General features: G+C 45.6%; 8 protein-coding genes and 1 non-coding gene across 13 annotated transcripts; 7 read left to right on the forward strand and 2 right to left on the reverse strand.

Moving 5' to 3' along the window:
- Nucleotides 1–13,355: 13,355 nt before the first annotated feature.
- Nucleotides 13,356–33,976, forward strand: smad6b (SMAD family member 6b). Its single transcript, XM_084672897.1, has 4 exons — nt 13,356–14,853; nt 17,621–17,677; nt 18,499–18,576; nt 33,079–33,976. Exons 1-4 carry the CDS (start codon nt 14,058–14,060, stop codon nt 33,618–33,620), a joined length of 1,473 nt encoding a protein of 490 aa, XP_084529023.1. The 5' UTR covers nt 13,356–14,057; the 3' UTR covers nt 33,621–33,976.
- A 19,525-nt stretch (nt 33,977–53,501) lies between these two features.
- trnae-cuc (transfer RNA glutamic acid (anticodon CUC)) lies at nt 53,502–53,573 on the reverse strand. The gene has a single exon. It is a non-coding gene; the product is annotated as a tRNA-Glu (tRNA).
- A 2,324-nt stretch (nt 53,574–55,897) lies between these two features.
- smad3b (SMAD family member 3b) lies at nt 55,898–65,275 on the forward strand. Its single transcript, XM_084671386.1, has 9 exons — nt 55,898–56,311; nt 58,938–59,131; nt 59,268–59,402; nt 59,655–59,729; nt 59,815–59,865; nt 61,177–61,389; nt 61,501–61,638; nt 61,744–61,888; nt 63,568–65,275. Exons 1-9 carry the CDS (start codon nt 56,109–56,111, stop codon nt 63,689–63,691), a joined length of 1,278 nt encoding a protein of 425 aa, XP_084527512.1. The 5' UTR covers nt 55,898–56,108; the 3' UTR covers nt 63,692–65,275.
- Nucleotides 65,276–65,356: 81 nt separating this feature from the next.
- aagab (alpha and gamma adaptin binding protein) lies at nt 65,357–68,544 on the reverse strand. The gene is made up of 10 exons (XM_084671387.1): nt 68,350–68,544; nt 67,554–67,744; nt 67,367–67,463; nt 67,157–67,246; nt 66,976–67,059; nt 66,782–66,861; nt 66,555–66,651; nt 66,351–66,455; nt 66,134–66,183; nt 65,357–65,967 (listed from the first exon to the last, which is right to left on the reverse strand). The coding sequence occupies exons 1-10, from the start codon at nt 68,441–68,443 to the stop codon at nt 65,890–65,892; spliced, it is 966 nt and encodes a 321-aa protein (XP_084527513.1). The 5' UTR covers nt 68,444–68,544; the 3' UTR covers nt 65,357–65,889.
- A 244-nt stretch (nt 68,545–68,788) lies between these two features.
- Nucleotides 68,789–89,267, forward strand: iqch (IQ motif containing H). 4 transcript variants are annotated; one of them, XM_084672426.1, is made up of 21 exons: nt 68,789–69,024; nt 69,237–69,359; nt 69,513–69,610; nt 69,698–69,773; nt 69,915–70,034; nt 71,813–71,930; nt 72,032–72,151; nt 72,397–72,578; nt 72,710–73,255; nt 73,953–74,019; nt 75,461–75,544; nt 75,648–75,838; nt 76,743–77,015; nt 77,141–77,329; nt 81,987–82,107; nt 82,296–82,582; nt 86,545–86,712; nt 87,920–88,045; nt 88,174–88,235; nt 88,726–88,834; nt 89,041–89,267. In XM_084672426.1, exons 1-21 carry the CDS (start codon nt 68,974–68,976, stop codon nt 89,146–89,148), a joined length of 3,219 nt encoding a protein of 1,072 aa, XP_084528552.1. In that variant the 5' UTR covers nt 68,789–68,973; the 3' UTR covers nt 89,149–89,267. The 4 variants fall into 4 exon arrangements, with proteins under 4 accessions (XP_084528552.1, XP_084528553.1, XP_084528554.1 ...); XM_084672427.1 differs by having other exon boundaries at nt 69,552–69,610; XM_084672428.1 differs by lacking the exon at nt 89,041–89,267 and having other exon boundaries at nt 88,595–88,726.
- Nucleotides 89,268–89,514: 247 nt separating this feature from the next.
- c14h15orf61 (chromosome 14 C15orf61 homolog) lies at nt 89,515–90,485 on the forward strand. The gene is made up of 2 exons (XM_084672430.1): nt 89,515–90,103; nt 90,205–90,485. Exons 1-2 carry the CDS (start codon nt 89,737–89,739, stop codon nt 90,330–90,332), a joined length of 495 nt encoding a protein of 164 aa, XP_084528556.1. The 5' UTR covers nt 89,515–89,736; the 3' UTR covers nt 90,333–90,485.
- Nucleotides 90,486–121,522: 31,037 nt separating this feature from the next.
- skor1b (SKI family transcriptional corepressor 1b) lies at nt 121,523–126,895 on the forward strand. Its single transcript, XM_084672409.1, has 7 exons — nt 121,523–123,238; nt 123,466–123,556; nt 123,640–123,750; nt 123,842–123,910; nt 124,934–125,008; nt 125,405–125,479; nt 126,291–126,895. The coding sequence occupies exons 1-7, from the start codon at nt 121,523–121,525 to the stop codon at nt 126,386–126,388; spliced, it is 2,235 nt and encodes a 744-aa protein (XP_084528535.1). The 3' UTR covers nt 126,389–126,895.
- A 1,142-nt stretch (nt 126,896–128,037) lies between these two features.
- Nucleotides 128,038–134,659, forward strand: pias1b (protein inhibitor of activated STAT, 1b). 2 transcript variants are annotated; one of them, XM_084672787.1, is made up of 14 exons: nt 128,038–128,151; nt 129,073–129,505; nt 129,806–129,890; nt 130,026–130,073; nt 130,209–130,299; nt 130,456–130,590; nt 130,744–130,849; nt 130,947–131,020; nt 131,169–131,329; nt 131,515–131,645; nt 131,742–131,919; nt 132,024–132,163; nt 132,280–132,320; nt 132,625–134,659. In XM_084672787.1, exons 1-14 carry the CDS (start codon nt 128,128–128,130, stop codon nt 132,949–132,951), a joined length of 1,974 nt encoding a protein of 657 aa, XP_084528913.1. In that variant the 5' UTR covers nt 128,038–128,127; the 3' UTR covers nt 132,952–134,659. The 2 variants fall into 2 exon arrangements, with proteins under 2 accessions (XP_084528913.1, XP_084528914.1); XM_084672788.1 differs by having other exon boundaries at nt 131,515–131,636.
- A 417-nt stretch (nt 134,660–135,076) lies between these two features.
- Nucleotides 135,077–138,659, forward strand: morf4l1 (mortality factor 4 like 1). The gene is given in 13 exon segments (XM_084672170.1): nt 135,077–135,210; nt 135,758–135,804; nt 135,884–135,951; nt 136,111–136,197; nt 136,295–136,378; nt 136,644–136,669; nt 136,870–136,961; nt 137,101–137,202; nt 137,333–137,421; nt 137,743–137,915; nt 138,025–138,109; nt 138,203–138,252; nt 138,255–138,659. Coding segments are annotated over 13 exon segments (975 nt in total). The 5' UTR covers nt 135,077–135,170; the 3' UTR covers nt 138,287–138,659.
- Nucleotides 138,660–141,874: the final 3,215 nt, after the last annotated feature.

Genomic DNA, 141,874 nt, shown 5'->3' on the forward strand with positions numbered 1-141,874 from the left:
GATATGCGGCTGCAATCTTAGCCATGATTCTGTTATGAAAATGACTCATGTTTTTCCATCCAATGATAGAGCTGTGTGGAGGACCACCTCTATAGTGACTTCGGCCCTTGTCAGATACTGCTGAGACTGGGGTCAGTCACTGCCTGTGTTGTGGGAGAATTCCTACCATGAGCTCCCTAGCTGTCCTGTGGCACTGGGAGGGGTGAGTCCCAAGTCCAAACAGGCATCCTGGATCGACAGGCTCTGGACTGCTAACGGCACGAGAGACATAAGAGAATGAAAGGAACAGGAGAAGTGGTAGTGGTGTGCAATAAGAGCGGCGCTGAGAGGAATGAGAAGGGGATGAGGTAGAAGAGGGATCAGGGGAGGGGGGGGGGGAGAGGAGAGGGGGGATGCGGGATTAGAGATGGAGGGGGGATGGAGGGGGAAGGAGGGGGGATGGAGGAGGGAAGGAGGGGAGATGGAGGGGGGATGGAGGGGGGAAGGAGGGGAGATGGAGGGGGGATGGAGGGGGGAAGGAGGGGAGATGGAGGGGGGATGGAGGGGGGAAGGAGGGGGGTGTGGAGAAAAGGATCAGGGAGGGTGGAGAGGGAGACCTGGTGAGAGAAGGCGTCTGCTCCTGCCAGGCAGGGCCTGTCAGTTGCAGTCAGGGCCTCTCTCTCTCTCTCTCTCTCTCTCTCTCTCTCTCTCTCTCTCTCTCTCTCTCTCTCTCTCTCTCTCTCTCTCTCTCTCTCTCTCTCTCTCTCTCTCTCTCTGTCTCTCTCTCCCAGCACACCGCTCCAGGGCCGGGCCACATAATGAAGGCCTGTTTGAGTTCACATTCAGACATCACAGAGTGCCTGGAAAAACAGTGCCCCATGGGCTACTTTTATTAACCCAGCTAGGAATCTCAGCCTTCAGCCTTGTGCCAGAATATTCCCTCATTTCTTCTCCACACTGACTGTCAGCTAAACGCTTCTTCATGGTGAAGGGTTTGTTTTTGGCCTCTGGAGCGTCTGGGAGTCTCCTGTGTCTGGATTGGAAGACGGTTGCCTGAATTCTTCTCACACACTGCTTTAATGGAGACGGAAACAAGAAATGGTTTGGCTTCTGTTTAGGTGTCGACTTTTTCTGACCCACACCGAAACCGTGGCTGTGTGTGTCGTTCCCCATCGCTCTGTCTCTCTTTCTCTCCCTCTCCTTCTCTCCCATCGCATCTCTCCCTCTGTCTCTTTCTCTCTCCCATCATCCTTTGGCTTGCCTGAGTGAGCCCTGTCCGAGGATGGATGTCTCTCTTAGAGACACGTCAAAACACACACAGGCTTGCTGACTGATGGCTCTCCAACATTCACTAGGGAGGATATCTGACTCAACATTTCCAATAATAGGATGTGAGATGTACAATGCAACAGATAGCTGTGTGGGGAAGAACAGCCTGTCGGTCAGACTGACTGTGTGTGTGAACACATTGTTTGTTTTGGTCATAGTTCTGCAAACTGACTGTACCAGGTCTCATTGAGACAAGATGTTTCTGCTGATGGCAGTGGTGAAGGACTGGTCTCGCTGACTCATTTAATCTGAGGTTAGTAGCTGTTGCAGTGGTCAGTGCCACTGCGTCACATGTTATCAGAAACAGGACAGGCTTTGTTTGAACTTTTACTTTTGAAATTGATTAAAAAATATATTTCTCCTAGGTGTACTAGAGTGGAAAAAATAAGTTTCCAAATTGAACAGCTTTGTTACTCATCAGTTCCTCTGGAGTTGAGCTGTAATGGTATTTACATGGCCCGGGGAGGTGAAGGCGGGGGGGGGGGGAGGTGGGCAATCAGGCAGCAGTGCACCCTGGGACAGGACCCTACCTCCACTCTTTCCCAGGGCTGTCTGTTCGTGTGGCCCTGCTTGGCCCCTCACTTCTCTAGGCTTGCACAAATCCTCTTAAACCCCTGGAGTCAGAGAGGGTGTATCTGGTCCCAGATCTGCTGTGTGTGGGGCTGGGTGACCGTCCGGAGCCAGTGGGGGGAGGAGGAGGGGGGTGCGGGGTGTCTGGGGGGCTGGACAGGGCTACTGTGATACTGTGAGCCAGGGCGCCTGGAGAGCTGGGAGTCGCTCGGCCACAGAGCTCTGTGTTTGTGTATAGAGCCCTCTTATCTCCCGCCTGTACTGACGCCACTCTCTTCCTGTTTCAAATCTTTACTGCTGATTTTCTCTTCATTCCTGCCTCGGCCCCAGCCAGCCCCCATGGCTCCCCAGTTCCTACCCACTCGCTTTTTTTGTTATTGTTTTTTTATTTATTTTTTGTCTTCTTTTTCTTTTCAGTGGAGATTAGATAGAGTCGCCATTGTGACGGACGTGAGTGACCAAAGCATTGCCTGCCTGGATGCACGCAAATGTGATTGGCAAAGTGTGTTTTTCCATTACTAAATGCTAAAATGGGCAGGTGGAACAAAATAACCAACTTGTAGAGGAAGTACACAGAGACGATTTGCATAACTGACTGCTTGGAGTCTTCAGGCAGACAACATTCCAGTCTGGGAGACCGGACATGTCTCTTACTAGATTACACACACACACACACACACGCGCACACACACACACGCACGCACACACACACACACGCACACCCACACACACACGCGCACACACACACACGCACACACACAAAGACACTCCCATTCATGCATACGTGCATGAACACACACACATTTACAAATGATTATATATTATGAAGAAAATGTCCTACTATACTTGCCTATAGTAATAAAGTGAGAGACTTTTTCGTGCAATGGTTCTTGGAAGATCCCTGGATGCTGCCACAGTGAGAGGAGGTTGTAAATACACTGTTACTGGACATGTGCTGCGCGGGCGTTACAGACTGGACTGTTCTCTCAGCAACCAGTCATTGATTTTGGTCTGAGACAGTGGCTGGACTGTCTCTGCTCTTACTGATTTCAGATAAACAAATAGACTGGTATGGATTGGACAAACACAGCTATTCAAAGTGACTTCTCTGGATCACACAATACAATGTATTGCTTGGTGTCTACTTTTGCATCGTAACTGCATTGTACGGAGATGTGTTGCTGTTGTTAGATTATGATACAGTATCTGGAGAAATACCAAACAAAAGGCTATGAAACTTGATGAAACAGTTCTGCCGCACCTTGGCTACCCTGCTTCCATATCTGGGAGGTAGGACAAGACAGGTGCTCAATTTGATGTCTAATAACAGACATTTGAAACAAAAATGTGGGTCAAACGATATTGAGCAATGCGGCATTGCACACAGACTGCTGCTGTACAAAATCTTCGGTTGTTCTGTGACTCATTGTTGAGAATCAAACAATGTCGCTGTGTTCTGAAGCGTGCTCGATCCCCACGTAGGCTGCAGACACACAACAAGTCTGTCTCTGGTTCTGTCACTGAACACCGTCAGCCTCTGACGGCTTTTCTCAGCATCCAGGTGCCGTGGCCTGACCCCTTTGGTCTAATAACACGATAACATGAGCCTATTTTAACAGGGGACCATAACAGGAAAACGATATCTTGATGGTGCGTGTTTGTAGATACAGTGCCACCGAGTTCCGATCTCCGTTAATCGTTGCTGCTTGTTCGTAACGGCGTCCAGCACATCAAAACAGACGCCACTCCATAATTGCAAAACAAGTTCGGGGAGAGTGGGAGGCGTCCATCTTCTTCTCTATGAAATCGAAAACAGCCATCTAAAACATATAAACAAGTCAGAAGTTCCTGACGGGCCCCGACGCGGCGCGTGTTTTCCGAGCGTCACGAGCCTTCCTCTCCCCTCGTCTGTCTGGCCCGCTTGGCTGCCTGGAAGGCCCGTTCCGACGGCGCCAAGCCCCCCTGCGCCGCTCTGCCATAATCAGGAACAGCGAGGGTTAGCCTCTATCACAGCGAGGGGCAGCCTCTATCACGGCCTCTATCACAGAGTTTCTTTTCCCCTTCCTTTGTTTTCCACAGATTTCCTTCCTCGTTTTCTTAGATATTCTCTCCCCACTGATGTAAGTCCAAACAGAGGCCTATTTAGAAAGTAAACAGATGAATGAGGGGAGGTCCCAGGGCTGGCATCGACGGAGTCAGGAGCAGAGCACAGCGGAGGCGGCTCGCTCAGCCCTGCCCGGCCTGTGCTGACACAACCGGTAAATATACAGCATGACAAATAGCCTGGCCCCACACCAGGCCTCCAGCCAATCCCTGCCCACCAGGCCTTATGCCTGAAGGGCTGCTCTCAGGAGGACTCTTTGGCCCAAATGAGAGGTTGTTTACAGGCTACAGGACACTCTCACAAGGTTCTCCGACAAACATATAATACTGACATCTCTACCTTTGGAGTTTTTTGTTTTTCCAACAGTGATATTGCATAAAGATTTTTTTTTTTTAAATTGTCAGAGGTAGCGTGGCCTCTCCTATATGTCTTGGTGATCAATCACTCTCCAGTTTCTAAAGTCAATCCTGGCCCTCTGCAGGTCTTCCAGACCTCTGCTCTGGTTACCTCAGAGGTCTGGCTCAGGCTGGCTGCCAGACTGTTCCACCAGGCTTCTCGGTAGCTACAGTAGTGTGGCATCTTGGTATCTTGGATTTCCTCACATGGAATTAGGGATGCAACCATATTTCAAATCATGGTAAATTCGGGGTCAGAGCTTGATAGAGTTCATTGATTCACGTCGAGGTATGGCTGTGATCATGCATTTACACCATCACAAATGTAGTTCCATGGTCCTATCAGGAGCTACAGTAGCAATCTTGGGGGAAATTCATTTCAGAGGGCTGCGTTCAAGAAGCTTTTATTCCCACATATTTTATTTTTTTGTAACAATACGAGCTGTAATACTTATCCTTATAGTAAAGAAACAGTCAATAAACAAACAAGTAAAATACTCTAAACAGACACATTATCGAGATGGCGATAGACCTTAGAGCTGTGTTTGAGTCAGGGCCATAGAATGGAATGTCTTGAAAACGGGAAAAGAGAGAGGGAGACAGAAAGAGAGAGAGAAACAAAGAATGGAGTGAGTAAGAGATGGGCGCCAGGGGAAAGCTCTGGTTGACCTCTAAGGATAGGACCTGTGAACTAAAAGGGCCCACGCTCTTTCCGTCTGCACTCCCTGGGCCAGGATTTCCTCCCCTGCTACAGGCCCACGGTTACCCATGGAGCACCAGAGAAGCGGGGCCGGCGGGCCAGCCTGGCTGCTGTATTGTGAGCGAGCCTCTTGGCTGAGGTCATGCAGGGAAGCTGTAAGCGCCAGCCTGGCAGGCACTCTGCAGCTTCCTCTAAGATAGGAGATCAAGTACATCTGAATTAGAGCCTGTTACCCTTTAAGACTTCTAATGACGACGGCTCTTTCTCTCTCTCTCCCCCCTCCTCTCTCTCTCTATCGGTCTCTTTGCCTCTCTTTCCCTCTGTCTCTCCCCCTCTCTCTCTCTCTCTCTCTCTCTCTCTCTCTCTCTCTCTCTCTCTCTGTCTCTCTCTCTCTGTCTCTCTCTCTCTGTCTCTCTCTCTCTCTCTCTCTCTCTCTCCCCCTCTCTCTCTCTCTCTCTCTTTCTGCTGAACATATGGCTGCATCGGAGACGCAGCACATTATGAAGATAGTAGCCATCATCCGTTTTTCATCGACTGGGCTCTCCTTTCAACAAACATGATCTCATCCTGGTATGGTTAACTTAATGCAGCCAGTATTAGAGTTGTAGAGTATTAGCATACACACTGTAGCTCCATTAGACCTGCTCTGGCCTCCCACCCCACATGGTTACTGTGTTACCTCTTAAGAGGATCCATTTTTCACAGGCTGCCCAGGGCTATAAAGACAAGAGACAAAGCAATTGATTTGAATCTGCTGGCGGTGTCAGGGGAGCCTGCTGGAAGAGATACATAGAGATACATTTCCCCAAGCGCCAGTATTGACAGCCTGGCTGATCAGGGCAAAGAGGCTACAGGCAGGCAAGAGTCCACCAGTTTTAAATCAAATGACTTAGCCCTTATGTATCATGTCCATGGTTAATTTAGCCTGTTAGCATTATGTAGATTTGGAGTGCTGCACACCTATCAGGATGGATCGAGTTTGGGAATAAATTGAACACATCTTCCATTGTCTCGTGTATGCACCCGTTGAGTAGTTTTCATAGAGGAGAATATGTTCCTGCTATTCCAATTACTCTAACAAAGTACACAGGTTTAACTTGGACAAAGGAACAGGAAGAATTCTCGGGCCAAGTCACACTTTCTCAACAATGAGTTCCTTCTCCAAATTGGAGGGACACCCATGAACCCATCCCTCTCTTTCCTCCTCGTCTGTCCTACTCTTCCATCGCTCTGTATCCTGCACTTCTCACGCCATGATTCAACGCCTCCTTTTCCATTTTCCCCTCTCTCCTCTTGGTGATTTACTCTCCAGTGCTGAGAGTGGAGAAGTAGCATCAGGGATAGTAATTACTAGCTTTCCTGCGCACCACCAAAAACAAGTGACTCTAACAAGTGACTCTTCTGGGAAGACCTGGCGCAGTAGGGTAGGTGCCTGGTCACAGTGGAAAGTGTGCCCATGGACCTGGGAGTAAATCAGGCCAGGGGGAAGAGGAGGTCACGGTGGTGACCCTGCAGCACCAGCAGGATTTAAATCACCCTGTTTCCCTGGGTGGAGAGAGACAGCGCGAGCTAAGTAATGAAAACGGCATGTTCCTTTGGACATGGCTGCAACTCGGAGCCTCACACGGGGTCGGTCCACTGAAAAACACCCAGACTAAATCTAATGTCGGCCAACGCTAAGAGCTGAGCGGGGCAGTCTGGAGGCGATGGGCCTGACAATGATGTCTTCCTGTGTGTCTGTGTACAAAGTGAGCCGTCTTCCAAGGGCCCATTAAGCCTGGGAGCTATACAGTGTGGTCTGCCTATAAACCTCATATACAGGGAGAGAGAGGCCTCATGCTGTGGGTGATTGTGAGCAGCCATAATCATTATCAGCCCAGTGCTAAGAGAGGCTCCCACTCTGTACCGGCGGCTGCCTGTCTCCTGTCTGACCCGGCTGTGGCACGGCACGGTCTGCAGGGTGGGAGACTGGAGCAGGGCTGCTCTGGGTGGGGGTTGGGGTGCTGTGTGTGTGCGTGTGTGTGTGTCTGCCGCCTCTCTGGAATATCTGCCTGCCATTAACTGCAATGGGCCTGATGACATGTTCTTCCTGAGACTGTCCTCCCAGGCCTCTCGGCACGGCGAGGCCCCGGGTGAGAGGCCCCGGGGGCGAGGGGCCCTGGCACACTCCTCTATTTTGGGAAGTCGTTTGGAGCCGGGCGCCCTGTCTCCCCAGCAAGGCCTGTCTCCTGATACTGCTATCATCCGCCGGCTTTTAGCAGGGAGATATGGCAATTTACTCAAGGGACGCCAGGCAGGCCAGTTATCAGGACTCTGACACCAGATTAGCTGGTTGTGCTTCTAATGAGCGTCTTCGAGCAAGCTGAGAAGGGGAAGCTCTCAGGGTCTAACAAAAACAGAATGAGCCACAACTCTGTCAGCAGTGGAAACCCACTCAAATAACACACGCACCATGACAGTTCAGTTCAGCCCTACCAGAAGGTGATGTCGCCTCGACTTTTTATATCTAACCAAATGCCTGTGGAGTTTCCAGACTTTAGAAGTAACAAGTCGACGTAAACAACCTCTCTCCTCTCAAGGCTCATATTATGAGGCTGCCACGTCATCATCCAGCAAGCAATTAAGAGAAATCCAACAGATGTTTTGCATTTGTACAACAAACTTTAACGAGCAAACAGCTACTGATCTCTTCAATCTCTCCTCTCCTCTGAAGCCCCAGAGCCATTAAAAGCTCCACGGATCTGCCAATCAGATCAGAGGAGGATGACTCAACTGGCCAATCCTGTCCTTGGCTGGATTGAGCGTGGTAACTGGGTTCCAAAGCCTGGTTATGTGGCCAGCCCAGCCCAGCCCTGCTCTTTGTTAAAAAGTTTAAATCATAAAAAAGTGTCTGTGCAGGAATGATGTCATGGTTGGCATTATGTTTCACTGTGGGTTTAAGGAGGGTTAGATTTACCAGCATTCGGGAAACATTAAAAAGTACAGCAGTTCACACTGAGAGTGTCTGTGCTCTTGGTAGTCCACCCCCACTCTCCAGCACACAGCCGTGTAGATGGAGAGCAGTCAAACAAACACACAAACCTTGCAGATCTCTCATCAACCAGTCCGAACCATACCACTGTCAATTCAATTAGCTGTCAATTCTTAGTCCTCGACATGTTTACATTCCCCCCAGATCTTTTCTTCTTCAGGTGTCTGTAGCACATGTACCAGAATCTGTAGAGTAATCTGTTTTAGGATGGAGTGGGGATTTTGTGAAGGATTTCCAACTGAAGAGGGTGCCAGTCTTGGAGAACGATCCTGAAGGTGTGAAGAACCTTCCAGTTGGTTTTGGCTGAGGAGCTCCACCTCATGAACCGTATTTTCATTTTTAAGACGCTTGTTTTGAGAAGCCATGGGCCATCCAAAGTAAAACATTTTATGAATGTCTTCACATTGAGACAGCTTAAAAACACACGTATTAGTCCAATAGACCTTTATTCATAATTTATGTAATTGTGGTCAGTAAGACATATTTTGTTCAGTGAGAGAAATTCAACTGAGAATAAACCACATGGCATGAACTAACTCCTTCTGGTTTGCTACGTTTTGAGGGAACAAACACCCTCACTGTTCAGGTGTGAAGATGATCGCCGTGGGAACTTGTGACACTGCCGTGATGCGACAGACAATTATTTAAGTAGCATATTGACATAAAGGCGTTGTGTCAAAACCAACCAGAGACGTTCCAAACAATAATAAGGTGGGCGGGGTTGTTTGGTATAGAGACAGGGTGTGGATCCAACCACAGGGCTGGGCATACCTTGTCTTTGGTTACGCCTCTAATTTGCAGCCAAGAGGAATGCCCCGGTGATTAAGTGTAGATATCCATGGCAAAGACTGCAATTAGGAGTGTACATTTATTATCTTTATCAGCTGGTTTCAAACACAGAGTGGCTAAACAAATGCTGATGAAAAGTGAGGGAAATGTTAACATTGGTTGGTTGTGCTTGTTTCTTTCTATTTTTTACAATAAAACTACGCTAAGCAGGGGAGAGGAGATGTGTAGAAAGCCTTGCTATTTATTCGTAATTACGTTTTTACCAATATGTCACTGCGTGTGTCTGCACGTGCGTAACAAACATGCTTAAGTCTGTGTGTTTATGCTAAGGTATTAGTGTGCATGCATGTGTGTGAAGGTAAAAGAAAAAAGTTATGTACACCTCATGTGGCAGGTTGTAAGATTCCTGTCTCCAGGCTTTCATCTAAGAGTGCCTCCAGTCTTTGAGGTGTGGATTAGTGAGGCTGTTGAGTCAGGCCCAGCCATGGGCTCAGAAGGTCAGGCTAGCTAGGAGAGAGACCCACGTAAGCAGGCTCCAGTGCTGCTGAATGGACCCATAATGGCCTGGATCAGAAGGAATGTGATCATGGAGACTTGCTACTGACAGCCGGCCCCTGGGGACATGAATTACCCCCACAAATACAAAGAGAGGATGACACACATGCAGCCTTAGGCTCTGTCTCCCTGGACTGGCCGTCTCCAACACAACCAAATGAATCAAATTGCCTGCAATTAAAGATTTAACCATCTCTCTTTCCCTTTGGCTGCTCCCCCTTTTCCTCTCTGTGCGCCAGTCCCGTGATACACCAACACTTACACTGCGTCATTGTGGCAAACGCAGACAATAGAGAAGTTTTGCAAGGTTTACACAATTGCTATTGGTATGCTCAACTGGTATGCACAGCATTGTTTTATTCTTACATCTATTCCTATTCCTAATGGAAATAACTGCCTTTTGGAGATTTGTCCCAACAATATGGGAATACTCGTTTCGAAGCATTGTAGAGACATAGTGGTACAATACATTAAAGGGATATAAATCCACATAACTTATTTTGTGATTAGGAAATGACTGCACTCGGGCCTGCAGAAACTCTGCAGAAAGATTAGCAAAGATTAGCATGACGTGTATGCACACGCCGAAAAATCTCATGCCACTCTTAACTGTTTGCTTCCATTTTCCAAACTATATGACTAATGCAATATGAGAATAAAAGAAACAACAATCTCTGCCATTTTGTTACTGAGTCAGCTACTCTGTTATTTGTTGGCATGTTTTTGGTCTTGTTCCACCCCTCCCTCTGAGCCCTCGAGTCCTGTTGTGCCCTTGGACCAGAACTTCCATCTCTTTTAGTGGTTTCCTTCTACACCCGAATGGCCCCTATTTTCCTTTAACTGAATTAAAGCCTTATGTCCTTTCAATATATGTCTGCTGTCACAGGCTACTGCTTTTTATGACAACGTTGCCTGTTTGCCTCTTACTTTGCTGTCCCCTTCACTGCCTCAACAGGTTCTCTCAAAGCCCTTTAATCGATTCATTTTTTTCTGTCAACTTCTCAAGGGGAATATCACATACTATTTTGTAAACTATATGGTGTTACCTTCTGTGATTGGTCAAGTCATGACCTTCAGACTTTCTCCAAGTTATGAAAACAGACTTTTTACGACATTTAAAGTTATGGGCAATAAAGTTATTGATTTTACGGAATTTGCCAGTGACAGTGAACACATATGGATTGCTCATCAAGCCCCCTCTGGATCTGTAAGCCTTTCTGAAGCGATTGTTTCATCTGCACCTAATACAAAAGACAAACCATAATGATTTTAAAACGGGTAGCTTTCATGTTCGTTCCTATCTCTCAGCCATGTTTAATTTGATTTTCTTTGCTCTCTCTCTGAAGTGTCAGTCCTGAGCTGGGCTGGCGTGACCAGGGCATTATTACCCAGAGGTCTCCAGGGGTGCGGAGAGAGCGTGGGCCCATGCCTTCACAGGAAGAGGGGCAGGCCAGGGGACTAGCCTGTGTGAACAGCTGTGCCCTGTTTTAGACCCTCCGACTCAATTACCTCCTCCTCTTTGAAGAAGTCTTTCCTTACACGCTTTCACACATGCAACACACATTAGTCCAGGGGGACGGGTCTACGACCAAGGGAACAGAGGATTCAAATGCCCAAACTTTGATTTCTCAATTCAACAAAGTCGCACGTGGTAACATGTAGCTGTCTTGCTGTTCAACAGTTTAACACCCTATTGTAACATGGCCACACGATATGCAATAACCCATATGACTACATCTTCTGCTGGAGGTATGTGGCAACGCAACTGAGATCAGATGACTGCCTCCAAGTTGGCTCACTATGCAAGCTAGATCTCTGTGTCAGACGGTCAGTCGATTTGTACTCTTGCCTCTGCCTGTAATTCACATACAAGAATCAAGTTCTTGGGTTAGCCTGAGTGCACTGCAACGAAAATACTCCAGCTAATTTCCGCTTCCTTTGAATTCATAGGGACGGTGTGGAAGAACAATTTAAAATGACGCAAAGCTCTGCAATAACAGTTTTCTTTTCCTTGTCTAACATGTGATTAAGTTACAAAAGAGAATGTATTTGCAACAGGTGCCCTTAACACAGCCCAGGCATGAGGGCCTCCATGTCCACCCTCAGTAACCTCCATGAGCCCCAGCCGGCCAGGGAAACCTGATCACAGCTCACACATGGGATTATTCTGCTGTAGCCTGTATGACTACTGGTCCAGCCTCTGAGATGTCCCCATGAAGTGTGCGTGCATGTGTATGTTGTGTTGTTATAGGTGTGTGTGTGCGTGTGTTTTTGTTGTGTTCACTTCATAGTAGACGCCAAGTTTAATATAAGTGAATATAAGTATTCAGGTTCCATTTCTTTCAGTTCTACTGATTTTACGACATGATTACATCATCACTATCATTTAACTGTATTTACATTGCCTGTCTCGGAAACAATGTGCAAGTTTCGATATTTGGTGGCGTAGTTCCAAGAATTCAAGAATTTATTTCATTCACTGTCAATTACAAAGGCAGTGTGGGCGTGCCTTATTTTTCCTTCTTCCTTCTCTGGCCAATCACTGTCTCGGGGGGCAAGCCATAAAGGTTTCTGAGCCAATCAGCAGTGCGCATTGCTGAACTTTTGCTACTAAGAGCAAGTTAATCCATCTGGGGGCGCGGCCTTGCCTGGCTGATTCAAGCGCAAGCACGTTAACTCTTTAAGGACAAGATTCAACTGAGGCACTGTCCCGTTGGTAGGTTTTCTGAGAAACATTACTCAACGTAGCAGCACCAGATTGAAAAAGCTGCGAATTTCTGATCAGGTTGACTTCACCGCCTACTTTTGCACCGTGCTGTAACAGTTTACACAGATACTGTTTGGATGATGTCCTTATCCTGCTTTGATCTCAAACATGTGCTTGGTACAGCTCGATCAAACTGTGGACGCCTTACAAATACTCTTGACAACAACTCACACATACAGTTAATGCACACAAATGCAAGCCATATCATTCAAAGAACCATACATGGATAACTGGTCAATCCATTTCAAATTATAATCATCTTAATAATGCCATGTATTGATAGTACCAGTCAGATGCAGTCAAAGAAGATACAGTCGAATAGTAACAGTGCTACCTATTAGTAATACGAATGGTGAATACAAAATATATAATATAGACTGATTTGGCACAATTCGATTTTGGCCTACCATTTACCCTTGGGTCTTGGTTGTACATAGCTGGAATTCGCACCCAAACGAGGGGCCCTTGCGCGTCATGAGGTCATTGGATGGAATTTGTGGGCTTCCCGCTCCATTGAACATTCCTTGTGTGCAGGTAACGTGTTCGCGCGCCACAGTGGCTAAAGTACTGGGAGATGCCTAAACGGTTGTATGGCCACAACAATCATACATTTATTGTCACTTAAAAATTGACATAATTTCCCTATTTGGAAATTGTGTTTGAGCAGCATTATCTCTGCTGAAACTATGCTCCGTTATTGTTGTGTTTTTCCATATAAAAGTGTATTCCCATAGAGTTTCCGTTTAAATAAGTTGTAATGACTGAACATACAATAAGAAGTGGATGTTACGCCTTTAAGAGTTAAGAAACTTGAAACCTTGTTTGCGCAACAATCAGTGCAGCTCTCAGCCGCCAAAGTGTCTAGACTAGCACGTGATGGTAGTCAGCCAATGGCTCCATCGCTCTCCTCGGGGGCCCCGTGTGTGTGCGTGTGTGTGTATGTCTGTGTGTGTGTGTGTGTGTGTGTGTGTGTGTGTGTGTGTGTGTGTGTGTGTGTGTGTGTGAGAGAGAGAGACCGAGACAGAGAGAGAGAGAGAGAGAGAGAGAGAGAGAGAGAGAGAGAGAGAGAGAGGGCGAGCGAGCGAGCGAGCGAACGAGCCAGCGAAAGAAAAAAAAGAAAAAGAGAGAAACGGAGAAAGAAAGGTTTCTAGGCTGCAGTTTGACTAGATCTGAACACGGAATCGGGAGCGCGATTCAGCCCAGGGATTGATCATTTTCTAGTTTCAGCTCACATGGATATTTTTGGATTGTTGAAGGAGTGCGCTGAGATATTTGGAAGACTACAGGGATCGTGGTTGTAGAGAATTTTCTCGGGATTCAGTAGCTTAAGTGAAATATCTTATTTCATGTTTTTGGTACCGGTTTAAAATTATACACTACGTTTACATGGTGTTTCAAAGTCCCAAACTAATTGGCTACAAGTGCGTTAGATTTTCTATCTTTGTAGAATTGTTGTCACTATTACCTAGTTAAAACGCTATGTTATCATTTACACAGCATTGGTTATCCATTTAGAGTCGTAGCGAACATATGAACCAATCATTCCGAAACGACCACGGATTACAAGTGAAAATTTGCTGACTTTTGACAAGATTCTTACATGAATGCATTTTGATTTCCATGTTGCTGTGCATTTATTGAGGCAGTTTGTTGTTTTAGATGCAACAAAATAGCCTCGTATCTGATGTTGCGGTTTGGTTACCAATGTTCATCAGACGGCTGTGCATGTTCTGCACGGCATTCAACAAACATTAATGTTGAACGACGACTTTACAAGTATCTATAATACTCGGAGATCTGAACAAGAATAAAACACATATAGATTTTCAAATTGTCGTATGTTCAGGACGAAACGCTCAGGTCTTGTGCGGCGACTCTGGAGAAGCCGTTTGATTCCAGATAAAGAGGGGGATGATGGAAATGGCAAATCTAGCGAGGGGTGTAGGGACGATCTGTTCGGCAACAACCCAGAGAAAATTCCCAAAACGGAGCTCAGACCGATGACCCCTAGCGGGTCGCTTGTAGGGGACTTAGGGGGAGTGTGTACCCGGAACCCCGCTGATGGCAGCGGCTTGGGGGTCACAGCGGACCAAGATGGGGGTGCGGTGTGTGTCCAGGACCAGGGAAGTCCGCGCTCCATACAGGACAGTGAATGCAGAACAGTAACATGCTGTTTATTTAAGGACAAGGACCACTCTGAATCTCGAGGTCCAGAGACGGCCCACGGAATGGAACTCGGGTCATGTCACTTCGTGCTGAGGAACCTCCGGCCACGGGACACTGGTTCTTCTGAGGCGCAGGAAACAAAGCCACGCACGGTGTTGGAACACGATCTCAAAACTGCTACATATTCTCTTTTGAAAAGACTAAAAGAGAAAACCCTGGATGCCTTATTGGAGGCTGTGGAGTCCAGAGGAGGGATGCCGAGCGACTGTGTCATGGTGTCGCGGGCAGAGCTGCGGCTCGGCGGTCATATGGCATCCCCTCAACTGCTTGCCTGTAAACTGTACCGTTGGTCCGACCTTCAGCACTCTGCCCAGCTCAAGCCACTCTGTGAGTGTAAGAGTTTTGGATCTTTGGACAGTCCAGCGGTATGCTGCAACCCCTATCACTACAGTCGACTCTGTGGGCCAGGTAAGCCTGTCAGCCTACTTACTCATTTGGCCTCCTCCGCCATTCTCTTCTTTTTAATCATGAGCTTTGGATATTATGTAGGCATCCGTAATGAATGTATACGTTTTCTTTAACCTGTGATTTACTTTTCTCTCGAGCATTGCTGCTTTGTAATTGTCGTGATGGTAACCTGTTTGCGGCCTTTGAGGTAAAATAGTACTGATAATAAAACTGATCATAAAAATTACACACACGGTCTACAGCAGATTGGTATACGTTTAGTAGAGGGGTTGAAGGTCAGTTTTTGCTTGAAATTAGTAGGTTATTGATTACTGGGGTTGTTCAAATGACACAGTGAACAGTAATCATCTCACTTTGTTTGGCTTGAAGGAAGTAGGTCAGGGTAAATTTGAGACAACCCAGGGGGGGGGGGACCAGTAAGACTAAAACACACATTCATGTACGTGCAGGTTAGGAAGTGGTCTGCTTGTTCAAACTATTGCAATGTACTTTACAAGTGAACCTAAACCTTTGCATGAGTTTGAGTGGAACTAGACTGTCATCACAGAACCCATGCTTAATTCATCTATTTCCTATCTATGTAATACATAGTGACAATTCTTATACCAACACCATCTTCAATAAGCCAAACATGCACTTGTGTATCCTTGACATTGATCTGTGCCAGGAGCATAAGTTAACTCACTTAGTGAAGCATGTTTATATGTGAAAGCTTATCCTAGAGGGTTTGGCTCTTTGGCAGATGGGTTAGCAAAGGAGATATAGCAAGGCATGTGATGTGTATGCTTTTGATATGAAATGTATAAAGCAAATGTCTTAATTGCCGTATCCTTTTAGTATCAAAAATGTTAATAGTATAGTATGAGCAGACTATGTTAGATAGACAATGTTTTGCTAGGGTTAGACTTGTGATTTGGTAGACCTTAGACCTTGGGCCACTTGACCCTGCTGACCCCCCCGACCACGTGTGGTATCGTGTGTAGATGTGAGACTCAGGATTTCTGTCGCCCTACTGGCACGGCGTCTGGATTTTCCATAACATCCGTGTCCAGTACCGCCAGTTGGCTGTAACAGGCCATTAAAAAAATCACATATCAGATGATACTATAGTTGGTCTTGTATATCCATGTGATGATTTTCTTTAGATTTTTGTTATTTTGATTGATTACAGAAGGGAATGGAAAATAGTTGTTTCTGAGAGAAGGATAGGAGATTCTGTCGGCCTTTTTCACCTCGAGCAACATGAGTTATGATTGGGGGTAGAGGCCTGGTATCCCTTATTGGGACTCCTGCTCGTAGTAGACATAGCTCACTTGCGCTCATGCATGTCCCCATAGAGCTGGTATTTCTTTCATGCTATTCAGGAAAGGGGCCTACAAATCAGAAATCTAATCTCTGATTTCGATCATTTTTAGATGTAGGGTTGATAAATAGTATGTAACTATTTCAGCAAAATGTAAGCAAAGTTTGATAGCCTAAATGTCCATGGTGGTAATTTGTTACTAGTTTTTCACTTTGATTTTAATTAGTATATTTACTAACAATACATTTAAACAGACTTTATGGAAAAGCTATGGTTTGAATCTTAGGTAAAAGTACTTACAAATAAATGAACAAAACTGCTTTTCTTCCTTTTATTTGGTCTGGCATTATGCCTTTGAAATGAGATCAGTTTCAAGTTGCGCTTTAAAAGCCCTTTTGTCCTAAGGAGATCCCTTCATGCTATTTAGGTGAAGGAGTGGTGGTAATATACAGTTTGCATACTACTGGCGCCAGACTGAATAGCTGTGTATCTGAGTGACTGAGTTTGGATCCTGGCAATTACTGCCGCCACTCTTAAAGTACCCGCTGCTGTTGTGCTTTTCTCCTTCCCCTTTTCTCTGTAGGCGAGGTCAGTGCGTGTATAAAGTTTTTCCCTTCTTTTTAGTTTCCCCCCTCTGTTCAACACTGGAGATCATGTTCACAGTGCTGGAAATACAGATGTGGCCAAGTCGAACAACACTGTTTACAAAGCCTTTTGATTTCTCTCTTCTTGTTCAGTTGTTAAATTTTTTAGCAATCAAACTGATTTGAACGGAGAGCTATGACGAAACCAGGACAAACTAAGTGCATTAAGCTTAATTAGAACTGGGCAGCCATAATGACTCTTGACTTTCTTAACAAGGATAGAACTGTACTAATTCACTTCTATGTTGAGAAGAACACTGTGTCAAACCATTTAATATGTTCAATTCAGACATTCTGCACCAACGCTTCATAAATAAATACATACTTTATGCTCCACACTTTGCACCTCTATAAACAATCTTTAAACCCCCAAAAATTGAGCTTTACGTTTTTTAAGCAGTGCCTCTGCAAAATTGAACTCATATTAATTAGATTTTTTTTTACTTCCATTATAAAATAACAATTACTAGAGATAACTAAGGAGAAACCTTGTCTCAGTTTTGGTTTAAATTAAAAACCATCCACCATAGTACCAGTACCACAAGGCACCATATAAAATCTGAGCATGTCACTTTTTATTTATGACCAATAGTCATAAATGGATGCGAATGATATAACATTGGCCGACATGGTCACTGTGAGTAGTTTGAGTCTAAAACATCTCACGCTGCTCGTGCACATTGTTTACAGTTACAGGAACAGTTCATAGCAGTTTCGGTTCAAGGAATGACAATCCAGAAGCTACAGTGCACACATCTACAGTATCATACTGATGAGGACTGATCATCCAGTTTATTGACATACATGTTTTGTGTTCCAGAGTCACCCCCACCGCCCTATTCAAGGCTTTTCCCCAATGAAGAACACAAGCCCCTGGGTAAGTCAAGAACATCCAGAGAGCATCACCAAACATCATCATCATGACCTTGATTTATCTGACGTTCGGTGTCTTACATTGAAAACCAAATGTTTGGGTGTGGGCTGGTTCATAATTGTACAGGTATATGTTATACCTGTGAAATGACAATAACACAATGTATCATTCATGACCGTTAGTGAAATCATTTGTGACTAGGCATTGTCATCAGGCACTTTCCAAGGGTACTCTTTGATTTGGATCTACAGTTTAAGTACAGAAAGGAGAAGAAATTAAACAACAATAATAACTGTATTAATCCTGATTAGGCCCAGTGACTGGGTCTGTGCTGGGTCCTGTTAGAAGACAGTGTCTGCAGTCCAGAAGGCTCCAGTGTTCTCTGCTTGGCTGCTGGAGCATGGCAACTGGTACGCCTTGGGTTGGTGGGTCAAAGTCAGGGCTAGCGTCAGGGCTAGCGTCAGGGCTAGCGTCAGGGCTAGCGTCAGGGCTAGCGTCAGGGCTAGCGTCAGGGCTAGCGTCAGGGCTAGCGTCAGGGCCAGCGTCAGGGCCAGCGTCAGGTTCACTGAGATGAGCTGGTCACGTACCTCCACACTCAAAATGTAATTGAGAGATTCTTGAGTCTGTGTTTTAAGGTTGGTGTGAATACAAATTCGTTTTTTGGAACCTACTACTAGAGTAAAGGTGGCTGCGGGCCGCCTTGTCCCTAAGCGGAGCGCATGCTTCAGCAGAGATCCGTTCATTGTTGTCGTGATTAATGAGAGCTGAGGGAAGGAGCTGTGACAGAAGATGAGAGGCTCAGTCGCTCTGCTATTTCTCCACAGATCTGTCTGACTCCACATTGTCTTACACTGAAACGGAGGTGGCTAGCTCTCCAAACGTCACTCCGGGGGAGTTTTCAGGTGAGTTTTGTTCCTCTGATGTCACTAGGCTTTAAATTCTCCTTCACTCACAGTAGAATTTGCTGAAAACCCTGCTGCACAATGTAATATACCATAAAGTAGGTCTATCGGAAGATAAGCATAACACAGTAATTGTTGTCTACTGGTGCAATAAGGAACGAGAATTTGTCAAAATGTTTGAGGCGAGAAACAGCAACGTTAGCTATTTTCGGTCCGGTTTACCATGAAATTAGAACGGCAAACAGAGAGCTCTCTGTTTATGCAAAATATGTTGCCTCTTTTGGTCTTTGGTGGCTTGTGTGTGTGTCTGTGTGTGTGTGTGTTTTTGTGTGTACAACTTTAAGCCTGAATAATAGGTGCTATGAATCATACTCTTATCACAGCCCTCCTTTGGCTCACCCTGAATGCACATATTTAGAATCAGGGATAATAAGTTACAGATCTGCCAGAGCTTCCTCCAGTATTGCGTCAGCCTGTTTGGCTCTGAAATAGTTAAACCAAGCCCAGGATAAAGACGTTATTTTCTGTCGATCCGTACTGTACTGGCATTGAGTGTGTTTGGATAAATGTGCAAACTTTGCAGGTAATTCGGTTTTGATGTTGTGCTTTACTCCTCCTCATTAAAGGCCATTAGGAGCAGTGCGAGCAGTGGAGATAAAGGTTTCATTGTGAGTGGTGCAGAGGTTCAGTGGGGCGTGCGCAATGGCCATAGAGCTGGCCTCCCCTTCTGTGTTTTTCTTTCAGAAATATTTGAGTGGGATCAAACTGTAATAAGATCCAAGCTCGCTCAGAAACACACACACACACACACACCCACACACACACACCAAACAGAGTTCTAGCCGGTTGTAAGTGGGCTGCAGGGAGGGGTGGGCTGGGAAGTAGAGCTGCTCCTGCGAAAGGGGCCACACCAAAGGAAGTGAGGAGAAACAGTCCTGTCCTCTGATTTGAAATGAAACACTCCCTTCTCATGGCAAAGAGTCAACATGCCTCTCTTAAAACTGGAACCTCAGTGTGCATGCACAGTATCAGGTTAGCGCCGAACTGAGTATCAGAGCTCTCATTTTTGGGGGGCTTGCTGGAGCAGCATTTCCTGTGCTCAGGGCTGCGGGGGCCTCAAAGACCAGGACACTGAGCAGTTGACATGGCTACCTGGCAGTGAAGTATGGAGCCAGTGGAACCTAGCTCCATGCCCGGGTCTGGGCACAAACCCCCCCCTGCCTCCCCTTCACCATGGCCCGGTGACACTCCCTGAGTCAACAAATGAGGGGCTTGTCAGAGCGCGCACCACAATTCCTGTGAGACTGTGGTGAGGAGGGAGGATCCAGACGGGCTGGCTTTCGACTTCCTCCCCCTGTGCTGCTGCTTCTGCCGCCGCAGAGGACGTAACGTGCTCCTCCTACAGCCTTTAGAAGAGGGCCACGCTGCATATGGCAGACTAGAAGATTATTACGAGCTCTCACCCAGCCCAACCCACCTAGAGGCAAGCCCAGGAGGAAGGTGGGGGACTGTTTAGAGAGGTCAATGTTTCTCAACAGCTTTGTAGAGAGGCTTTTCTCTACACAGCCTGGCCTGTCCTCCAGTAATGTATATAATGCAGTTAGTTGTATTCTCCTATTTAGCTTATATCGCCAACCTATACATGACCTGGAATGTGAATCCCCTGTCCTCCTCTTCTGTAATTGCAACTGCTCAGAGACAAGATGGCCAGAGAGAGGGAGAGAGGGAGAGAGAAGGCTGTAACTACAGTTGTACATGTGGTCTCTCTACCTTCATGCAGGAACAAGTACCTCTCTTAAAGGCAGTGCTTGGGGGCTCTGGGTGGGAGGTAGCCACAAAGCGCAGCCTGGGGAAATGCAAAAACCCCACGGGAAGCATTCTACACCATCAAACAAAGAGGAACATATCAGAACTGGTGGGCCTGGTAGATAATCCTGCTTCACCGCTTCAAGATATATTCAAGCTTCATTCCAGGCAACAAATATGCTTATCCCATCTGTATTTCCTAATTAGTTGGTCGCTTTCTTTAATCGAATGTCCTCATGTTGAGGCATTGACATCAAGCTTAGTTTTCCTGCAACATTTCCTGGATATAATAATACTACCACCTCATAGGAGAGTGGCTTTAACCGGCCATTGCCATCTGCCTGTATGAGCAGATGAGTGCGCTGCCCCTGAATGCTCAATGATATGTCATTGTGGGGGAATGTGCCGGATTTTATGTCCGCCTTCACACCTGTTTCCTCAGGCCTGGGCCTGGTCGTGTGCACATCAGAAGATTGTTCTTTGAAGCAGGTCTCATTGCTTCCTGTATGACTGTCAGAGGGGGTGGTTTCCACCCTTGCACGTTTACTTTATTATGTCAATCACATTGTCTGTGACTTCAGTGCTTCTTTATGTTTGTCATTACTGATTACAACCCCCTCTGGTTCACTCCAGCTGGAGAGGAGAGTGGGTAGATGGACTCAGACATTTACATTGTACATTTAGTAGACGCTCTTATCCAGAGCAACTTACAGTAAGTACAGGGATATTCCCCCTGAGGCAAGTAGGGTGAAGTGCCTTGCCCAAGGACACAACATCATTTTGCACAGCCGGGAATCGAACCGGCAACCTTCTGATTATTAGCCCAAGTCCCTAACCGCTCAGCCATCAGACAGACAGAGATGTGAGTTGAACTGAGATGGGAATCCAACACGGCTGCAACGTTTTAGTTAGATGCTGCGTGGTAATAAAGTTACGGTATAGTTAGATTAAAGTAATCACTTCCAGTTTGAACATTCTTGTTCTGTTTAAGAAGAATGAGAATAAAACACTACATTGTCTCGAATATGCAGCAAAAATCAGGGCCGGTCTGTCCAGCGTGTTTGTGTTCAGTGTATATGTTTTCATCTGGCTCCAGTGGGTCCACATTCCTCAGACATCAGAGGATGTGTCCTCAACCAACCCAATGACATTCGTCAATACCACAGCGCTGGTACACAATCGTGCTGGTTGGAGGTGAGATTATGGTAGGAAATAGCACCACTCTCTCGCAGACCTGTCCCCGCCCGATTGCGAGTGTGACAAGCCAAGCCTGTGTCTGTGGAGCTGGGCGTGTGAACTCAGTACCCTGGAGGGCCAAGCGGAGGGCCCCACACAGCCACAGTCCTCTCCCACCACCCTGTTTTCCTATCCTGTCCTGGGAAAGCAGGAACTTATGAGAGGAAGTGATGAAAAGATTGAAGGTTGCCAGGAGAATACCAGGTGGTGTCTGGGAGGTGACATCACCAGCAGGTAGCAGCATGGCTGTACGTCCAGTAACACTACTCTCCTCTCCGCCGTCGTCCTGCCGGCATCCTCTGTCCTAAACAGGGACTGGTCAAGTGGTTCAATGTGATATTGAGCCCTTGTTATTCCAGGCAGAACGAGACTGGTAGATAAATAGAGAAGGACTTCTGTATCTGGTGAGGACTACAGTATCCTATACTGAACAGCAGATTTGTCAACATCCCATTGAGATGAACCATATGGTGAAGCGAAGAGATCTAGATATATGTCGATCTAGACATACATACATGTCCCACATTCACACATGCACATTTGTCTGAAAGCTGTCAGACAGCCAGATCAACTTGATCACAGCGCGTCTGCTTGGCCGTTCCTGGTGAGCCAGCCCACAACTTCTCCCCTTTCCAGCATGTGTGTGTGTATGTGCCTGTGTGTGTATGTGTGTGTGTGTGTGTGTGCGCACGTGTGTCAAAAACAGTTGAAATGCATGAAACAATTAAATAGTGTAATGAAAGCATGTGATGCTGCTCTTGATTAGAGCTGATTAGATTGGATCCATAAATGAGGATCTGGCTCTGATGACTGGCCTCAGTCTGGCTATGCAACTTTGGTACATTGCACATAGCCTTCTGAAAAAGATACAGATAGTGCTTCAGATGTCATGTAAATCCCCGAGTTCAGAGCTCGGCTTGAAGTGCCTCTCTGTTGGGTCACTTCTGAGGCTAAACTAGCATGATTGGGTGACATCGTCTACACATCTTTTACACCACACCGGGATGCACAGCTAACGTGTTGAGGGAATCAAGGGAACATGCTAACAAGGTTTGTTGAACATCATCTCGCACAGCAAGTAACCACTGCATGCCGACGAAGACATGTCGCCCATGCACTGGGGTATCAAGTCCTAGCTTTTTCATGCCCTGGTGATGCCCAGTCCAAAAACACACATATTGCCCAACTGAGTGACTATCTCGGTCTTGTCCCATGTCCTTTCCGCCCAGTAATGGAACCACCCAACCCCAACCCAACCCTCCACCCCCCACCCCCCACCCCCAACCCCCGCCCCACTCTTGCCAGCCTGACAGCCCAGACCCCAGTGCGGTGCAGTCCAAGCCGGTCTCCCCCTGCAGCCTGGCACATGGCCTCAGGTTTCCACCGCAGCCCAGAGCCTGCCCAGCGCCTGCCCGCCCGCCCACACTCCCTCAGGAGTCCCACGGCTCCAGGAGACGGGATGTGGAAATAATGTGACTCGAGTACTTCCACCCAGCCTCCAGAAATCAGGTTTTGCGGATTGTTTATTTGAGGGGAAGGAGGCCCCAGACAAACATCCTGTTTTAAAAAGCTGCCTGGGTTTTGTAGCAGTCTCGCAGGGCGGTGAATTGCCCCTTTGACGGTGGGGGGAGACTGAGGAATGTTGAAGAGAAGGCCAGCGTCTTGGGGGCCAGGGAGCCAGGAGCCCCCCCCTGACACGTTTGTGGTGTCCAGTTTGGGCTGTGTGGGGGGAGGGGTGCAGTGGGTATGTCCTGGTAGGGTTATTGTGCTCTACGGTGGGGAAGGGGTCTGGAGGAGTGAGTCCTCTCTCTCAAGTATCTGTTCCTGTCCTGGGAGGCTAGCTTCCGTTTCCCGTTACATAAGCCACACCGAAAAATTAGAGACCCAGTGATAACAGAGATATGGCCTTTTTATGTTTTTCCTTTTCTCTCGCATTGTTAGTGTGTAGTGTCAGCAATACAGATTATGATGTCAGATGTTTGTGCCACAACCCATTCCTTCATTAATGTGAATTTTTGGGGTTTGCATGTTTGAGTTACTGTGAAACACATTAGACATGAGTTGGTTTAGGCTATTTGTTGTTCTATATGCCTTTGTATATGTGTGCTGTTGTCTTTTGGCTGTTCAAAATAGAACAGCCAAGATATCTTCTGAATGTCAGATTGGGATCTTTTGTTCGCTCTCCAGGTTGTTTGAGTTTTGTAAGCATTTCAAGATGTCATAGAGGCTTGGTTTGATCAGAGTGTTGTCTCCCCGAGTCCTACTCAGACCGGCCTGTCTGTTCTGCACCAGGTGTAATGCAAGACAGAAGTCTCTCTTTTCACATCCAAGAGAGAATTTATCTGTGTCATTTATCGGTACAACCTCGTGGACTAAAACGTAGAGGGAAAGCTACACCCTGATTGTTTTTAGTATGTGTTTATTGTGAGCTTAGCAGGGAAGCCATGCCAGACCTGTCCTGGCAGCACTGGTTCTGGTGAGGTCATCTGACCTCTACCGGAGGAATGACAGCCATGCTAACGTACTGCAGACCGACAAGAGTCTGAAACCCCCTTTAAAGTCAACAGTAACTGGCTCTGCTGCCCAGGTCCCTATTTATTTGTCCTCTTTGGCAGCCGTGTGTGGTACCAGTGCTGGCAGCTGACAGCTGAAGTCCTCAGAGGTAGAAGTCAGGTTTCGATAGAGATAGGGTTTATCTGGGCTGTATATGCTTGCTGGCGTGTGCTTTGGGAGACTGTGGTTAAACTGTTATTCGACTGAGGGCCATTTTGTAACGGTATACTGTACTAACAGGATAGGGTGGCCTGTGTTTATTTTTAAGCTTAGTAACATACACGGTTGTCGAGTTACCAAACTAGTCCTAAAAAAAAAAGACAGGTTTCCTTAGGCTATTCTTTTTATCCCATGTTCTCCCTTTGCAAACCCAGAGAGGTGATCCTACCCTGCGCTCTAGGAAGGCTGATGTTGCCATCTCCGCAACATGCTGCCACCAACACCCCTCTCCCCCCACCCCCACCACCACACACACAAACACACAGCACAGTGCCAGCCTCCTTCCAATAGCGCCATTCATTCGGGCCCGAGGCACGGGGTTATGGCAACAAATAAAGAACGTGCAATGCCATTAAATATGAACGGAATGTCCAACTGTTAGTTTAGTGTTTTAGTGCACCTCCTCTCAAGGCTGAGAGAGGGGAACAATACCCCGTTTGAGGCGTCCTCTGTAAACGTGCCGGCCCTGGCCTCGCCGTACGTGCCGGCCCTGGCCTCGCCTAACGTGCCGGCCCTGGCCTCGCCTAACGTGCCGGCCCTGGTCTCGCTTAACGTGCCGGCCCTGGTCTCGCCTAACGTGCCGGCCCTGGTCTCGCCTAACGTGCCGGCCCTGGCCTGGCCTAACGTACCGGCCCTGGCCTCGTCTAACGTGCCGGCCCTGGCCTTGTCTAACGTGCCGGCCCTGGTCTCGCCCCGGAAGCAGAGGGCGAGCACCGGAAGACCGGAGACATCCCAGAGGCATCTTTTATTTTCTCCCCACAATTATAAATCCAGAGAGCAGCGAGCGATGGCCGGCTATGAATTAGGCCTGTGGTCTGATTGCCGGCTAAAATAGATTTAAGACTGGAGTTTCCCCCCCCCCCTCCCTTCTTCCCCAGAAGAGAATTGACAGTTGTGCCTCAACCTATCGCGAGTCGGTATTTTTGAAACTCATAATAGCCAACGCATTCTTTCAGCCTCCAGAATGCTGTGTGTGGATTAGCTGTAGGGGCCCATGTCATCTCCACATGAACCCTGCACCCAGAGACACAGGCAGGCAGGCCTGGTGTGTGTGTGTGTGTGTGTGTGTGTGGATGTGAGACCCCGTGGTTCTACTCCTGGCCTCTTGCCCTCCCCACCCGGTGTGACAGGACACACCTCAGGGCCAGTATACTCACACCGTCATATTTTCCTCCAGACTTTCATAAAAGTATGTAATGAATATCTCCACCCCCTCCTACCCCCTCCCTACCCCTCGTCCCTTACCGTGTACTTACATGAAGCACATCAAAGTACACCCTTGCTCTAACCCTTTGATCTGGGCCGTGAACCATAATCTTCCTTGACTCTCTAGTGACAACAGAAAAGAAACATGAAGTTGCTGATGAACTCGGTGTGCTTTGTGGTCTGGGTCTAAGGAGGAGTCATTCTGTGGGAACACGCAGTCTGATCTCAGCTTTATCCTACTCCTGCTTTATTCCAGAACTGAACAGGCATGTTGCTGTGCACTCAATGTTTTGGTGGCCTGACAAAACAGTATTTAAATCTTGATCAAAAAATGACTATAGTTGAATGTCTCCACCAGTGGTTAATTGAAAATATTTCTTTGTACCCAATTTGACCTGCATCATTCGCAAACCTTATTGAAAATGAACTAGTTAGCACATATATTAGCATTGCCCTCTGGCTGCTGTCAGTGTATTCGTATCTCCGCTCGTGTTGTGTGTGTTTTCACTTATTTAGTGTTGGTGTGCCTTTCTCAGTTCCTGGCTTAGCAGCCTGGAATACGTGCAGTCAGGCTGTCGTGTTTCTGGGTACGGTTTAGATTAGATCGCTGGCTGTGGCTTCCTCCTCTCTCCCCCTCACTCACTGCCAGGGCGCAATTTACTTAATGAAATCCTGCCATTCCCTTTAGCGGCTAGATTCTTTGCAGATGTTGACAGGGAAGGACTCTATGAATTATTGGAAATGTTCACTCCTGCCTTTTTAATGAACGTCTTTCTCCTGAAGAAAGGAGGAGAGTTGTCAGAGTTGCAGGGGGGGGGGGGGGGGTATGAGGGGGGAGGGGGCGTGGCTGGGGAGGGGGCAGTTGTCTTTGTTTGGGCAGCCGGTGTCTGGGTGCCCATGCTGGAGGAGTGTGGCTTACAGCACACAGAGTGTTGTGATTGAAACAGAAACTCTCGTGCCACATTATCCTGACAGAACACATTCTCCTCACAGACTGTGATCCACTGGGCCGATCAATAGTGAGCCATTGTCTGAACAGTGACCATGTCTATCATAGTTGCTCCACATCCCTGACCAATGGTAACCAGACACGGGCCTTTCAGCTTAAATGAGTCAATCTAATATAAGTTGTAATAATGTAGTTCCTTGTTATTGTTCACTTTTAACCAAGTAGTCAGTGTTGCAGGAGTATGTAGCCTAACATAGCTGGTTTCCTTTCCTGAGAGTGGAGAGCCCTCTGTGTCTTGGAAACTTTGAATCCTTGTTCCTAACTTCATGCAGTGCGAGGTAGTAAGGCACCATCCATGGGTGTTGTAAGATGAAAAGTGTGGGTAACATTTTACATCAAGGTTACATTAACTACCATGCAATAGGGCTCTCAAGTTGTATTGTTTTATAAAAGGTTTGGCGTGAGATTACCATACCCGTTGACGTCACCCCTCCCCCATCGAGGGGCCTTCTTACACTTGTAACAGCCTTGTACCTACCATGTTTTACTGTAGATACACCATTTTAGTACATGTTAGTAATTGGAACTTTGATGAACCATGTTGCCGCAAATCAAAAATATGGATTTTTTTGTGCTTGACTTTTTCATTCACCGTGTTGGTTGAACACAGTGATGTTGTTTTACACATAACCTGGGAGCCCAGTGAACGGAACATGTCCCTGAATACACTGGAGGAGTTAGAAGACAAGGACCAAGGAACGTGTATCCACCCCTCCCCCCGTCTCTCTGAACCAGAGTAGGAAGTTAGGAGGTACTGGGGGCGGGGCAAGTTCAGGAATGTGCAGGGTCTTCTCGACAGCGACGTTGTAACACACTTGGCCCTAACCTCCCCCTCCAACACACATGCACAGGCAGACGCTATCTCTCACACACACACACACACACACACACACACATTACTCACCAAGGAAGGGGGTGTTGAGGGCAGAACCACCCAGAAGGATGTTCTCTCAGTGCTCAGTGCCTCAGGTTGCTTCGCTTCTTGTCCTCGCTGAGCCCTTCCTCCGCTGGTAGTCGCTGCTCTTTCTTCTCCATCCCCCCGTCATGCACCCCGGCTACTCATGTTCAGTGTCTGCCATGCTGTCGGGAGCCATGGAGGAAACCTGGAGGAAATGAGCTGCACATTCTCTTCCTCCTGAAAAAGGAGAGCCTTCTCCTGGAGAGCGGTGGCCTCTCGCTCCCCAAGACCAGACGGCTCCTTTCATATTAGCGTCTGTCGCTTCCTGGGCTTTTTACACCCTCTCTTATTTATCGATTTGATTTATGGATTCTGTTCTTGTATCCAGGGTGCAGCACTTTTCCTTCTTCCAGGAGAACCCCCGGACAGAACCAGGGAATGTGTAGAGGAAACAGATGACAATGTAGCGCCTGCTCATTGTGACAAGGCCTGATGGTGGCTGTATGAGTTGGTTCTTGCCTGCTCCACCCTGAGTAATCCCTACAGTTAGCTTCCAAAACATATCCTCTCCTTCTAGTGCTTTCTTTCTTTCTTTCTTTTTTCTTCCTTTCTTTCTTTCTTCCTGTCTTTCTTTCTGTTCTATCTCATTCTCTCGTTCTCTTTACCTCCTCCCACCCACCTTTTTCTCTTTAATTCTCTTTCCCTCCCTCTATTCGTGCAAAGGAAGTTCAGAGCCTGGGAGGGGAAAAAAAATCCATAGACATAAAGAGCAGCTTCAGTTAGCGTGTCTGTCTGATAAAGCCAACTGCGATGGCGGAGATAGCAGCGACGCCAGCCTGACTGTGGTCTGTTGGCAGTTGTGAGTCGGCCAGCGGTACTGCTAGTCCGAAGAAGCAGAATCACACCACACTCATGCACAGGAGGACTGAACAGGAGATCATGTCTCGACTTTTGCAGTTTTGCCCGTCATACAAACTTGACTCGCACGGAGCCGTCTCTCCGGGAACGCACCGGACTGTGACAACGTCTGGTTCGGCGTTCTCCGCCCGCACGCCCCTCGGCAGCGCATGTCTGCTGGCACGGTCGCGCACATGCACTCACCTGAGTCCCACGTGCACACAGAGACGCATACACACACACCCACATAGGCAACCGTGCGCGCGCACACACAATGATACCTCAGACAAACCCCCCTCTGCCTGTCAGCTCAGTGGTACAGTCTAATAGCTGGAGGGGAATCTAATCCTTGGCACAGGATAAGAGACTCCCGCTCCCCCTCGTCCTTCTCTCCCTCTCTCCTCCCCTCGGCCGTTCTGGTTTAAAGGGCCTTGCAACAGTGTTCTCTCTGCGAGCGTGGAGGAATGAGTTTATGTCTTTGCTCTACCCTGGATTATGGGAGATGAAGTCTTAATGGAGGTGGCCCTGGAGGTCATTGGGGCGATGTTAGCATTGAGGGGAAGCCGTTGTTTGTCTGGCTGTCCATGAAGCTCCCCCTCTAATTAATCTCACTAGAAGGCACCCAAGCAGTGTTTATCCTCCCATCCACCCCCCTAGATCCCACCGGTTCTCTTCTTTTAAGGCCTCCTTTAAAAGCATTACTGGATGATCATCAAGGATTGCCATTGAGACACTCCTGACTTTGTGGAGGGAGTCGGTAGTGATGATCCTACTGTTGCTTGCCCTGGAGTAACAGAGATTTTGAGATTGGCATTACTAAAACTCTAAGCAGTGATCTGCCGGGTTGAATAAAGGTTGTTCTGCACTCAGGAACAAGTGAGCGACCAAGCGACATCAGGTTGTAGTCAAATCGGGGTCATCATTTGAGTTGACTTCATGTTTGGCCTCTGAACATTCCATCGTGACATCAGTTCCACAATCGATCACACACATCCAAGTTTCAGTTCATTCAACTTTGAGTGAGACATTAAAACGTATGTGTAGCAGTACAGTGGCATCTGACATTTTAATTCCTTACACAAACACTCAAAAGTGTGTCATTGTTTGCTTTTGAGATTTAACAAAGCTGATGTTTGTTATCAGGTCTGATGGCCTCACTTTGATACTGCTAAATCCCCCAAGCAGACGGCTGGGGAGACATTTAAATGGTAGTGGTTTCCATGGAGATCTCCCTCTGTTGTGGAAATTAAACATTGCCCACTATATGCTCCTTGTTGGAGAAATATCTTTGTTTGCCGTGCTGTGTGGGACGTGCAAATGCAAACGTGCAGAGCTGCACCTCATTGTGTAGCTTATGTGTGTGTGTGTGTGTGTCTGTCTCTCGCTTTCTGTCCGTGTGTGTGTATGAGAGAGAGAGGTTTTATGGATTACAGTAGATTTGCCGTTGTGTTTACCTGTACATGGAAACCCGGAGAAAAAAAATCAATACAGACCAGTTTTATCACGGCCACAACGATAGCTAGCATCTCACGATTTAAGTTATGACTTATTTTGTTTTTTTACTTTTCAGTATATGTTGACATATCATCCCAGATTACTTAATCACATTGACATTAACATTGATGTGAAGTTTTTGGAATCCGTTTTTTAGGAGGAATAGACTTGAGTGTGTGTGTGTGTGTATGTTGACTGCTGAGGTCAGAGTCGGGCAGGAGGCTGAGCACAGGAAGAGGAAGTGGTGTCACCACAGGACTGGTGTCTCTGTCTTGACTGACGCTAAGGGGGGAGGCTTTTGAGAATCTAATAACAATAATAACATGGGCTACTTTTCTAATGGGTAAACGGAGCTTTTATAAGGTGACAGGGTTAAATGGATGCAGAGCAGGGTAATTGGTCCCAGCCTCTCCATGCTCCTCCTCAAGTGGTCGTCTTTGGAGCTTGAACACATGGATCCCTGCGGTTCTCCACTGCAGCCTGAGTCTGGCTGTTGCAGTTTGGAGCTGTTCTAGACCCATGGCTCAGTTGGAATTGAGTTTTTGGACCAAACTGTCATTTCACTATTGCATCTAACTTAGATTAAACTTAAAGAGAAAAGATTGATTAATATGTCATTGATGGTTAACCTGAGTTTTGGATACTAACGTTTTGTTGAATCAAATGAAAGAGAGAGATAGAGAAATAAATACAAATAGAAAAATACAAGTATTGACTGTGTGGGGAACATTGAAGGTCCATAGTTGCTGTGGTAATTATGTCCAAACTGGGTGCACAGGAGGAAAGATGGCACTGTTTTGTTAAGGAGATTCCAATGAGTTCCCCCTTCATAGACTACCCCCCCACACACACACACACACACACACACACACACATCCCCCCCCTCCCCCCTTTTCCCTGACACAAACACATACGTTGCTGCTTAGCTAGACAAATTCTAGCCAAAACACACATTCAGTACAAAAAACACGCTCAAAAAAACACAAACACAGACTGATGTTCTTCTGGGTTCGGACAGACGCGTGTGCTTGGGCTCACGTACGCTGTGCACGGCCACAGGAAAAGGCCTGGCTCGTCTTTTGCGCATTGTTTCGCAGCTTAGCATCGACTACATCGCTGACCTTTGTCCTCTTTATTCCTGTTCCTTAGCTTCTGGTTGGAAAGGTTCCACTCTCCGCACCATGTGTGAAAACTAGATACTGTTGACCAAACAGTTTTTATTCCTCTCACCGAGAGGAGATAGAGACCATTTGGCCTTTGTGTATGTGTGCACAGTTTCAAAGTGAGTTTACCTTGATGTGTGGGCTCCATTTGATAAGAGACAATAGCAGAGCCATAAACAAGTTGAAGCTGTTCTTTGTGTGTCTGAGCCGTGAGGCAGTAAAACCTCAGAGTGGAGGAGCTGGAGTGTGGAATTCACTAATGGCACATGCATGTGGGGGCCCCTGAAGAGAGGGGGTCATTTCAGCCATCAGTGTGTGCGCAAACACACAGAGAGCCTGTCCGCGGCTCCTTCTCTCCCTCATGCCCTCCCTACCTACCATCTCTCACTCTCCCCCCCTCTCTCTCTCTCTCTCTCTCTCTCTCTCTCTCTCTCTCTCTCTCTCTCTCTCTCTCTCTCCCTCCCTCCCTCCCTCCCTCCCTCCCTCCCTACCTACCTCCATCTTTCTCTCTCTCTCTCTCTCTCTCTCTCTCTCTCTCTCTCTCTCTCTCTCTCTCTCTCTCTCTCTCACTCCCCCTCCCTCTCACTCACTCCCTCCCTCCCTTCCTCACTCTCTCACTCCCCCTCCCTCACTCCCTCACTCCCTCTCTCTCCCAACCTTTCGTAAGCTGTGAGCCCTTTGTCTCTGACGGTTTGGTCAATGGTTTCCCTAATATTTGTGTAAACTTCACCAGTGCAGGTCATTCAAGAGAGAAGAGATAGTTTAGCACGATGGACGGTAAGCGAGGACGTTTGTTGCTGTGTGGGTCGACGTTGCTCCACCTTAAAGGCGTTTGTTAATGGGGCGGGCGGTCATTAAGCCCTGAATGCAGCGAGTGAAAGGAATGGGGCCACAGGCCCGGGCTTTAAATCCTCTTCGCCAATAGACTCTCTGAAGCAAAATAATGGCATCACTCTGTGTGTGAGTTAATGGGAGCTGATAGCATGAAGGCTGGGGGGTCAGGGGGTCACGGGCTTGTGCTAAGTTGTCAGGGAGCTGAATGCCATCCCTCGGCCCTGCAGCGGGATGGGGGCGGGGGGACCCCCTGTCTGGCTCTCTCCCTGCCTGCACGCCCCCCTTCCCCACCCTCCTGGAATGCCGGGGGAGCAGAGGCGAGATGGGGAAGAGGCGCCCCTCCACATTTGAACCCTCCTGAGGAGGAAAGGGGCGTGAGGTGCCCTTCTCTCTGACCCCTCGCTCCTTCTCCTACCTCCTTTCCGTACGGTCCTCACCCACACTGAGAAGGCTTGGTTCAGCCTGGTCCAGGGGAGAGCAGCCTGTTGGCATGTATACATATATACACTCTGGGATGGCAGTGAGAATGTGTCCCGGCCTGGTGTCTGACTCTGGGATTAACCGGCAGATTTACTGCAGGGAGACTGAGATGCTTCATCCAACTGTGTTATGGTGTGTCCGTCTTGAGTGGTCTCTCAGATGTGTGCGTAAGCAATGTACTGTACATCCTCCCATGTGAAATTGTAAACACCATTGATGTCAGACATCACTCCAAAGCAACATAAACCATGTTTGGAATTGTTGGTGGACCTCTGTTTGTGGTTGGCCTAGTTAATCAGGAGCTTTGTAAGTCGTTGACGAGGCTGGCAGCACTGAACAGTGGTGTGGTTAGGGAATGGTCAGTTTCTGGTTTCTGTGTAGTGCCCCCTTGAGGCAATGAGGACAAACTACAGGGCTCACAGGTCTGACTGACCTTACAGCATCTCCCATATCGTAGGGTATCAATAACAACCTCTGGGGTGTGTGTGTGTGTGTGTGTGTGTGTGTATGTGTGTTGGAGAAGGGGAGGGGGCTATTTATATGATTTTTTGTACAGTATCTCATCTTGTAATCATAGAGGTGAGATCATCTAAACACAATAAGATGTTGGGAAAACCCCGTGCACCCCAATGTAACTCTTCCTTCTCACTGATCTTTGTTTTGTTATTGTAATACTCATGTTCCCGTCTCTTTGTGTCTCTCCCTAGATGCCAGTATGTCGCCTGACGCCCCCAAGCAGAGCCACTGGTGCAACGTGGCGTACTGGGAGCACCGGACGCGCGTGGGCCGCCTCTACACCGTGTATGAGCCGTCAGTCAGCATCTTCTACGATCTACCTCAGGGCACTGGCTTCTGCCTGGGCCAGCTCAGCCCGGAGCCTCGCAACAGCACCGTCCAGCGCACGCGCGGCAAAATCGGCTACGGCATCCTCCTGAGCAAGGAGCCCGACGGCGTGTGGGCCTACAACCGCAGCGAGCACCCCGTGTTCGTCAACTCTCCCACCCTGGACGTGCCCAACAGCAGGACGCTGGTGGTGCGCAAGGTGATGCCGGGATACTCCATTAAGGTGTTTGACTATGAGCGCTCCTGCCTTCTGAGGCACGCCACAGGCCCCGACCTCCTGGACGGACCTTACGACCCCAACAGCGTGCGGATCAGCTTTGCTAAGGGCTGGGGGCCCTGCTATTCTAGACAGTTTATCACCTCTTGCCCCTGCTGGCTGGAGGTCCTGCTCAGCGACCACAGATAACATCCAGCCGTCACACGGACCCCACAAACTATCCCAAATATCATCTACCTAGATTTAATATAAAGTTTTATATATTATATGAAATATATATTATACTTGTAAATACGGATTTTTACAATGTAATTATTTATGTATGGTGCAATGTGTATATGGACAAAAGGAAAAAAAACGGAAAATGCACTTTGGCTTATATATATTATATATATAAATATATATAAAGATAAAGAATCTTCCATTACCAATTTGAGAAATTATACAGCAAAAATAGGATGATCCTGGTTTTGGTGTATAGTTTTCATATACTATTAATATCCAGACAAAAAGCTAACACCATTCACACATTGATAATAAAGTATTCGCATAATATTTCCGTTTTGTGTGTTATTGACTTTGTCATTGTATTCAACATCTTTCCAAAGTGAGTTTCTCACATTGCTGTATATGGTTCAGTTCATTGTGGCGGTTCAACAGCCTTTCTCTGGGCCACCTATCTTGGGCACAGATGATATCAATAACTTGCCCTGCTCACTTCCTCCTTCTGAACCACAGCAGGAAATAACAAGAGGGAGCGCTTTAGTAGCGCTGTCTTGACCAGGAATGCATGGATGTTAACAGCATGTCATAGTTAAGCAGAGAGCAGGAAGACCACGAGGCAGTACCAGGCATACTCCTTTCTGACAGACAGTTAGAGGAACAGATGAATACGTTGTGTTTTATCTCATCGTTATTTTCAGGCCAATGAAATCAAATGTGTGCCTCTATACCTGTAAGTGGCCAGACTACCGCGTGAACGCAGTAATAAAGAAACTCTAGGTTCCAGGTGTCCTTGAGGTCCTGAAGAACCTCTGTTGTCTGGGTCGAGATGTCAGCGTGTAAGATTCATCCCCTTAGTGGTGCGGAAGAGCTGATAAAGAGAGTGTCCAGAGTTTTTCTGGGCATTCTTTTCTAGAGATTCCTACTAAAACTCGACGTCCTTGGCCAGTGGTTTTGAGCTTAGGCCTGCGCTCACAGTAGACGTTGTTCAAAAAAGTGTTGTTCAAAGTGACCTGGGATGTGATGGCCTGAGTCCGGGCACACTGATGATGGAATGAAGCTAAAAACCAAGAACTTTTACAAGCCTATAGGAATCTTAAAAACTGCAGCCAAGGTGGATGTGGTTTAGCTTGCTTCCTTTGTAATTGCTGGTGTTGGTTGTCAGAGTGGCGTTGGTGGTGGTGGGGGGGGGGGGGGGGCATATAGGTCTCTGCCAAGTCAGCAATAGAAGCGTTCACCATGCTCTCTTTCTGCCCTAATGAGGGAAAAGCTGTAGAGTTAGAAGAATGTGATGTTTTTCTATAGATTAAGCCTTTTATTAGAATAATTGAAAACCATAAAATGGCTGCTGTATCAGATTGAGACTGGCAGGTATGGGAACCATGTTGTCCTTGGAGATGAAATTCAGCATAAAGAGGAATGTTTCAATGTAAAGATGAAGATAGACATTATTTTCTGGTCTGCCAAGTGTGTTTTGGGTGGTGTCTGGCTAGGAAATATAATATTTCCTTCTTCTCCCTTCTCCATAACTAGAGAAAGTGAAGGGCTTTGCCAAACCTCTATCAATACTTCATGTCTGCCTGCCTGCCTGCCTGTCTGCCTGCCTGCCTGCTTGCCTGCTGGTCGGTCTCTGCTTGCCTGCTTGCCTGCTTGCCTGCTTGCCTGCTTGCCTGCTTGCCTGCTTGCCTGCCTGCCTGCTGGTCGGTCTCTGCTTGTCTACTTGCTTGCTTGCTTGATTGCCTGCGGGTCAGTCTCTGCTTGTCTGCCTGCCTGCCTGCCTGCCTGCCTGCCTGCCTGCCTGCCTGCCTGCCTGCCTGCCTGCCTGCCTGCCTGCCTGCCTGCCTGCTTGCCTGCCTGCTTGGCTTCCTGCCTGTCTGTCTGGAGCCAAGGCTCTATGAAGTTTTAACAGCAGGGAAGAGAGGCTCCACTTTGCCTCCTCTCTGCTCGCTACAGCTCGAGGCTATTATCCTTCTCCCTTTGTGTCTGTTCTGGGACAGAAGTCTGCATCGCCACTGGAGGGGGACTGGCTGACTCCTCCACAGGGGACCGAGACGCTAAGAAACACAGAGCCCATTACACAAGCACCCAGGGTGGGTGTGAGTCGGCCCTCATTAGGCTGCGCTGGGTGGAGCCAGTCCTCGACTGGTGCGTCCAGTTGCATCCCAGGGAAGGCGCCGTGTTCCTCCACTGCTCTCAAGAGCTGAAATAGTTGTGGCAGGAGTGCTGGAACTCTGGGATGGAAGGGAGGAGAACAGAAAAGTCATGTAAGCAGCTTTATGTGCTCCCCTACCTCAGGAATGGTATTGATTAGCAGACTGCAGCCCTAGCTCATTTCTGGAGGAGCCTGCGTCGCTGTGTGCCCAAGACGAGGCATCCATTTTGTTCCACTGTTACAGACTGTGCTGCAAATCTGCAAGGGCTTTAAGGGAGCACTGGAAACAATTGCTGCTTTTCCAAAAACATCCTCACACATACGATGTCTCATATCTTACCCCAAACACACATTCACTTCAATGATTAGACGTGTTCATGGGTTTGTATGTGAGTGTGTGTGGTATGTGTGTGTATACATATAGTGTGTGTGTGTGTGTGTGTGTGTATGAAGGCATGCGTGAGTGCCTCTGTGTGTCTGGGAGCTTTTGAGTGTGCAAGTCTGCTTTTTAAAGCTCTGTTTTTTGAAACCTTGTTATTATGGCTTCTGTTCTGCCAAAGCCTCAGTACATTCTTCAGACTCTATATTCCAGACTGGAAGCCTCCCTTGTGCCTGAACGTCTTGGCCAAACGTACGAGGCCAAAAGCTGAAAATATTCTCATAGTAAACGTTTAATCATCTTTCATTCACTACAAGTGTGTCTTCAAATTAGGTCTTGTAATCCAGTACATAGACATTTCTACAAAGGGTTTGGTTTCCTTGCACATAAGTACTTCCTAATAAAGTGGACGGACATAGGTACAGTTTATCAGGAAATATCCCCTTGATGTCCTGGACTGTCACACACACACACACACACACACACAAAGAGAAACGTTCTCCCCTGGTGTGAGGGAGAGAGCCCTACGTCAGGCAGGTGGAGGGTCCGGGTCTGAGTGTTAAGGTGATGGGGGGGGGGGGAGAGACCGGCAGGACGCTAACGTGGTGAGCTACCCTTCCACCGGATCAACACATCCAGCACATCTGGCCCCGGCGCAAACACAGTGAGGTAATAGCACGTTTGAAAGGGGGAAGATTACACAGAGTGCTTTGAAGACTTCCTGATCACCCCCTCTCATGAGCGCAGCCCCACGGAAGTCTTCTTACCTTGGCCGAGGCCGTTAATTACAGCTCCACACACAGTCGACGCAGCTTTGGCTGGCCTGCCACTTAGTAGGCCTGCTCACGCCCGCTGGCCCAGTTCACAGGCAGGGAATCCACACAGTCTATGTTGGAGGATTATGATGCTTGTGTGCAGGGGATGCTGGGAAGGGGAGGCTTCTTTTGAAGATTTTGAATGAGTCTGAAGGAGTGTAGAGAACCAGGGGAAGTCTTAATGATGGATGTGTCTTTTGATATGCTTGTGGTTTTGATAAACACTACGACTCCCTGATAGCCCTTGCTCTGCACACACACACGCTTTTTCTCACTATCCATCCCTTTTTTCTTTCGCTTGCTTCTTCCTTTTCTGTCTTTGACTCTCTCTCTCTCTCTCTCTTTGTCTACCCACCCACATCAGTCTGTGACAGTCTGACACTTGGTGACTCTGGGAACAATGTTGAAACTATGTCATGTCATGAGCTTGGCATGACTACTTCTTAAAAAAAAGTTCTCCTCATCTAAGTTATCTGTAGCTTATTGTAGCTATTTGACATCGTATTTAGCCATTTTATTATTTTACATTTGAAGACCCATTACAACTCTGCATTCATAACAGAAGGCCTGTGAGAGGCCATTGAGTAGGCAGTTTAGGTGGTTTTTGGAACCCAAAACGTCCCGGCAACACTGATGATCCTCTGCAGATCCTACCCTGGGCTCTGTAATTACAGGGTGCACAGAGGCCTCTCTGACGTACAAGAAGGATTTATTTTAGTCAGTTTCCACAGAGGTTAAAAATGCCACAGCACGTTACACACACACATTAACACATATGTACAGTTGGACATACACGTGTACAGATATACACACACATGTACACACACACACACAACCACACATAGTCCTTGGCAGGATTCTGACAGCTTTCATCAACAAACTCTCAGTTTGACTGCCATGACTTTCCACCTGATGGGAATACAATGGCCATTGTTATTTTTTAGGTAATTGAAAGTGTTATTGTTGAACCATTTAAAAGTCATTTTGGAAGTGTATTAACATAAACACACGGTTCTTTCCCAGGGTTGCTTCAGGGAGAGATGCCTTTCAGCTGAAAGACAAAAATCTGAAAATAGCCTTGTTAAAATGAAAATTGCCACCTCCAACTGCAACATTATAACCTCTAATTGGGTCATCACCACTGACTGTTACATTGTCATCTTGGATGTCACATTCTTCCTATTGGCAGTGTTACCCATTCCTCCACCAATCAGCCCCAACCCTTGACAGAACCGTTCCCACAGCATCAACTGAAGTACCAGAGGGACCCCCTCTACTATCCCCCTCAAAGTACTATTTCTATTGGAACAAGATCATGAACACGCCCCTCGCCCTCCCTGTGTCTCTATGTCGTTTTATGTTTGTAGTGTTCGGAGATATTGTGACATTGATCCCGATGATTTACAATAACCCGTTATAAACCTGCCTCATGGCCTATAATCAAGGCCCTGCAGACACCGCGGGGCAGAATGTGAGGCAATAGCGAGTGAATGCAGTTTGCTTGAGTCGTGGAGTAAATGTTCTTTGAACATGTTTGTGAGGGGAAAGTACGTGGATACCTGACCTGCTTTGGAGGTGACGCAAACCTGCTGAATCATGCCAATGACTGATGCCTGTCCAAATTCGTAGATTTGTTGTAAACCCAACCCTCTCCCTATGTGGCTGGCTCTTTTCAGAGAGCCCTCTCTTTCACCAAGCAAATCATAACACATTCACTTCTTCTTCTTAAATGTCTTTTATACAACAGATCTGTAATCATCTTTGATCCAGGCAAGAAACCCGACATCCTTTTCCCTCCTCTGACCCAGCCCAGAGAAGTGTGTAAAAGAAGAGAGATCTAGGAACGCTGCTACTTTTTTTTTGTTTTTTTTTTGCTGTGGCTCCTAATATGTTCCATATTGTGAGTTTAAATGGGGTGGACTCAGGAAATGCAGTCACACTGCCTTTGCCTTCCAAGCTTCCAGCTTGAGGTTTGGCCCGCAGAGCTGGTGGTCCTGTGGACGGGGGCTGAAGGGGCTGCTGGGGCAGCTGGGGTGGCGGGAACAGTTCGTGTGGCCTCTCCTCTCACTGCCTCTCCACTCCCCTTCTCTCCTTTCCTCTCCAGTCCTCTCCTCTCTCCTTTCCTCTCCAGTCCTCTCCTCTCTCCTTTCCTCTCCAGTCCTCTCCTCTCTCCTTTCCTCTCCAGTCCTCTCCTCTCTCCTTTCCTCTCCAGTCCTCTCCTCTCTCCTTTCCTCTATTCCCCTATCCTGTCCCCTGTTCTCCTCCCCTCTCCATCTCTCCTCTGTTCACTTCTCCACTCTTCTCAAGAACCCTTATAGGTCTCAAGCACACTAACGTTAAGGGCTCCCTCATGTCACCAACGCCATACTGTTTTGCTTTTGGTTATGCTGCCTATGAAAATTAACTGCAGGTCATAGTGTTTCTCTGCAGTGTATTCTGAGAGGGGTTGCTTTCATTTTGCAAAGGCAGGAGGTAAACATTCTCATCAGCTGACCCGGACAAGTTTATTTAGCTGTTTTAGTGGTCTGTCTGACAGCTCCAGGCCCCGTTTTGAGAGAGTTTCTCTGGAGCGTATCTGGAAGAGGAGTGGAGATGAGTGAGGAGAATCAGATTCCAGCCTAGAGGTCAGGTTGCACATTCCAGGGGAACCACAGCCTGTCTCCATACTGACATACCTGCTGAGTGTCTGAGGGCCAGTGGGGGCCTGGAATGTGTGTGTGTGTGAGTGTGAGTGTGAGTGTGTGTACATGTATATATATATATATGTGTGTGTGTGTGTGTCTGTGGGTGGGTGGGTATGTGTGTGCATACGTGTGTGGGTGTTACTCCAAGCGTTTGTAAATCAACCCAGAAGGTAATGACAGCGTGTCAAAACTAAAAACCTTAAATTCCATGACACATCAACCATGTAATTCAAACTGATGAAAATAAACACTTGGCGCAAAATTGAAATAATAGTTTGTGTTTTACATCCATGCCTGGTGTCCAGGGGAAAGCACACCTAGTCCTCATCCCTGAGTATGATCAGTGAGAATAATGCAACACCATGTTTACGACAAGCCTGGAGAGCAACAATCCGATGGAACAAAACTCTGGGCTGCTTCTCTGCTCATTTGGGTTAGGCTGAAGCCCTTGAAACTCCATGGAATCCAGAAAAGGAAAACCACGAGCGCTTTTAAGTGCTTCTGGTGCCTACTGGGCTGTTGTTCTGGAACATTTTATTTCAACATAAAAGCCCTGTTAAACAACAGTCACTTGTCTATGTAACAGTTCAATTAGTTTGTTGTGATTTTTATGGAGAAATGGGATATGGATACTTATCCGGTCGTACACAAACATCTAGATTATTCCAAACAATGCTGATTATTTCACCGTGAATTTGTCCTTATAAATAGTTCAGAGGACAAATCTAAAAATCCTTTTGCTGTAGACATTGGTCGCTCACAAAGAAAACGACAACAAAGAAACACTTGATACCATCTGAGCCAGGTTGGGTTGTGTTGGGGTTCTGGTTCGGAGGGTTCTTTTGTGAACACGAAAGCAAGCTGTGAGTCTGCCATGAGAGAAAACGAAAGATTCAAACTAGGACTTTCAAGGTGATGACATTGCCATCACGTTAAAGCACGGGGTGTTAGAAACCTTCACCAGAACTTTGAGTTGTTAGAGAATCAGCCTTGGTGACACCTGTTACCGTAATCTCTGGCTCACCGTGTCGTTACTCATGCAGTGAAGGAGAACATGAGGTCGCTCCTCACCGAGAGATACCGAGCAAGAATTCCAAAGCTGGGGAGGTCAGCAAATGAGTTTATGTGAGTTTCAGAGGTGGTAGCGTGGGCCCTGCTAGACACTTGTGTTGGAGTGTGATCTGTATGTGTGTGTATGTGTGTGAGTGTGTGTGTGTGTGTGTGTGTACCTCTGTGGGGCCCAAAGACTCTCATAAGAACACAAACGTCCTCTGAGGCTTTCCCAGCCAATGAGAGCACCCAGTGTTAATAACATGTCTTATTCCTCCAGGGCACTGCAACATGAGCCCCATCTCACATTCCTGGCCCTTTGTCTGGCTCCGAATCCACAGCACTCAAGGCCTGACTGGCTCACTTGTCCTGTGCCATCCATATGAGACTGTTTAACATCTCAATCTGCTGCTGTCTTTCATCTGGCTCCTGTTAAAGCCTTCCCAAAAACAAAAAGACCGTGAATGCTAACTTCTGTCAGCACCTTGGTGTAAGAGTGGAGGGGAGGAGAGAGAGGGAGAGAGGGAAAGAGGGAGAGAACGTTCTACATAGAACTCTTTCTCTCTCTTTTAATTTAACTCTGAGATGGCGACAGTAAAGCAAACTGTCAAGGGGCTCTTCCAGTTTTGCCGCAGTCTATGTTTGCTGCAACATAGACCAACACTACACAGACCATGGTACAAAACAGAGCAATCCTGTAAGCCCAAGCCATGTATCCTGCATTCAGTTCACGTGACACATGCATGCTGAGGAGAGCAGCACAATATGAAGGTGGGCAAGGTCTTGCGGCGGGGTGATGTCGCCTCCTGGGTCTGTTCAGTTCACCTCAGCGTGGCGCTTGGTGAGAAGCCCGGGGTTCTCATGGATTCCTGGGCAGATTGATGTGAGCCAGCCCCTTGCCTGTGGCTGCAGGTACTAGTGGCGGCAGAGCTGTCAAAGCTGACGGAGCTGACTGTGTTCTTACAGCCATTAACAAGGTCAGGAATCCCCATTAGGAATGAGCCTCCAGCTACCGAAGCCGGGTTGACTCGGGCTGACGCGGCGACACAGCTCCTCTCTCCGCTCCTGTCTTTCTCTCGCTCTCTCTTCGATGCCAGATAACCTGCTCCTTCGGCTATTTCTCATCATCACCATTACCGTTTAATGGTCAACTGGCACTCAACAAACTGTCTGTAAAAACAACAATGCACTTACAGACGGAACGGCGATCCTTTCTTCTGTGGATCAATACTGTCTGTATGCAGCACCACATAAGAAGCCATGTAATGGCTGTCTGTCTCTCTTTTCTCTTCTTGCCTGTATGAACAACAAGAAGAAAGTATTAATATAAATGCTGTAATAACTACCCCGAGGGCACTTCCAAATCAAAACAATAGCAGGCGCCTTAGAAGTGAAGAGAGAGAGAGAACATTTTCATTACACTTGCTCCTGCATTCTTACTGAAAGACGGACATGCCTTAGCTTGTCAGTTCTGGCTGATAGGAGTAGAGATTTCCCTGTTTCTGACGCCTGTTCATTCCTTGGCTCCAGATCAAGCTGGAAACTGAAAAGACTTTTGGTTAAGTTTGATTAGTGCGTTCTGATCCTGGATGAGCCGTGTATTTGTGGGAGATGGAATTCAAATGAATACTTGGTACTGAGATTTCTTGGCCCGCTGCTCTTTGATGTGAACAAATATTTGGGATTCTGGGAAACAAGTCCAAACATCTCTGACCTTTGACCTTTCTCACCTGTTCTCCCTGTCTGTGTTCACTTGGCTCCGACGTTTAAACGAAGGGCAAAGTCAATTTGGTATGAGGCGTTTCTTTTTTGTCGTTGGTTTTGGCACGTTTCCGTTTTTTTTTCTTCTTCTTCAGGCCCCACCACAGGTCTGCCAGTGTTCCAGGTCCCTGGCAGGGGCTCACACGCTGAGGTTCAGTATCAGGGGATGTCTGCCCTCTGACAGAGTGAGCGGTGTGGACGTCTGTCCACCGCTGACATCCACAGAGAGACTCTGTCTGTGTCACTGTGTGATCAGCGTTAAAGGGAAACAGGGAATAGACAGTGACCCATTAGGGGAGATGGACCGAGGCAGTTTTGCATCGAGTCAAAGAGCTTTTTTATTTTGTTTTGACTGCACAAATATTTGCAAGTCCATTATGGGGTCACACCTACTGGCGTGGGCTTGGGAGACAGTAGGAGTTTGTTTTCCTGCTTTTCATCTTTCTCTCTCTCCCTCCCTCCACCACTGCCACCCCCCCCCCCCACCCCCCACCCCCCGAGCAAGTTTTTAATATCAAAGTGTACTGTCTGACAGGGGTAAGTCCCAAACAAGGAGGCTTTTGTTGGATCTCTCTCCATCCAAACAGGAATGACAGGAACTTGTCAACCTTTGTTCAGTGAGAAAAATGCAAGGACAAAGTTTGGAATTGAGGTGTCTGGTATTGATTCTGAAATGACAATTTTGAACTTGAGCTCATTAAAATCATCTTCTCACACTAATCTCACTTATGGGTGCTATATGTACAGAGACAGTCATGTCTATTTTACTCTTTATTTTGATAAGTAAAATGATTTGTTATGATACAGGCATACATTTCCTCATGTCAAAGTTTTCAATAATAACTTGGTCGGAAATCCAATTTCATCTGTTTTGCTATAACATGGCACCACTGCTTTAGAAACATTGCAACATTCACATTCAATAGCTCATCATTTTAAAAATTTGGGAGATTAAATTGTTTTCGACAGTATCATAATAAATAACGGATGAAAAAGCAGCCTCACTGAAATGTGTCCTCGCCTTCCTACAAGCCAATGAAATAACATCCACACTTATGACACTGAATGATATATGATATGAACAAACAAAGGCTTTGATGTTCTGGCTAACCAAGATTTCCACGTGGATTTTGGTGCTGAAATGTGATCCTTCCCATAGTTCCAAGGAGAATAGCTGTTGAAAGAGTGTGAGAGCTGATCATTTCAGCTTTCAGTGCAGGAAATGTCGGTTGTCCTCATAAAATGTGCACGTACAAACATCTCAACCGTCTTTCGCAATGCTATCCAACCAGAATGCTTGCATTGCTTGTACGACTTGGCTAGATGGCTAGATGGCTAGATGTACATGTTTGTGGTTGCAATGTTACATGACAAAATGTATCCAGAAAAGCTGTGGTCTTCACCAGGTGTAAACACACAGGGTCACAGCTTCAGAGACATGTTGTTTTTGAAGCCAGATTGTTTCCCATGGCATTTAAACTTTATTTGACCTCTGCCCAACGGTGCTTGTGAGTGGAGACACAGGCCGTCTGAGTGAGAATGTACATTAGCAGAGAACCGTCAGGATACACAGAAGGTGTCTGGCAGTTGGCCAGCTGAGCTTCCAGATGTTCAGCCATGTTTTGGGCCTTGTTGGTCCCCTGGTTGTGTGTGTGTGTGTATGTGTGTGTGTGTGTGTGAGTGTGTGTGGGGGGGGGGGGCGGGGGGGGGGCTGCTACTGGACAAATCCAGTGGAATCTGGGCTACAGATGACTGCTCACTGCTCCTAGCTTATCAGACAACAGCTGTCACTGAGTCTGTCATCTCTATTCTCACATCCAGGTGTACACAACATTTTCAGTGGAACACGATAGTCGCCATGGGAATTCTACCATCTTGTCACATATACTGTATATGTTTACCGGTTTTATTGATTTCCCAGTTATATTATCTAATCCAAATACCTTAAAAGGCTTTAAAGTTAAGAACGTATTAACTTGAATCCCTATGTCCTTCTTTTGGTGGATTGTTGTTTGGGGTGAGTTCAGAGTGAAGGTTTCTCTATGTATTGGTGAAATCTGTTTGTTAAAAGTGGGTTTGGCTCAGAGGAGCAGCAGTAAACAGGAGTTCTCATCACCTCATGGTGCTCAGCTGGAATATCTTAACACATCAAATATTCCTCCCAAGTTTTCACCGACGTCCCAGAAACGAACAATGTCTTCAACTCTCGCCGTTTCTCAACTCTCGCCGTTGTGTTGTTTTTCTCCTTTTTCTCTCGCTCGCTCAGACACATACATTGACATGAACACACACACACACACAACATTGGTATATTCGGTTTGTCTTCACAATGAGCTGGGTTACCTGGTGCCCTGTGGTGTTAATCTCCCTCTCTCTCTTCCGCCCACAATACTTCCTTTTACCTCTCCCTCCTCCTATCCCTCCCTCCTGAATATTCCTCTATATCCTTTCCTCCCTCTTCCTTCCCCTTCCTCTGTCAATTCCTCTCCCTACATCCCTTGTTCTCAGCCTCCCTCCCTCCACCCTCCCTCCACCCTCCCTCCCTCTCCTCTTATTGGTCCATGCATCAGCGCTGGAAGACTGTGTATTCCCTCCTGCTTTGGCTTGGACTTTTCCCTGCAGTCAGACAGGTGTGTGTTCCCACAGCAGCCTCCGGACGCAGAGCAGGCTGGCCTGGGTAACGTTCATTCACCTTCTCTCTTCTTCTGCACTTTCCTTTCATTTCCACAGCAGTTCATAACCAAACTCCCTTACTCCATGAACATAGAATGAACCTGTTCTATTTCAGGACACATTTTTTAGGAGAAAAAGGAACTACTCCACCCAACGTTACGCAATGCCTTAAGATGACAACATTCCATATATTTTACTTCTTGTTTTCTAGAATGCTCCGGGACAACCATGTGTGGAGTGCATGCAGAGAGAGAAAAGGGATGGGGCTTGTAGAGGACAGCGCCCACACTCACCCTCGCATAAACACACGCACACACATTGCTCTGGAACTGAATGGAAGTCTGTCGTCATGCTTGAACATGGACGTCTGGTGGTGATTAGATTTTAGATTTGTGTCTGTCAGACCACATACCTGTAGCCCCATGGATGACAAATGAATTAGTGGAAGGATTAAAGAGCACATATCAATGAAAGACATAGAAAGCACTGTTAACTGCTGTGGGACTAGAAAAAGGAATGAACTGTACAGCTGATGTCTTATTCAGTTGCGTTTACAGTGTACTATTCACTGTCAAAGGCTCCCCAGGCTTAGTCTAACTCTACTCCTCTTTCAGTCTTTTGTCTCCTTCCTTAAACACACGCTGCCACAATCTACACCCACAACACGTATATACAGACACACACACACACACACACATAATAAACATGCCGGCTGAGGACCTGGCTAATGCTCGTTCCTCCTGTTGAGAGACGAAGACTGAGAGCAGAGGGTCGAGTGGTGTGTCCCCCCTCCCCCCGCCTCCCCCCCCCCTTCCCCCCCCCCCGCCTCCCCCTCCCCCGCCCCCTTCCCCCGCCCCCCCCCCTCCTTCCCTAGGCCTCCCCAAGGGGATCGGATGTTCTCAGCAGTTAGAAGCAAGCAGAGACGGCGGCCGGCAGACCGTCTGGCACCAGAGTGGCCTGGGCACACAGACAATGCCAGACCTTCTGTCATGAGGTTCACTTTCACTGAGGTCAGCTAAACAAGCCTGCGGGCCTCAACACTGACGTTCAGCCACACACTCAACTCCCCCCCCCTCCTTTCTCACACAAACACAAATGCACACTTTACCTTTTTACTTTAACTAATTGTTGCTGCTTGCTTTCTTTTGTCAACCTGAGGAAGCCAGGGCTGCAGTGTATCTGTCTGTGTTTGCATTGACGTACCTACCTTTTGGGTGTAGGACCTCTCCCGCTGCCTATTTGGGACAGAAGTGGGGAAAACAGCTCTTCCATAAAATACGCTGTGGAGTTGAAGGGTTGTTGGTTCTGGTCCTGGCCGGTTCCGTTTAGCTGGTCCGTTTCATGTAGCTGTGTGTGGACTGCCAGAGACTCGGTCCAAGGCTTTTGTTTCCGTCTCAGTAGCTTCCAAACTCAAACACACACCAGGTCAGGCCTTCACCTGGCAGCCGCAGTCCTGACGGTGCCCAGATCCAGGAAGATCTCCTCTGCTCAGCTCGGGCCAAAGGCCACAGAGAAACACTGAGACCTTCCACAGCAAACCAACCAGCAGAGCAGTGGGGCGGGTGGGTGGCTTGCCTACAAAATCAACTCTGTTTCTTTTGCCATTTGATTTGTAGTTTATTACATGTTCACAACCGAGAACCGTAACACATAAACATTGCTGTATCTGGACACCAACGTACTCTACATTTTCCACCGTAGGGTTTTGTCAAATTTCAAAATGTTCCTCTCACATTATGTGGAATGAGTTGTTCATTCAGGTCTCTAGAGACCTGCACACTTCACAGCACGTCCCCAGTGTGCGTGTCTGTGTGTCTGTTTGCGTGTGCGCGCAAGCATGCGTGTGTATGTATGTGCGCGTGCGTGCGTGTGCGTGCGTGGAGAGTATTCCCCTCTCTGCCTGAGGACACCGAAGAGAAGGAGATGTGCGGCTGGATTGGTTGGCCGTCCTCTCCTTCATGTGGAGATGCGCCAGTCCGCCTGCACTCAGGAGAAAAAGAGTAACTTTTGAGAGTGAGTTATTCCAGCTGAGGCTTCTTTGTAGGCCGCTGGAACTGTTTCTGATTTCACAGTCCAACCTCCTCCTCTCCCATATCCAGCTTCCCACAATGGATTCTCTTACAAATACCTCCCCTCGAGCCCCCCCCCCAAATAACACACAGGCACGCACACACACACACACACACACTCACAGAATGGAGTCCAGACATGCACCACAACAGGTGTTTACACTTGCCTGTCTATCCACACAGGTCTAATGGTGATTTATGAAGGATGAGAGGAAATTAAGCGTGAAGGATTACATTGTGTTTCAGACACAGGCGCGGTAGGCCTTGTGTGTGGTGTTAGTTCTCTGAGGAACTGCTGCTGCTGCTGCTGCTGTTCACAAATTCAGGTCTTTCAGCAGCTAGACCAGGTCCACAGACAGCTGCGCCTTGAAGAAATAAGCACCCAAGATATATACCCTGTTTTGTTTCATTGCCTTGAATATATTTATTATTGATTTTCACATAGACTAGCCCCGGTCTTCAGTTTCTGACAAGGAATTCTATACTCGGGTCATGTTCAAAGGCTGGTGTACAGTTAGGGCTGTTGCAATAGAAATTTGCGATGTAGTACCACTAGTACTAGTAGATAAAACTGATCAACATAAAAGAGGAGCACTGCAGAGTGATCTCCCCTGTCCAAATAGAATTCAATAAATATCAGCTTGAGTCCAAGGATTTGGAAGGAGAGAACAAACAAATCTTCCACATTAGATTGAACTGTCTGCTGAGAGCTATGCTGCAGTTCTGGGCTCAAAACATGTTTCTATTTTCCTCCTCCCTCTGTCACTCCTCTCTCTCTCTCTCTCTCTCTCTCTCTCTCTCTCTCTCTCTCTCTCTCTCTCTCTCTCTCTCTCTCTCTCTCTCTCTCTCTCTCTCTCTCTTTCAGTTTTTTCTCGATCTCGATCTCCCCCGCCCCTCTCTTTTCAATCATGCAAGCCATTTATCTCTCCATCTCTCCGTCTCTCCATCTTTGCCTACTCCACCCCCTCTCTCTCCCTTTCTCTCCCTTCCTCCTTCTTCCTTCTCTCTCTCCCTTCTTCCTGTCTCTCTTCGCTCTCTCTCTCTTTCTCAATGAGTCGGCCTAGATTATTAGGGCTTGTGGAGGTCTATCAGAAACATGTGTGGAGGGTTGGAGGCAGTTGCTGGGAAGTCCTGCATCAAATGGCTAACGCTCAATTCTCCCCCCTCCAAAAAAACCCCACACTAGCCAGTGGAACTGAAAACTTTCATCAAGTTCAAAGACAGTAATATATTGGCTTTTATAAGATATTATTTTCTGTTAAATGAGGACAAAACAGGAAAACAACTTTTCACCCCCAAAGCGCTCAAAATGAATTACAGGATCTTGTTGTACGAATCCAGCTCTTTCCTTCCTCGCACCATTTTGTTTTCTTCATTCGACTTCTCCTTTCTCTGGTCCTCTATCTCGAACTCTCTGTCTCTTTCTTTGTTGTTTGTCTGCATAATCATTGAAAGCTGTTTCTTTACGTTTGACATCCTCGAGGTGAAACATTGAATCCATCATTAGTTTCTTATAATAAAGAGTCATTTCAATCAGAGCATGCACTTCTGCCAAGATGTAAACCGTGTTATTTTACTCACTTAAAAATGTTAGCCACTATACCCAAGAATATAAGGGGTTGCATAATACTACACAGCATGCAAGTATACCAAATTATCAAACCCATTCATAGTGCCAGTACTGATTGTTTTTCTCTGGGTAATTTCGATTCCTAATACCCTCAGAGACAGATGGGGAGGTGGCACCGTGAAAAGTTTTCAGAACTGCTCCAGGATATTCCAGTAAAGAACATAGACCCGCTTCATGAGCATGACATCACCAAAGGCTTGGCTGGAACTCCTATGGATGTATTCCTTGAAGGGGTTATTTACCCATTTTACCCATACGTACTCAAGCCTATATATCCAACAAGCATATCACCAACTTGGAAACACATTAATAACATAAACTTTGTATTCTGGTTTTTAAAATAATGTTTTAGGATTGTATATCTCCTACTGCCATCTTGTGGTGCACTTCTAGAACTGCAAATTTTCAAGAGGAGGGAAAGTTTTACACATTATTATCTTAGTGTGTGTGTGTGTGTGTTTGTGTGCAAGCTTTGAGGCCTGCTGCAGCCTGAGGTGTGGGTGATGGAAGCGTCTAGCCTGGGTGGGAGGGCTGTCCTCAGTCGCTGGCACTTTGAGCCCTGGCTTTGTCTCTAGTCCCAGGAAGTCCCTCGTTATGGCCCCTCTACCCACCCTCTCCGCCCCTCTACCCACCCTCTCTGCCCCTCTACCCACCTCTCTGCCCCTCTACCCACCTCTCTGCCCCTCTACCCACCCTCTCTGCCCCTCTACCCACCCTCTCTGCCCCTCTACCCACCCTCTCCACCCCTCTACCCACCCTCTCTGCCCCTCTACCCACCCTCTCTGCCCCTCTACCCACCCTCTCTGCCCCTCTACCCACCCTCTCCGCCCCTCTACCCACCCTCTCTGCCCCTCTACCCACCCTCTCCACCCCTCTACCCACCCTCTCCACCTCTCTTTGGCCTTGATCAGGGTTTCAGGGGGGCTGGAGGAGGGAGCATGGGAGGACCACAGTCTCATTAGCTTGCTTACTTAGTCTTTAGCAAGATTGTGTGCAGTCATGTCTTTGAGCCTGAAATTAGAAATCTGGAAAGTCATTGGATTAAACACGTATGCCAGTCTTTGAGAGATTGAACAGTCAAGCGTTACTGAGCCTGTGTAAAAAGGACATTCAATGAGAGTTTGAGTTTCACATTCTGATACAACTGATGCAAGGTTTACCAAGCTAAGCAATTGTGGGTAAAACACAGACTGCTACATAAGTATCCACAGCAGATCCTATCCAGACCTTCCCAACCCCCTTGTTGGAAAATATGTCCTTATGAACACTCTTTCAGCTATTGGTTGCAAGACTGAGAGCGGGCCAGGAAAGGAGTGGAAAAATCCATGGCATTTAGGTAGAGCCATGTTGTAAAGGATGCAGTAATGAGCCTGTGGTTTTAAGAGAGGATGAGGAGGAGGAGGAGGAGGAGGAGGAGGAAAAGGGGAAATGGTTTACATATGGATTTGAAAGAGCACAGCTATCAGAGCTATGTGGTGTGCGTGATGAAACATAGTAATCCCAGCCTAAACGCCGCTGTCTCTGATTGGATAGATCCCCACAGATGCTGATCTCTCTGGTATAGAACAAACACTACAGCCCATGAACATGTTTCTCTCTCACTCTCTCTATGTTCCATGCTAACGTTATCTGGGCATTGCCATCTGGCCGGGGGAACGCGTCCTCCAAACACATAGTTAAACGTCATGTCAGAGTGTGTTCTGTTAAAGTGTAAATGAATCCGTTGTTGGTGATCGTGGTGTTGTGTTTCCCCGAGTGCTACCTGCCATGGCTGTGAGATGACCTTCAGCAACACTGCAACCCTGACATGGTGTCTTGTTGGCTTTGTTTTTGGGGCTATCTTGTTGTTATTATCAGTGACATATGCACTTTGTAAAGTTTCCTCTTGGAAGTCGCTTTGGATAAAAGCGTCTGCTAAATGAATTAATGTAAATGTCTTCATCAACAACCTGCGCAAGTGCATCAGACACCAGCGTTTCATTCATTCACACCATTTCATCTGAGCCTATGTACATATTTGTCCTTGTTCTCCCAAAAAGGTTAAGTCCCACAGTGTTGCCCGATGATCATAACGGCATCATCTCTAATGCTTTACACCGCACATTAACCCCTTGCCTGCAAGCACTGTACACCACTTCTTCATTCACTGTGCACACTTACAGACAAGTGTAATAATGTGTGACGGGCTCAATGGCCGTGCACCTTGTGCTTAGATCAGATCATTGGCCCCACTCTGCAGGTTTGATGTGCCATTAACCCCATGTGGGATACAGTATGTGGTGGATATAAAAAGGTGTGGTCCTAGTTGAGGTTGGGGCTAGGGCTAGGGCTAGGGCTAGGGCTAGGGCTAGGGCTAGGGCTAGGGCTAGGGCTAGGGCTAGGGCTAGGGCTAGGGCTAGGGCTAGGGCTAGGGCTGGGGTCGGGCTGGGGCTGAGGTCAGGGCTGAGGTCAGGGCTGGGGCTGGGGCTGGGGCTGGGGCTGGGGCTGGGGCTGGGGCTGGGGCTGGGGCTGGGGCTGGGGCTGGGGCTGGGGCTGGGGCCCTCCTGTCAGGACTCCATGGATTGATTCAAGACAATACAAAGACACAGACCAGATTTAGACCTCAAACTGTAAGTTCTGCCATTGTTCCGTTTTACAGTCTCTCTCCTAATCTGCGTACACCAGTGGATAGGACAGTTGTTTCTACCAATGTATTCTCATCACATTTGGCTAGAAACATTTGATATTTAAAATGTCAGCCACATTGATGACACAAAAACTGTTTATAATACTTTGGCTCAAATCACCAGTCTTGTCTCATTACAATAAATGTCAAGATGATACAAGCGTTCATTGTCTAATAAAATGGAAAATTATCATATCACACAGCCAAACTGAAATTCACATCAGTAATGGTTATGGATAAGTACTTATCTCACACCCTGTGGAAAGGGTTTTAGAAGCATTAGAGTTTTATTGTATTGCTTGGAGCATCAGAATCAAAGGTGCGTAAACTTAATGGCACAATGTATGAGGTAAATGTCTTTTTCTACAGTGAACTAATTAAACAGTGTAGCATTTTGTTATTTTAGATTAGTAGCTTAATGTCTAAAGATCTTTTCCATACACCATTAGAAAAAATAACGATAGCAGGGAAGTCTTTCCCCTGTCGACCAATGAAACACAAGGATGGATGGGCCTACCCCATCCTCTGTCCTGACATGAGAGGGGCCTTGCCAAGCCTCTGGCCCTTCAAAATAGGCAAGTTTTCATGTTCGTGAGTATTGCTTAATTATCCATACATAGCCATTTACAAGCATAGCCAAAGGGTTCTGACTCCACAATAGTCCCCTGTTTAATGGGAAATAACATTAAGACGTGCAGCCAGAATTATTCACTGCATTACCCACGTTTCATAACACGTATTAACTCCAGCAATTTCATGCATATGGATAGTGACAGGGATTCTTAGCAGGGGAGGTCCTGATTGTACAAAAACTAATTTCACAATGATTAGTTTGGGTGGTGATGTGAACCATCGCGCGTGTGTGTGTGTGTTTGTGTGTGTGTATGTGTGTGTGTGTGTGTGTGTGTGTGTGGGGGGGGGGGGGGTCGAGACATAGGTTGTTATGATGGTGTTGTTTTGATTCTGCATTAAAGTAAGAGAACACATATCATAACCATCGTGAGTCCATCATTTACAGCAGCTTTGCCGGCTCTTCAAAGAGCTGATGCAAGGTAGAGATTCTAGTCATAAATAAAGGGATGAGCACAATGCAAACCATTTAGCCTCAGGGAGAAGTTAATGAGTCATGGCCAAGTGCAGGGTCCCATACATATGTAAGTTTAGGAGATATTCAGCAAAGCTTTAAAATCACCAAAACATTACCAGGGACCATTGCTCACAATAAATATTTTTAATTGTGTTTATGAACTGGGATGTACTGATACTGACATTCTCAATAGTTAATAGTTAATATTGTGTTCGTTTGTTGTTAAAGCTGCAATAGGTGAAATAGTATAATTAATTATAATATGAACGATTTTCATATTTCACATACTTTCCTCCTTCTCGAGTTAGATTGACAATGGTTTCACAAATTAAGCCAATGCGAAAGAGAAGCTTATATATTTTTATATAACATAATACTTAGATATAAAGGCATTAGTGTAAAAGTAACAAATGATATATCTTGAAACATAACTGAACTGGTTTGAGCCATTAAATTGTATTGACTCCCCCTTTACTTTGTTAGAATTGGTGTTGCAAGGCAGTAATGATTGCACAACGCCACTAGGTGGCAACACACTATCTTTAACAGTTAACTGATTGCTTCAAATACTGAACATGACTTTGAACATTTGAACACCGTTTGTAACACCAAGTAGATTCGATAAGAGTGTTACAAATCTGTACGAGATTATATATCTAAAATACATATATAATGTATATGTACATACAGTGAGACATTGTTATTTTTATTTTAATGTTCACTTTACGTTCCTTGCTTTCGGAATATTAACGCCAAACACGGCACTGTGGCTGTAGAGTAAGGACAGAGTACTCGCTTTGTGTTTGTGAGGTCCTCGGTGCAATATGCCTTACTGGGTGGCAAATCTGAAAGTTAATTGTTTTTACCGCCTTTCAAAAAGTAGTTCCCTGACCGGGAATCGAACCCGGGCCGCGGCGGTGAGAGCGCCGAATCCTAACCACTAGACCACCAGGGATACTATAGTGAAACAAAATGTCTTTAGCACTCTCTAGGTAAGGTCTGCTCTGGAAGAGTTTAGGATGTGTTCGGACGTTTGTGCCGCGGCACGCGTAGACAGAAGGGCGCGATATAGGGAGCAGACAGGGAAGGAGGGGTGTAGATGATGACGAGGAGGATATTTGGAGGTTTGGTTCAAGGGAGGGACAGCTAGGGGGTACATGGTCACTGCTGTCCCAGATTTGGAGGTGTCGCCGTCTGGGGAGAGATTGATGACTGCGAGCAGTAGATAACAGCTTGCAGTATGGGGGCAGATTAAAGCAAGTAGAGATTTTGCGGGGGAACCTCACCCCACCCTGATGGGGCTGTGCAGTAATAACAACAGTGATGCTCTCACATCCTCAGAGACTGCAATTACTTCCAAAGTTAATTGTAGGGTATTACAAGGAAAATGTATGCTGCTTTTTTTTTTATAACATAAGGAGCACAGTGTGAAAATAAAATTGCATGAAATGTACTCAGACACACAAGTTTGGGCATAGTCTGATATGTGAGAAAAAAACGTTCTTAACAAGCATCTCATTTCGCTCCCTCTTCATTTAGTCATTTAGCTCTTCAGCTGCCAGACCCCCCCCCCCCCCCCTATATTGCAGAGTTTAAGTGCAGACATTCAAGGCCCTGTTTACTCTCTAATCCATTACCCCTCTCTGTCTGACCATTGTAGGGACAGTCCAGCTGATAGTTTCTCCCCCTATCCTGCCCAGCTTGCTTCCCATGAACACTGTGAGAGGTCCACCACAATGCCATTGTTGTCCATAGGATTGTCTGCAGTCATTACCTATTCAGCGAGCCGTCATGCCTTTTGTCCGAAATCATTCTTTACGCCGGCCTTAAGACCTCTCCCTGTCTGCTTCAGCCCATCTGCCCCCTTCTGCAACACGTTCAGCTGATCCCCCACTCCCAGCCCCCCGTCCTTCTCACCCTCACACACACTCACACACACACTCACGCACACTCCACACCAGCTGTCCTGCCCCTGTCCCTTGGGTGTAAACAGGTGCTGGGCTTGTGCAGGCCTCTGTGGAGTGCACATGGCAGAAGCACTCGCTCAGTCTCCATCCGGCAACTAAAGCTCTGTGAAACATATCTTGATGTTACTTCCTTTTTGACAGGCCTTCTTGTTATGTCCTGTTGTGCTCTGTTGTTTCATTTCCTTTTACCTCACTTATAAAGAAAGAGCGCTTTCTGATGCAGCTCAGTTAATGGTTATATTGCGTTAGTAAAGAGAAATAGGAAAGGAGGTGACAAAAGTTGAGTAACTTTTCATTCAACCGAGAATCTATTATAGAATGCGTCATTATTTTTGAAACAGGAAACACTGAAGTTAGACAACAAAAAGTAGAAAGTAGGGTGAAAACAAACAAATGATAGTCAGTATTGATATGCACTCTATATACATAATATAACTTGGGCCTAATAGTCCACATGCATATCAAGTGCTATCAGTGTTCAATTTGCTTTGGATTAAGGATGAAACCATATATTCTAGCTCCTGTCCATGCATGTGGACAGGATGTAAGGAGCTGGCCAAGTGGTTATGTAAAAATAGCTCCCAGTAGTCATTGATGGGAGTTAAAAATAGAGAGAAGGAAAGGGGGCTATCATGAGGAGCCTCTGGTTAAGGATAATTATAGCCCAGGCACAGTGTTGTTTACCAGGAGGCTGCCAGCTAGGGGTGTACTTATCAATAACACCATACAAACAGACCAAAATAGACCTGCAAGCCCGGTCACCTCAGTCATTTGTGGACTGATGCAGCCAAGGTGAAATTAAATCACTTTTATGAGGGGCATCAAAGGATTACTCAGAGAGGGTCATCTATTTAAGGACGCCATGGTTGTAAATTAGGAATTGGTCTCTTTTCCACAAAATACGGCCAGCATATGTAACATTTCTGTATCTAATAACCTTTGTAATTGTTGATGGCAATACAAAATAATTCATTGTAGTAGATTCAATTTCGAGACCGTCAATGACACTCAACTAACCAGACTCTTGCATATATTTGTGCTCTACAGTTTTTATTCAACACATTGATAGGGTTTAACTGTGGATCGAGATTATGACAGTTTAAGTTGTCAATGTGTGATAAAACATAGATACATGTTTAAATATCCGAAGGTTTTACACAATTAGTATATAAAGGAAGCATGTAGACATACTAATCTCACATAACAAAGTACACAAAAAACATGCCAAGTAAAACGGAAAAAGTACATTAACTGAACAAGGTTGTATTCTCTTGTGTGTAGGGGGGAGGGGCAGACGGGCGATTAGAACGCCCGGAGAGAAGTCCACAGAAAAGAGAGCCAGTCAACTTGAACTGAGTACCGCGAGCGGCCGTCGAGCGCACACAGCACTCCCGTTGCCAACCAGCTTTAACATTTCTGACAAGAAGAAGACCGCGACGTTTTTGTGAATTGTGTGTCTAGATTTTTAGGAGGGCCATAATACGGTCTTGAAACGTAACTTACTTCTCACTGACAATCTCAAGATGTCGATATTGCCCTTCACTCCTCCGATTGTAAAGAGGCTTCTGGGCTGGAAGAAGGGGGAGCAGAATGGACAAGAGGAGAAATGGTGTGAAAAGGCTGTCAAAAGTCTGGTGAAAAAGTTGAAAAAGACGGGACAACTGGACGAGTTGGAAAAAGCCATTACAACGCAGAATATAAACACGAAATGCATAACTATTCCGAGGTAAAAGTAACTAGCTAACTAGCTAACCTTCTATTTGGGTGGCTCTAACGAACGTCACAAGCTAGACAGCTAGACTAGTAGCTTGCTAGTACTGACTACAGTACAGTAGCAAGTTGTAACCGCTAGCTACTACTGTACTGATAGCAAGCAGCGTTGTTATGGTTTAATACTTGTTAGATTGTATTAGACTGCATGATAGAACAGTTCCTAGCTTGTTTATCACTCAACATTGCTATTCAACACTGGATTTTTGAATGTTAATGGAACGACAGATTTAGTACCCATTGATCAGTTATAAGTACTGTAGCATATGTACGCTAGTTATCTAGTACTAGCTAGCGAGGTTTTGGCAATGACAGCTTATACGCAGTATTTTGATTTTGCTAGCTACCAGCCCCTTTATATTTTAAATGTGCATGTTTGCACTTAATTCAAGTTATAGCATACATTACTGTTACAAGGTACTGCATAATTCTACTTTTAATTGATTGTGTATATGCTAAACGAACGTTGGCACTAGTTAGCTCATATTTGGTAAATAACCTACATCTGTGTCGTGGCCTCACGTCTACTCAGTATTTGCCCTAGCTAGTAGCAGTTAGCTAGCGTAGCTAACTAAGCCTGTTACAGTATGTCCTAATGCAACTGGCTAGCTAGGCCGGTTTGATGGCAGCCCTTATTAGTCTACCCTTATTAACCGTTATATCAGGGCAGATGTCAGTAGCCTAGCCAAAATATTACATGCCAGACGAGTAATCTGAAATCATCAATATACTTATATATAAATATGGAGAGAGAGAGGGAGATGTCTACAATAGTGTGAAGCCTGTTGCCACGGTTAGTTCTTTCGCTTCAGCGAGGTGACAAGCCATAACGATGAGTCTTTTTCCCTGAGGGTTTGAAATGCTTCTACAAGTCCTTACAGGACAGATGGGTGGCTGTTACTGGTGAGTCAGTGGGCAGGGTCAGTGTTTTGACTAGAGAGTGAGAGTTGGAGTGAAGCTGGATATGGGAACCCTGTAGTTATTTATGTAATACAGTTGAAAAATGATGTGGAAAAAATGGCACTGTGAATTCATAATTATTCAGAAGGAGAGTTATTCTTTATTTAATTTCAAGCCATCGCCTTAACACACATGCAGATATAGGAGGTCGAACAGGATGCCGACATCCTGCTTCTCTGCGGCAACACTGTGAAAGCCAAGGCAGCCCAGCAGATGCATGGATTCCGCTACCACTAAAGACTCATGTGTATCAGTGCAGCATAAGCTCTTGCGTAGCGTAGCTCAACTGCAGGCCTCTATGCTCATATCCGGCGTCTGCTCTGCACAAGCTGTGGGAGGGTGTGGACTGCTGTTTGGTTTGTGGTGTAGCCTCAGGACTCAATAGCAGCGACTGCTTCATTATCTCCTGGGGCCGTTCTCCTGCGCACAGACAACAAGCCCGCTTTGTGTGCTGCACTGTCATCACCTTGTGTGATGTACCTGTGGGAGAGGATGCTTTTCCAGAGTCTGGGGGGGGGGGGGGTCTGGGGGGGGGGGTCTGGGGTCAGGGCGGGGCCAAGGTGCAGCATGATCCAGGGCCATTCCAGTTCTCACCCATCACTGGGCTGTCCAGCCAATATGAGACAGAGAGTGTATTATCACCCTCTTATCCTTATCCATAACCTTATACCCAGAAGGCTTGGTGCCGGTGTGTAATTGGTGATCCTAATGAACCAAACTCTTCCCTCAGGATATGGTGACCTACGCCCCTGTCCCTAGAGTGTAATGTGACTTTAGGTTTGCCATGAACCTCAAAATACTAGTGTCTCCATGATGGAGTGCAGTCAAGCAGGCTACATGTCAAAAGGGCCGATAAATGGATCAGTTTACTTTGTGGGCCTCTTGGTTTTGGGTTGCTAAACTCACACATGCACACACTCCCTCAGGAAGTAGCTGTCTATGCGGGGGGGGGGGGGGGGGGGGGGGGGGGGCTTATCGTCTTGGCTGTGACAGGAGGCTGTGGGGGGTTCGGGGTGTCTGTGTTTTTCCTTCAGTCTCCCCCCCTGGTGCCTGGTCAGAGGAGGCACAGAGCCACCGTGAGGAATGAGAACCACATGTATCTCGTCAGTGAGCCCTTCAGAGGAGGCTGGGACTGGGGGAGAGAGGCCCACCACACTGGGCCCTGTGTAGGCAATGGACCTGAGTGTAGGCAGCAGAACGAGCTGTTCCTCTCGCAGACGAGCCTCTCAGTCAATGTATCTTTCTTCCACTGCCCGAGGGGTTTTCTGTGAGCCTGAATTGGAACGTTTGCACCAAAACGTTTACAGTGTCTCGTTGGATTCGTATTTGTATTATTAGTCTGGCATATGAGTGTTTGTATACTGAGACGGCTCATAGCTCATGTTGAGTTGTGCACCTTGTTTGGAGAGGGCTGTAGGGAAGTCTGGTGTAGAATGCCTTCTTTCATGCCCATGCTAATACATTAAATTCATAAGCAAACAGTACGTTGAAGGCTTTTGAAAGTGCAAAACGTAGGGCCTGCCTACTCTGAAGGTATATCCTGCACGGCAGTTGGGCTGCCTGTCAGTGACAGTAGAAATACTGTAGCTGGAGACTAATGTCCTGTGTGCGCGTGCCGTCAGGTCTCTGGACGGGCGCCTGCAGGTGTCCCACAGGAAAGGCCTTCCTCACGTCATCTACTGCCGCCTGTGGCGCTGGCCGGACCTGCAGTCCCACCACGAGCTGAGGGCCATCGACCTCTGTGAGTTTGCATTCCACACCAAGAAGGATGAGGTGTGCGTCAACCCATACCACTACCAGCGCGTGGAGACACCAAGTGAGTACAACAGCCTTGTCCATGGACCAGGCCTGAAGTGTGTGTGTGTGTGTGTGTGTGTGTGTCTGGGTCTTCTGCTGCTGCTGTGTGAGAGACTGAGTACCCGTGTGTGTGTGTGTGTGTGTGTGTGTTTCAGTCCTGCCTCCTGTCCTGGTACCGCGCTACTCGGATGTCCCCACAGAGTTCCCTCCTCTGGACGACTACAGCCACTCCATCCCCGAGAACACCAACTTCCCTGCTGGGATTGAGCCCCAGAGCCACTACATCCCGGGTGAGAGCCCCTTCATGCTGCATGAAACTGTTCATTTAGCACACACACACTCACACGTACATGCCAAATTGGACATACTGTTGAAAAGTGAAGTCTTTTTAAGGTTGTTATTTCGATTGAACTAAGGTGCTAGTCGAACGAGCTCACAGTAAACTCGAAAGGGAAGACCTCTGACCTAAGTCTTAAAGGAAGCACATGGCTGGCCTGTGCTCGGTGTTGAAGGAACATGTTGTTTGTGAATGTGTCTTTCAGAAACCCCTCCTCCAGGCTATCTGAGTGAGGATGGAGAGACCAGTGACCACCTGCTCAACCACAGCATGGACACAGGTAACACACATGCACACACACACTCACATGCACGCAGGCACACGTTAACTTCTACACTTACAACCTCCTCTCTCTCTTCTTGCAGGTTCACCCAGTCTGTCGCCCAATCCTGTTTCGCCAGCTCACAACAGTCTCGGTAAGGACTTTCAACTTGCTTGCAGCTAAACCTGGACAATTTGTTATACTGTAAAAAGTAAACGTACATCCGTATCTTCAAGGCCCATCCTTCTGAGGTTGTCGTGAGTTTGGAGCCCATGTCGATACAGATCTGGTCACAATCACAAAGCTTCCTTCAGAAGGTGGAACTCTGGATGTTGTCCAGCTGAGTTCATACTGGGATCAGATGGCTGAGCGGTTAGGGACTCAAGCTATTAATCAGAAGGTTGCCGGTTCGATTCCCGGCCGTGCAAATAACTTTGTGTCCTTGGGAAAGGCACTTCACCCTACTTGCCTAGGGGGGAATTGTCCCTGTACTTATTGTAAGTCGCTCTGCATAAGAGCGTCTGCTAAATGACAATGTCAATGTAATACCAGCCATAGCAGCAGCACGCGTTGCCTGACTGTTGAGCCCAAACCCCTCAATCAGCCTCCATACAGGGCTGGATGTGCCCCCTCCTCAGCGACCTGTCTTATCTCCAGAAATACCGCGCTCCCCCAACCAGGAAAGATATTAATCTGCAGGATTATATCTGACATGATATAATGGCATAACTGGAGTTCACTGGGCCTCTGTGCAATTAGGAGTCCAGTGTGATCGTGCTACTTCCCTAGTGCTAGTCAATCGAAGAGATTAGCAGGCCCAAAAGCAAACAGCTGACTACCAGCAGCAGTCTTATCAGGGCTGTGTTTATAAATGGTAGGAACCACCTGCCAGCAGTCTTGCCCAGACTGGAATGTGTATCTAGGTGTGTGTGTGTGTGTGTTGAAGCTGGTATACTGCAGGTCTGGGAAGCTTAGCCTGGGGGGGGGGCGGGGGAGGTGGCAGAGGAAGTACACTATGAAAGAAGCCTTTGTCTCTAACCCTTTGAGGTCCTCTGGTAGAGTTGACACAGACAGCACAGGGTAATGTAATAATGATCATATCCTGTTGCCTGGTTATTCTATCTGGATGGAGGGCCACAAGGGGGGTCACCAGCAGAGAAATGATGAATGGTTATTTCACGTGGCTGGCTGGTCTGACCAGGCTAGGCCTGACCTGACTCCTGGGAAAGAGGCAGTGTTGTGTTCACAGTGCTCTAATGACCTCAGAGCATCTCCGTCCATTACCGGTCTGTCTGTAGACTGCTTTACCTTTTTTCCGCCACTTTAACGTAACTTGTTTATCGCACAGCTCATTCCTTGTCCTCCCTCATGTCTCCTATTTGCTTTCGTCTCTTCTCTCCCTCCCCCCTCCTCCTCTCCCCCCTCTTCCTCTTCTCCCCCCCCCCCATCTCCTCCCCCCTCCTAGACCTGCAGCCGGTGACGTACTGCGAGTCGGCCTTCTGGTGCTCCATCTCCTACTACGAGCTGAACCAGCGCGTGGGCGAGACCTTCCACGCCTCGCAGCCCTCGCTGACCGTGGACGGCTTCACCGACCCGTCCAACTCAGAGCGCTTCTGCCTGGGCCTGCTGTCCAACGTCAACCGCAACGCGGCCGTGGAGCTCACGCGCAGACACATCGGTACGGCGCCTCCACCCCTCCCACGCTCCTCCCCCCTCTGCCGTGTTTGTTTGGCCGACCCTACAGGGAGGGTAGAGCTGGTCTGACTGCCTCTCCCCTCTCCCTTCCCAGGTCGCGGTGTGAGGTTGTACTACATCGGCGGGGAGGTGTTTGCCGAGTGTCTCAGCGACAATGCCATCTTTGTCCAGAGTCCCAACTGCAACCAACGCTACGGCTGGCACCCTGCCACTGTCTGCAAGATCCCCCCTGGTACACACAGACACACAGAGAGACACTCACTCTGCCGACTCAGTGCACACACACACGCACGCATGCAGAGAGTCAGGATGTGGTTGTGTGTTTTGTATTTCCTAGGTTGTAATCTGAAGATCTTCAACAACCAGGAGTTTGCTGCCCTGCTGGCCCAGTCAGTGAACCAGGGCTTTGAGGCCGTTTACCAGCTGACCCGCATGTGCACCATCCGCATGAGCTTCGTCAAGGGCTGGGGAGCCGAGTACAGGTACACCACACACACACACACACGCGCGCACAGCCGCACATACACCATACACACACACACAGCTCCTTAGACTTTTCACGAACTCAATTTGCAAAGTCACAACATAACAGCATGATCCTATGCCATGATGAACGTGAAACCGTTGCATGCTCTCACACAGCGAGTCATCGTTGTCTTGAGAACACTGTCAACGTGTCAAGTCGATCGTTAATGCAAGCTGTCTGTTGAGCTTGAGTCATATCTAGGGGTTTAGATCCTCTCTGTCCCCGGGCTCAGTCCAGACGACAGACTACAGCGACAGAATGACTCAACTCCCCTCAGCAGCTCCACCACAACCACTTAGATAAACACACAAGTGAATGTGGGAGCTTGCAGGCGCTCTGTCCCCCCCCTCTGTGGTCTGTGGTCAGGGCTGTCCGCTGGGCCGGGGGCCGGCTGACAGGGGGCCTGCCCTGGTCCTCAGGAGACAAAGCTGTCTGCAGACTCCACAGCATGTGGAGCCACTTCCAACCTGGCTCCGATTCCACCCGACACCCACTCTACCTTTCTCACGCCTACTCCATCTCCTCTATCGCTCTCACTTTTTTCTCTCCTTCCCCTGTTCTCTCTCACTCTCTCTCTCTGTCTCTCTAACTCTCTGTCTCTGTCTCTCTAACGCTCTCTCTCTGTCTCTGTCTCTCTCTCTCTCTCTCTCTCTCTCTCTCTCAGATACTCTGTCCACTTTTACTTTCCCCCCCAGAATTGTAACACACACTTACTGAACTAATACTTCAGGTTTTCCTGTGTCCAGTGTGTCAAAGCCTACCCTGTGTATGTGTGAGGTTGCCATGACTGTTCCAAGTAGAGGGGCCCACCCTTTTCTTTATCTCATCTGATAAGACATTAAAAAAAAGGCTCTGAGCCCTGCTGGTCTGAGACTACAGTTGTTTCACACAAAAAAGCCTGAGGTGTAGCCTTGTGGACGTTCTGGTTGAACGTGGCTGACTGCCTGGGAACCATGGCTGATGAGGTGCCTCCAGGGAGGCAGAGGAGAGCAGGGTTACCGCTGGTGTGTTTGGCCCGGCAGAGCCTCCTGTGTTTGGGGGGGGGAGTCTGTGTTCCACAGCATTAGGACGTCACAACCTGACCCAGACGTGGAGCTTCCCAGGCCGGGAAGAGCCACAGTCGACTGGCGGTCAGGATAGGGGACCCAGGAGCCGGGCAGGAGCAGAGCAGGGCAGGACAAAGAACGAGAGGCCTTTGTGCTCCGGGCAGGCCTACTTGGAGAGGCCCTGGTGCGAGAGGCAGAGGGTGGGGGAAGGGTGGGGCGAGACGGCTGGAGAGAGTTGAGTAACCGGGGAGGAATGTTGGAGGCACGCAGGGGTGTGGGGGAGGAGCGGAGGGAGGTGAACGATGCACAGAGCACTAGGGGGATTCCCACCGGAGTCCTAGTGGCGTGTGTCACGTTTCAGACTCAAAAAAGTCAAACAGACCTGCTAGGACCATGGTCGGCCTCTGAGCGTGTCTCTGAAAAGGACTGGTCATGTTGATGCGCGTGCCAAATATATACACTTAAAAAAAAAAATACAAATAGTTTCATTTCTCAAATGAGTCATCTTATGAAGAATCGCTTCTCATTAGTCTTACTGTTTATATGGATTGCCCCATGGTACCGCATATTAACTTTGTCCTCCCACCAGGCGTCAGACAGTGACCAGCACCCCCTGCTGGATAGAGCTGCACCTCAACGGGCCCCTGCAGTGGCTGGACAAGGTGCTCACTCAGATGGGCTCCCCCAGCATCCGCTGTTCCAGCGTGTCTTAGAACCAGCCCACCCTCACGGCCCGCACTCATCCTCACCCGAACACCCCACACTCACCACAGACAAGAGTCAGGACAGGTGTCGGTAAAGAAGTCAGTATTCAGATGCAGAAGACTTTGCATTCAGGTGCATTATTTCCTATTAGTACCATCACTCCTACCTGTCCACAGACTCCTACCATTACACCACACACTCACTGTCAAAAGCACTTTCTTCACAAGAATAGCATTTAGCGTGTCCATTTGATGGTTGTCTAGATTTGTACGTTGTGTAATTTTGTTCTGAACAGTCAGACATAGCATGTTAGCCATAGTTCTAAGACAAGTAACAGGCATGTCTTGTTTTTCAAAGCATGATTTTACAATCATGTCTTTCAATTGTGGTTCTTTTTTATCATATCTGATAAAGGAAAATATTACAACTTTTTTTTGTTACGTAAAGAAAAGTAATTGTATGATTTTTGTAACTATTCTTTCATGTTGGGTTCAGATACAACAGCTGAAAGGGTTATGAGCAGATGGTTTCATGAGTATTTGGAATGTCTAAAGTTAATTTGTGTTCTCAAGATTAGTAGATGGATATAGAATATCTTTGTATAAGGACAAATTTGAAAACTTGTGGGCTATACATTTAGTGTTAATAGTTTTCTAAGTACTGAGTACTTTCCCCTCATTTCTCAATAACGATATAAATGAACTGCCCGGTCAGTCACAGAATTTGTATTTAAACTATATTGTTGATAGAGAGAATCCTAATGTGAAGTGTAATTTGCTCAGTGAAAAAGAGACATTTTGACAATTATTTTGCAAACAAAATATATTTTTACTGTTTTCCCATTGAGGTTGAACAAACCTATTTATAGGGTAATGAAAGATGTCTTGTATTAGAAACACTTGAGCCATAGGAGTCAGATCCGCTGCCACAGAGATTCATCTCAACAGTATACCTGCCATACAGACGCCTGACTTTTTAAAATTGAGATTTTAAAACATTTGCCACAAAGAACAGACTTTTCAATAAATTGCGCCAAAGTTGGCAGCTGTAAATATATTTTTGAACTAAGAGTAATTTGGCTACATTAATCTGAGTCAAGCTCTGTTTTATTTTTACTGGAATTTAGGATCTATTTGAGAGTATTTTTTATTAGTCATGCAAAACCCCAATGTGTCTGAAAAAAAATCTATAAATCCTGTATGTAAAAAATAAGAAAAAGAAAAATGGTATAGTACAAACCAGTGCTTGATTGGTTCTTATGTTTTGTCTGCCAAATCACCACATTACTGTACTCATTGATTTAAAGGAGACTGGTGAGTTATGTAATATATTTAGTAGTTATGGCGCTTAACTGAAATACTGCATCAAAGTAGTTTGTCTCTCCAAAAGGAGATGTTTTGTAAAGAATATGTATGAAATAATGTGTTGTCAAGTATCAGTACTTATTTTCCTTTGTACTCTTAAAATTGCTTTGTTTTATTATAAATGTTACTTTCCTTGTTATTTACTTAATGTTTAGTTGAATCTATCTGTTTTGTTATCCATGACCATTTCAGTCAATGTTCTTTAATAAAGTAAATAATGTCATGTTCTGTCACTTTCCAACTGTGATGTATCAAGTTCAATATATTTATTTATGGAAGATTTAAGAACTGTAGAAATAGAGATGGTGCTTGATTATAGAGGAAATTTATTCAGGAGCCTTTAACAATGTATGTAGAAGTGAAATCCTGTAGATTTACATCTTAAAAATGATTATCTGATGAGAGGCATATCACTTGCATTTGTGACATTTGTGCCCTGAACAAATATGGACGATCAATACAAAAGCTAAACACAAACCAGACTAATCCACCTACAGTACATCATGATTCTTTTGAACTTTTACCATCATCAAGTCTTCAGATTCACTCATGGCTGACAGAGCATTAGAGGAGACACAGTAAGCAAGCGTCACCATAGCTACCCACTGAGCTTTGTGTACTTGCTTCCAAGTTCTCTGTTCTTAATGAGAAAATCCAGCAGCATGAATTCACACTGAGACCGAAACAAGTAAATAAATATGATGATGAGGTCTCAGTCTGGCCTGGGTCCTACCCAGTCTCTGGTCACTCTCAGTGTTAGGAGCTGGGGGGCTGGGAGGCTGGGTCTGGGAGCCCTGGGGTAAGTGTCAGGGTTGGACCATAGGAAAAGAAGACTTCATGTTTTAACTCTCCTCTCCAGATGACAGGCCTTCGATCTCATCCTGGTCTCCTCCGATTGCCATCCAAAAAGCTTTAGCCACCTGAGAGACAAGTAAACTTGGAGTTACTCGTAAGATGCACTGTCATTGTTTGAATCTGGTGACATCACATCCTGTCCTTAAACGATGGCCTGGAACTGGTTGACATTTGCGTCTCAAATTGTCATTTTGTATATTATGTTTTCAGGAAAAGCATGATGTTGCCTACCTTCTCTGCATGAACTTTTCTCTGCTCATGGGGTAAGGATGAAGCTTTTTCTACGATGAGAAAACAGAGTTTATTTGTACACAAGTTTGTTGCAGCTAACTTACTAGTTTTAGAGCACTTTTAGAGTAATGGCATCATTACTGGTGTCTAATTGATGTTAATTTTAACGCGGAAGAATGCATTTGTATCTAATTGTCCTTCATTGTTTTTTTGGCACCTTTCATCTCCTTTAGTTTGGTAAAAAGACGCTCAAAGTTCTCTACGTCTGCATCTCCGACTGTCAGATTGGCCAGCTCCTGGATGTCCATGTGAATCATTGGATCTAGAGATGGAAATCATAATGAGGGATAATAATGAAGCAATTATTTGCGTAAGAATAATACTAGATGAAAAAATAAATAATAAAGCAGCTCAAACTCGCCAACTAATGTGTCAATCTGTGTCTCCGAGTTCTCACTGGTCTCTGTCCTTGCTGCCTCTTGGACGTCATGTACGCCCTCTCCTGGCAAACTGGAGCACTGCCAATCAAAACGAGACTCAGTGGTGCCTGTTGCTATATACCACACAGATGGAAAATCCATATGGAGATGGACACCAACTCATAGACATACAAATGCACTACAAAAGAGGGCTGCTGATGGGACTTACGGAGGATTCTTGGGCGGTCCGTGGGGTGTTATGTCTGGAGGCAACTAGGCTGCTCATCAGGCCAAAGCCCTGATTATGCTCTACGAAGGAGATCATGAATGTAATAGTAGCATGGCTATCTCTAGTATCATCTTTGACACATATCTAAGTGACACAATGAAATTTAACAGATATGGTATTTAACGGCATCTCACCATCCTTCATTTCTACACTGGACCACACGTTGGCGTTGAGGGCCTGGACAATCCTCTTCACCCCAGTGGACTCTGGGAAGTCATCTGACAAACAATATGAAGACAGCGAATGTGATGAATCCTTTAGATGAAAGTTATCATAATAGCATTTATTTATTTTTTGTCAGCAGTGCAGTGTTACCATCTTCATCTGGTAGGTCTTGAGGGTTGAGTTCCACCAGCTCAAAGGCATGGCCTAAACACCACTGCTGTGCCTCGTGTCGAGTAACACCTGGGACGATTCATACACTTAGAATGGACATCTCCAAAATCTGATTTAAAACGTAACTGTGAGTGATTCCATTGTGGAAATGGAAGGGTCCAAACTGTAACAAGCTGTAGTCCAACTCACCGCTCTCGCAGACACGGTCACACACCAGGATAAGCACCTCAGGAGCAAGATCTTCCACCACAGACACCCAGGGGGACAGCCTGTCTAAACCATCCTTCTGTCAGGGCGAAAATAAGGTTGCGGAGGAAGCTGATTCACCTGTTGTGACCTTTGGGTGTCAATGCACATTTCAAATATAATGACTTACCACTGTACTGTCAAAGTAAGCTATAAAAGCTTGCATGGACTGAGCTATCTCGGATGTCATTTGGAACGTGCTGGGCACTACACATAGACTGACGTCTGCTGTGTAATACTTGTTGTTGATCGTCCATGGATACCAAATCACAGATTCTTGCTGCTTAGAAGGCTCTGGCAAAGACGTTGTACCAATGATTTCTAAAAGAGAAATAAAAGTCTGGTAGATTCGAACTTTATGGTCAGCTAGTGTCGGAGTGATTGTATTTGCGTGTCGGTTACTAAATTGTATAACTTGAACTCTAGGGATGGGGCAAGCCACTAGGTGGATATTAATGACGTGACAATGATACTTATGGGTAGTGTTAAGACTTGTCTACATGTCTTTTGTCCCATGAATATGAAACAGTTCTGTATCAGTGACATGGTGCGTCCATTATGATTAGAAATTATCTTTATTTTTATTATTATTATTATTAATATGTGTGATAATGGACAGTTGAGTGTGAGGTCAACCCTATCATTGACTAACGTTTGATATTAGCAAGGCAGTTGACAGTTGTTAGCTAATACTTTCGACGACAATGTAAAAACATACATAGCACACACAAATAAGACGATCATTAATTATCTGTTTCAAAAGGGAAGCTAGCCAAAGCGTATTTCCTCAAATGAAGACTATTAGCTAGCTAGATGAAATGAGGACATATAACTAATAATGCTAGCTAGCTAACTCACATAGCTTAGACCAGGGCTACAGTACTGTATACCCGGCTTCAAGTCACTGTCTCGATGTTAAAACTTACGTTTTATTAGTTCCTCCTCTTTAAAGCCAATGTCACAGCTTGTAATGAGTACAGACGGAACAACAGTTGCTGTGCCTTCTTCAGACACTGACATATTGCCAGGCTCAACAAACGTTAATGTAAAATACTACCCAGCGAGCTAGCTCAGCTGTTACTAGCAAAACAAACCTTCGCGACTTGACTACAGTGAATCACGTCCTCTCAACTCTGAACCTGCAGCGGTAGCGACTATTTCCGGTATCAAAATATCCATGCAGAAACAAACGCATTTTTAAACGGCTTGTGAATTTGTATGTGTATCTAAATGTATTTAATATCGGACAGTTTGACACGTTTGGTAATATTTCCAACAAAAAATGTGTATTTAGCTAGTTTGATATTCAATTTAATGTACAATATTATTTCTGCTTCCGGAATTAGTGTCCCGTTGTCATGGCTACTGTGTTACCAATTTTGTAGCTAGAAATTATGTGGAAAGTGACATGCTTTCAGTAACAACAAGTGATCTAGACAGCCGTGGTATTAATGGATGAAGAGTGGAAGCAATCAAATCAATCTCACTTTATCATGAAACTCTGAAAAAGTTTTGTTTTACAAAGACTGGAGACTTTGTTTTACAAAGAAATGGCAGATATCCTTCAGAATACAGATGAACTGGGAAGTATTTTAATCCAGGTAAATGTAGTCTAGCTAGACTAGCTACTACGAAAAAATGTGGGAACCGGCTTTAAACAAAGTTAGCACTACTGTAGAGCTAGGTATATCAATCAATTAATTAATGATTCAAAACTGATATCAGAAATCATAACGAGTTTGCCCTTTCTTGTGGTTGTACAAGACCTGACGGTTTTCATTATCAATGTTTTATAATCTGTATGATTATCCAGGTTCAAGATGATTTGAAAAAACTGAAGCGTAGTCTTGGCAGGATTACTCTTCATGAAAAGGGAGAAACATTTAACATCAAAGCATTGGACACTGCCATTCACAGGACAGAACATGGAATCAGAGTGAGTGCTTGGGGGGCCTTTCTGTTAGACCATTTTACAGAATTTGGACCTTTCATATTTATTTGACGACAGATGTGCTGGCAATAAAAAAAAATCAAATTTTGTTTAAATATAAGTTATTTCTGCATTATTATAATCATTATCTGTTAATAGAGGCGAGCAGAAGAGTATTTAAAGACAGTGAATAAACAGGTGCTGACACTTCCAAGCATCGAAGACTTGGAAAAAAAGAAAGTTCAGATATCCAAATGGTAAGCAAGCAATAGGACTGCCAAACCATCACTCAGACCTGTCACTCTTTTGTGAAAGGTATGAAAAACTTGTGGTCTATTACACAGGAAACCATCTCTTGATAGTATCCCAGACATGCGCCCTCAAAGAGTGCAGAGTGTGATGCCTTCAGCTGGGGAGAAGGTTAAGTATCCTCCTGCACCCAATAACCTTCAGGACGAGATTTTCTTAAAAACCGTCACAACTAGAACTCGCCAACATTATGACAATACATTATAGGACTGAGAGTTGGGTTGAATACGTTTCTATTGCTCTGTTTCACAGCACAAGGCAGCGTTGACGATGCGCTTGCTCTGTAATCCCGTTCACCCAAAGAACAGAGTTGTCATGCACCAGAGCTATGGAATACAGCTTCCTGACCTGCCCAAGAGATCAACCATCTCAGTGAGTAGTAGTCTTTCCTGTACGTAGACTGTTGTAGATGTTTTACCTGGCTTAAAATGTATTAATGATTAATTTTTGATATTTCTGCTGCATATTTTCTTCCGAAATGTGAGTAAACGATCTGATGTGACCTTTTTTTCATTGTAGTAAGTGTGCGGATTTTGCACAGATGATATTTGGCCGCCTCTAAACATGTTGCTATAAGAAGCCACTATTTGTTTATGTACCTTGTAGTATTTTTCATGTTTTAAAAGGTCTTGGCTTTTGTTGATGTGGCACATCAACACATACATAAAACACCTACTTCTGGACTTGATTAGAAATTATTTCATGTTTGTAATTGAGATGAATTAGACAATTGGTGTTCAACGGTGGAAAGTTTCCAGCTCCAAATCATTGCCTGAAACCTAAAGGCAGATGCCACCCGCTGAAATAAGAAGTGATAGGACAGTTTATGTTAACTGATGACTCAATTCCCCATGCCCAGAGACAGACTGTGGTGTGAAGGTCACATGGTTTAGAGATGACAGCCAGCACATGTCTTCGTAAACAAATTAATCTTTTCAAAGGTCGCCATTCGTTCCAGACAGTTTCCATGCTCAGCTTTCCCCTCCAATCTCCCCCCTGCTCCGTATACTGGGCTTGTCACGAGGGCCGAGGCTGTCACTCTGAATAAGAGGAGGACGTAAGAGCTGGCTGCAAGAAGCGGAGAGGAGCAGATTGCAGTACATCAGCATTCTATTAAGGAAACCTGCGCCTGATTGCTGTGCTATGGGCTGCTGGTTTACAGCTGTCTCTGGACAGGAGTGGATACCTGCTCCAGCATGCCAATAAGACAGCCGTAGCCTACCCAACTGGTAACCACTGGCTCCCTGCCCATTGCTTCCTCTGGCAGCTTCGGCCAGCTCTCCTCTCCTCCTGTCTGGGAAGCAGCTTTTGCACTTGTGCAATTTTTCGCAAAGATGCCCCTATTTCCCCCGCTCCCCCCCCAACACGTCTGAAACAGATGTGTGCCTTTAAGGAGTGTCTCTCTCAGCACCTGGCTACTGCCAGAGGTCTGTCAGAGAGCTCAGTGGTCTGAGGAGACACAAGCAGGCTAGCATCAGGTGAAGAGTCTGGAGGAACAGCAAGGCAGAAACGGTGCAGGCCGCCTTCGCTTCAGTGTTGTTTTCAAGCACAAGTTTGTGCCTTGTGTTAGGTGAAACCATCTGAGAATTTCATCCCATAGGTCGTATCTCATACATTGTTTCTACAGTGAAGCTCAACATTGTTTGGCTGGACGTTTTTGTATTAAACTAGCAATAGAACATCTGTGTAATTTTGGTAGAACAGTAAAATGAATACGTTTTATCATCTCCGACTGATTGATTGCTGCAGGGAGGGAACTTATTTGCCACGTTACAATAGCTTTAACTGCTGTGATTTTAGCTTTCTTTCCTTTAATGAATGCAGAAAATCTGTTGGTTGTAATCACACAGCATTCCTTCCCTCCCTTTCACACTCGCACTGCCAGAAAGTCATATTTCCTGACATCAACAAGCTGCCACTGGTCTGATTAATGGATGGTTGCCTCCTAGCCTTTTGCAAAGTTTTGTTTTGAGGAAACTCTAGTCAGTGATCCGAGACTAATAGCCCTCTAGTTGAACAAGCTATCAAACTTGTAGTTTGATATTTCTTTTTGATGGGCCTGGAGGCCAGTATTTTGCTTCAGTCAGGGAGGGTGGTGGGTTCATTCCAAGATCCACAGCAAGATGTTTCCTCCTGTTTTGTCTCATTAGCTTCCATCTCACAAAGTAGTCACGGGGCCCACCGCGGGAAGTCTATCCATCGTTCCAGGGGGCACGCGCTGCAACCTCTACTTGGCACCCCCACTGTCAGAGGATGACATGAAAGCAGGTGAACACACTTCCTTCCACTCCTTCCCTTTCCATACAGTAGCAGCGTCCGCAAGGCGCTGGGAATGCTGCCGTCCTGACGTGGAGCATTTTTGATTCCAGGCATGGCGAGTCTCGTGGAGAAGGGTTTCCCCCTGTCAGCTGCAGAACTGTGTTTGTTTCAGACGTCCGTGCATCCAAAGGCAGCTCCTCTCCATCACAGGGAGCAGTCCTCCAAGACGGGTCAGTACCTTCCTCTAATCTCGGAAACGTAACCCCGAGAAAAAAGGAACATAAGCTGTTGTTTATGTCGCTTTGGGCCTTTCTGTCAAAATCCCTCACCTCAAGTCATCTGTATTTAAAGAGCCGGCTTGCCTGTAGGGACAGCTGCCAGTCAGATTTGACAGTGACGTCTGTGCCTGGTTAGCTACTGTAAACTCACAGCCTGCGTGATAGAGTGGAAATGCTGCAGTTTTTTTTTTTTTCAGCTTCACCAGAGAGGATGTCCAAGTGTCTGAAGGATTTGACTTTGGGTAAGGAGATGACGAAAGCTGAACACGAACGGCCACCCACCTGGACCCACACCCCTCCGCCCTCCGCCGCCTCCAAGACCTCCAACCAACGGCACCTGTCGCAAGGCGCTGCCCGCCTCGCGTCTCTCAACCCTCAGGTATCATCCTTAAACCAGCCCTAATGACAAAGGAGAGACCAACGACCAGAGTCACGTTAGTACTTAATGTTTACCTTGAGTTTCGTTCAACCACACCGAGTTCCAGCCCCGGCCCCTGTGTCTCTCCGCAGTGTCGGCCCTCGCCAGCTCCCCTGCTCGTCAGCAAATTGTCCTTTGTCATCACAGAGGGGCGGATCAACCCCACTGCACCTGATTTCTGCTGCTTCAAGCAGCACTACTGCCTGAGCTGGAGCACGGTGGTGGAGGCTCTGTGGAGCCTGGAGAGGCTGCTCCGGGAGTTTGCTGTGCCCAGGGCGCAGGTGAACGGGAGACGTTTGGTGGAGCTGGCCCAGGGTAGGGGGCCGGCCTGGGCCGGGGGCAGCTCTGTGGAGCGCCTGCTCTCTGTGTTGGAGAACAGGGAGGAGGTGTGGGACCTGGTGTACCGCCCAGGTCAGCGCTACAAGGGGGAGGGCGGCACAGAAGTGGCCGCAGTCCGCATCCAGACGTGCTGGAGGCGGCACGCGGCCCGCGCTGCCTACCTGCTTCACCGCAAGCGCAAATGGGCAGCGGGGACCATAGCCATCTCCTGGCTGATGCACGCTCAGCTGGGCCGTGTCCGGAAGGCCCTGCAGGCAACACGCCTCAGACACCTGGAGAACTTCCGCACCAGAGCCCAGGTGCGGCTGGCTGTACAGACCCTGTCTGTACCTCGCGACACACATACGCTCAGCCTCGACGCACACGCCAGCCTTTCACCACAAAAGATGGATTCATTACCGACATCTAAATTAACTGGAGTCTAGTAAAATGAATAGTCTGTTTTTGATTAGGAGTTTTAGGCAGGTATATGACAGCACACTCCTCCCATATGCAATGTGTATTATTTCCATGTGTCAGCGCAGATGTCTTGTTTAGGCTGTCATCTCGCTTGTAACATCTTTATGATCACAGGCAGTCAGTTTAATTAGCCTCTACAAATTAATTTATTTTTACCAGAATTTGGTGCATGTATTCATGCACTAATGTATGTTCTCAGCATTTAAACATTCATACCCTGTTAATTAAGCCCCTAATCTTCCCCTGGCAGAATCATCATGTACCTTACTGAGTGAATTAATTTAGAGAAGATGTTTCTAAGTAAGCAGATAATTTAATTAAGGTGATTTTTTTATGCTTGGTGGGTCCTGTTAAGCCTTGAGAAATACAAGCTCAATGTGTTTTAGCTGTTCAGTGAAGTGTTGAGTTTGTGTGTGTGTCTGTGTGAGTGTATGTGTGTGAGTGTGTGTCTGTGTGAGTGAGTGTGTGTGTGTGTGTGTGAGTGTGTGCATGAGCAAGCAGTCCTCTCACTCATCACTGTTTCTATCTCATCTCCAGCATCTGGCAGCCAACTGGAAACACATCCAGTCTTCCTGGAGGACCATTATCCACATCCCCTCATTAGGTAGCTATCTCTCAGCCTGCCTGCTCTCATCCTGCCCTCATCCTGCCTGCTCTCATCCTGCCCTCATCCTGCCTGCTCTCATTCTGCCCTCATCCTGCCTGCTCTCATTCTGCCCTCATCCTGCCTGCTCTCATCCTGCCCTCATCCTGCCTGCCCTCATCCTGCCTGCTCTCATCCTGCCCTCATCCTGCCTGCCCTCATCCTGCCCTCATCCTGCCTGCCCTCATCCTGCCCTCATCCTGCCTGCTCTCATCCTGCCCTCATCCTGCCTGCTCTCATCCTGCCCTCATCCTGCCTGCTCTCATTCTGCCCTCATCCTGCCTGCTCTCATTCTGCCCTCATCCTGCCTGCTCTCATCCTGCCCTCATCCTGCCTGCCCTCATCCTGCCTGCTCTCATCCTGCCCTCATCCTGCCTGCCCTCATCCTGCCCTCATCCTGCCTGCCCTCGTCCTGCCCTCATCCTGCCTGCTCTCATCCTGCCCTCATCCTGCCTGCTCTCATCCTGCCCTCATCCTGCCTGCCCTCATCCTGTCTGCCCTCATCCTGCTGCCCTCATCCTGCCCTCATCCTGCCTGCTCTCATCCTGCCTGCCCTCATCCTGCCTGCTCTCATTCTGCCCTCATCCTGCCTGCCCTCATCCTGCCTGCCCTCATCCTGCCTGCTCTCAGCCTGCCTGCCCACGCTGCCCTCTCCAGCCCGGTCTCACCACACTGCTGATCTGCTCTGATCTGCAGCCTGACTGCAAGCTGCCTCCTCTCCCCTCAAAGTGTCTCATTCTGAACATGATGAGAGTGCAAATGCCAGAGAACTGAACAATTTAGCCTCAATTGCCATTTAATTTGGAGATTAAGCGAATGAAAAGACATTATGGATGGATATTTCATAAGGGACTCTAGAGAATTGAAAGCAATGGACTAAAAAAAGGCTACTCGAGAAACAATCCCTTCCTTTTACTGTAAGCAGAACGGGTAGGCTAGAATCCATCAGTACGTCAGTTTGAAAAAGTATGTCTCATTTTGACAGTAATCAGATGTGCATTCTAAATCATTAAACAATAGTCTGAAATTATTAGGCCTAATTACCAGCAGATGGAATGCTTTATTTGCACTTAGGGTGGCTGAGGAGAGTGCTGTGTGAGCAAGGATAATTAGGAAGTTGAACCCCATTGTTGTTAATTAGCATGAATTCAATCATTTAATTACCTTTATTCATTGGAGAATCCTCTCACATACACTCCAGAGTGAACCTCTCTCAGTCTGGCCCTGTCTGTTTGTTCCGGAGCTATCTGATTGGACATTGGTCCTCAGGGCTTATTATGGATATTACTGCTGGTTAGTGGAGGTCACAATACCTACCTGGAATAAGCCCTCATTTGAAACTACATGTTGTATTCTAACACAGCAGTAAACGGTGATTGTAACCCTGCTGTCCCTGTGGCAGGCTACCCGCATCCCCATCGCTTCAGCCTGAAGGGCTTCGACATCCTGCAGAACATCCAGATGGGTCGCCTGTGTGACGTGAGAGGTAGGAGCACACACACACACGCGCGCGCTGCCACAATACACTCTGCACCGTTTCACGGTACAGCAGCCTCATGTGTGGGGCTGTGGTGCGCTGTGTTGTGCAGATGAGAAGGTGCAGGTGATCTATGTGTCTCCTGTGAACCTGGGGGAGGATCTGGCCCTGTACTACACCAGACTGCTGAGCCTGCAGGGGGGCAGGGAGGGGGGCAGGGAGGGGGGCGAGGCAGGGCCCGCTCAGCCCCCCTGCGTCCAACGCTTCACCATCATCACGCCTGACGCTCTGGAGTACTTCCCGGTAAGGACCACCTCATCCATGCAAGTTCCCCAGATGTTTCTCCTAAGTAGGTTATTTATTAGGCTAATTGTATTTTTTTTTTGCAGATTAATTATTTCAAGTATTACTCTTGCCTTACTGGATGGAGTCAGGCACCAGTTGATTTCTGTGCCCATCTGAAGTTTTTATATTCTCCTCAAGGGGGTGCTGGAGGAGGTTTCTCCTGAAGCCCACCGTGAAGAGTCCGATTTGATTCATCCGTGTTTGCATTTTTATTACCTTTTAATGAGAATGATCATGAGACACATATATCATGTTTTCATGTTTTGTGTAAGGCTGTTAAATAATTAATCTAGGTTAAACCTTTAAGGGAATTCGAAATCACCGTTGGGTAGTTTAATGCTCCTTATCATATACATGTATTTATTTGGATATTCCTATAGACACAACCTGCTTCTGCAGAGTACTGATTTGACGAGATGAGTTAAATCACTTATTCACTGCTTCATGTCAGTGTCTCCTGCTCCAGATGAAAGAGTAGCATGGCAGCATTCGTTTTTCTCGATTGATTTTCCCGCTGCTTTGTTGTTAAACTATGCCAGACGTGTTGCTGAGATGAATCACTGTTACCCATGGCCGCCAGCGCATTCTGCCAGTGACAGAAGGCATAATTCCATGTGGATCAAATAAATACAGATGTTAAGTAATTAGTTGTTTTCCCAAGGAACCCATTGCTACCACACATTAAAGATGTGAAGGATAGGGAAGGCTTCGCATTGGCATCTTTTATCAATTGAACCTGCTGAAGTACAGGAGAGGTCACGACCCCCGCTGGCCGCTACAATGACAGAGCAGTTGTGTGTTTGCTGTAATCCATTAGGACCGAATGAACACGTAAACCGCTCTCCTCTGTCCTCTCCTTCAGACCCACAACATGTGCCTGTCCACGCTGCTCAAGTACAGCCCCCACACCCTACGGCGCATCCGGAACCTGATCCAGGGCAAGCAGGCCTACATCGTGGGCGGGGTAGCCCACGTGGACGACCTGGCTGTGGCTGATGAGCTGGGGGTGGCCATCCTGGGCCCGGAGCCCGCCGTAGCCCAGCTCTACGGCACCAAGTCTGGAGGCAGGAGGGTCCTCACCAGTGCCGAGGTCGACGTCTCCCCCGGCCAGTGGGACATGTACTCCTTACAGCAGGTCCTCACAGCATCCCGACCAGACCCCACACCCTCCACACCTGCTTCTCTCCCAGTACTTCTGCAAGTCTTCTTTTCTTGTATCGCTGTTCCTCCACGTGAGCGTTTCCCTCCTGTCTCCTCCAGCTCCACGACACCCTCGCCCGGCTGATGACGGACCACATGGACGTGCGGCGCTGGCTCTTCAAGATGGACGCCGAGCTGGGGGGTCGAGGCACGGCGTTCTGCGACGTGTCCCATCTGAGCTGCCACGCCTGGGCCCAGCAGGAGTTCCAGCGCCACGGGCCTCAACGCTGGAGGACCGCCTGGGCTCAGGTACGAGAGGTGACCCTTTACCCCAACACCACCCCTCCCTCCCTCCGTTCTCTCTCTCCCTCTCTCCCTCCGCTCCCTCCCTCCCTCCCTCCCTCCCTCCCTCCCTCCCTCCCTCCCTCCCTCCCTCCCTCCCTCTCTCCCTCCCTCCCTCCCTCCCTCCCTCCCTCCCTCCCTCTCTCCCTCCCTCCCTCCCTCCCTCCCTCCCTCCCTCCCTCCCTCCCTCCCTCCCTCCCTCCCTCCCTCCCTCCGCTCCCTCCCTCCCTCCCTCCCTCCCTCCCTCCCTCCCTCCCTCTCTCCCTCCGCTCTATCCCCCGCTCTTTCACTCATTTATGACAACCGACCGCTTGACAGACTCCACGGAGGGGCCCACTGTTCTGTGCACCCCCATTATCATACGATTATGTCGGGAACAGTCACAGACGTTGCGATCTAGAGAGGCTACATGCCCCTGCCACTGCAAAGGTCACCGTGATGTCAGTGGACAAGCCCATAGGCTCAGCTCTATTTTCTCACACAGCAATCGATAAATGGCTCGAATAGATACCTTCCTCGAGCCAATATCCATTATTTACAGAACCGCCATTAGTTGGATTTTATATGTAAAAGAGGACAGCAAACTGCAAAGTAAGTTGAATTAATCCACTCATTCACCTTGGCAGTGACAGTTTTGAGCCGTCCAGGGTGAACATGGCTCAGAGAGAGCTTCACTCCCACTCAGAGATCTGTACATTCATTTTCACCATAAAATCCTCTTCAACATACCGGAGTGATTCATGATGTTAACAAGGTAATCCATGGCCAGTGGAGGTTCTAGTGTGGTCGATTAATGTGTGAATACGACTGTAGTGGACTATGGAATGAACTTGAAGTTGAAACGTTTATAATTGGAGCACCTGCAAATGAATGAAAGTGTATCTTTGTAGCATATTCAAAACAAAATGTGTCATGCATATGTGCTTAACAGTTAGCATTAATGGAGCACACTTCTAATGAGTGCACACAGCTTCTGGGCCTGTGGCTCTTACTCCGTATATGCTTTCAAAGTAGCTTTTGATTTCCTGTCATGTGTTAATTACTTGTTTTGCCATTGAACAGGATGCTTTGTGCAAACTAATTACAGGCTAATCATTATGGGCTTGGAGCACACAGCTTTTGCCTTTTTTTATTCTGTTCCTTAGAGCAGCCTCAAGGTCTGGAGACCCAACTCTCCCTTTCAACCATTAAGTCTGTCCCTGATTCACGGAGCGAGCGGGCCTCGACCAGGGCTGTAATTGTTGGAACATCGGTGCTGTTAATTACGACACAGAGTGGTTGAGCCACAGCCAAGGTCCATAATGGCGGCTCGGCGGTCGCGGCGTAGAAGGCAGAGTAAATGGTTTTTTTTCCCCACCAGCTGGGGTCCCAGGGAGAGCCGGGCAGCAAGGCCCCCTGTCTGTCTTCCTGCCTGCTCCAGGCCCACAGCCGTGGGGCCCCAGGGCCACAGCCGTGGGGCTCCAGGCCCATAGCCCTGGGGCCCCAGGGCCATATGGAGGCAGCACTTTGCCCGGGCCCAGCTCTACACCTTGCTCTCTTAATCAATGACAAGATGCGGTGCATTGAGGTTATGTTACTGTCTCCCTAAATGATCGCCTTGCCTCTCTTTTTCCACAATGCTTTGTGTATATTTCAGAGGGGGGCGCTCGCCAGCTAATGGTTGTAAAGTAGAACAGCTTGCCTAGCCTGTGCATGGTCCGCTTGATTTAAGGCAAACTCAAACACATCAATATTTGATGATTCTTCTAACTTATCTTCATGGTGGTAAATGTAGACAATCAAAACAGAGCTACACATATTGAGATAAAGTTCTTATTACTGTAGCATGAAATGCTGCAACTGCAGTAGTAATGGTATAAATGCCACTCTCAATGAATTGAAAACTTATTGCTATTTGTAAACAACTATCCATGAATAGGTGCATACAGTTAATGTTTGTTGATAAAGACAATTGCTGTGTTCATTAAAAGAAATGCAGCTCACAGTTTAAATCAATTATTCATGGCACACCGTAATGTAAACATTTAAATAAGCATATTTCCTGTTAGGATCGGCAGTTTTGCCGGGGGCAATTGTTATGCCTGCCTCACACCTCAAAGATAATCCATGAAACATCAGACAGGGGAGGGGGGAGAGAGTTGCCCCTGTGTTTTTAGCAGACTGTGCGCATATTGTTTAATTATTGACTGTTGTGCTGGGCTCAGCGTGAAGAGAAGGCTGGCTAAACTCACAGAGAGGAAGAATAGAGGAGCGCCATGTGGCCTCCTAGAATAATGACCAGGCCGGCAGCTCCAGGCTGCTGGAGGGGAGGCCTGGTGGGGGCTAGCTAGCTCCAGGCTGCTGGAGGGGAGGCCTGGTGGGGGCTAGCTAGCTCCAGACTGCTGGAGGGGAGGCCTGGTGGGGGCTAGCTAGCTTCAGGTTGCTGGAGGGGAGGCCTGGAGGGGGCTAGCTAGCTCCAGGCTGCTGGAGGGGAGGCCTGGAGGGGGCTAGCTAGTTCCAGGCTGCTGGAGGGGAGGCCTGGTGGGGGCTAGCTAGCTCCAGGCTGCTGGAGGGGAGGCCTGGTGGGGGCTAGCTAGCTCCAGGCTGCTGGAGGGGAGGCCTGGAGGGGGCAGGAAGAGGGACATGGCTGCAGAGTACCCCCAACACATCGTGGGGTCCATAGCCTGCAGCTCAGTGTTCCAGCCGTCCCCTCCCTCCCCCCCCCAGACCTCCACACCATTTACACAGAAAGAAGTTAAAGACGTGTAGATCTGGACCCATTCAACGCCTGAATGGAGCCGTAGACACACTCACGCTTACAAACACACAGGCTGAATGGATCATTAGGTTGCAGAGGGAAAACGACACGTAGTAGCATCAACAGAAGGAGTGAATATGGCCTTTCTCATCGGCTGTGTGCAGACAAATTGAGTACAACAACTTGTTTTAGTTATTCAAAAGACACTATGTGGGATAATCACAACATGTAATATCTTTGTTTGTGACCATTAATGTGACCTCTATAGCAACTTTGTTTCCTAATGGGCTTCAAGGTTCCTGTTAGTACATATGATATCCTAATGGACATGCCTAATAGCCTGATTGCTCTGACTAAGAAAAATTCACTTATTGCCCATCCCTATTTCCATGCGGACCATTTACAACACAGTACAGACTTATTCCCCACAGAGCTTTGGACTAATGCAACGACTGTGTTACTGCTTAAGAATGAAAGCAGTCAGGACTGTCCCACTGTGTTAAGACCACAGACTGCACTCAGGCTAGTTCCAGGACATGTCCCTCGAGTTGTTACAGTCTATAATGGAGAGATCAAACGACAATGAAAGAGCCAAGGCAACATCTATTTTATTTATGGCCAGATTGCTTCGTTTTATGTGGACGCCAAGCAAGGCATGAATCCTCTCATATAGTGGCGCTCGCAGTTTAAGTCCAAATAAAATATTGTAAAGTACCCTCTTTTTCTTTTTTTCCCGAGCCGTCGTCCCTGTGAAGCGCAAAAGCAAAGTCTCGGGGTGAGGCTGCTCTTCCGTTGAAAACGGCAGCCGTTCCTGTACACTTTTTGCCGCACCATTGTGTGCTTTATGGCTTGTGGAGGAGGGAAATCACTGTGCAGCGTTTGACCTCAACTCTTACAGTACTTGAATATGATGATGGCAGTTACATGACTGGAATATCAACAGCCTAATCTGCTGGCGTCTCTTACCCAGCGAAGCCAAACAGAACACGCTCCAAACAGTTAGAGTATGTTAAAGATGACAAAGGAAAAAGGCGTTCTCTTACCGGAAATGTATCCACTCTTTCTTTTATTCAGTAAATGGTGTCGGGTGCTCTTGTTGGTTTTAAATGACGAGGATAGTTTTTTTTTATACCAAGCTTTTATTTGCAATTTGGTGCACACTATTAAAAAGTACACAGAACAAAATCTTTTGTTCTTTTAAGAAGCCATAAAAATGACCATAAACAGTATATTTTATGGTAAGTTTACTATATTAATTGCGCCACGATGTATCAGTCAAGTTGTCAGCCACACCACTTTAGTGCATGAGAGTGTGCGGTACATTATTTATACAGTAAAAAGGTCAGACCAGAGTGTGCACTAATTACTAAACTGTTTTCGGGACACCTGCTGAAAGTGAAACTTGGCAATTAACAACATAATTAAGTGGCAAAGCCATTAGGGCATTTCCTAGTTACAGAAACAAGAGCTGTATTGATCAGAGTCGGGCCCTGATTGATCCCCTGATAGATGGGCCTAGCTTTGGTATTCATCAGGCTGCAGGGAAGGCAGTTGTTATTGAGGGCAGGTGCTGTCTCCGTGCTTGTGAGTTAAAGCCATTACACTGCTGAGGCCCTCTGATAATAGACTGTCACTCAGACACCCCCCCCCCCCTCTCTCTGGCCATCTGCGACTCACAAAGGGATTGGTCAGCCATCGAGGGTTTGAAGGTTAACAGCCACAGTTAGTACCCGTACAGACAACGTCTCAGACTTGCCTTAACCGGTGGACACTGTTATCACGTTAACATTTGTAGGGCTGGTGTGTTGGACGATGATGTGTGTGCCTGTCCCCCCCCCCCCCCACACACACACACACACACACACACACACACACACGCACACACAGGAGGTGGTTCTGATCAAGTACCTGGAGGAGGTGCCAGTGTGGTTGGCTCATCACGCCAGGCCTGTCAGTACCTCCTGTTACCCAAGCTGGGCTGTCTTCCTGGAGGCCTTCCTCAGACAAGGTCACACACACACACACCAAAAATTCAATAAATACAATTTATATTTCATTTATTTCTTGGTCATCCCAATAATTTAATTCCTTATTTCGGACTCGTCTACCACGCTTGTGTTGAACCCCACCCCCTTCCTCCACCACCACCCCTTCCTCCTCCTGCGCCTCCTTCCTCCTCCCTCTGTGGGTGTCCAGGTGGAGTGGTGGAGGCCTACCCCCCCTCTGACAGTGTGACCTGCCTGACAGTAGACCTGCTGCTGGAGCCTGGGGGGGAGGTGACCATGCTGTCCTGTGGAGACCAGCTGCACGGCCCCAGCGAGCTGGAGGCAGCCGGCTCCTCTGTACCCCAAAGCTCCGTGTGCCCAGACGTGCTGCACTCCGTCTGCAGCCGGGTGGGCCGATCCTGCCTGCGACGCCACATCGTGGGCTACGTCTCCCTGGACCTGGCCACATTCCTGGACCCCCGAACCCTGGAGCAGAAGGTGAGCAACACTTGCGCTCGCGTGCATGCTTTATTGGCTGTCTCTCTTTCTCTTTCTCTCTCTCTCTCTCTCTCTCTCTCTCTCTCTCTTTGAAAGCCAACCCTTGGCTGTGGAGGCTGTGAACTGTGGTCTGGCTGTCAATGAAGCGTTCAGTTTCACCATGCTGGTCAGAGAGATCAATTTACTGTGCCTAGGGCACCGATCCGCATCAGCAGATCGACGCCTCCCCTACTAGCCCCCGGGGGGCTGTGAAACGGGACAGGCAAACAGTGGACAAGGGGCCAAATGTTTCACAAGGCCATCTAATAAACTGTCAGGTCTTATTGTGTCAATGAACTGATTCCCCTGTTCAAGACGTGCCCTTTAACCTCGAAGCAGCCCAGAAATTCAGTGCTTGTAGACGATAGGTCATTCCGAGGTGATTTGCTGGCTTCGGGAGGCGGGCCTGTTGGTGTGCTACCATGTGATGGATTAGTGACATGTTATATTTTGAGTCTTGGTCCTCTCAAATGTGGGTTTACTTCTGGGTTTATTTCCGTCGACAGCTTTGATCTATGAAATTGGAAACAGAGCGCTTTATGATTGTTTAACCTCTGCTCTTAGCATGTGGCTTCATCGACTGCGTATTGATCTGCAGCTATAAAATGAAATAGTTCTGCGCACGATATGGCCAATGAAATAATGAAACAGAGTGGACAGTTGACATCAGGTGACAAAGCGGAGAGCGGGACAGTGGCCCGGCGAGGAGAACCTTTGAGAAAGATACTTCTCATATCCTTTATCCAATCACACCAGTTGTATTCCTACAGGATTTTAGATCTTAAACAGACTTTGCGTCCACTCAGTGGTTTGTTTCTCTGCCACTAGAGGGTAGCATCATATGCACTGAGGCTAAGCACTGTGAGACTACTTTAGACAAGTCTTTGTTATGAATTGTGCTCTCTAACACTTAGAAATCTGATGGAAGAACTGAACATCATGAGTGGTACCACCACCGACAGTTAGGGGGGGGAGGTGCCTGGCACACATGGGGTCTTCCTTTACAAAGGTCTAATGGGATCCATTTAGACCAGGGGCATTTAGAAATTGGAAAGGCTTTGCAGAGCAAAGAGGCTGGCACTATTTGATGTGATTTTCTTTGGCCCTCAGGGCCAGTAGGACTGTGCACCAACCCACCAAAACCACTGAGGAGTCTGGATCTATTACTTACTACTAGCATGACTCAAAATTACACGGAGAGTACAGCATATAATGAAGGCTGTACTGAGGTGCGCCGTTTTTAACGCAGGAGGAGAGCTGGGATGGACCATTTCTGAGCCTGTATCGCTACTGCTGTGCTGAGGCTGGGTTTACATCACATTTACATGTATTCATTTAGCAGATGCTTTTATCCAAAGTGACTTCCAAGAGAGAACTTTACAAACTGCATAGGTCATTGATAATAACAACAAGATAGCCCCAAAGCATTGCGGGTAGCCAAAACAAGAAGCACGCATTGTGAACAACCAAAAAATAAGTGCCAAAGGGAAAAACCATAAGAGCATGTAGTTAAACAAGTTACAATTAAACAACATGAATCTCTAAGTGCAAGTGTACCTGTAGAAAAAGCAAGCAACAGTAAAAATAAAAATAAGATTAACTAAAATAGAATATTTCGCAGCAAATACAAAAGTTTAAATCAGTTACCACTAACCAACAAGGGCAGCAAGTCTCTAAGCAAGAGTCATTGTGATCCTTGAGGAAACTAGCATTGGGTTCAGCAAACCATTCCTATGTACCGTTGTACTCCTGGAACAAGTGCGTCTTGAGCCTTCTCTTGAAGGTGGAGAGACAGTCTGTGTCTCTGATGGAGGTGGGGAGTTGATTCCACCACTGGGGGGCCAGGCAGGAGAAGAGCTTGTGTGGGGACCGGGCGGTCTTGAGCGGTGGGACCACCAGGCGGTTGTCTGAAGAAGACCGTAGGTGGCGGGTGGGGGTGTAAGGCTGCAGGAGAGACTTGGTGTAGTCGGTTGCAGTCCCGTTCACTGCTCGGAAGGTCAGTACCAGGGTCTTGAATCTGATGCAGGCCGTGATGGGAAGCCAGTGGAGGGAAATGAGGAGCGGGGTAACATGGGAGCGTCTGGGTAGATTGTAGACCAGGCGGGCCGCTGCGTTCTGAATCCTCTGAAGAGGGCGGGTTGCGCATGCTGGGAGACCGGCGAGCAGCCAGTTGCAGTAGTCCAACTTGGAGAGGACAAGTGCGGGATGCTAGATCTGTGAAGCTAGACCTGTGTTTAACAGGCTGAAATCCGACAGTGGCATTGAACATGAATGGTATTCTTCTTCCAGTCAACATTTTCTAGATCTTGGGACAGTGCGGTTTGCTCTTTCCCCCAAATTACCTTTACATTTACAACAAAGGGTTAAAAAAAAAAAACACTGAATTATGAATGACTCCCAAAACCTTGGTTTCATACAATGGAACCGATTTGATTGCAATGCAATTCCAATTTCCGGGAAGAGCATTTCATTTGGAGATTCAATGACGAGGCGTGCATTCAATGGGATTCAAAGACGGACGCACTGAGAATAAACTGTGTACATCAATAGGAGTGAGAAGAGTGGATTTGCTCCTCCCTGGATCCCCACACAGAGAGCCCAGACTGCCTGGGCAGGGGCTGTCTGGATTTAAACATCAATTTGAATTCAAACCTGTTGCTAAAAGCTGCCCACTTTTATTTGATGGGGGGGGGGAGTGGGTCACATATGTTTGCCCTTGTAGTCCTTCCTCACATTGTGGAATGACTGAGCCACAGCTGCTGCCTGGCAGCCTTGTAATGAAAATGCCGGGCCATAGAAACCAGGTAGAATCAGGGCTTATATTTCAGATGGCTTTGTAAAGTATAACAATAGGGCAGCAGAGGAGGGAGAGGGTTGATTCTTCGGGGCCTGTATGAATGGTCCTCTGGTGTCTGCCCATCACCCAGCTCCAGGTAGCACCTTGACAGGACTCGGCTAGGCTTCCTCTGGATATACCGGTGTCATAGAACAATCTGGGCTGATGCCTTAGTTAATGCCTAGATGGCCTGCTTTTTTCTCTTGAGAAGGCAACTGATTATTATTTTTTAAAAATTGCGATTTCTTTCCCTATCCCTAAATGAAATGATCACTTTTCCTGATTGCTCCAATAACTTGTAATTTGGCTTAATTCACATTCATTAGAACTGATGCATTATTCAACGGGGCAGTAGTATGGTCAGATGTCCGCGCTGTTAATAGAGTTCCAGTGGAACCATCCGGCAGCCTGAATGTCGAGGTTCAGGAGGCAGGCAGCTATTTGCATTCAGTGGCAGGAGCGTTTACTTTGACAAATAGGAACGACACAGAGAGGCAGTGGACTGCCACTTAGTTATTAACAACTCCTTTGCCACTGATTTATTTGCCACTTTTTGAAGAGAGGGCATAGCTATTAGGTTATTATCGGGAAAATTAGCCCTGTTTAAGCAGGAGGCCGTGGCCATGTCTGACCTCTTAATATACTTATAATGATGCCATTTACCATACACATCTGAAGTTGGGCTCTCACTAGACCAGAGTGGAGTGCTGAGGCCCTGGGCAAACTGGCCCAGACGCACTTAGGAGAGAACCTGTGCATGCCTAATTTCAAAGCGGAACTGCCCATCTTACTAGACGAGCGCTTACAGTAACAGTTCTTTGATTTCCCCTTGCCTCTCCCTGGGGATCACTTGGTGAGGACTGCAAGGTATTCTTACCTGTTTCCTGTGTCTGCCCACTGTGCCCTGGGGGTGTTTTGAATGATCTCACTGTGATAACATAGGATTGATATTTGATATACATTTATATGTAGTCATTTAGCAACAACCTTCTGATTAATAATCCAACTCCTTAACCGCTCAGCCATTTAATCATCAAAATTTGACATGGTGTGGCAGACTTTTGTGTGTTTATGTACGTTATTACAGGTGTGGGCTATTGACTTGGACCTGACCTACAGTAATCAGCTGGCCATGACCCAGGTGATACTCAGCATCACTGGAGGAACACTGAATTGCCGCACAAGCCGCTTGGAAGTGCCTGTACCAGTCAAGGAGAAGTCTTCCTCGCACCAGAAAGGAGCTAAACAACAAACTGTAGGCGTTTCTTTTGTGTATATTTTCCTCACAGCAGATACCATTTAGAAGCTGTGAGAATGTGCTGGGAAGGCTCATACCTAAGTTGACTCTTTAGAGATGATATTTTGATGCATCACAGTTATCGCTATCCGTGCACTGGTATTTATTTTGGTTAAATACAAGTAAATACTGTAATTATGCACTCTTAAGCCCAATTGGTGTTAAGGTGCTGAATTCATTATCATTTTGATAGATGAGCCTAAATAATCAACACATTAATAATTCATAGCGTATTCATTATGCATGTGTATGCATGCCTAAGCACCTCATCAACCTGATGCCAGACCTTAAACAATGGAGTTCCTTTATTAGAGCCATGCCTGTGTTTACGCTTGTTAATCCGCGACTTGTATTATTTTATCAAACATTCATTTAGTTTGGGACCCAGTGCAACAGCACAGCATTTCAGCCACTTCGGTGCTTAATGGTTTCAGCAGTGGCCATCATTAGGGGCCTGCATATTGCAAACACAATTAAATCCCCGCCTGACACTTTTATTGTTGTCAGAGGACACAGCGTTTGACAACTGGAAACACATCGCCATCACTACGAATTACGAGCCCACTCTTGGGCTCTTCCCAGCACTCCTCCTCCCTGCAGCTCGGGTCCATCCTCCTCCCTGTGCCCCTCACACCTTTAAGTGATCAAACTCTCTAGTGCTACGCACACTTTCTATTCATTTATGTATACTTGTTCTGAATGATCTGTATGTCTATGATAGTCAGGATTTTGTCTCACTACTAAAGACATTCTCTATCCCAAAAGGACTGAGGAGTTTTAAAGCTGGAGTAAAGCAACTGTGTCTTGTATTGGCATGTATGTCAAACATTCATTGTTTCCCCCCCTAAGTTAATTAAGAAAGGCCCGACAGTTTAGCACATGTGCCCCCTTGCTCATCATGTTCTCTAATCACACATACTCCCCAAACTGTAAACTGACCCTAAGGACATACGCACAGCCAGCAGACAGCTGAATGTTGCCTCGGTGATGTGATGCTGCTGCCATTCTAACTAAGAACGTTCTTGCCATGTTATTCAAAATCATGCCATTGAAATCCTTTCTGAGTTATGGCTCATATCAAACACGAACCCCACTGGAACAAAGCTACCACTCATAGGCACACACGCTTCATCTACACACTGTGCATCTGACCTGCTGTTTTCAGGCTCCATCACTGAGCAGCCGCTATGCTGTTATTGGGAGCAGGTTGCTTCACACAAACCTCTCCATGGTGCATTACAGTGTGTTCTTCCAGATGTGCAAGGCTCATGGAATCGGCTTTGACATAAAGGTAGAACCTTCCTTTGAGTAAAATAGTGTCTTTGGTTAACATATGTCTCTTTACCGACTGCTAAGCGCAGAAAGTGTGCAAAAACATCTTTTAATGGTCCCCATTTCAACTTGGTACATTATTCACAGGAAAAGCAAGGCACTGCTTTTGCTCTTCATGACAGCAATGAAAGATACAGCCTTGGGATGATGTGAGTAATACTATGTCATTTCACACACTCATACAAATAATGACATTTCAGAGTGAAATTCTAAAATGCCTCTATGTAACCCATCTTGCAGAAACGACTTAATGGCTGTTGAGTTTTACATTTACATGACTTTGTTCAGTCTGAATGTGGTAGCTTGGATTTAGAATGTTGCTATAGAAACACTGAGGGTGTGCCATGATTTTCTTTGGAGGATTGAGATGTCATCTCTAGTTTTGTAACACGCCTATTGCAGTACGTTGTAGCGAATGGCTTACTTAAGATATTTCTCACACAAATCCTTTGACTTACACAATGCCTCCATGGTTAACACAGTCTGTGCTCACATCTTTCCCCCAAAGACTGGGGAGCTTTTCAGCTGAAAGTATTCATTTAACTACCTCCAGCGCCACCAGACAAACAAGGTGATTGTTTCTTAGCTGGCAGCAAGGGGATCATTAGTAAACTCGTTTGTTTGGGGTGTGGATAATAGAACAATTTCAGAGGATCTCCAGGGAGCCCTACTGACCTTTGCTCGGAATCTGTCAGTCATTCATCAGGAAATATCAGCCCCTAACATGCAAGGAGAGACCAATTTTAAGGTATGGTGTTAATGAGCTAACGATTGTTCTATTCAACTGCATCGTGCTTGACTACTTATTGTACATGTTAATGTATATGACTCAGGCCTGTGCCTGCTACGTTTCTCTGGGTTAAGAAGGACACAGAAGAATACAATGATGATTGCTCCTTTAACATGCACTTAAACTGAGCAACTTCAGATACTGTTTTTCGTTTTCTTTGGAAGGATCTGATCAAGGACATAGAAGACGTGTTGGGGGTGACTGGTCAGAACAAATCCCATGCAACGAAGGAAGAAGACACAACTGTTGTTCAATCTAAACTGGATCACTGACATTACGTAATTCAATCGATTCAAATCAACATGTTGAGAACATGCCTCAACATTAGGCAACTCAGTGCAGTTTAAACACTGTATATTTAACAACATTAAATGTTTAACATTGAAAATTATGCTACAATGATTTCAGGAGTCATTTGTACCTCACAACTTCAATTTAGAAATGCATTCTATATATTACTGGGAAATGTAGTTTGGTTCATCTTTTTTTGTTGTTGCACAAATCATCTGCTTAAAGAAAAAATGTTCTGTTCCTCAATTAAATCCAAAATGCAATGATCAGCTTTGAAGTTGCAGCAGTGCTGCCACCATGCCAACAATCGGGAACGCAAGTTCGTATGTTAACGTTTTGCCCGGAATGTATAGAGCGTCGGTACAACAACGTCTAGCTTGTAATAGACGCTGCGGCTCAATGAATGTCAAAATAAGTAAAATTACCTACTGCTACTATTCTTATTGACAATAGTAAACGGTTTTACAATAAATGTTAGGTATTATGTAGCCCGTTACATTTAGCAAGAAACGTTAGCCGTCTCGGTTGTTTTTCAGTCTACACAGATGGACAGTCGTGGTGGATAGTTAATGTCACTTCATTGCCGATTAGGTATGAAAGACATTTTACGTCGGATACATACAACATTTCTCAAAGTTATATTGTTTCCGAGTACTATTAGAAAAAATGTACGACGTCCTTCAGCTTCGGAAGTTTTAACATGTCACCTTGCGCAACGCAAACTGCCTCCCTGGACCTCCTTCTGTGTGCGCTACAGTTCCGTCTCAAATGACCAGTTCGGACTGTCCAACTTCAACTGGCCCGTTCATGGAACCAACTACCAAATACTGAGAACTGGATGTTTTCCTTTTATCAAGTATCACTGCACTAAAGCACCTCTAGAGAACCTGGACTTTGAGGATAGGTTCTTCACCATGTTAAAAGTGATCAATCTAGGTAAGTATGTGGTAGGAAAAATACATAAATGGAATTGGTTATGTCAAGTGTTAATGTCCTGTATCCTACAGTGAAACACAATGCTTCTCTTCTTCTTTCAGGTATCCCATGCTTAGCCTATGGCTTAGGCTGCTGGATGGTGGCAGGAGTTACAGAAACCGTACAGACGAGCACTGGACCTGTCACTGTTTATTTTGCATACAAAGAAGATGAAGGAGCACAATTCTGAACAGACTAAACACAAACAATCTCCTGTCCCAATAATAGCAGAAATGCCCTCAAATATTTACTGTAGTTCAGTTCGGTCCTTAAGAAAGTATTTTATCAAACCTCACTCTGAGGTAATCTGTCAATGAATATCATTAAAGTGTCTTTAAGATCATCATTGTCTTGACCTTGCTCAATGTTATATTGTTTGTTTATTCCCGTGTATAGCTGAACAAAAGGAGGCGGAATAGTCTATCATATCCACAGTACAAAATCTCACCACCAGTAAATAAATCGTATTATTTGATGTGTGCTGAGCTTTGGGCTTTTAGACTGGTTACAAAGTTTAAATTGTACTTCAACCTGTCACCCACGTTTTGTTTTACCTCGTTTGCACATGCAGGGATTTGTAAAGCTCATTTATTTAAAGTCAAATTAGGGATCCTTCTCCATGCAACAGATTGTCAATAGTGAGAGAGGAGAGCTGGTGAAAAAACAGGTCTGATAAAATGGTTTTTAATTACAAAAGTGCGTCCTTTGTTTAAGGCCCTCAGTTGGCCCTCCTAAGGGCCTGTTCAGGGCTTTGATTTCTGATAATGGGCTTTGCTGACTTGGCACAGTCTTGTCTTCGCAGCAGAGGCTCTCTCCCGCTCCATACCGATATGGCAGTTTGACAAACTGCCATATTGATTTCCGTAACACCTCTTACATTTATCAGCAACCTTAATTTCCTGGCCTTGGCCCTTAGTCTTTAGCAACAATTAAGCGGTTGCAATAATTTCATGTTCTACATGCAAATCAATTTACCTTTTGCCCCCAATTGCTCTAGATAATCGTGAGTGTTTAGCTGTGCTATTGAAGTGTGATAAGGGTTTTAGGTCCATGTGCAATACTTAACAAGTAGATCTTCTGGCATTCAGGCATACCGATACTTACACTATCTCTCAATTAGATGAATTGCCTGTAACAAAGAACATTTAGACACACTTAAGGAAATCTGATCGCCAGGATCATTCTGCACCGAGATCTGTCGTTCTTTCATCTCCAACCTTTGGCGAGTGCTGAAAGTGAGCATGGGGAATGCTCAGGCAACCATGTCTTAATTACTCATTGACCCTTTGACCCCTGCCCTGCATTGATACTGCTGTACAGCCCAAGACAGATACAAGCAGGGGGTAGAAACAGACTGCAGCTTTGTATCGGGCCTATTAAAGGAAGAGGTGAGCCAGTGAAACCCAAGCTGTGGTGGTAGTGAGCACACTGTATTTGTTTTCACGACTGCACCTTTGGGCCTCTCAAAGCCGCGGGGGAGGGCTTCCGGGGCAAACCATCTATCCTAACAGAAACTTAGCGTTACGTTTACAGTAGATACGTGGTCAGTCCCAGCTCAGAGCTAGGATATCTTTGCCACAAATGAGTGACTGTAAATTAAAAGAAAGCGTAACAAGAGAGATCAGTGCCTTATTGAGACTATACTGGCTAGTCCTCTTTTTCTAATTGAGTGACTAGATTACCTCACATATAATGCAGTAATCAACTAAGGATTAAATGCTTGTTTTCGCCAGTTTAATTACATGCTGGTACATTGTTCCAAGGTGAAAGCGTTAAATACCAATGCTATTTACATTTTAGGTAAGTAAAAGAAAACGGGTCTGGAATTGAGTGGAGTTTGTGGGAAGTTCCGTTGACATTTTTAGGTCTTGTTAGTGGTCTCATCATTAGCTAGGTCTGTGTTCTGTAGAACTGTGTTTTCATTTTAATTGTAAAAAAAGCATTCAATAAAGTCAGCCTTATGAACTCTCTACAGCCACAGAAATAAAGTCCCATTCTGGTGGTTTATTTTCAGACTATATCTGTCCCAACCTGACTTACAATCAATTATTTAAAGAAAGAAAAAACACATTAATTTTTCCCTGACATAGAGATGTATGGGTTGGCAGAAACAATTATTGTATGAACAACCCCTGCAGCTGCAGCTGGGGAGGTTATCATTGAGCCTTCAGCCTCTCCAGCAGCACACCTATCTTCCAGCCCGCGCCGTAACATCAGGGGGACAGCCCAGACATCACCGTGATGGCAGCAAGGACAGAGAACCCGGAAATGAGGTCTCTTCAATACACAGGCATGGCAACTGTTACAGTCACACAACTGCCAGAGTGCTACATATGGATTTGATTAGTTTCAGCCCAACTAAAACATCAATTTTATTACTTTGCAGCTAGATAATAACTTTGGTTGCAAACTAATGTTGATCCACAGTCTTGAGATTTTTTATGTAGCAGTACTGTACATATGTTGATTGAGCGTAACATTAACATCCAAACAATTGATTTACGATCATACTTAAAGGCTTTAGCAATTTCAATGGATAATAATTGCTGACCTCATACCATTGAGACTGGAATTACTACCTTTTTCATGTGCCACTGGGTGTGGAAGTGTTTTGTTGGGGGAAAGCCATTAAAAATCTATTATAGTGGATCTTTTCACCCAGAGGGAAAACATTCTCATTACTAAGCAGATTGGAAGGGATGACAAGTGGCACCATAATTCTTTTTTATTTTCTTTTTTCCATCTTTTGTCTGTTCTTTTTTTTTTGGAAAGGCCAACTGAGGGACTGTATGCCCTGCTGTGCCAATCAGTGTTGTCACAGCTTCAGACGGTGGGTGGTTGAAGTGTCTTGTCAATCATTTACAGGCCCCACTTTCGAGGTGACCACACAGATGACAATTGCATTGAATTAAATTAATTGCAATTTTGTTCCATGTGTTTGAAGTCAGCGGTTTGAATGTGAAAATAATCCAGCAATATGCTAGTTTAGTTGCACCTTGCGCTGTCATTATTTATTGTTGTGAAATTCAACTCCGTTTATCTCATGGGGCAGTTTAACATATTTGAACCTGATGCTTAATTTGTCTTTGCTCTCAAGTTGATTGTTGTTTTTAGTATGTCACATCGTGTTCACTTCATCCATACTTACTGATTACGCTGTTGACATTAAGAGTAATGGGTTTTAATGGTTTTATCATGACTTATCAAGGGAGTTAAATTAACTTGCCACTTTTATTATATATTATGCAGTATTTAAAGTTTCGGCTCATTAAAAAACAAACTCCCCCACGCACTCACCCCCCCTCCCCACTCACCCCCCCCCCCCCTACCCCTCGGGCCATGTTTTACCCCCCACCAGCCTGCAGTGAGACTCCTCGAGACACAGGCTCCTCTTGAACTATTTTTGTAAAATTAAAATAGACATATTTATTTATTTGTTCTTTTCCCCTCCATTAAACAACAACATAATGCCATTGAGACATTGACCTCCGTGGATTACTTGTATCTTTTTGTAATTCAGGAGGAATCCAGATCAGTGCTGCTGACGTGAGGAGCCAGGGTGGTTTTTGATGTCAGAGGCTCTCACCAAAAGTTGTACAGAGGTCACTACCTTCATCTTACACCAAGATGGGCTTCTCAGCTTGTTTGATTCCCTCCTCACATCAGTGTCATAACCAGTTACTACCTCCCCCAAACAGCAACTCTGCAGAGAAATGGACATTTACATTAAATACACTGACTCTTGCTGCATGCAAACGGTGGAGTTGGAATAAATCAATTCTGTTCTCCCGAAATGCTTCACATACTTTTTTTTGATGCAGTGTGATCTCCAATTTCTCTGCAAATGAGCTGCAGCCCCTGTAATGGTTTTCTGCTTCTCGTGGGAGGCCTGTTTCTGCAAAAAGCTGCTGATTGAAGGGGAAAATGTAATACAGGTGTAAAGCAGACTTGATGGGGGTCTTATGTGAGGGTTATGAATTTTAACCGTTATTATGTACATAATGTTGCATATATCAAAGGAAATGGAATGTGCTTGGTTGACTTTTTTTTCCCCAACCCGCAGAGACTCAAGGGGTTCTGTTGGGGTGTCGTTAATTCCAGACGGGAGGATAGCTATTATGTTAGATTAATAGGAATTAAGGGGGCCAAATTGGTTAAGTAAGCACTTCATTAATAGTGAGAGGTTTGCTGGGTAGAGAATGTGTGTGAGTTGAGCACTTGAGTTACAGGCCGCGAGGGAGGGTTTCTGGAGACGAGAGAAGACTGGTTAACTGGCCTGCATGGCCCACAAAGGAAAGGTACAGGACCAGAGCTTCCTCTTACTGTTCCTCTCTAGTTTCTCATAATGACAAAACTAGATGTTGAGGGATCCACACTCTTGCTTGCTTTGTTTTCAGCGACCCCAGTAGTCCTGTTAAAGGACGACCGCAGAGTAGATGAGCCGTAAACAAATGATGATGGGAAGTTTGCAGTTTGCAGGTGGCCAGACGGGGGGAGATGAGGAGAACAGGATCTTCTGAGGGTCTGGAGAGTCTGGACTCAGGAGTGGCCTGCTGGAGATGGAAGAATGACCACGGTCAGCTGGAAACATGTGACCAGGTCGGGCTGTCCCTACCCAGCAGAGGTGGACTAATTGAGGAGTGTTCTTATCTGGGCTTGCTAATGATGATGAGGAAGCAGAAGGATGAGACTGTCCCCCTAGGCTGAGGGATAGCCTGACGTTCTCTGGCCCCTCTGTACTTATTGTCCAACAAAGGGGGAATTCACTTAATACAGAGCTGCAGATTAGTGGGTAATTGTTGCCACAATCAATAAAGTAGCCGAGCAGAAAATGAAAGGTGTAGTATGTTTGTGGGTAAATACGCATTGAAAATATGGATTTGAAAAGGCTGTGGTTAAAACAAAGTGTTTGGAATCCATTTTTCTTGGTTTTTCTCAGTCGTTCCAGCTAACGCTTTCAGTTAACCAGTTTATGGTTCTGTTAATCTATTGTTATAAAATCTGCATGTTAGTTTGTTTGCTGAGTGTGTGCGTGTGCGCCTCTGCACATCTGTGTGTGTGTGTACGTTGCTGTGTGTGCATGCATGTGTGCGTGTGTCTCTGAGGGTATGTTTGCATGTTTGTGCGTGTGTGTGTGTGTGTTGGATGCACCACATTGTTCCTGTACCGCCCAGTGACATGGCTGGAGGGCAAAGAGGGATGGAACCTGAGAGGGGTGACAGTGATAAATAGCCCTTTTAATAACAGCTGCCCCACTTGGCCAGCTAGTCCCAGTCAGTGTCCTCTGTGTATTTATGCCTATGTTTATTTATGCATCCATAGAAGCAGGAAATCACCACCTCAGGGGTACAATCATTCTTTTTGGGGAGGGAGGGGATTGCGTACGTTTAACTTTGGGTGGAGGTGGTCCGCAAAATCACGGATATTTTTTATCTTCACCTATGCATGGAAATCTGAGGTTGTTTTTATTTGTGCTAAATGCTGATGATCAACACACCGACTCAGATATATTGAGCTGAATAATATGTATGTTAATCACAATTTAAAAAAATAGGTCTGTGGTAGTAAAAATGACAAAACAGCTTTAAACCGATTATTAAAAGTACTTTGTTTCTGTGAAAGACATATTATATATATATATTTATTTGTAGCTAAAACCCCACATGTCAACTGGCTGCATGCTGCTGCTTGGACGTGCATGCAGTTATGATGCACTTGGCTTCATTGCCACTGTATGACTGAGGGAAAAGTCCTTTTGTCTGATGAAACACCCCAGGCCTGAGCAAGGGAACGGGGAGAGAGGAGGCTGTAGATCAGGGGTGTCAAAGCCCCTTTCTCCAGGGCTATGTCTGTGCTGTTCTCATTCAAACCAATTCCCTCCTTTTAATTGGTTCAATTAGTTAAGTATCCGTATACATTATCATCTATGCATTTTTCATGATTCTGTTCAGCGCTCGGAACAACTTCCGGCTATGATTTGCCATTTGGAAAAATGTCAAGGAGACTAAATGATGGTGCTAATTGAGTAATTAAAAGCAGATGTTAGAGCAAGAGCTAACAGCGTACACTTTAAACACTTTGCCCTCCAGAAAACGTACAGTGTTTTTGACACCCCTACTATGTCTGGATATCCCAGAGGTGCCTTTCTAATAGTTACAGTTTCACCCTTGTGATTATTCAGTTGAAGTCTTTGCTGTTGAGCCAAAATTGTGTTTTTATGCTATTTTGACCATGGGAAATGGTCTGAAGAAAAGCCCATCATGGTGCCTAATGGCCAGGGATGGTAGATCACTGCTCCAGTCTCGGCTCTCTGCCAAGACAGACAAAGCAGTATCAGCCCCTATATGCCCCCCACTGTCCTCTCTGGTGGGCCCATGAGAGAGTCCTGGAGGGATGATGTCATGTAGCCGAGATGACAATTAACATGGGAAATGTGTCTGTAGCGGGAAGCAGTGTGCCAACATGGAGAGCATTTTCATGCTGTGGACAGCTGTAGTGATTGGAGTTTGGCTGGCAGGCTTTACAAGGTGACTGACTTGGACATTGCACTAAGATAGCTTGTGGCTCCCTCATTTACTGACAGACTGGGAGAGATTCCCTGGCAGTTTATCGCGATAGTGTACCAACCTACGTGTCTTTGTTGTGGTGCAGACCAGTAGTAAACAGATAGATGAAGCAAGTAGACAGTTGCAAAATTCCGAAACAGTGTTGATGTCAAATCTTGTTTTGATAAAACTGTTGCCCACCAGCGCAGTTAATGAACTCAGTAATTACTCTTTATTGGTTGGAAAAGCTTAGCTGGTAGAGAGTGAAAGTATGGCTGCTGGGAGCCACAGGAATGGCACAACAGGCAACAATCAACACAGTGTCTGCACAACAATCAATCACAACTGTCAGATTCAAACACTCTGAGTAATTTGTTGGTGTTCTTCAGAAATGAGTACACGCTGTAAAATGTAGCTAAGATCACTCTCTCGAATTCTTCTCAGCACAATATTTTAAGCCAATCTAGGCCTGTAACCCATGGTTTGTCACAATGCTCTTTCATGCTTTTTCTTGTGGGCCAACAAGCCCTATTCCTGAGCTCAAAATGAATCATCAACTGGGCCGAGGTGCGATGAAAACAGAAGCGTGCGGTATTGCGTATTACATTGCATAACATATGTAACCTAACCTCCAGTATTCTGCGTGTATATGTAAGTCGTGATGGTGTTTGAATATGGGTTATTTTATTGGGCAACAGTTAAACTGTGCTGGTGTTTAAATACGACTCAGAGCGGTGTGATGTGTAACACTGGCCCAGTCACAGATGCTGTCTCCTGCACAGCTGTAGATCATGCTAGCTAATTCCCAGAGCCACATCTCAATCATTTTCCCTGCTAATTTGAGGCACCCTCATTTCTTTTTAAACGATTCATTTTCGGCAAATTTGTAAATGGCCCTGATGTGTTCTACAATTTAGTCAATTACTGTTCCAGCCAGCAGGACTCCAGGGAGCAGGAACATACATGGCCTAGAGGTACCATCTCAATAATTGTTTCAGAAAAGTTGAGAACGGGTAGCTAGCACTGTGTTCCACTTATTGAAATGTCAATTGGAGCCGGGACCTTTGTTACCGCTTGCTGCTCTCCTCTAGCCCACCTTCTGGATGGCTATTTCACACCTTCAGAAAGGTCTCTGTCCTACCTACTGAAGATGTAGGATAGTAACCCACCCAGCTGAATATTCCTATGTAATATGCCCCTCCATTTGTTTCTCATAACATACAATGTAATATCTAGAATCAACAAACCTGAATTTGATCATGAAAGGGAATCAACCATGTGAATAGAGCCATGTGTGAGTTAAACCAAGCTTTCAGTTTAAAGTTGTTTGAACTTGCGCTGCTATTTTTAAGTTAAATAACAACTTCAAAGTGTTTTATCCTACACTCTTCTTAAATGTATTTTACAATTGCTGATAACTTTATCTGTCATTTTTCTTTAATTAATTATCAATTAGCTCGGAGACAATTAAGAGATAATAACCACAAAAATCAGGTCTTAATGGGCCCTAATTAAGAGAGGAAATCCATCTTTACAGAACCAGAATGACCTGCAGACCCCAATTATTGAAGTTAATAATAGTCACCTCCCCGTGTTTGGAGAATCTGGGAGTATCATTTGATTGAAGGTATTAGATACATGCTCAGAATCCTGAATGGCAAAACTGTTTGTTGCTCTACAAAGTCTCCCCACTCTCTCCCAGCCAATTAACCTGTGAGCTGGTGTGAGAGAGCCGCTAGTCCATCCCTGATTAATTAGAGCAGGGGAAGAAGGGAGGGTTCCACATGACAGTGTGGAGGAGCCCTCAGGTGAGCACATGTTAGTGCTTGGCCATTATCAGTCAGCCTGCCCCACATGGACAGCCTCAAAACAGGAGGTCTGGAACCAGGGTCACCCACAAACAGGTTTTGTTAATTATAAGGTTTTGTAAACAATATCCCATTGAGGCAACATAGCCAGTCACTCCAAGTAAATAGAATTACCTACCCGAGGTGAATGCCAGAACAAAAAAAACGAGTTTACTAATAATTAAAACAATGCTTAGACTGATACTGTTAGCTAACAGTTTTCTTTTCTTTCTCTGTTGCTGTATACTGTGGGTGTGTTTTTTTTTACACCTCTGTCTCTTCTGATCACTGGATGGGTAAGGACGCCAAAGACGCCCTTCAACTCCATTCTATAATTAACTTTTGCCTGCCCTCTTCACTTCCATTCCAGACCTGATGTGTCTATAGTGACTGTTACACGTTACCAGTCGGCCTCTCAGTATGTATTAAACTGTCAGGGCGGGCTGTTCTCCCTAGCCGGCCGTCTCCTCTGTGCAGCCCAGCCTATTAACTCCTATTGACTGTGACACACATGTCCCTCCAAAATGAGTGGTTACTTATTGATTTTTCCTGAGCGCTGCTCACTTCCCCTTTTATGTCGCCAAGGGTGAGATCTTTATCCTGACTGATTGTATATGTCCATTGTCTCAGAGTCCTGTTGCCCGATTGCCATCTAAGGCCCCTTCACCCCAACACCCCTCCTCCAACACCCCTGTGCATCAGGGGCCCGCTAGCATGCCGCGGCGTGTCAACGAGACAATTAAGAGGCCCCAATCCCTTGTGTCACCTGTAACACTGTGGACTAATGGAGCTACAGACCTTCCACACACCATACACCCTGCCTCTTTGCACACACAGTCAAGACATGACAGCAAGACCCTCCACCCCCCCAGCCCCCCTTCCCCCCACCGACGCACTAGCAACTAATCAATGAGCCTGAATAGACGGGGAGCCATCTCCTTCGAGTCACGTTCTGTCGAGCTGCCTGGGCTGAAATGAACTCTGACAGCGTGTATCGACTTCATATCAAGCCGTACCATGGTGAGAAAAATGATTATCTGCTGGGAAAATCAACTATTGACAGGCAGCAGACTAGCCCACTCCTCCCCACTGGATTTATTGATACAGTTTATACGGTATAAATATTTCTTATTTTGCCTCGAATCCATCTGAAATGTATTCCTTGCGTTTTACGTGGAGATGTGGATTGTCTGTTTCTGGACTGTATCGGAGTTAGACTGTGTCTCAGGTACTCCAGTGCTGTCGTTCGATGGAGCGCACATCAACAGCCTCGCCACTCAACCATGACTCACTGACTCTTTCCCGCTCTGGATATTTCTGTCTTCGGAGGCTGGATGGAATGACTTTGGTGTTCCTATCATAGGGAGGTTGTGTTTGTGTCAAAATGTTGACTGTGTAACTGTTGTAATTACATTTTATGACACTTTTTGCCTTGCAACATCAAATATATTATTGTTGCTTGCTTTTCTACAGATACACTCTTGCACTTTTTGATGTCCATGTTGTTTAATTTTAACTTGTTAAACTGCATGCTCTTATGGTTCTTCCCATGGGAACTTATTTGGTTTTCACGATGTATGCTTCATGTTTTGGCTACCCACAATGTTTTTGGGGCTATCTCGTTGTTATGATCAGTGACCTATGCACTTTTGTAAAGCTCTCTCTTGGAAGTCGCTTTGGATAAAAGCGTCTGCTAAATGAATAATTGTAAATGCTTTAACTTTGTGGCCTCTCTGGTAGATAAACACGTCTGACATCAAGTAACAACCTATAGTATCGACCTTCTTCAGAGTGTAGCTCCTGAACTCTCTTCATAATGCCAGGTCATCAACGCCCACACCAGGGAGCAGCTGTGTATTTCACCCATCTGAGTGGTGTCACAACAATAGTGATGTTGAGATATGGGGAATAGTTCAAAGACCCAATCCCTATTTCAAACTTGCTCTATGCCAAAAGGGATCTTATTTTTCCATTGTGTTCTGACAGCTTTGATCAAAATCAAATGAAACAATCCCATATTGTGATTAAACCCTCCATCACTTTTTGTCTGGTCTTATGCTTTTATTGTACAGCGAATGTTGTATTGATCTCTTGCCTTCCGCTTTGGTTGAACTTTTAGTGACTTGGATTATCTGCTCCATTGATTATAAATGGGGTAGTGTGTCCTTGACATTTGACCCTCAGAACATTTGCTTACATGTGTAACTGTTCCTTTGGCTCTGATTTACATGTGTGCATGGAGGGATTACTGTAAAAGTACCTCGATTATAAAACTGAGAGAGCTTGTTTGTGACATCTGAAATCAGTTTGACAGGAGCATGATTTTTGAGTGAACACATGGTTGTGGGACATAAACCAGATGACAAAGGCCTACACGATATTGATCCTGAAAGTGAAGGAAGACTGCTTTCTCTGCAGACTAGCTCAGGGCAGACTGTTTTTATCACCGGGATGATGCATCACTGCTTCCCTGCTAACATGACAGAGAGTCCCCGATCGCATCCCTCTCCCCCATCCATGTCACGTCCATTACTGTCGCCAACTGAAATTCCTCGATTGAGGCAGACCTATTGACCATTTCTCATGCTTATTGCTCAACAGAGAAGCAGTTTGTGGTGATTGATATCGAGACCGCTCTTACACCTCCATTCTAATCTCTTCCCTTTTTCTGTCTAAATCCCTTATGTGGGTTTAGAGCAGTGAGTGGGCTTCATTAATGGCCTCCCGTATTTATGACAACATAATTAGAGTTGAGAAAAAGCACCTTACTACCCAAGTTCCGCCATACTGAGAAAGTCAATAATGCAAGCCAAACAACTTCTCACACAATTGAGCCCTGCAGAAAATCCATACACTCTGCTGGCCTATCTCTTTATGGCACAGAGTGAACCCTGCTTTAGTCAGGGGCTGGCTGATTTGTTAGTGCTTTGTCCACTTTTAAGTAATCCCTTGGAATTGATTAAGGACATGAGCCATATCATTTAACTACAGTACCACAGTCTGCTTCCATTATGTTTGGGGTGTGTTGTGGATGTCCTGAATTGGGAACACAGTTTACCCTTGTCGCCATTACTGTGGGCCTATCTGGTCTATAATTTGTTTTGTGCTTTGCTGCTTGTATGCACACCTCCTGTAATGTAAAACACCCAGCTTGTCTGACCTCCATGCCTGTGTGCAGTTATTTGTGTTGAGCAGGTCATTGGGGATATTACATTAGATTGCTTTCCCAGACAATAATTCAGCCAGGTGGCCTACTGGGTTTTCAGCTGCCCCCCAACCCCTCCCCCCAACACACACACTCTCACACACATACACACACACACACACACACACACTCTCACACACACAGCTTCTCACACCCACTCACACACCCCTTGCATTTCTTTACCTAAATTTGGTGTTGGTCTTTTTCCCACCCACAAACACACACAATCGTTTATTTAATCACCCAAAGGCCTTTTTAATTAAAATCAAATAAAACTATTGAATGAAAGGTAAAGCTTGGGACAACGTCAGCAATTGATGATTACATTTGCGTAGCACTTTTTTCAGCCTCTATGGAGAACTTGCTATGGGTACTTGCTCGATCCATACTGCAGTTTTTCAAAGATAAGGTGTTCCCATGGACGCCCAGCTTGTGGAGGTGCCTGGACTCGCTCTACCCGAGCATGGGCCTCTGTGAGGTGGGTAACTGTAACCCTCTGCTCCCAATGGGGCCATGATTGTCATCTGATGGGCCCTTTAGAAAGCCCCATGAATAGTTGATGTCAAAACGTTCACTGCAGCCCAAACTTGAGAGTAAATAAGATGTTGGTGACTGGGGCAGATACAGGGTTCAAACTGACTGTGAGAGTGCATATTTAGGCCTTGCGTGGCTATCTTGTAGCATCTCTGTATATAAGCCTGTCAATTGGATTGTTGTTCAGAAAAAAAACAATAAAACCGTATTACTAAAGGGACTCTAATGGAAGCAGAAGAGTGGGACCTATTTGAGAAACCTTCCCAGGAGTAGAGCAGTCCCTGTGCAAGGTGTGTTTATACAGACTGTGTTCATCAGTTATGGAAAACATGTTGGGATGACAGCAGTCTAATGACTTGTCTGCCAGTATACAGGGACGGGTGTAATCACTATTAAATGTCAGACACCATAAGGCCCGGGCCACTAATGACTCAAAATGAATATCCCTCCTTTGCTTTAATTAACAGGCCCTTCTTGCTTAACAGGTATTGATTGCAGCTCAAAGGGAGGGTAAGCCATCAAACTAAAAAGTGGAGAGAGTCGTAATGCAATGAGCTCCGTGGAGAGGAGCGAGGAGCGACGGCGGTCAGGTCTGCTCAGCCTCCCCCCTCGTCCACACCACAGGGCGTGGGGTGAGAGGGCGACGGGTCACACGCTAGATGGATATTCATTATTATAATATGGGTTACCTGACGAGAAGGTGGTGGCCATTAATCAAAGCAGCCAGACACGTCTGACGCGAGCGTGCGGCCGTGGTAACCGGACTCCCCCCCCCGAGTGAGTTACTCACTTTGCTGAGCGGCTGATGAGTTGGTGTAGGTAAAGGGAGAGTGGAGAGACTATGGTTATCTGTTATAAATAAACTAGGCCTCTGAGAGAGAGAGAGAGAGAGAGAGAGAGAGAGAGAGAGAGAGAGACAGACAGACAGACAGACAGACAGACAGACAGACAGACAGAGACAGAGAGAGAGAGCGCTGGACAGGGAGCACAGCAGTAGAGTAGGCCATGCCCTGGGGAGTTCGTCGTCCGTCTGGCCTTACGGGGAGATTAAATGTGAGCTGGGAGGCGCTGGGAGGTCTTGTAAGCGTAAACCGCGCTCCGCACATCTCCCTACCCTGGGCAGGAAACCTAAACTGCCTGGCTGAATTAACCAGTATCATCATTAAATCATCACACAGCTTCGCTTTTACTGTGCCGGCTGCAACCCTAACCACGGCTGGTGAGGGGTAACGGGAGCAGGTTTGCGCTGACAGCATGACTAATACACCGAGAGGTGCTCTGAATGGTCCAGAGTGGTGGAAGCTGCTGGATCTGGGGCTGCCCACCTAACACCCGCCCAGACCTTATCTGGATATCTGTGGCCTTGGCCACTTAGTTACTGTTGCTTTACCTTTATTTACCGCAGGCTTTAACACATGCTTCTTTGAGACCTCACATCGGCAGACATCTCTCTGTATAGGAGGAAACATTATTTCTTGGCAAAGTACCCAGGTGAAGTCATATTTAAGCGTGACCTACAGTAGCTGAGGCATGCAGATGTTTCCTGTCTCAGATTAGAAGTCACCTTAATACCTTGTGGCTCACTGTTCTTGGTGTGGTGGACCTCTGCGAGCTTATCCGGTCAGTGGAGGATATTAAGGAGGGTAGTTACTTTGGTGAGGCTTAAATGTGACCCCTGGCTGCCCTCTACTCTAGGAGATGTGGGTCCTAGAAGCAGACTAGCTAGCCTGGGCAGGCGGTGATGAATGACTGTATTTGTTGGGCAGATTGTTACAGTTCCACACTAATTGAGAGGTCAGCACAAGGGGTCGAATAGAGTAATTGAGCCACTTGACTGTGGCCATGAAGCTTTACAGAGGTCTTCTGACCTGAACCATCCCTGGAGGTTAGAACACTCTTCCGCTCTCACACAATGCTCTGCTTTTCAGTCTCCTTGCTCATTTCATTCCATGATTGCTCTCTTCAAAGTACCTACTTTGGAGCAGTCTTGCTGTTTGCGCATGCCTGAAGTTGTCTTTTGTAGAAACTCTTTGTAAAAAGGACATGTCCTCCAGGGTCAGTGTATGTTTTGCAGTATCTAGACATTTGAAGGCTGGATATTTAATTGTTGAAGCCTTTTCAAAGTCTTGGTATGTGTGTTCCAATGTGGGTGGCTATTATGAATTAGACCTCTCGGTGTGTTTCTCGCCCCGGCTGTGGTGCGGTGACATGCTCTATTGTGTTATATGTTATGTGGTGCCTGAAGAGTGGTGCTTGGTATGCAACTGTCTTAATGTGTCTTAGTTCTCCTTGGGTTAACAGGCCTTGCGACTGGAGTTTGATGGCCCTATTTAGTGTCGTGTTAAATAATTTACCCCGGCAGCTCCCTTACATTTCTTTCTGTCTGGGACGCGGGCAAACAGGCGAGGAGGGCACTCAGAGTAACACTGTTTGACGCAGACGACTCAGATACCGTATTCCATGTGTCTCAACTAGCTTCTCTTTGTTTGAGTTTCAGATTGATCCTGTGCATTTTCTCTCAGAGTGAAGGCTTTATCCGCTTCCACCTTTTTTGGATCAGTGCGTCTGTTTCCTGATGTTCACGGATATACTGTGGTGGGCCGTGCTTCGGGGACGGGGTCAGCGGGGACTTGAGAAAACACTAGTGTATGAACATCCATTTACACCCTGTGTGGATGTGATGAGTTGTGAACAAGGTTGTGTGTGTGTGTGTGTTTGAGACAGAGGGAAAGACACTGAGTATGTGAGCGAGCGGGTGAGTGAATGTTTTTGTGCTAAAAGCTAAAAAGGACAGATGCACTCTGCTTTTAATGAGTGTGGGCCTAGGGACACCAGCTAGTTAGAACTGACAGTGTGTGAGACTACTCCCCACCCTAAGAGACTTTACACTTGCACTTTAAATCGGCGACACACCACTAAACTGCACAGGGTTCTCTCAAGACACAGAGAACTCCAGCAGTCTCTGTGGAACTGGTTTGGTGGACCAAGCACTCTATTCCCTTTCGCTCTCTGCCTGCTCTTCTTACTGCTCACTTCTTTCATGGATAGGAATGGATGGATAGGAACTCCCATAGGGAGTAGGAATTATACCAGAATGCACATATCTGGAAATCAGGCAATATCTACTACAAGAGTACCTACAGTTCACACCCACCTCAGACAATCCAAAGCTCTGCCCAAACACTCACTCCCGTTTGCCTCAGATCTCATTGTGACACTGCACACACAAAAAAATGTGGATGTTGTAATTACCATTTGCAGAGAAAAGATGGCGACTTCATTGATATGCTGCTGAGGATAAGTGGAGAGCCCGCCATGGAGACAAAGGAGCGGTCCACCAGGGGCTTCTCCTCCCCTGCTCCAGAGACCGCAGACCATCCCGCCTCTGGAACAGTGGGCCAACAAAAGCTACCCGCCATTCACCACGTACAGACGTTTTAATTAATTTTCACTCGGCTCTCCTCAGAGTGCTCGTGTGGTGGTGACCCCCAGATCAGCCCATGAATGCACCACTCTCACCAGCTCTGCCTGTCAGGAGGTCAGTGGTGCAGGCTCACCTATAACAAACCACTGGGCTCAGGAGAGCAAGTCTATTGTCCCACTCAAGTGTGTGTGCGTGTGTGTGTGTGTGTGTGTGTGTGTGTGTGTGCGCGCGCGGTGTGTTAGGGGTCGCTATGTACATTTCAGACTTGTATGAGGACATGGTCCTCAGAATAGTGTTATTGATTCAGATTTTGCTAACAGGAGGCAATCTTGCATTCGCAACCAATGTCCCTCGTATTGCCCATCGCTAATGCTAAAGATCTTCTTCACCACATGATACTTGTTATTGATTTGAATTGTTTCAGTGAGTTTCCCCTTTAGCTCTCAGTAGCCTGGGTGTGTCGTCTCCCTGCAGGTTAGAGGCCCCTCTCCCTGCGAAGCTCATGGATCAGTCAGGGGACGTGGATAAGCCTGATCAGAGTTGATCAAATTGCTGTTGTCCTCAAGCCGTTCCGATGGGGATTAATCCACGGCCACGGCGGTGGATCCTCCTTGCTGCCCTCCGTGTCTCCTTCCTGCTGGTACCCCACTGGGCCCTGTTGGGGCTTTGGAGGGATGAAAGGACGTGAGACCTGGGTCTTAGCTCAGGGTGCCCATGTTCAAAGGGCTTCTGACATACGTGCCCTTGACCCATGCTAGTGCTTATCCCTGCCAGCCCCCCCAGCCCCCAACCTTGGGCCTCTGCAGGGGGGAGATTTGGACTGATTAACTAATGGCCAAAGTGCTGGTTAGGGATCAGAACGGGTGGGTGGTGAGCCGCCTTCAAAGCCCTCTGTTAATACAGCAGGTCTCCCCCTCTGCAGGCTTCCCATCGTGAGATTAGATCAGGACCCCATCTTACAACTTCAGTCTGACCACAGTGACCAGTCAGTCGGCTTAAAGCCCGCAGAGAGCTCAGCACAACCTGGTGGTTTAATGTGTCCAACTCCTGTTCATCAAACATTATGGTTACCCCCCCCCCCCCCCCCCTTTTCAACCTTACCTTTGGGGGAAATTCTACTCCGTTTCCGCATCGGTTTTTGATTCTTCGATGAATCTTCCTAAATGGGATGCCGCCCTTCAAAAGGAACTCCAGAAGCATAAACTCCAACACATTCAACATCGTCTTCACTGTTGAGCCTCATGAGCCTGATGGATCCAACCCTAGTGGTGGGGAGAAGATCTCCATTAGTCTCCAAATGCATTGGCAGTACCGGTAAACATTTATTCTTACAATTAACAGAGTTCCCCTTGAGAGTGGGAGCCTATAGACTAGTAATAATACCAGAGCAGGCTTCAGGCAGACGGGTGAAGGTGGATTTCCTCCCCGTCACTCATATCTGTGGTAATGGCACAAGAGCCTTAGTGGCTATTCCCCAATGCTGCGTATGTGTCTTTGAGCCCACTGCCCCGAGCATGTCTCATTTCACCACGCTGTCGCTCTCTGCTTCCCGGCATCCATTAACACCCGCCATTATCATGCTAATCTACATTGTATGATTACATAAAGTAATTTATGCATACTTTCATCGCACATCGTCAACTGCTGTTGACGAAGGATTGGGGAATAAATAACATCTCTTCACAATCTCTCTGACTCCTGTTTTTGGTTCTTTTCCCCCCTTCTGTAAGCCCACGTTTGAACACATCCAGGTCCATCCGCAGTGTTCTGGCTTCCATCCAGTCCCATCCTTTCTCTGAAGCCCGATAGAGTGAACTGCAGGTTTTGTGTTACAACGGACTGTCAAGGACACAATCTTCAGTGCTTCAGATGAACATTTTTACATAGCTTTGATCTGCCTTTGTTCATTTTTAAATTATCCTTTGAATTCTAGTCAAGTTTTTTATTTCTCTCTGTTATTCCTGGAAATACAAATAAATGGAATACAAGGGAGAAAAGGTTGGTGGTGTTTTAGAGCAAAGGAAGATGAGCCTTCTTTTCTCATTTATTCACAGCTAGTGGAGTAATTAGGAATGCAGAGGGCTGTTAAATTAAAACTGAATTGCACTTATTAACATTTTAACTACCAACCCCACCCTCTTTAGACACTAAACAAGGACAGTTTCAGCGCTAATATGCCTAAGGAATCCCACTGTGGAGGAAGCGACTTTATGTACTGGTAGAAAACAAAGCCATTCTCTAAAGTAAGATCTCTTAAGTCGCCCTTTGTTTAAACAACCCAGCGCTTAACATTCAGACTATTACGCCACAGCTTCCTCCATTCTGTGTGGAAACACATCAGTGCCGTAGAAACTCTTGCTTTAATGGAACGCTATTTGTGGTCCAATTGGAATGGCTAAGGGTGTCCCTTTGAGGGTAACTCTCCAAATTAAATAGCATGGATTCACATCTGTCAGACAAAACCAGAAGGCTCTTTGTAATCAATGACCCAGACTGAGGGGGGACTCCATGGGGTAGCCCTCTGCTATGATGGTACCAAACAGGAGGAGCCACCAGGGAGGACGGCAGCTCACCTGCATTAACAGCCATGGCGCTGGGTTTCTGTGGAGCACATGGGAGGAAGCAGCAGCAGGGTTAATGTACATTTATAGAGCAGGTCAAACTACTTAAGCCAGGCCTCTCTGATTTATAATTCAATGACACAATATGACTAAACTGTAAAGGGATCTCTTGTTTTCCTTCTGCAAACATTGCCGTCGGTGTTGTTTCAAAGTGTTGAACCCCATTAATTTTATCGCTCCCCCTCTCTCGTTTCTCTACGTCTTTAAATTTTGTTTGGAGGAGAGAGCAGCCAGACCCCCTGCTGTACTGGAGAATTTCCTCTCGTTGTTAATTTTCCCTGCTCCATATGGCGCCACAGACACTTCACCTGCAGGCTGTTGCAGCCTCCGCGCGGCAGCCAACAGACGTCCTCGGGCCTGAGCTGTCATTTACACAGGCCGGTGCATCTGTCTGGGCAGAACAGAGCAGAGGGAAGGAGGAAGGAAGAAGGAGGAAGGAAGCCCATCCCCTCCACCTCGCCTCACACACAGCCTAGAACTAACACTCCTCCGCCACCTGAGAAACACTCAAACCTGAGGAGAAGGGATGGAGGATGGAACGGGAATATGTGCCACAGGAGTTGCGTTTGTGTGTGTGTGTGAAAGGGGTTGGTGGGGTCAAGCTGGGACAGATCCAGAGAGTGTGTGGTTGAGGGGAGGTGGCAGAGACATGGAAGAGAGGGTTTCATCCTCACTTGTCATTGATTAGAGAAGGGTCTTTAATTCCATCTCACCCCATGTTGTGATTCATTTGCATTCTGTGTCAGGAGGTAATGGAGTTTTGCTTTACGGTTCGCTCTGGAAATCCTTGAAGGCGTGATCTAATGTGCATGCTGCCGCCAGCGAAAAGCTCTCTGATTTATCGTGTCGCTTGTGTTTGCTCTCCTATTTTCAGCCTCCTCATTTTTGAGTCGGTTTGAAGAGCAATCTAAGGAGAGATGCTGGAGAGATGCAGGCACATCTGTCATGCTTATATTTACTACTACAGTTTACATACCCATAGACGCTATGCATATGGGAGGGTGGAATGGAGAAGACCTGTGGATCTGTAGTGTTTCAGTGACTAAGACAGCTTGCTATAGGCTGAAGACCCAGTTTGTAACCATTTGAATCTCCTCTTGTTCAGTCCTACCCTGTATTATCTTCAGGCATAAGAGAGCGTGCGTGAAGAGGCTGTCTCTTGACATTCTCCCACATGCTCCTGTTTTCCATGAATCTTAAAAGATATCTGCACACGGAGGTCTGATTTTCTCGTTAAGTCTTAGATGAGATGGGAAGGCACAGGGAGACTACCGGACCCGGGGGGGGCGCGCGCGCGGGGGGGGGGGGGGGGGTCCTGAGGAAAACTGGGAAAATGTGGTGATAAAATTTGTCAACCACTGGGGGAGGCCGTGTCCAGGGTCACGGATAAATCTGTGTGCCGCAGGCAGAAGGCCATCCCATAATTCCAGCACAGACGAGCAGAGAGTTGACCTCAGTGCAGCTAAGGCACACGCACACGGATTTCATCTCACCTGCAGGATTGTCATTGGGGCTAACAATGAAGGAGAGGGAAGAGCTGGAGAGCTGGATTCTCACCTCTCTCCACTTCCTGTCTGGGGTTCGGAGAGGCGGGAGCAGGATTTCTGTCCTACAAAAGCAGGACTTTCTTCTTCCTTTGTGGAGGACACCAGGGGAAGCAGTCCTTGCAGTTATCTGTCTGTCATCTGTTGTGTGTTATGGATGGTCTGTATAGCGTTTGCATAATAGCTAGATGGATAGGCTATCAAGGTACTGATGGCATCCATGAAGACAAAAGATGATGAACTGGAATATCAGAACAAATCTATCGTCTATAATTTGATCCATCTCCATTCAGATCCTGTTTGCTGGAGTGTTGTATCCACATGTTTCTTCCCTATTGTGGAACAACGCTTATTCCATTGGCAATGCAATGCCATGTAAATTAAAAGGTTTGAGAGTTAATAAAGTAATCTTATTTGTATCTTTTGGACAAAATTAAATGAGTTGTTGCAGGTGATCAGTTTGTAAAGTGTGTTGAATTCATGGTTGAATTAAAAAGGAAATGAGCAGGGAAGATAATGCACTTTTTTATTACAATTTTAATGACAAATGTTATTGACTTGAACAAATGGAAAATTCACCTGGCAAATGTGTATTAGAATCACTTCCCAATTTCTTCTTCTGTGTAGTTTGCAATTATAGTTATTTCAACAATGCCAGGGGAATTAATTTTCCATGCAGACTGATAATGTTTCCAGTGTAAGAGGAATGGATATTGTGCTGGACAGGGGGTCTCTAGGTGTTTACAAGGAGTGGAGAGAGCCAAGCTTTATTTAATTGAGAGAATGAATCAATAATGGTGGTGTGGCTTTGTCAGAAAGAATTCTGTGAAATGAGCAAGTAATTTACTGTGGACAACCCCAAGATGGAGGGAAAGCTGATTGAATGAGGATATCCGAAGCGTATGCCGGTCAAGGACTGATAGTTTCAGGTAGCTGTGCTAGAGAGCTCGTCGGGCCCAGAACCTTTTATCACGAGGCTAACGGGCTCCTTGGGTAGCTGTGGGCATTATCTGTCCTTGAATCGCTTAGAATTTAAAACAACTTTACTCAGTTGAGCCTGAAATATTGTCAATAATTGGAATAAACTGTAGCCAGTGCCCTGCTAGAGCGTATGGTTTGACTTTGAGCAGTTCATGTACATTGTACATTTTTCATTCCAGTTCTCCAAGTTGTGGATAAAAGGGTGTCTATACATTTCAGATAATCATGTCTTCTAAATGAATGTTGCTGAATGTTTTCATAGATTTGACTCATGCATCATTGGTCTTGTGCCATGAATGCAACATGAAAAATCTGTCTTTAAGGTAGTAAATTGTTCTACATGCTCCTTGGCAAGCTTCCCAATATGCTAATCCATGTGCTAATTCACAACATGTGATTTCATTTCAACATCCAAGTAAATGAGATTTTAATTGAAAAAATATTTTTTCCATGGAGCCTCTCACAGGAAATGTGTGGCATGGGAACGTTACTTCTCACATATTGTTTTAAGAGGGAAGTAGTCGTACTCTTTTCCCAAGCCATTTAGATATAGAATATTGTGGATATGTGCTTTCTCAACCCTGTATTTCCCCACAACCTGGGGGCTGTTGAAAATGCACTGTGAAATTAACATTCTGCTTTCTCCCCTCGTCCGAATCAAGATGCAGGCTATTAACATGGGTGTGTTTTCATTATGTTAATGGTGTTAACACATGCCCACAGATTGCCACCAGCCGTGCGGTAATTTTCTCTCTGTGATCATAAAGTGTCCGAGTGGGTCATTTTGATTATGACACGCTAATTACATATTGCCTTTCCTCTCTTTATTCTGATTCTTTGACTCAGAGCGACCTAGAATCTTTAACGGTAAGCTTTTATGAGTTTGAAGAAAGGAAAGGGGAGTGGGGGGGGGGGATCTCTGCCTGTGTTCCTGACGGCTATATCGTACTCATGCTTCAGTGCCTCCCTTTAAACTTCCCAAATTGTGTTTCACAATGAAGAGATGCCCAGGCCTTTAACTGTCTATATTAGATTAGATACCATTAGATGTAATAGAACATTCTTCCCCTGCAATATTTTCATAGAGTTGGAGCATTTGATTAATCTGGCCACATTTTATTGCATTAATGATTTTCCTTTCCACTCTGCTGTAAAGACATTGTATACAGGCTAATGCTGTTTTCTCTCTCTCCCCTTTCTCCGACACCATTCATCCTCCGCGGTTATTGCAATGCATTGTTGATGAGGTGAGTCGGCGTCTTATGTGCTTTCACTCCTAAAGTCATTCCTAATGGAGTGGAAACCTTCTATTTTGTTTCTTAATGAAGCACAGGAGTAGCAGCAAGCTCTGCCTGGGCTCCCCTGGTGCCCCCTGCCCTGAGCCAGGCAGCGCTGAGGGGTGCAGGACAGAAGCAGAGCGCTGGAGGGGTAGGGTAGAGGGCTGGAGCAGAGCGCTGGAGGGGTAGGGTAGAGGGTTGGAGCAGAGGGCTGGAGGGGTAGGGTAGAGGGCTGGAGCAGAGGGCTGGAGGGGTAGGGTAGAGGGCTGGAGCAGAGGGCTGGAGGGGTAGGGTAGAGGGCTGGAGCAGAGGGCTGGAGGGGTAGGGTAGAGGGCTGGAGCAGAGCGCTGGAGGGGTAGGGTAGAGGGCTGGAGCAGAGGGCTGGAGGGGTAGGGTAGAGGGCTGGAGCAGAGCGCTGGAGGGGAAGGGTAGAGGGCTGGAGCAGAGCGCTGGAGGGGTAGGGTAGAGGGCTGGAGCAGTGGGCTGGAGGGGTAGGGTAGAGGGTTGGGGTGGGATGGTTGGCTCGAGGGCTGGAGCAGAGGGCTGGAGGGGTAGGGTAGAGGGCTGGAGCAGAGGGCTGGAGGGGTAGGGTAGAGGGCTGGAGCAGAGCGCTGGAGGGGTAGGGTAGAGGGCTGGAGCAGAGCGCTGGAGGGGTAGGGTAGAGGGCTGGAGCAGAGCGCTGGAGGGGTAGGGTAGAGGGCTGGAGCAGAGCGCTGGAGGGGAAGGGTAGAGGGCTGGAGCAGAGGGCTGGAGGGGTAGGGTAGAGGGCTGGAGCAGAGCGCTGGAGGGGAAGGGTAGAGGGCTGGAGCAGAGGGCTGGAGGGGTAGGGTAGAGGGCTGGAGCAGAGGGCTGGAGGGGTAGGGTAGAGGGCTGGAGCAGAGGGCTGGAGGGGTAGGGTAGAGGGCTGGAGCAGAGCGCTGGAGGGGTAGGGTAGAGGGCTGGAGCAGAGCGCTGGAGGGGAAGGGTAGAGGGCTGGAGCAGAGGGCTGGAGGGGTAGGGTAGAGGGCTGGAGCAGAGGGCTGGAGGGGTAGGGTAGAGGGCTGGAGCAGAGCGCTGGAGGGGAAGGGTAGAGGGTTGGAGCAGAGGGCTGGAGGGGTAGGGTAGAGGGTTGGGGTGGGATGGTTGGCTCGAGGGCTGGAGCAGAGGGCTGGAGGGGTAGGGTAGAGGGTTCTGGTGGAGCACCCCACTGAGCTGCCCAGGGGTTTTGGGGGACAAGGAGGGTCAACATGGACTAATGGAGAAATAACATGAAGTCATACTGTCATGTTAATGCAATTTACATTGTTTATTCCCACTGTGCATCCCAGTTCTACGAAAGCAATTGAAGTGAATGTACTGTGTGTGACAGCATTTGACTCATCTATTAACATTATAAATATTACACTAGCCCAGCTGTGAGAGGATAAAGGTTACAATGACACCATTTAATGTTTAACATACTGTTTAAACAGAACCTTTAGTTCTGGGTCTGTGCCCATAGAGTCTACAGAAAACTGTTTAAGCTATTTTGAGCTGAGGTTTCACAGCAAGGTCATTTTTTAAAACAAAAAGTCTCCGCTACAATCTAGGTCAAAGAACACTCTGCTACTTTCTCTCAAACTTCCTGCCTCCAGTTTCTAATTAAACACACCCAATTATCCCAAATTTAATGGGATTTCAGAGCCAGTGTTTTATTTAAGAGGTAATGAATAATATTTTAATTGCATATGTAACTGTGTGATCCAAGAGTGCTTCTCTCACCACGTGTAATTACTACGCCATACTCCTAGACCTGATGTAATACTCACATAGGTACATCTCTTCTCTGACACCATTCACTTCTGATGGGTACAATTAAGTATGTATTTAAAGTCACTACTTGGCATTTTACTAATTGCAAAATGATAGAGGCAGGGTGGGGTTGGGGTCACACATGAAACATACGGAAGTGATCCTATTGTTTATGGATGTCTGTAATTAATGGTAAAATGCTTGCAGTTGGAACGTGCTGACCTTTGAACTGATCATTACTCAGAAGGTAGCGGCATCAATCTCGCTAGATTTTTTATCCACTCTGATTCTGCACGTCCCCTCAGGGACAAAGCACCCAGCCGTATCTGTTCATCTGTATTCAGATGACCAAAGCCTTAATACGCTTCACTTCAAACGGTTTGAGAGCTAGAGAGGGGGGGGGGAAGGAGAGACAGACAGAGAGAGAGAGAGAGACAGAGAGAGAGAGAGAGAGAGAGAGAGAGAGAGAGAGAGAGAGAGAAAGAGAGAGAGAGAGAGAGAGAAAGAGAGAGAGAGAGAGAGGAGGAGGAGGAGGGGGAAAGGGGGGGAGGGGGGAGGGGGAGGGGGAGAGAGGGAGAGAGGGAGAGAGAGAGAGATTTGTAAACAAATTGAGTGACATGGCTTATGACGAATACTGGAGAGTATCAATATGCTGGCTTCTTTATTCAGTCACATTCAGCTGTTCAAAAAATACAACTATTCTGCACACTCCTTGGTTTGCTCAGGTGTGTGATTGATGATCAACTCCCTTTGTCCTTGTTAATTGGACCATGAGAAGAAACATATTTACCAGTCAAAGTGCTGGTGTGGTTGTTGTTGTGTCTGGGTCTGAAACTAATAGGCCTACAAGGCTCATTCTTCCCCTTCTGTCTGCCCGTTCCATGCTTCCAGAAGAATGAGATGTTCCACAGGACGGAACGTTAGCCAAGCTGTTTGCACGCGGCAAGTTGGTGAGGGACTGTGTGCATGTGTGTGTGTGTGTGTGTGTGTGCTATGTGTGTAAGTGAGTACATGTAGTTCCATGCGCGTGGGTGTGTTTACCGGCTTGCGAGGCAATGTATCTGGGGGAATGTGTGATGATCACAGATCACTCAATTTAGCAGCTTAGACGATCCTGATTCTCCAGATTAGAATTAGTCATTCCAGGTATAGCATGGTGCTATATAGAAGGTGCTAGAAGGAGGGAGGGAGGAAAAGAGAGATGCCCCCTCCAAGTTGTTTTTACTCAATGTCAAATTTAATGTAATCCTATTTGACTTCACGTCTACAGTTTCTCAAGCAGCATACACGCAATGTATGTGTACGGTTAGCCCTGGTTGTAGTCCTGTCAGCTGTGGACTTGAATTGCACTACAACTCCCAGACACTAGGTTTCTGTTTCATTGCTGAACCCTCACTGATGTATAGCGTTGTCTCTGTCCCGCCTCCAGTTTGCCTGTCTGCCGTGTTATTGGGTCAGGTGAATCTATCAAGGACACACGGTGAGCCAGCTTAGACACCAGGGGAATAATTACAGGGTGATTTGTGTCCTCTCACTAAATGCTCTTTTCCTTGTTATTGTCTCCGTTCTGTTAGCCCCATGCCCTTCCTAAAACACACAACCGGGTGCTAAAGATGAGCTCCGAACTCTCTTGTCCCAGAACCTATCCTGACGGATCTCCAGGGCTCCCTTTTACCCAGCTGTGTGTGTGTGTGTGTGTGTGTGTGTGTGTGTGTGTGTGTGTGTGTGTGTGTGTGTGTGTGTGTGTGTGTGCTAGTTACCATGAGCCCTATGTTCACAGATGTTCTCAGACTTATTTACATCAACAGATTGGATGAAACACATGAGGAGTCCATTGATGTAATGTCACTCCCCTGGCTATTATTAGCTAAAGCTCACATGCATAACTCATCCCAGTTTCCTCCTAATCTCTCATTCCTTCAACCTAAAACTCCCCTATTCCCTTTTTTTAGGTCAGCAAAACAAATATTCTTAGGAGTAGCAATGGCTATCTGAATGTATGTTTATGAACGCAGGTAACCAGTGAATATCTATCTGGTCTTGTCTGGTGTAGAATACTATTGAACAAATGAAGAAACTTTCTGACATTCCTTAATCTTTGAAACTACTGTCTGGTGTTGGTGGATTGTTTTTACCGCCACACACACACACACACACACACACACACACACACCGGTCCCTGGTGTTGACAAGCCTGTAGTCTATCCTCTTACTTGCAAGTGGGCTTGATGGAAATCTCTGGTCATCTGTTCACACACACACACAGCTATTTGCACTTCCAGGCTTTGAAAGCTGTTATCGGAGTAGCACTGTGCAGTTTAAGGACCTTGGACAGCACCTCCACAGAGACCACAGTGTGGTGTGGTTGCTGGAGGCTCTTATTGGAGGATAGAGTGAAGTGAACACTGTAACTTGCCGTGAGGCCATGGCCACGCATCTCTGTTCAGACGGTCCATGATGTCACCCAGCCCCTCCCCCTGGCCTGCATACATATTATCCACCCAGAGCCATTCTATCTGTATGGAAATTCAGGCTCCACAGCTGGAATCCCACAAAGCGCTGTCATCTATTAATAGTTATTATCTTTTTGGCCTGCTCCCCTAGCATAGCCTGAAAAACAAGCACATTGCATCTTTATGATAATGCCCTCCAATACCGCCCCAAGGCTAGAGAACACAGCCTAGACCTTGGTTATCATTACGATAATTCCCATTTTCACTTCGATAGGCTACTCTTGTTCTGCTATTAGAGCTGACGGCTGGTTGGATGCGGGGAACCTCTGTGAACCAGCCGTATCTCCCACCATGCCCCTCGGTGCAGACTCCACTGACTTCATCGGAATACAGTGACAGCATCTGAAAGCGCCTCACAGACGGAAGAGGAGGAATGTTGGGAAGAGGGCTCTTTCTTGAGCTGCGTCGTCATGACAAATGATCATTAAGCAGGACCTGGTCCTGGGGAATCCAGGTGCCTAATTGAGCATGGCTGTGTTAATGTTTCCTGTCATGTGTGTACAAGTAATGATGTCATACATTGTGCTCATTTACAGAGAATGACAGAGATGTACAGTATCGTTGTACAACTGTTGGCAGTGGAAACAACTCAACGCTGCGCCATCCCTTTTCCATCACTCTTTGGTTGACCAGACTGTCTCCGAGAAGCGAAACTCTGCCTCTGTTCTTGTGTCGATGTGAGTGTGCCTAAGCGAGGCCTCAGATGTGTGTGTGTGTATGTGTGTGTGTCATGGTAATTGTGGAGTGATTGACACGGCACGGCCTGTGCACGGTGCATCCCTCTTCTGGTCTCCTCAGAGCACCTTATTGTCACACAGCCTTTTAGCACCTTTGTTTGGCTCGTCCCTCCGGACCTTACTGCTCAGTGCTGGCAGATGAGTCCCTGTCTGTGACAAAGGGATCCCAGTGCCCTTCCTCATTTCATGCAGTAACGACCCCCACCCCCGCGCAAACACGCGCGTGCACGACAACACACTGCATTCTACACAAACTCGTGTATACCCGAGAATTTCTCTGTGCTTCTACCTACAGACCCAGCGCACAGTCGCAGCCACACCTCCTCCTGTGAGGTGAAATGTTCCGTTTAGCGGTGGAGGATCTGGACGGGGGGTCAGCACCCTGGGGAGAGCTTTTAGGAGACAAATAAACATCAGGGCAAGAGAGGAGTGATGTCTTGTTTACACATTAGCAAGCTGGAGTATTTCATGGTGAGTGATTCTCTGTGCTTTTACTGGAGAGCTCAAGAGATCACCTAAAGAAATAGACTTCTTCTGTGGTTTGGTTTACAGCTCGGTCCTGGCACAGAACAGCCAACTTTCATTCTAATCCTAAATCATATCCTGTTTGGCAATGGTAGAGTGGTTGGGAGGAGTCACATTTATGTTTATCTTTGAATCAAACTTGTTTGTCTACATTCATACACACATCCAAGCACACGTCATCACACACACACTAACACACACATACCAAGTGCACTCAAACTGCATCTTTCCAAAAACCCTCTAATGAGGTGATGACCAACCACTTGTTATAATTGCTTCAGTCTCCTTTTAATTTTCAAGCTTATTAATCATATGTAGAGTTATTTAAGAATGCATAAATTAATCTTAGATTAAAAAAGCCTATCAAAGCCTCAAAACAATTAAAGAGTAGGTAAGATTTCCCCTGGGCTGACACTTTTATTTTAATAGAGTGTTCAGGTGATTATCATACTTTGATGCAGTGCTGTGATTAATGCAGACACACTTTTAAATGAGCTTTCCTTTCTTCTACCAAACGGAAGCACAATCAGGAACCAAGTAATGACCTCATGTATTTCCCTGACTCCTCTCACAATACCCTGTAATATCCACGGCTTCTGGTGGGTGAAATCTTACCATGCTGGAGTTTGTCACGATAACTGAATGGTGAGTATGAGCACTAATTGACCAAGTTGTGTGTATATTTGGCCTTTGCGTGTCTTCTTGCTGTTCAAGGGCACATGGGTGGAGCTGGGCACAGGCTGGGCACAAATGGAAAGTGTTTGATCCTATCACACAGATTACACTGGCTCTGGCAGGTCTCAGCTTTGTGGACAGGGTGTGCCAAGTCCACAGCAGTTTGTACACTGGGCAAGAATCTACTGTTCAAGGACAAGCAATAATTATCCGGTGATATTTTGATCTGCCTTTTGAGAGGGTTACTAGGTGAATTTGTGTTTTGTCTGCTAATGACCTAATATCACCACTATACCTTTAATTAAAAAATGTTGATCCTGAAAAATAACATTGCAAGAATAGTCTCACGTGGGAGAAATAGATCATGGGTCCTCACTGATATCTAAATACATTTGGATCAGAATTTAACTTTTGATTTCATTACTTAGCCTATAGGTTTAATAAAGCTGTACTTAGAAAAAAATAACTCTAATGTCTTAAACATATTTGGAATAACAAATTGATGGTTATAAAAATGTTAAAATGTAATAACTGGGCTCTTATATGGACAGCTAGGCAGCAAGACCACTTGACGCTTTCATCTCCTGTGATGGGGACTTTTCAATAGCCTGTACGGCGTTCTCCATTCACCCAACATGAATGACTCCTCGTGCTGACAGATGGGTCCACGAGTTCACTCTGCACCATTTCAGTGAGATGTTATCTCTTCCCCAAGGATTACAGCATTTACTTGACTATTTTTATTCGCAACATTTTTACGTGATCCCTTTCTTAATTTTTCAAATAGTGTATAGATGCTAGATATGCAAAAATAACCCACGACTACATGCATTTTGGGAACAATTGTGCCCGTACAATAAAAACATATTTTAATCGTAAAATCAAATGCTTACACTTATTTAATCTAGTCTATTTCATCACATTTATTTGATCATTCATCACAACGCTCAAAGCCCTGAGAGATGGCTGGGTATTTATTCCCTGGCTCAAATTGACAGATTACTTTCTAAGATTTAAGACACCTAAAGCTCGTTCCTATTCCTAAACATGGATTTGATGGGTCAAAAGATTTCTCTACATCGAAATCGTCAAAAAGAATGCATACAGACAATTATAACTATTATTTAACAGGAGGACATATCATCGCGATAGTCAAGTACCGCATGGGGAGTATCGGGTTTCATTGCATCAATATTGCAAGGAGCCACAGTTTGTTTTGCATGCCAACTTTAACAGATAAAAACATGGATGCATCTTAACATAATGATTAGGTCAGCCTGTAACCAACAAAAGTGTTTAATTATAATTTCGGCATTCTATAGGCCTAAATTCAGTGCTGTTTTTGAGCAGCTGGTCGTTGTCAAACGCTTGTGGGTTGATTGCAGGCTGCTGAATAACATAGCCTACTCCGTGGGAATCTAACATCTGATCGTCCTGTCCTGCCCTTCACCCCATATTCATCTGAACTTTCATTCACTTGGATCTTGGCGGCCAATATTGTTCTAGTGCCAAATCCCACTGCACATATTTAGCCTACATTTCAATAACAATACATGTTTTATTGCGTAAATTGTATGGCAAAACACTTGTCTAATATAGCCTAAGGCAGGTTGTTTTCATTATCAGCTTTTGATTGCTGAGCGCATTGATCTTTTATTTTCATAGTGATATTAATTACTGTTCACCGTGTAAGTCTGTGATTGTTGTTAGTAGCCTACCGAGATATACAAGAGAAGCAACAATCTATTTAATATATATAGGCAATCAAATTAGGCTAACTGTTAATTAACGATTTAATTAGATTTAATCGTTACGTTTTCGTTCGACTTTTGTTCTATCAAATCAATACTTTGATGTTGATGTTAGATTATATTCTTTCTGGCCTGTCCCGGGGTTAAATCACAGCGACTCCTATTAAATAAGGCTTTTGTTAGATAACAGCCTGCTCACAAAGTCATTCAGAACACATTCGTAGCCAAAGGACTACATTAAGGTATCCTAGGCGTTCACATAACAACAAAATAGAAATGTGGACGCATAGGCCTAGTTGTCTGATTGGACTATCTGCTCTCAAATCAAAATAGACAGATTAATGTTTATTCTGGAGAAAGATGTGCTTTTTCTTCAAAACAATTCCAGCAAGCACGTAGCCTATATGTTTGTCAACATTCTGATACCCGAAGGCAAATAGTTAATGTAAATGATATCGGTGAGTGGGAGTGCCTTGCTGTTATTTCTACTGTCACTCGATCGGTCTCCAAAGCATCATGGGGAATGTCATGGAAAGGGCTGCGCTGCATGTGGACACACTATTTACTCACCGCACCACGCGCAGGCACACAGAGCGATACTGTCGAGCAAAGGATGCAAGTGCAATCTACTAAGACATAGACTAGCTAAGGCAGGTTTTATTTGACAAACATTGCGGACGAATTGTATGGCAATCACAATTTTCTTCTAACCATTGGACTTCACAATTACAGCTTTGTTGTCATAGTTAATCACAGTTTTGCTGTTGGTACAACGGAGTGGTTTCCACGATCCAAAAAAGGTCAGTTTCGGCATTGTTTAATTGTCTTTCAAGGACAAACACTCTTAAATAGGAGCAGTCGTTTTGAATTGTTTTACTTCAATTCGTTCTTGAACAGAATAGTCAAGGAGATTTTGTACCGAACAATAGTTTGATAAATGCGAAATCTCGAATACAGTATTGGGATTCACTATTCAATATAGGTTTATGTAGGCTAAACGTTTTTCTTTTGGTCTAGTTATGCCATGAAAGCCTTTATGCATAAAGGTACAATTGTACATCTTGGTAATTACAATGGAAGGGGATTAGAGGTTCTTTCCTCTCTGTTAATCTTCTTGCATGGCTAAATGGGCATTTTCCTTCTGCTCCTTAAAGCGTTAACCTCTTTGTTTTAACTCTATGTTGGAATGCCTGAATTAAGATTTCCGATGTCAGCTTTCCTCCAGTTAATTAACATATTTTGAAAATGTTACCTTGCTATTTGCATTAAGGCTTAAACACTTATCGTGTATGTATATGCAATTAGTTGGCTAAATGTTTATAGCTTAGCTATAGTCAAAGGTGCCAGACAACATCTAACATTTCAATTGCAAATTGCATGGCAGGTCTATTATGTGACTGCTTTCTCTTTGCTGAAACCAGGGTTCCAGGAATGGAGTCGATTCCTACTCAAATACCTGCGGGACGAGACTCACCAAGCTCAAAACAAGAACTGCCATACTCTAGCACGAGCAACCTTAAGCCAAACCAAGTTAGTGAGACAATTTTGTATGGAATACCCATCGTGTCATTGGTGATAGATGGCCAGGAGAGACTTTGCCTCGCACAAATTTCTAATACCTTGTTGAAGAACTACAGTTACAACGAGATACACAACCGGCGAGTTGCACTTGGAATCACCTGTGTGCAGTGCACCCCTGTCCAGCTCGAGATCTTAAGGCGGGCAGGGGCCATGCCCATTTCCTCTAGGCGCTGTGGGATGATTACGAAGCGTGAGGCCGAGAGACTTTGCAAATCATTCCTAGGCGCGCACAATCCCCCAAAACTTCCAGAAAATTTTGCGTTTGACGTGTCCCATGAATGCGCTTGGGGCAGTCGAGGTAATTTTATACCGGCAAGATACAATAGCTCAAGGGCTAAATGTATCAAGTGCTCCTACTGTAGTATGTATTTTTCTCCAAATAAGTTTATCTTTCATTCTCATCGCACACCAGAGTCAAAATACACTCAGCCGGACGCTGCTAACTTTAACTCCTGGAGGCGGCACCTCAAGTTAACAGATAAAAACTCACCTGATGATGTTGCTCATGCATGGGAGGATGTGAAGGCCATGTTCAATGGAGGTAGTCGCAAGAGGACGTTGCCAATGAGCGGGCCAGAGCGTTCTTCTCCATTAAAATCGCATGGACCTTCCAATCTATCCCGCGGAGACTCGCCGGAGATTCCACCAAAAATCCTCCGCTGTGAGGACAACCGAGGCAGTATGAGTATGGCAAGCTCTCGCAGTTACCCAGTAATTCCAGTTCCCAGCAAGGGTTTTGGAATGCTGCAAAAGATCCCACCTCCGCTCTTTCCACATCCATATGGATTTCCAGCTTTTGGGTTGTGTCAGAAGAAAGACGACATGGGAGAGCAAAATAAACCCAACCTTTCAGGCGTGTTTTGGCCAGGTACCAAGGACAGTACCTATTCCTTTCCCATGTTTTGGCCAACAGGCGGCCTTCCTTTACCATCATACCCACAGTCCCATCCCAAACCTCCACCGGAGCTCCTATGCCCTAGGAAAAATGATTTGGATCTGTCTGACAACAGTGACACCAACACTCCTAAGGACAGTATGATTGACAGTGAGCGATGCTCCAGCACACAGTCCATTCGAAACGAAGAAGTAACCGGGGACGAAGCGAGGCCAATGGAGGGGTTGGCCATTATTCCCCGGAAAATGAGCTATGTCTCTGCTTTCAGACCGGTTATCAAAGACACAGAGAGTATAGCCAAACTTTACGGTAACAGGGGAAATTACAAAGGTGCTCATCATGGCTACCTGTCACCTGATTTTTTAAGTGAAAGCTCAAGTTACCGGTCCGTATCTCCCGGCGTGGACAGTGAAGGTGAGCCAGACGTGGATGTAGAAACAAACAAATCACAAGAGGACGAGGAATGCCTTTCAGTTGCCACTGAAGGCAGTCGGAGTTCTCCTAGTCTGAACATGGCACAGGGTGTTTCATCAAATGACCCAGAATCCAGATCCGTGCCAGAGGCCACTCTTGTTGACCCACAAAGAATGAACTTACATTTAGCACAGTCGTCAGAAAGAGAGATACAAGACAAGGCACGGCCGGAGAGGGCAGCTGCATCCTTTGTTGACGTAAGTTAGCCGCATACTGCCAATTATTTAAAATGGCTGTCACATTTGAAAGAATACAGACATTTAAGGCCCAACTGTTTAGCATAATTATCATAATGTAATATGTAGGCTATCTGTGATGGAATGTCATGAAAACTTCCTTCTAACTTTCTTTTCAACCGATGATTGCCTCAATCTAGCTGCACGATTATTGCAAGGACTAATTGATTGTAGGTTTTTATTTGTAGATGTACACATCGGAGAGGAGTGATCTGCAGCACAGAAGCAGTCCCTATTTTAGGTCTTCTAATTACCTGCCAGGCCCGCTCAAATCGAATGGTAGGGGTCCATGCCCCATTTCTCTTCAGATATCCTCTATGGTGATATGATCGTTTATCTAAAATATGTTTTTGTTATTTAAGATGATAGTGCTAATAAAGAAGAACCATCCTCGACGGTAGATGAGACTGAAACGAAATCTTTAAACGAACAAAGCAATGCATCCGAAGAAAGCCAAAGGGAAACGGATGACGGTGAGTAGGCTACATTATAATAATGGATTTGTAACCGGCAATACTTAATAATACGTAATTAAGAAGCTGTCATGTTGCTCTGTATATTCAGGCGAGGAAGCGACAGTCAACATTTCCGGAGATCCACAAGCAGAGAAGGACATGGAAACACTGGCAAAGGGTGAGAATATAAGTGTGTCCTGTTTTTATTGGACCTAGTTAATAGGCTATTATTATTATTTTTAGTAGCCAATTTGACCTAGTAGGCTTAGGCTAGTTGCTAGAAGTCACCTAGCTGTAGCCTAGTAACAGTACAGAAGTAAATTAGTGCCAGCAGTAGGCTGTTCATTAGGCTTATTTTGGCAGGTAATTTTTCAGGTATTTTTGTCAACATTGGGCCTATCATTTTGTCACATATAGTGTTATTATTTGCCAAATTTGGGCTATTATTTAATTGTGATTAGCCTATTAGGCCTAGGTTAAAATTTTAATTTTATTAGCCTATTAGGCCATTTTTTTTTTCATTGTGTGTAATTTCATTCTATTCAGTCATAGGCCTAATAGGCTACAGTTGAATGCCTGTTGTCTGTAATATGCCAGCTTCAGTAGACCTAATCTTCATCGTGATAATAAATGTAGGCATACCGAGGCCTCAACGGCTACTTCTTTAATATTCAATACGGCTAACCTTTTTTTCTGTCAGTTAGGCTAATAGTTCTACCGATAGATACCGATTCAATGTAGGCTAAGCCTCGAAAACAACGTTGCAGAATATAGGAGATTTTGTAGCATATAAGATATATAACCTTTTCCAGTGTGAACCCCTAATGTCTGCCACCTCAACTCACCTAGCCTAATTAATTGAGACACTGAGATCATCCGACTTTCCAATATGTCACAGTGCCTAGAATAGTCCCTAGTAATAGCCAAAATTAATTATCAGTTATTGGATTAAGCGTTCTTCTGTGAGGTAATGTATCCCATGTTCAAATCGATGACTTCTAATACATTCTTATTTCAAGAATATCATAGCCTACTTCAATTTTGTTGATAGCTATAGGATGTCGTAAAAAGCATTAAGCATAGGCTACAACAAATGTAGGGTGTCTTTGATTTTTGAATTGATTTAAATGGCTCAGTTAATAAACATTGATAAACAACTTACATTTTAACACATGTTCTTCAATTTGTTTCGTTTTAATAGAAGAATTGCAGAAACAACTGCTGGAGCAAGTTGAGATAAGGAAGAAGTTGGAACGAGAATTCCAAAGCTTGAAAGGTATTCTATAATATTCCTGATATGGGACTTTTATTGTAATATAGGTTACCGTAAGTTACAACCTATTCTTTTTATGGTGACGAAATCTAGCCTAAATCGAGGGAGAAAAGCATGTTATGAGTGTTTCTCCTATCATGCTTGGGGCCATTGCAACGTCGAGCCAAAATGAGTTTTGCGCTCGGCCTGCACCTTTTTTGTCTTCCTTTTTAGCCCACAAACAAAGCATATTTTATATGATTCAAATGTATTTATCACCATAGTTGTTGGATGGTTTACAATTACTTTTCATAAGCTATTTTGCCATGGTTTTACCATAGACAATAGTCTACAAAAAATAGAATATAATAAAAAATACTAAAATACAGGCTAATTTCAACTATATTAATTGCTCCTCAGACAATTTTCAAGATCAAATGAAAAGAGAGCTATCGTACAGAGAGGAGATGGTTCAACAGCTTCATATTGTCAGAGGTGAGAATACGAAACACCGAGGCGAAGCAAGAGAAACTGGAGCGCATATCGAACGCCTTTCGATTCCAATGGGGTACATTTAGACGCAAGTGTCCCTTTTGATTGATGATAGTCTATGCTCAAAATGTATAGAAATAAAGAAATCACTTTGAGCGACTTAAATAAAGGTGTTTTGTATTCAACACTTCTACGATTAAGAGAAACACAATGCGTTGTCTTGAAATTGGGGCAAAGATAATAATGAGTGTGTTTAATATCAATTCTAAATAAATAGCTCATGCATCTTGGTTATCCTCTCTCTCTTGCATAGACACATTATGCAGCGAGTTGGACCAAGAGAGAAAAGCTCGTTATGATATTCAACTGAAGTTGAAAGGTAATTTATATGTAGTCAGTTAGAATAGAATCCACATGCATAAATGCAGATTTATGTTGGAGGGCATTATACACAGAATGCTGTTAATCTTTAGAGGTTAACTTGCTGGATGAATAGGTTAGTTAATAGTGTATTTGTAATCCTGATTCTGTAGTTCGTTGTGCATTGTATTACATTTTAGAGCATGGCCTTGATTCAATAAACCCCATATTATCTCTGTTATTGGACTTACCCTTCTGGAAAAATATTGTTCTGAGGTGCATTGGAATAGGCAGTGTTAAACACATGCTTATAAAAAAAAATGAAGTTTTCCACAAAATGCACTGCACTGGTACAGACACATGCACGCACACACACAACCACACACATGCACGCACACACAGACACCATTTCATTTGTCTATTTATCATTTATAATAATTATGTTTCTTCCTAGAAGCTCACGACGCACTACATCATTTTTCATGCAAGATGTTGACCCCCCGTCACTGCAATGGAACCTGCTCCTTCAAATCTCCTCTCTTACCCCCTTAAAGTCCCCCACCCCATCCCCCAACACACACACACACCACTAACCACCCCACCCCACTGAATGGCCACATTAGGAATGATACTTTGGTGCTGAAAAACATGTGCTTTTGTTGTCATCGGCCTCTGTAAGATAATTGTATGTACTTTTCAGTCAGAGCCAAAAATCTTAAGGCTCAATATATAATTTATACAGTTCTAAGATAGTCTGTGGAAACCATGCTTTTTTTTTGTTTCAAAATGGAAATATGACCATCACCTTTAGAAATCTCAATATTTATTTAGTGGCAAAGTGCAATGACTAGATATATGTACCCTGTGATAGTTGGATGTAGTTATTTGAATATTATGTTATTATGTTCAGAATGTTACAGTACATAGTTTACAGTTTTATTAACTGTGTTGTGAATTATCGCTGTTTCGCTGTCTTCATCTGCAACATTGTATATACTTTTGATGTTATGCACTTTAAACTAGCACCTGGGATAACTTATATAGCTTATGTGTATTAAATTATGTGGTTTGAAATAAATGTGTTGTAATTTATGAAGGTTTCACAAAATATTTACTACAATGAATGAATGCACGGTAAAGCAAGTGACAATAAGAAAGACAAGATCAAGGTCATCGAGAGGGGTGATTTACTTCTGAGTAATAATTAGATCCAGACAATTTTCCAAACTGTATTTACAATCAGACAATAATAAGAACATCCATTCATTTGTAATTAATAGTAGTTTTATTTGATGGACACAGTGTCAGACTTTAATAGCTAAATGTACGTTTGGTTTGATAATATTATTCAATAAAAAAGAAAATTATCAAATAAATATATCTGTCTGCTGTAGCCCTGTACCGTCAGACATATGCCTGGAATGATACATTGACACTAAGAACACATTTGATCATAATTGAACTTGTAGTTAAGTTTTGGAATAACCACCTGCATTTGGAAATTATATACTTGGGATCCACGGGGGCTGCAGTGCTTTCCCCAACGCAAACACGAGTGTCCTCTAGTGTTCAAATCAAGAGCCATTTGTCAAACTACATCATTTTCTTTAATAACCATTCAACCTGACTGGGTATGGATGCAGTTTCCAGTCCTTAAACTACTGTCAATTCGTCAAATTATAGTTTCACAGCATTTAAAACTGTAGCATAGTATATAGGTTTCTTTAATTTACTAGCATTGATTAGCCTATGATGTGAGGTTAAAAAGGAAAAGGAAAACGTGCCATTTTATTTGGATGCATGCCAACTATTGCTTATCACAACTTTCTTAGCCTCATTATCAAGTATGCTTGTCTCATAAGGGAATGGATTTAATGGTTGACCTTTCGGTGGGGCTGTTATCTCACAAACCGAGTGTCTAAACGTTGTGGTGTAGACTGCGATGAGACTGCCATCTACTGGATTTATTTAGTTCAGCTGATTCACCTTGCGTCTCTTACTTATGTGGCCCAGATGTCCACTTTACAACTTCGTAACAAAGTAAACAAGGCAATGAAAAAATAGTCAAAGTATATATGGTATTATTCCTATAGCGGCGATACAATTAACTGGTTTGAGTGTAGATTTTTTTCGACTTGCAGGGTGGAACACTGGTCTGGGATATGTTAGCACTGTAAAACGTAACGTTCTTTTCGAAATGTTCTAATTTAAGCCGATCCCAGATCCGTGTTTTTCGGAAATTCTAGTCCGAGACTTTTCCTCTCATTCACGCCTGCGCTCAAAATTACAAGATGGCGGAGAGTGCGGAACTGAAGGTAAAAGCTTCGCTAGCCCATAGCTTATTACATTTGACAAAATTTGCATTTTACGCAACGAAATATGTGGATTGCTTATGATGATATGTGGTGATTTTTAGTAATTACACGATACAAGCTTTCTATATATTTGATGTACCTCGAAACAGTGTGGTAGCTAGCTACCAATGCTATCAAGAGCTAGCATTGTTTTTGTTGCCGATGTTGGGCTTGGTTAGGGGGGCTTGCTTGTCTGCCATCGGTAAGCTATCTTGCTGTTAGCTCTAGCTCCCTTGGCTGCTACGCTTACGTGTAATGTTGGATATCTCAAAACTGGATCAGGCTTTCAGTTAGACTACTAGGCTGGCTACCAGTGAGTGTACAAATTAATAGATTATGTTCAGAATCCATACTAGTACTAGTTTTTTCGATTAGCTAGTCTGCCTTAGCAGCTAACTAGCTAACCCTCGTACAACATAATGCTGTCTTTGGCCTGATATAGCCAACCTTAGCTAGCTAGCTACCCGCCATGTGAAACAGCGATGCATTGCTATCTAAAATACTGGGGTTTACTCTAATGCCCTCTATATTTGTTCTACCATTGATACATCATGTTATATTTGAACATTTGTGTTGTGTGTGACAATACAATCATCGTATGTTTTTTGGCAATGGAAACAATCTCGGTCATAGCTGTACAGTTGCTTGATAAACATTAATATGGTTGGCTGAATTGTCTAATCAGAAATGATTTGGGCCCCTACTGTGCATAATTGCACGTATCATTAATCCATTTCTTTATCACTCAGATTGGGGGATTACAACTTGACAGCTCTTATAATGATATACCAACCTGTAATGCACCTGTTCAGTGCCAGAGCTTGTCATACATTTAAGTTGAAAATGACAAAAAGTCAACCTCATGCTTGAATTTTACTACAGCAAATGGTGATGAGCCTTCGTGTTTCGGAGCTTCAAGTATTACTGGGGTACGCTGGACGGAATAAGCACGGAAGGAAGCACGAACTCTTAACCAAAGCTCTCCATCTACTGAAGGCTGGCTGCAGCCCTGCAGTGCAAATGAAGATCAAGGAACTCTATCGGCGACGCTTCCCCACCAAAATGGTGTCGCCGGTAGACCTAGCACTGCCAAGTGTTCATTCCACCTCCAGCCTGCCTGCAGGCCTGACTCAGCTGGGCTTCGACAGTCACGGTGCCCCCTCACCCCTTCTACCTGTCTCCTTACTGGGTCCCAAGCATGAGCTGGGGCTTCCTCACCTGCCCTCTGCCCTGCATCCTGTGCACCCTGACGTCAAGCTCCAGAGACTGCCTTTCTACGACATGTTGGATGAGCTTATCAAGCCCACAAGTCTGGGTAAGAGCATGCTTGGCCATCTGTTTCGCCAACAACTATGCCATCGTGGAGTCACGTGACCATATATTCTAAGACCTGAATTTATGGTCTTGGTCTCCAAAACTATGGTGCCCCTGTTTAGCGATTCAACGTCTGAGATGACTCTAGGTTTGCCACGCGTGGGAAATGTATTGATCTAACTCGTTAGAGTCGAGTCGTTGGAAGTATGTGTAACTCATCTTATTTGAAACCCTTCTCTTGGAGTGGCTCGTCGTGCACGACTTGTGATGTTTGTGTCTCTTGCTTGGTCTCTTCTCACAGCCTCAGACAGTAGTCAGCGGTTCCAGGAAACGTGTTATGCTTTTGCTTTGACACCACAACAAGTTCAACAAATTAGCAGCTCGATGTAAGTAGGAGAGGAACGTATTCTGTTTCTTATTGGTTAACCGCGAAACCATCATCACAGTTGCTACCACAGTGAGTGAGATGTTCTGAAACAGGATATGAACAATTTCAGTATTTGTCCTTCATCTTTTCTCAGGGATATTTCGGGGACCAAGTGTGACTTTGCAGTCCAAGTTCAGCTAAGGTAATGTCACCTTATATGGTTTATCCTGTTCAGTGGGGTCAAGTTTCAATCCATCCATCAATACAGAAGTATTATATATTTGCCTGGTGACCCCCTTGGACATTTCTTTTCTTTAACCTAATGATCATTTTTCAGATTTTGTCTCTCTGAGACTAGCTGTCCCCAAGAGGATCATTTCCCTCCAAATCTATGTGTGAAAGTGAACGGCAAGCCGTGTACTCTTCCAGTAAGTCTATACAACCCGCCTGCATAATGACCACGCAGCTCCAAACTCACTGACTTACACAAATATCCACACCAATTCAGTATCTTTACAGTGGGCTTCAGAGCTCATCGACAGCATGAGAATGATTTTACAATGTCTGCTGTTCTTCAATCGAAGGGGTATCTTCCTCCAACCAAAAACGGAGTTGAACCAAAAAGGCCCAGTCGTCCTATCAACATAACATCCCTGGTCAGATTGTCCACCACAGTCCCAAACACAATTGTGGTGTCGTGGACCTCGGAAATCGGCAGGGTATGGAATAAACCCAAGAAATGATCAGATGATGGTCAAGCCTTTTTGAGAAAGCTATGACCCATTTCACTTTAGCTTTTTTTTTTCTTTTTTTCTGCTGCATAGGTAGCATTTGACGAAACTTTATATTTTGTTTTGTTGCCGTCTTCTCAGAGCTTTTCCATGGCCGTGTATTTGGTGAGACAACAGTCCTCTACGGTGTTGTTGCAGAGACTACGGGCCAAAGGCATCAGGAACCCAGACCACTCCAGAGCGCTCAGTACGTACTGAGGGATTGATACAGGGTGTGATACAGAAGGTCTGTGTGTGTTTCACCAAGCTCATTAGTCTCTTTGTTTACTTGTTCTCTTTAACAGTCAAAGAGAAGTTGACAGCTGACCCTGACAGCGAGATCGCCACCACCAGTCTAAGAGTCTCTTTGTTGTGCCCGGTATGCACTTACATTTACACAAACATTTCTCTCAATGTTTTTAACTGTTCACGAGATATACTTCATCAGTCGTGTGATCAATGCTCATAAATCATCACGATCAACTTTCTAGTTGTGCAAAGCTCATTGTGTGTGTGTTTGTTTGCAGCTTGGGAAGATGCGTCTGATGATCCCGTGTCGAGCGTTGACATGTTCCCACCTCCAGTGCTTTGATGCTACGCTCTACATCCAGATGAACGAGAAGAAGCCCACTTGGGTGTGTCCTGTCTGCGACAAGAAGGCCCCTTACGAGCACCTCATCATCGACGGGTCCGGCACCTCCTCTGCCTTGCTTCAGAAAGAATTAGGAAGTTGATATATGTCTGCTACAAATGTGGATTTAATAAGACAAAATATCGATTCATATCCGGCTAACGAAACCGAGAATGCAGTGTCGTCGTCGGTCTGGGTGAGCGTGCGTTGCTAAGTCTCTTCCCAACTCTTCCCAACTGCAGATTGTTCATGGAGATCTTGAACAGCTGTTTGGACTGTGATGAGATCCAGTTCAAGGAGGATGGAAACTGGTCCCCTATGAGATCGAAGAAGGAAGTCCAGGAGGTGTCGGCCTCATACAATGGTGTGGATGGTACGGCCCGTCCAGTCTCACCAGGCTGTCCCAGCATGCCTTTCTGTCGTGTAGTGCAGAGTTCACTGTAGATTTATTGAAACTCTGCCCTTCTAGATTCCTGTCGAACTGTGGTGCCGGAACTAAGGAACCACTCCTCAAGCGACAACAGCAAGAAGGTGGAAGTGATCGACCTGACACTGGACAGCTCCTCGGATGATGACTTGGACGACGAGCCTCCACCAAAAAGGATGTGTCCTTCGCTGTCCCCTGTCTCTCCACCGATGAACAAGGGGTAAGGCTGTCACAGACAGGTCACGTCATTGTCACGTTCTGGGTTGGACTCCCCAGCTTGTCAATGTCACTTCCTCTCCCTGACGCAGTGTTCTTCCCATACAGGGTGCTGAATCTACACAGCCAGGCGTCGCCGTTAACCAGGGCTCCCAGCATGCCTCCTGTGGAGACAAGCTACATTCCCCCTCCTCCGCCCCTTATCCAGGACTACCGCCACTACTACCACACACCCAGCGACCTGCCAGGTACGGTCTGGCCTTGGCTGCTGCAGCTCAACACATGGCTACGCTTGGATGATCTTGTCTTCATTGCCCCAAAGCAAACTAACAGAACCATTTTTTTTTTCCTTTGTTTCTCCCAGATTTAAATTTCTTCTCCTTCCTCCAGGGTGACAATCATCAGGTAAATGTAACTCCCTCTACAAGTTAGCGGTTAAAAAAAGTCATGTAGCGAAATGAACCATCGCTAAAATCTTTGATTTACATTTAGTCATTTAGCAGATGCTCTTATCCAGAGCGACTTACAGTAAGTACAGGGACATTCCCCCCGAGGCAAGTAGGGTGAGGTGCCTTGCCCGAGAACACAATGTCATTTGGCACGGCCGGGAATCGATCTGGCAACCTTCTGATTACTAGCCCGACTCCCTAACCGCTCAGCCATCTGATCCCCCCCCCCCCCTCTGATGTGCCTGTCCCCTCTCTTCCAGCATTACAACATGATGATGGCGGCGGCGGCCGCAGCCTCGGCCTCGGCCACGGACGACCACGACCTGCTGCTTAACCGCTTCCTGCCCTACAGCTCCTCCCAGATTTTCCTGGAGCAGCCGGGCACACCGGGCAGCAGCAACTTGGCAGCCGCTAACGGAGGCAGCAACAGCGGCAGCAGCAGCAGCCTGGTGTCCTCCAGCAGCCTGCGTGACAGGGACAGGGACCGGGACAGCCACTCTCACTCGGGGGCTTCCAGGTCAAGGGAGGATGCCGCAGCGGCGGCGGCCATTTACGGTTCCATCTCGGACGTCATCTCGCTCGACTGAACACGGGGGGGGGGGAGGGGAACGACGACACACGTGGAACTGAGAGAACAGCTTGGGGAAGAACATTTAAACGGAGGTATTTGTAAATAGAAAAGAAGAGGAAGTGGAATAGAGAAAACAATGCTATGTACAGAGAGGAAAATCTATTTTCAATTTTACTTATGTATATAAACTTAGGACGCTGCCTGTCCAGTGAGTAACTTCAGTTGATATTTTTCTGTGGATACTGAAGATTTTTCCACACCTTCATGTGGTCCCTTGATTATATTGTACCTTTTGTACTTCGTTTTTACTCCATTTTGTTCAATGGCATTATTTCTGTCATAAGATGTCACCTGCAGAGAGATCTGTCCATATTTTTATCATCACTGTTTCAAACATTCACGCTGTGGTCAATATTGTATTTAATTATTTTCAAGGTATTATTTATGATGCTTGTATGTTATGTTGTATGTATGCTGTTTAAAAGCATTCCCTGTGTCCCTAAAAACTGTTGCCACTAGGAATGCACAAGGTTCTGTTTCCTTTATACTGCGCTATCCCATATTTTTTCTGCAGAATTTCTCATTGTTCATCGAATCCAGTTTTAGTTATATCAAAGCACTTTCTATAAGATTGTCTCAAATATAATCTAATAAGATTGTATTCATTGAAATCAAATAGTCATTACAGTCATTGTTGTAGGACTAGGACTAATTTCAAAACAATTGTATTTCTATTACAAGATGATATCAGATTACCAATTTAGACTTTTCCTTTCATATGAAATAAAGCATTTTATTCAATTGTGTTTTTCAGAATAGTTTGATACCACTTTTCTTTTGCATTGTGATCATTTTTTTCCCACAAACCAAATGATTTTTTTTGTGGGGGATGGATAGCCTAGATATTCTTTCTTTATAGGTTTGTCATCCATATTGTCAATTTGTCTGTAGACAAACAAGATAAATACTGCAGGACATATTTGACTTTACTAAATGGTTTATTCACCTAATCTAAATGTCACTGAGAAGTTAGTTGTTCTCAGATTGCATTTATTTCAGGTTTTAGTCCACCTATTTCTAAACAAGATGCATTTTGATTTTGAGTTCAGCGCTTATTGTTTGATGCAGAGGTAACTCTAACCAAGTAGGTATTCACAGTGGAGTCATAGAATGCTTAACTTTGCATGCCTGGTCTTTGTTGCTGTTTGTCTCTTGGTGATTCACCTCATAGTTCAGTGGATCTACAACTACCCTACTGTTCCATCATAGTGTCATAAGGGCTGTTAATTTTGCTCAGTGTCTTTGCTAAAGCTCAATGATTTTCTGGTTTATAATTGTGACCGATGAGCTCATGAGTGCATCACAATGTGCTTCGCCCCAAAGTTTGTTGCTGTTCCAAGTTCTGATGGCCCTTCATATTCTTGTGCGTACAATTAGTATTATTTATTTCATCTATATATATATTTTTTGCATTTGGTTGATTCTTAATTATGCATTGCTGTCATTGTATATGATATTTCTTTTGTAATTATATGATTAATGCTATTTAAAGAGATCATTGTTGCTTGAGATGCATTGTAACAAACATTTTTGTTTCATTTTCTTTGTCTGTTTTACTATCAAATGATGTCAGTAACACAATAGAGACTTTGAGCATCGTGACCGTCTCTTGGGTCTACTGTGCTGTTTGATAATTGTATGAATAAACAGATATAAGACAATGACCATGTTTTAAGTTTTACATTCATTGTGATTTGTACACTTCAGGTACATGTTTTTTTTTTTTTTTGCCCTGCTTCTCTTAACAATCCCTAGCAGTTTATCTTAACCTCTAATACATAGTAAAACCTGTAATAATGATTATTTGGAACATGTTATTAAATGATGGACCGTTGGCAGAACTTAAACCGAAAACTATGGAATGTAGCACGTTTAATTCAATGTCATAAGAAAAACACAAAACCTTGCGTATTTGTTACAATATGTCATAAAAGTAGACAACAAATGGTTATGCTAGGGTTACGTCAATAAAATACAAGAAGATAAAACATACAGTAAATGTCTGACAGCTTTCCTAAACGCAATTTTGCAACACTTCTTTTTCTAGATTTGAAATTGTGAACGTACGCCACGGACGTGACGTCATTGTGCAGCGCCTTCACTGTTTCTGAATGGAAGGGGAACTGGCAATGCCTGCATTTGATTTTTCAGATATTTTTATTGTTTAATCTGTGAATGGCGCCAAAACAGGACCCTAAACCTAAATTTCAAGAAGGTAAGGAACACCCTCGAGTATTAGTGACCATTGTGCATTGTTGGCGCTGCCAGGATAGGACTTCGACTCTGCTGCTCGTAGCTAACTCGCTAGCTAGCTACGCTTTGGCGCGTTCACTGATTGTCGCTGTATAAGCAGCCGCCATGAATTTACAATTAAACAATCATGATAAAACTATGTAAATTCCACAACATGAAATGCATTTTGCTGGCACATGCTCTGACTGTAGCCGAGGAAATGCACACACAAGCGACTGCTAACTCAGCCAGTTCCATAGTTTAGTAAGGCTCTATGAAGGTATGTTCATATTGTGATCATCCAAACTGTGGCTCGTCACATGACCAAACATCCTACGGATTAAGTAGGTAAGCGTTGACTTGGTACACCGCACGGCGGCCTACTTACCCTAAACAAATTCAGAGGTATTTGGACGCCATCGTATGTTAAAATGTAACACTGTTTTAGCTCTACATCAATGTGCAGACTCTAAACGGTGTTGTAAAATTATTATCTGATTTATGTTTGGTGAACTTTTCTGCCTATTCAGGTGAACGGGTGCTGTGTTTTCATGGGCCATTACTTTACGAAGCAAAGGTATGCTGTTTAGTTAATGTTACTTCTGGGTTGATATCTGTATGTTGAGTGTATTGGAAAATGATATGATTTGTTTCAGTGTGTTAGAACAAACATCAAGGAGAAGCAAATCAAGTACTTTATTCATTACAGTGGATGGAATAAGAAGTAAGTAACTAGGCATAGATTGCACATTAGATTGTATTCACTGTTTATTCCCTGTACATCGATTTGAGATGGTGCTCTGGCAATTTATACTTTTGGTATTCACAAATTCAACTTGTAAATCAGTTAGTCTAACTAAATTTTTTCTTTCTTTTTTTTTAGTTGGGATGAATGGGTTCCTGAAAGCAGAGTACTGAAGTATGTGGACAGCAACCTGCAGAAACAGAAAGAGCTTCAGAAGGCTAATCAGTGAGTGCCTTGTGGTTGGTCCGACTGGTCGTAGTGGTTTTGAAGAACCGTCTTTATCCCGATGTTTTCATTGTGGCTTTTCTCCATTGTTCTTCAGAGACCATTATGTAGAGGGAAGGATGAGGGGAGTAGCACCAAGCAAGAAGATTCCTCCTCCTCCTCCGCCAAAAGGCATTGATGTGTGAGTTGAGAACTTTCAGCTTCTACACAGTCTCCACTTACAAGACCCTAGTGGCTGATCTAGTATTATACCAAGTGGCTGCTCCAGATTTAGAAAAGTGTAACTTTATTTTTCCAAAAAACAACAACATTCTGCTCGCTGTAATTATTTTTTTTCCTCTTAAGTCTGAATTATTCCTATTTTAATAGTTATAGATTCTACTTGTGGGTAATGTTTTGGGATGTTTCACCAGTTTAATGTTTTTGTTTTTGTTTTTTCCCTCTAGTAAAGCAAAAAAGAACAAACAGAAGAGTAAGTCCCATTCAAAGGCACATTTTGTTGAGTTACCATAGCGGCAGTTTGCATTGCTAACACTGCAACACTATAGAAATTACTCCAGGGGGCGCATGTCTTATAGACAACAAGAGCACTAAGTCCTGCACCACAGTAATGGTCTTGATAATGATTGTGGTTCTCTTCTTGTGTGTTTCTGTTCTTCCCTATTGATGCAGCCCCAGGGGCTGGAGAGGGAACCAGTGCGGGTGGTGAATTACCTTATCCCCCCCGAAAGAAGAGGGCACGCGTTGACCCAACTGTGGAAAGTGTATGTCCATTTGATTTTCTGTAATCAGGGTATTAGCAAAACTGAGTTTGGTCATTTGTAAAAGTTTGTTTGTATTATAAAAAATAATAACGAATTCTTATTATGAATCGGCGCTGAATCTGCAACTGTCGTGTTTCAGGATGAGACCTTTATAAACCGAGTGGAGGTAAAGGTAAAGATCCCAGAGGAGTTAAAACCATGGCTGGTGGATGACTGGGACCTGATCACCAGGCAGAAACAGGTCAGTGGGCTTCATGTGGAACACATCTAGCATGACAAGAGATTTGACAAGAGAGAGAGAACAAATGAAGGGTATTTCTTCAAACTTAGAAAATCAACACACTTTATAATAATTATTGATTTGTTTTCAGCTTTATCACCTGCCAGCCAAGAAGAATGTGGAGGCTGTCCTTGAAGATTATGCAAGCTACAAAAAATCAAGAGGAAACTCTGACAACAAGTAAAAACATCAGAATGATACCCAAGACAAGTGATTTGTCATCTTAAGTCCCTGTAAAAGCCTACAGTAAACCCTCTTCGCATTGTATTAAAGTGAAGATCTATGTAGGGAGTCAGGTGGCTGAGCGGTTAGGGAATCGGGCTAGTAATCTGAAGGTTGCTGGTTCGATTCCTGGTTGTGCGCTTTACGTTGTGTCCTTGGGCAAGGTACTTCACCCTACTTCGCCTCGGGGGGTAATGTCCCTGTACTTATTGTAAGTCGCTCTGGATAAGAGCGTCTGCTAAATGACTAAATGTAAATCACAAACCTCCGTCTTTTCAGGGAGTATGCTGTGAACGAGGTGGTTTCCGGTGTCCGAGAGTACTTTAATGTCATGCTGGGAACACAGCTTCTCTACAAATTTGAAAGGCCGCAGTACGCAGATATCCTGGCCAATTATCCCGACTCCTCCATGTCTCAGATCTACGGGGCGCCACACCTGCTCCGGCTCTTCGGTACTTTTGTTTTGGTGTCTGTCTGTGTGCCATCTCTCCCCTGTCTGGAGATAGTGACAGGAGTGGAGGCTTGGATAAAAAACATTGTCTCTGTGTTTGTATTTGGCAGTGAGGATTGGAGCAATGCTGGCCTACACTCCCCTGGATGAGAAGAGCTTGGCTTTGCTGCTCAGCTACCTACAAGACTTCCTCAAGTAAGCTCTCAGCAACCTCGCCCATCTGTAAAGGTTGAATTGTGGCATAAATCTTGATTCATAGAAATCTGTTCCCTGGTGTTTGGCTGTCAGGTACCTTGTGAAGAACTCCACCACTCTCTTCAGCTCGACTGACTATGAAGTAGCCCCCCCGAGTATCACCGCAAAGCTGTTTGACGGGGGTCAACCAACAAGACCAGGTGTTGTCTCTTTAGTCGGCATATGAAGTTCCCATAACAGGGAGGTGACCTTTGTCACTTGTCGAGGACAGATTGTTTGTGGCAACGGATCAAAATGGTGTATATTTAAGCATCAGTGAGATTTCCTTGGACAAAGTTATTTACTTTCTTTTTGAAAGCTGCGAAGGAACTTTTCCTGTATTGGTATGTTCTTGAGTACCACTTTAGTTTATATAATACTTGTTCTGTGTTTACAATGGCCTTTTTAAGGAAGTTTAATCATACAGTATGCTTCCAAAATTGACAGATTGAGCTTCTTTTTTTTTTTTTTTTTTTTTTTGCCTCGTCATTTTTAATAAAAGTTTTCTCTCGAGTTAGTAGTAATGTTTGGTTTGCATTCTCATTTTATGTCTTCGTGTTTGACTATTGCGATGTTAGTTACTGACAGCTTACTTTAGAATGAGCCTGTTCCAAACAATGAGTAAGGATAGGATGGCAGGGAGATGAGTGGGAATGTGTGATGGTTTATTAGAACAGGCATACTCTTTCAAGACCCAGCAAGAGGAGAAAGATGGGTTGTGTTGGGTGGAAAGCCATGTTTGGTTTGGAGTGCCATCACTCTAAAAGGTTTATTAAGAATAGTTCTCTTCAGTTATGCTTGTGTTATTCAAACACACTTGAGTTATTGCTCACACATAGATGGGACATATGGTTTTAATTTAAACACTGTCGTTGGAGGAATGTGGGCCCGGTACCAGAGTTTCACCTCAAAGCGTTTATTAATGCAGCTAATAAGATTTATTTTCCGCCAAGTAGTGGATGGGGCCAGGTCCTTGGATTACATAGACACCTGTGTAACCCCCACCCCCCCCTCCCCATGTTTTCTATTTGATGGACTTCTGATCGCTAGGATGATTTGGGTCTGTTTTTCCTTCCCATGGTTCCACCAAAGAATGTGGTTGTGAAAGTGTCATCCCATTGGTGGTTCTAGTTTATATTTTACTTATGAAACCCAGTGTGCCCACAGTATTTTGGACAGGGCAGAAACTTAATAGACCGTTAACTTTGATGCCTGGCTGCCCTCCATTTTGCAACTGTCATCTTTTCCACTTTCCATTTGTTTAACTTCCTTGTCTTGACCATCATTGTGACTCACTTGAAACAACAGGAACCCTTACAGTTTCACATAAGGTTAATTTGGGGTTTGTTCATTGTCTGTGTTCTCAGTGGTTACGGCAAATTCACTGTGTTATTTTAGTAGAATGTCTTTCAATCCCATTTCCAAAGCCCTAACAAGGACCATCTGTCTGTTCGAGGGGTAGCCTTGTTTTCCTCAGCGAGCTTATAGATCACAGTGATCAGCGGCCGTTTTAATGGCACACCAGAAAGAGTGACGGTCAAAGGCTACACGTCCTCCCTGGAGAATCATCTGACCAGTTACCTCACTCAGACCTCTGGCCCTGCCTCTCCCCACCGCCCTACTCAGATCCTGGCTTTACGAGGCTGACCCCGCCTCCTCAAAAATTAGAAACACATTACACACAGCATTAGCGGCCAGGTCATCCAGAGGCCTCCTCTGGTGTTTCTCATCAGGGTGGCCTGCATGGACCTTAGAATGACAGAATTGGAGTTCACATCAGAACAGTACCTATACAACAGTGATTTCTCTTGCCTGGTCAGTTTGCCATATGGATCCAGCATGGTGTATGGCTGAGTGAACAGAGAAGCTACGTGCTGATGATCTCATACGTGCTCTCTGTGGTGGGTATGATGACACTAATATTTCAGAAAGTCATTATTTGACAAAGCCACAGAAACTGTTTTTACCAAAGCTCTTAATGACTGTTATTTAAACCTCCAGACACTTCTAGAAAGAGTGTATATTTTGTGCAGCAGCCGATTTCACACTTCTTCAGGGAAGAAGGATGTTATTGCCAGTAAAAGAGCAGACATCCTATCCTTGTCTGTCTCCCCCCGGATTTACCAGATAATCGCAGTTATCCAAACCAAACTCATGTGAGGATCATTTGAGACAACACTATTCTTAGACAAGAAAGATTTTACATTCGAGTCCAACTGTTGAACACGTTCGCTGATAGAGGCTGTTTGTACTTCCTCTTGATGATTCCTACGGAAGAAAGCCAGCTGTTTGGGCTCTCTGGGGTGAAAAACGTTAGGGTTTAATGTGGTTGTGAATGTTTCCCTAGAGTAGAAGTTAGTGGTGTACTAATTACATAGTGGGCTCAGAGCCCTAGCTCTGCACTGATGCCAGAGCAGTATGTGACTGTTGATCATTAGTATTGGAAAATGCGTCCGCCACAAAAGGACTGCGGTCATTCTAACCCATTAAAACATGAAAGAACATACCCCGCTCTTCTGGAGAAGGAATTCGCGAGACATAAACAGCCTGTAAAATGGAAAACTACATCTGTGTCCATTTGTTTTCCTGAAAGACGGCCACATTTGGTAATCCTTACTGAAATTCTTTCCAATAACGGAGTGTCGTTGAAAAAATGAAAAGAAAAGGCCTGTTTCATCCATCTGTTTTCAATGTGATGCAGTAGTGGTTTTGGAGCAGAGGATGTCTGCACAGTGGGAGAGTGAGAACTGGTGGAGGCTTCAGAGCATTTTGAGGTCTTGACTTAATTTACAAGTATTGGCTTGTTTTCCCTGTGGACGTTTTTTCTCGAGCTCGAAACTGTGGCCCTGTAGTTGTGTCCTTGTTTAGTGTTGATCTGAGCATGATGGATCAAAGCAGCAGGAGGCCCCTGTCCACACGCTTGTGTCCATTCAGCAACGCCATCAGCCTCAAGCCTCAGTACTTCAACATCTTACTCTGGGCATAAAGGCTCCATTAACCTACCACAATACTGTCATGCTCTCGACTCTGCAGTGTTTATATTATTTATCACTCTACTATTATTTATCTGTTCAGTGTGACCATGACCCAGGCTATATAAATGTAACCCTAAACTGAACACACCATCGTAAAGCTTTCAACCATTCACAAGTTGACTTACCCTGGAAGTACTCTGGCTCATGCTTTGGACATAGAGGATGAAGATAACTTCAGGATTGTCAAGGTCAGTGGAACCTTTCGACGTCTAGCATGCCTCACTCTGCAGAGGCTATATGAGACTGCCTCGCCCACAAGACTGCTAGCGCAATGGTGGCTCCTGAAAACGCTTCATATAGATACTCTGAAAGAACATGCTCCTTGAAGAGCAGTGGCTTTGACCTGAAAAGCAGGGAACCTTCTGCTCAGGTCCGATCTGGACGGAAAAAATACGTCCAGGAAGGTGCAGTCCACTAGAAAACCGAATAACCTGCCAAGGAAGGACTTTAGGTTGCATCTCAGAGATCCACTTTCCCACTGACCTGTCCAGTGTACCATAGAGAATTCCAGGGTCAGCGTGGTCTGTTCATCCATCTGCACACTCACCCAAAAAAACGAGGTGCCATGGTCATCATGAATGAATGAATGAATTTATTTCAAACAATATACCACAAAAGTGAACTTGCCTCGCATTACATATTCATATATACATTTTGAACATAAATAGAAACTGATAATATAAACAAGATT

This window comes from Hypomesus nipponensis, chromosome 14 (assembly GCF_054491055.1).
Source record: "Hypomesus nipponensis isolate SF chromosome 14, ASM5449105v1, whole genome shotgun sequence".
NCBI lineage: Eukaryota > Metazoa > Chordata > Actinopteri > Osmeriformes > Osmeridae > Hypomesus > Hypomesus nipponensis.

Coding starts and splice junctions, on each gene's coding strand:
- smad6b (XM_084672897.1), top strand. CDS start 14,058: ATGTTCAGGACGAAACGCTCAGGTCTTGTGCGGCGACTCTGGAGAAGC. Junction 14,854..17,620: donor CAGTCGACTCTGTGGGCCAG/GTAAGCCTGTCA, acceptor TTTGTGTTCCAG/AGTCACCCCCACCGCCCTAT. Junction 18,577..33,078: donor CACTCCGGGGGAGTTTTCAG/GTGAGTTTTGTT, acceptor GTCTCTCCCTAG/ATGCCAGTATGTCGCCTGAC.
- smad3b (XM_084671386.1), top strand. CDS start 56,109: ATGTCGATATTGCCCTTCACTCCTCCGATTGTAAAGAGGCTTCTGGGC. Junction 56,312..58,937: donor AAATGCATAACTATTCCGAG/GTAAAAGTAACT, acceptor GCGTGCCGTCAG/GTCTCTGGACGGGCGCCTGC. Junction 59,403..59,654: donor CCAGAGCCACTACATCCCGG/GTGAGAGCCCCT, acceptor TGTGTCTTTCAG/AAACCCCTCCTCCAGGCTAT.
- aagab (XM_084671387.1), bottom strand. CDS start 68,443: ATGTCAGTGTCTGAAGAAGGCACAGCAACTGTTGTTCCGTCTGTACTC. Junction 66,862..66,975: donor CAGTGTAGAAATGAAGGATG/GTGAGATGCCGT, acceptor TCTCCTTCGTAG/AGCATAATCAGGGCTTTGGC. Junction 66,184..66,350: donor CAAACTAAAGGAGATGAAAG/GTGCCAAAAAAA, acceptor TTCTCATCGTAG/AAAAAGCTTCATCCTTACCC.
- iqch (XM_084672426.1), top strand. CDS start 68,974: ATGGCAGATATCCTTCAGAATACAGATGAACTGGGAAGTATTTTAATC. Junction 70,035..71,812: donor CCAAGAGATCAACCATCTCA/GTGAGTAGTAGT, acceptor TTGTCTCATTAG/CTTCCATCTCACAAAGTAGT. Junction 88,236..88,725: donor AGATACAGCCTTGGGATGAT/GTGAGTAATACT, acceptor TGTGGATAATAG/AACAATTTCAGAGGATCTCC.
- c14h15orf61 (XM_084672430.1), top strand. CDS start 89,737: ATGTCACTTCATTGCCGATTAGGTATGAAAGACATTTTACGTCGGATA. Junction 90,104..90,204: donor GTTAAAAGTGATCAATCTAG/GTAAGTATGTGG, acceptor TTCTTCTTTCAG/GTATCCCATGCTTAGCCTAT.
- skor1b (XM_084672409.1), top strand. CDS start 121,523: ATGGAGTCGATTCCTACTCAAATACCTGCGGGACGAGACTCACCAAGC. Junction 123,239..123,465: donor CAGCTGCATCCTTTGTTGAC/GTAAGTTAGCCG, acceptor TTTTATTTGTAG/ATGTACACATCGGAGAGGAG. Junction 123,557..123,639: donor AGGCCCGCTCAAATCGAATG/GTAGGGGTCCAT, acceptor TTGTTATTTAAG/ATGATAGTGCTAATAAAGAA.
- pias1b (XM_084672787.1), top strand. CDS start 128,128: ATGGCGGAGAGTGCGGAACTGAAG. Junction 130,850..130,946: donor AGACCACTCCAGAGCGCTCA/GTACGTACTGAG, acceptor TCTCTTTAACAG/TCAAAGAGAAGTTGACAGCT. Junction 132,164..132,279: donor CACACCCAGCGACCTGCCAG/GTACGGTCTGGC, acceptor TGTTTCTCCCAG/ATTTAAATTTCTTCTCCTTC.